Source organism: Eurosta solidaginis, chromosome 2, assembly GCF_040869045.1.
Source record: "Eurosta solidaginis isolate ZX-2024a chromosome 2, ASM4086904v1, whole genome shotgun sequence".
In the NCBI taxonomy this organism is placed as follows: domain Eukaryota; kingdom Metazoa; phylum Arthropoda; class Insecta; order Diptera; family Tephritidae; genus Eurosta; species Eurosta solidaginis.
Genome location: NC_090320.1, coordinates 291,771,044 through 291,883,962, shown reverse-complemented (window position 1 = coordinate 291,883,962; position 112,919 = coordinate 291,771,044). Strand labels below are relative to the sequence as shown.

Here is a 112,919-nt window from a genome sequence, read left to right as displayed (position 1 = left end):
TTGACTTAAAAAAAATTTTTTTAAAAGTGGGCGTGGTCGTTCTCCGATTTTGCAAATTTTTATTAAACATACATATAGTAATAAGAGTAACGTTCCTTCCAAATTTCATCATGATATATTCAACGACTGCCAAATTACAGCTTGCAAAACTTCTAAATTACATTCTTTTAAAAGTGGGCGGTGCCACGCCCATTGTCAAAAATTTTACTAATTTTCTATTCTGCGTCATAAGTTCAACTCACCTACCAAGTTTCATCGCTTTATCCGTCTTTGCTAATGAATTATCGCACTTTTTCGCTTTTTCGAAATTTTCGATATCGAAAAAGTGGGCGTGGTTATAGCCCGATATTGTTCATTTTAAATAGAGATCTGAGATGAGTGCCCAGGAACCTACATACCAAATTTCATCAAGACACCTCAAAATTTACTCAAGTTATCGTGTTAACGGACGGACGGACGGACATGGCTCAATCGAATTTTTTTTCGATACTGATGATTTTGATATATGGAAGTCTATATATATCTCTAATCCTTTATACCTGTACAACCAACCGTTATCCAATCAAAGTTAATATACTCTGTGAGCTCTGCTCAACTGAGTATAAAAAAATTCATAATAAATTGTTTCAAACTGTAAATGCAACCTTGTAAAGTGTGTTTATTGAGTAGATTTAAACGTCAGTTATGCATGGCTCAACTATATGCTAGGCTCATCTCATCAGCTGATTTGATTATTTTCACTTCACTGGAGTAAGGATTGTCAAAAGATGGCAAACTCAAAATGAAACCAAAACATTGAACACATTTTCTTACAACACACAAAAGTTTCAAAATTTTATGTTTTCATTCCATTTCATTCGCCTAATACCAACAGGCACATTTTGACAGTCTGAACAAAGGTATGTTGTTTCTGTAGAGATGAGCCAACCAGCTATCAAATTACTATTGTGTAAGCTAAATACAGTTGTATGAACACCAATCAATTTAAATCGAAATTATCTCAATTTATTTTTCTGTTTGAACATAGTATAAGAATTGCTTCCATGAGCTGTAGGGTTATATTAATTAAACAAAACCAACAATAATTGTATCACTTGGATTTTTTTTTGGAATGAGCTGTAAATAAAAAGTGTGTAATAATGGGAATGCTGATGTCTACATTTATTTAGAAGGCACATAGGGTATTCAGGTAAGGGGCCACCGAAAATTTAGGTGCGTCGGTGGCCATGGTTTTTGAGGGTGGGATAAAGCACCGGGCGTCGCAACACCACCCGCGGCGCCCCCTATGTATATTCGGCCTATTTCCTTTTTCCCTTTCTTGATTTTCAGCTTTTTTTTATTTTTTTTTTTTTTTTTTTATTTTCAGCGATTAGCAACCGGTCATGTCCGGTTCGGTTAATTTTGTTTCCTTTTTTTGTTTAGTTTTTTTTTTGAATTTTGAATTTGAATGTTTTAACGGTCTGTCCGTGACATCCGGTTCGGCCGGATGTTGTTTTAATTTGAATTTCAAGCGTTTTGAGTCGTCTCTGCGCTATTTTGTCAGTTGATTTTGAATAGGCATGATAGGAAATTTTTCTGTTTATGGCGCTGGACAGCAAATGTGCTGGATGCTTTTGACAATTACTGCATTCCAAAAAAGAACGTGGCAATGGAATCATTCAAATTTAATACGCCAACGCAAAAAGGAAAACAGCCTTTCTCTGAGTTTGAAACGGAACTGCGCACTCAAATACGTTATTGCGAATACAACTGTAGCTGTGGTCAGTCGTACGGCGATCGTATGTTACGAGACCGAATCATTTTGGGTGTATATGACAAAACACTACAGCTTAAATTGCTTGATGGGAGAGATGATCCACTAGAAAAGATAATTGAGAAGTGTAAGGTATACGAAGCTGCAAATTCTCACAAAATGCTATTGGAACAGGGTAATTCCAAAAACAATCAACGCAATCGAAGAATCTGTGCATGCAATTACACGTTTTTGCTAAAATTGCGGGCAACAATTTACAACAGGTCATTTAAATACGTGCAAAGCAAAGGAAGTAACCTGCCGAGGTTGTGGAAAAAAGGGTCATTTTGTGAAGATGTGTCGCGGAAAGAAAAACCGGAAATTAACGGATAAGAAAACAACAAACAACGGACAGAGAGCAAGTACCGGATTAAGCAAGCAGCATGGACAGATACACTCAGTAGGAGATCACTATAATTGGAACGATGAAGGTAAAGCTTGTAATAAAACAAATATATCAACCAGGTTAGTAGGTAATGTTCATATTTATAGAATAAATACCAGTAATAATGGAACATGCAAGTGGACCAAGAAATATTATATACAAAACACTCCAATTTCATTCAAAATAGACTCCAGATCCGATGTCAATTGCATTCCTGTCAAATATCTTTCAAAATTTAAAACTAAATTCATTAACAAGTGTAATGATTATCCCTTGTACGATTATAGTGGGAATAAAATAAAACTCTTGGCACAGTAATATTAAAATGCACTGATCCTGACTTGAATACGGAACAAGTAGCAGAGTTTGTTGTTGTAGATAATGCGAACGTACCAATTTTAGGGTTGGAGACTAGTGTGAACTTGAAGATCATACAACGGATGGATATCAATACTATACAGTCTAAAACGACACCGTTTCCAAAAAGTAAGAGTGATTTTATTAAGCAATATAGTACTATTTTCAGTGGATTAGGTAAATTTCCAGGAACTGTTTCAATAACACTAAAGGAGGGGTCTATACCTTGCCTGCATTATAAGAAAAGAATACCATTAAGTTTGTTAGAGCGTTTTAAATGTAAAATTGAGGAGATGGTGGGGAATAAAGTTATCACTCCAGTCAATCACCCTACGAACTGGGTACATAATGTACAGTTAGTGGAAAAGAAAAATGACATTCGTGTGTGCCTGGATCCAAAGCTATTATCTAAATAAGTGTATAAAACGAGAGCATTTTCTGATCCCGACTTTCGATGATGTAACTAGTCAGTAGTGGGTTTTGGCAAATGGAGTTGGATGAACCAAGCTCAAATTTAACCACGTTTATAACACCGTTTGGTCGCTATAAGTTCAATCGCGTACCCTTTGGCTTAAATTGTGCGCCACAAATGTTTCAGAAAGAAATGGTCAAACATTTCGGCGATATTCCCGGTGTCATAATACACTTTGATGATATGTCAACAGTCTTGAAGCGAGCAATTGACAAAGGTATAAAATTCAATCCAGATAAAATTCAATATCGTCAATGAAATTCATGGGTCGTGTAGTGTCAAAATTGACAAATATCGCGAAGCTATAATCAAGCTGAAAAAGCCAGAAAATAAAAGCGATGTTATGCGATTTTTGGGTATGCTTAAGTTTCTTGCGGCATATATTCCGCACTTATCAAAACAATCGGCAAAGTTACGTGAACTAACGCATAACACCGCTAAGTTTCAGTGGACTGATGCTCGTGAAGATGAATTTCAGATGGTTTATGGAGTTATTCATACGCTGTCAAAGAAAGTTTGCATATCGAAATCTAATTATGATTTATATTGCAAGCATATAGAGCAGGATGAGGATTACAAGAAAATATGTCAATACGTGGAACAGGGATGGCCCAGTTATCACCAATTGAATGAGCTAAGCAAAAAGTTTCACAAATACAAGTCTGAAGTCCACTACGAAAATAGAATGTTGCTTAAAAATCATAGACTAATAATTCCAACCTCGTTACAACCAGTTGTATGCAGGTGGTTGCACAGGCCACACCTCGGAATAGAAAAAACGTTAGCAAAAGTCAGATCATTGTATTTTTGGCCAAACATGACTGAAGAACTAATCCTGGGATGTGTTGTGTGTGAAACTTTCACACGTAATAATGCAAAAGAGCCATTGAGACAAGACGACGTCCCTGAATATCCTTTTCAAATAATAGGAATTGATATTTTTGAATATGCGGGCAGATATTATATCTCCCTGATCGACGCAAATTCTAACCTTGTGTTGCCCGAAAATCTTGCACATAAACCCGCTGGCTGTGTAATCGACACGTTGAAAAAAATTTCCACGAAAGTAGGATATCCCACAACAATCCGCTGCGACAACTACCCATTTAATTCGTTAGAAATGGAAAACTTCTTTAATGATCCTAATATTTTGGTAAAATTTTCAAGTCCTAGATACCCACAAAGCAATGGATTAGCGGAGAAAGGGGTAGCAATTGCTAAGGGTTTGTTGAAACGGTGTTTTGAAGCCAATGAAAATGACAACTTTCAATATCATATTCTAGAATATAATAACACCCCAGTGGTAGATTTGCAGTTAGCTACAACACAGTTATTCTTCGGAAGATTGATAAAAACAAAACTTCCAACAGCAGAACTACTTTTGTTCCGAAACTCAATAGATGAATCAGAGATAGGGGAAAGGATTAAAAAAAAGGAAAAAGCAGAAAGATTATTTTGATCGCAATGCAAAGACATTTCCGGAATTACAGCTAGGCGATAGAATTATATTTAAGAAACTGAGAAAAAATGGTACTATAGCAAGATAGTGCAAAACATTAATGGAAGATCGTATGTAATAAAAGATAATAATAATAATTATTTTAGACGTAATCGAAGATTTATAGCAAAAAGTAAGAATAGTGTAAGTGATCCTGAAATGTTATTTGAAGAAGGCATGAGTGAGTGTAATGAAAATTTGCCAATATGTACACCGCTGCTTGAGCGGAATGATGAGAGAGAATCAGTAGCGCCGTCCTGCTCGTTAAATGAAAAGCCCCGACACATAAGCACTTTTTCATATAGATGAGTTTAACCAAAGAGGATAGATATCCTCTTTGATTATGAGTAGATTGCACGCATTTTTATTGAGAACGGTAGAATGAGCGACACTGGCGCCATCTGATATTGAAAAGTAGCCATCTCCCAAATTTTGTTACAAGCAAAGCATAAGAAGAAGAATGTGACATTTGTTTTGGTTAAGGGTGTTGACAAACTTTGCAAGTGAAATTATTTTTCCCACTGGTTGGTAAAATTTCTAACATTTTTCGCAGGTAAAAACTGTAATATAACAAATGAATACGACACAAAATATTTTAGCAAGTATCTTTGTTGTAAGCGGATAATGTTTATACCAGTGCTTCGCGAAATTTTATATGTGAATGGGCAAGGCGTAAAAAACTTCAATTGCCACGTCTGAAGTTCCTTCATATTTACAAACGCAAAATCTTGGTTAATTGTGGCGATGTTATTGGAATGCATAAGCTTGTGTTAAACGCATCTGTATGAAAAATATCATTGTACCGCCTTAATAAGTAACGATGAGTCAGTTACAATACCTGAAAATAATAGTAGTACTGTTGAAAGAGATGAGGCCATGGATGCAGGCACAAGCAGTTCACAGCTATACTATCAAACACGAAGTGGTCGTCTAGTTATTCCTCCCAAGCTGTATGGTTTTCATGATGATTAAAAATTAAAAGTTACATCTTTAAAATGAACGCATCTGTATAATATTACCAATGTATTATTAGTGTGCAGTTCGATAGTTCGATAACTTTAGTACACCAATTGTAAGACATGGACTCCGTTTTGAACAAAACAATCCCCCAAGTGGAAATTAAATTAAATCTTTAAATATCAAATCAATTGTTTTATTGAATGATACAATTACAACAACATTTTCAATAAATGGATCACTGAATAAATACAATACTATTTCCTCCCAATAACATTATTCCATACAATAAGTACTTATCATCACTTCCCAAAATTTGAATTTTAAATTTTGTGAGCTCCGGCCTCCCCCATCGCCCCCTCTCCCCCCGTGAATAATTCTTTTACTACGACTGGTGCTTGTCACGTTATACATATGTATGTATGTATGATTATATCTATGGATGTATGAGTGTTAAGTACTAATCTCATACACTCATTAATAGCCTCTGATAAAATGTTAACACAAATTACCGTCGAGCTTAAAATATATCAACAGTGGTGTGTTGTAAAAATAACAATATTCAAAAGCGCTAAAGAAAACGGTAGCCAAAACGACTAACTCTTATCTATTTGCACTTAACTGAACATGCAAAGATGTATGTATGTATATCCATATTCGAATTAAATTTAAATTGTCATAGTTATGTTGTTGTTGTTGTTGTTGTAGCAATGCTTCGCCCCACTTAACAGCCACGACCGATCACAAATTGTCATCAATATCCTCTAACGGGAGTCCAAGGAAACTAGCCATTTCAACAGGGGTGGACCATAAGGAAAGGGGTGTTAGAGGCGTTGGTTCCACATTACAATTAAAGAGATGGTTGGTGTCATGTGGGCACACATTGCAAGCGGGGCATACATTTTGTATGTCGGGGTTGATTCTGGATAGGTAAGAGTTTAACCTGTTCCAGTATCCAGAACGAAGTTGAGTAAGAGTGACACGCGTTTCCCTGGGGAGTATGCGTTCCTCTTCCGCGAGTTTTGGATCCAAATCAGGAAAGCTCTTGAATGATGTCAGAACAATGGCAAATGCATTATGAGTATCTAAGTACAATCAATCAACAAGTAACAAGTAACTTAACAATCAATAAGTAACTTAAAGGCTATTGTCAAAAGTTGATTCAAAATATGCTCCATAGATGGCACTTAATCGTCTACACGATTATGGGACAGCTCAACAGAACTCACATGTACGGCTCGACCTAGGAGGGAGGCTAAGAACTTGGTAAGCTCTTCAAAAGATACTACCCTGATATACTAGGTGGCACTCCCCCAGCGGGTTAGGGGGGTTCAGAATATACCCGCGGTAGGTATGCCTGTCGTAAGAGGCGACTAAAATACCAGATTCATGGGGCTGTGTAGCGCAACCCTGCGGGTTGCCAGCGCAACATATAGCTTCTCCAAACCCAATTGTCAACCTCACCTATCCGCGGCGAATCCTGTTTCACTAACAGACGAGGCTCTGGCGACCCTAAGCTCCTTATGGAACTTGGGGTTGGGGAGGGAGGGGATGGCCTGAAGGTTTAATGTGGCCACATAAATCGTTCCCGAGATGGTGGGCCAGCACCTTAATGGTGCTGTGGTACCGGAGCGTACCGGATCTGTATCCGGCAAAGGACCATCACATCGATAACACTCCCCAAAGCCTTCGGGGAGCAACCTTATCGCTACAACAACAACAACAACAACAACTAGGTGGCACCGCTAGGTTAAGTTGAACTGGTCCATGAGGACCTCACATAGACTGAATGAGTCCATAGTGTTACCAGAAGTCTGTTTTAACGACCAAACTAAAAAACCCTATCAAAAACCAGGACCTATGTTATAAAATAACTCCGTCCTCTTGGCAAATACTAAAATCTTCCTAGGACCTAAGCTACTTGCCGCTTCTAGATCTGACAGCTGTATCACTGCTAATAGCTGTAGGCTTAGCCTGACAAGCGCAGGGCACGAGCACAGAACGTGCTCGATCGTTTCCTCCTCCAACACGCACTTCCTACATCTACTATCACTAACCAAGCCTAATTTAAAGGCATGCGACGCCAGAAGGCAGTGTTCAGTCAGAATACCCGTCATGAGTCTACAGTCCTCTCTTTTCAATGATAGAAGCAACTTTGTTAGTCTAAGGTTGTAAGACCTACACATAATCTTCGACACTTTACAGGCCCGCCCTTAAACCGACGGCTTTCCCGCTTAGTCGATGATGTGCACCTCTCGCCTTCGCTTAATCTCGCCCAGTCTGATTGGGAGGTGACACTGGTAACTCCAAACAACTTTTGTTAAACAAGCAAAGTTATGCTTTAGCTATTTACAAGAAGACGAACAAAATTCACTTAAAGAAATTGCAAGATCTTAAAGAATCTACAACACTTCATTAAAGGTAACTAATTTTTGAAAAGTATCATGACAGACATTCCATGAGCAAATGCTGACATCACCTTACTAGAAATATTGAAGAGAACAGGGATGGATAGGACAAGGCATTAAGACTATCATTAACCTGCCCCCGTCTTCTTCTCCCCCCTCTTTTCTGGCAGCAATCGTGCAGGTCAGGGAAAAAGACTCTTAGTCCCTACCTCCGTTTGCACCGTCTGCCAGCACAGAATATATAGGTTTGCGACATCCGCTCAATGCAGCTCCTGCCTTGGGTGGTGCCACTTTCCTAGATGTTCTGGTCTCCGCGACGGCAACCCCTCGACGGGTTTCATCGCGCCATGTTGCCAGGTCGCTAACCCAAATCATCCGGGTACCCCAATGCTTGCCCAAGGGCGCCCAGTCCCAAGGCCACAACAGCAATTGCGTCCTGGCCTTCCACAACCTAGGCGTAGTCACCCCTCACTTACCCCTAGAGTGGCGGCGTCACCCCTCATGCACTTCAGAATTCTGCAGTTAAACTGTAATGGACTAACTGGGAAGATTACGGAGATAGTCGATTTCATGAAGCGGCACAACATCCGCATTGCTGCGATTCAAGAGACTAAACTCACGGCAAGATCTGCATTGCAGACCTGCTCTGGGTATAATGTCCACAGGAAGGACCGCGAGAGCGGAAATGGAGGCGGCCTCGCGTTTATTATACACCACTCTGTGCAATATCATATATTTGATCCTGGCGTCGACCGCAGGGACAATGTCTTAGAACGTCAAGGCCTATCTGTCCGGTCAGGCGATGCAAATCTAGAAATCATCAACATCGACATCCCTCCTGTCACCTGTTGCCCCAGTGGATACCGCCCTAAAATCGAGGCCTTACTCACTGGCAACAATCGCATTATCTTAGGCGATTTCAATGCCCATCACGACCTATGGCATTCAAACTTGCGGGCGGACAGTAGTGGTGAGATGTTGGCGGATCAAATAGAAGAAACGACGTTCTGCACAATAAACGGAGACGCCCCCACACGTATGGTAGGAAGCTGTCATAGCTCGCCAGATATCTCAATCGTGAGCGCAGAACTCGTAAACTGCGTCAACTGGCAGCCGATGGTAACATTGGCATCCGACCACCTGCCCATACTTATTTCGTTCGAGCGTACCGCCGACTTCATCGTCACCGAAAAACGCACTTTCATAAACTTCAAAAAAGGAAAGTGGGAAGAATATAAATCTGCAACAGACAGCAGCTTTGCTGCCCTTCCTATCCCGACTGATGCCCGCCAAGGCGAGCGTGCCTTCCGTAAGGTCATTGAATCCTCGGCATTGGGCCTCGGCACATTTCATTCCCGCCGGGAGAATTCCCGAAATCCGGCCCCACTTCCCGGCGGAGGCCGCGAGCTTAGCGAGGGAACGCGACCTTATAAGACAGCTTGATCCAGGAGACCCCCAAATAAGGGATATAAACCAACGCATCAGATTGCTTGTGGACGAACACAAGCGGGCGAAATGGGAAGAGCACCTAAGAGGTTGTAACCTCTCTAACGGTGTAGGTAAACTTTGGTCCACCGTAAAGTCCCTATCGAATCCGACTAAGCACAAAGACAAAGTTTCCATCGCCTTTGGCGATAAGGTGCTGTCGGATGCGGAAAAATGCGCGAGCGCTTTCTGCCGACAATATATAATGCATCCTACGGTCGACAAAGATAGACGGAGAGCCAATAGACACGCACATAAACACAAATTCAGCGCTTCACCAATCACCATCACCGCTAGAGAGGTTGAGGACGCCATTGGTCGCGCTAAACCATCCAAAGCAGTGAGCCCAGACGGCATAGCCATGCCGATGCTTAAAAACCTAGGGAAAGAGGGTTTCAAATATTTAGCGCATGTCTTCAACCTGTCCCTCTCCACCTTTGCCATACCCGAGAAATGGAAAATGGCCAAGGTGGTCCCGCTACTAAAGCCTGGGAAACCAGCTAACGTAGGTGAGTCATATCGTCCGATATCTCTCCTATCGCCAGTGGCAAAGACGCTTGAAGCCATTTTGCTCCCTTATTTCCAAGCACATTTGCAGCTATCCCCTCATCAGCATGGCTTCAGAAAACTCTATAGCACTACCTCCGCGCTAAATGTCATTAGCACCCAGATAAATTGCGGTTTGAATCAATACCCCCACCATAGAACAGTACTCGTAGCGCTAGACCTATCAAAAGCCTTTGATACGGTCAACCATGGCTCATTACTGCAAGACCTGGAAGGGTCTACCCTTCCCCCATGTCTTAAAAGGTGGACCGAAATTATCTGGGTGGTCGGCAGGCATCGGTGCAATTCAGAAACGAAACATCAAAACCAAGGAGAATTAAACAAGGGGTGCCACAGGGTGGTGTCCTATCCCCACTTTTGTTTAATTTCTACATATCTAAGCTACCTTCACCACCGGAAGGAGTCGCAATCGTTTCCTACGCCGATGACTGCACAATAATGGCCACAGGCCCAGGCCCAGAGATCGATGACCTATGCAATAAAATAAACGGCTATCTCCCTGATCTCTCCAGTTTTTTCGCCTCGCGAAACCTGGCATTGTCACCGATTAAATCTTCCGCAACCTTATTTACAACATGGACACCCCAAATGTCGACCATATTGAACATCCACGTCGATGGCACTACGCTACCGACTGTCCTACACCCCAAAACCTTGGGTGTGACGTTTGATCAGGATCTACATTTTGGTGCGCACGCAACCGCAATTGTTCCGAGAATTCAGAGCCGTAATAAAATCCTCAAATCCCTTGCTGGCAGTACCTGGGGAAAAGATAAAGAAACGCTCATGACCACATACAAAGCAATTAGCCAGCCGATTACGTGCTACGCGTCACCCATATGGTCGCCAAGCCTAAAAACTACCCACTGGAAGAAAATACAGGCCTGCCAAAATACTGCTCTCAGAATCGCCACGGGCTGTCCTCTTATGTCCCCAGAACACCATCTGCATAATGAGGCGAGAATACTCCCCATCAGGGAGAGAAATGAGATGCTAACCAAACAGTTTCTGTTGAATACCCAGAAAACTGGGCATCCCAACCGACATCTGACTGACGAACCAGCACCGCCTAGGAGCCTAAGGAGTCATCTCCGTAAGCATTTTGAGGAAATACGGCACCTGAGAACCCAGCCGTATGAAGCGAAAAAACACAAGCAGGTCCTTGGTGAACTCCATAGACAGGCGTCGGAAAATATCCAGAACTCGCGGAAGAGGAACGCATACTCCCCAGGGAAACGCGTGTCACTCTTGCTCAACTTCGTTCTGGATACTGTAACAGGTTAAACTCTTACCTATCCAGAATCAACCCCGACATACAAAATGTATGCCCCGCTTGCAATGTGTCCCCACATGACACCAACCATCTCTTTAATTGTAATGTGGAACCAACGCCTCTAACACCCCTTTCTTTATGGTCCACCCCTGTTGAAACGGCAAGTTTCCTTGGACTCCCGTTAGAGGATATTGATGACAATCTGTGATCGGTCGCGACTATTAGGTGGGGCGAGCATTGCTACAACAACAACAACAACAACTATCACGTCTTGAGGCTTATAAAATAATGGGCGCCAGATGGATTCTCAACTCACATCTCGCACCTGCCGATCAGTCCTAGCATATTTCTCATTGACTCCGTACTTTTTGTTGCAGACTCCACAGGGTTCCACGTGGTCCGAAGGCAAGAGCTGGTATAAAGAGGAATATCACGCAGCTTCAGGTTAGCGGCTTAGGGAGTTTAGAATATACCAGTGGCAGGTTTGCCTGTCTTAAGAGGCGACTATAGTAGCCAATTGATTCGAGGGGTTTTGTAGCGCAACCCTTTCAAAGGAATGTCAGCGCAATTTATAGCTTCTTCGACACAATTGGCATCCTCGCTTTACCATGGCGAACACTGTTTATTTAGCAGCTTAGGCTCTAGTCCCTTTAGGGAACTAGGGGTGTGGGACGGAATGGTCTAGAAGGTTCAATGTTGTCCTGTAAATCGTTAACCAGATGGTGGGTTTATCCCTCATTGGTTTTTGGACCGAAACAACATCGATAGCACTCGATAACACTCACCAAAACCTTCGGGAAGCGTCTTTATCGCGCCGCATCGGCAAAGCACCATAATAATCTGCATTATGGAGAGACAAATAGAGACGGTGCAAGATCGAAAACTGCGACCTTGTAGCCGACATCCAGAGAGCATTTAGATTATAGAGGGAACACTTCTCTCGCACAGGGCTGATGAAGCCAATCCCGCAATCGGTGATGATGGAATTAATGTGGGATTCAAGGGGTTGTGTAGCGCAACCCTCTCAAGGGGTGGCCAGCGCAATTTATAGCTTCTCCAACCCAATTGTCAACCTCAACTACACGCGGCGAATCCTGTTTCATTAACAGACGAGGCTCTGGCGACCCCAAGCTCCTCATGGAACTAGAGGGTGAGGAGGGAAGGATGGCCTTGAAGGTTTAATGTGGTCATATAAATCGTTCCCGAGATGGTCGTGATAGTACCTTAATGGTGCTTTGTTACCGGAATGTACCGGATCTATATCCGGCAAAGGACCATCAACATCGATAACACTCCCCAAAGCATTCGGGGAGTGTCTTTAGCGTTAATACAACAAAAACAGTCCCCTCGGCCGATTATGACAAGGCCGTGGGCGCTAATGGATTGACTGCGGAGTTGTTCAAATACGGTGGCGAAGAGTTGGTAAGAAGCATGCATCAGCTTCTTTGCATGGCCGATTGCATGCCTGACGATTGGAACCAAGTGTTCTTTGGCCAGTTCACAGGAAAGTTGACCCTGCAAATTGCACCACATATCGCGGTATAAGCCTTCTTAATATAGCATAAAAGTCCTGTCAAGTTCGCGAAAAAAGAATTGACACACATCTCTTCGCCGCCTTCTGGATAAAGATGCGGAAAATATGGTTTGATGGTGAATGAGGACAAAAGGAAATACCTGCTGTCTTCTAGCAAAGAGTCAGCGCATTCACGCCTTGACAACCACGCCACTGTTTGCAGCCATAATTTCGAAATAGTAAAAGACTTCTTGACAATAAATGCTACTACTAAATTTGCCTAAACATTAGTGGGACGCGGCCTATATATTTATACAGCCTCCAAACGTTTGCAGAAAATATTAATGGGACTAGCCGAACACTTTTGAAAGCGGGTAAAAAGGAGGTTTTCTATATGTACAATATCAAATAAATCAAAATAAATTGTTGCATATTACATTACGCCATTCAGGCGGAAATGTTGACATTTTTATTATATATTATTTCAATACTTATAATTTAAATATCTTATGCTCAACTAAAAGAGTGTGTTTATGTTAGTTTTTTTTTTTTCTTAACAAATTAAAATTTGTTTTACATTTTATCACCATTGCAGTGATTTCAGAAAAAAATCCTTTTTTTTCAGCTAATTAGTTGAAACATACTGATCATTATACAATATTATGTATTCGTATTTGCGTAAGTATGTAACATAAATATTTCAGTACCAGCTAAATGAGTTTGATTAAGTGAAACAAGAGGTTTTAAAGCGACTGCATCGGAAATACATACATAGGTATGTATGTAATGACTGAAAGATGCACGTTAAAAAAAATGCCATGTCTGAATGAAAAAAGAGCTAGTTACATGTAGTACACTATGCGTACGCACAACACGTTACATTCTTGTGCTAATTAAAATATATGCAAGGTGCCGTAACGTTGATTAGAACTTGCAATGCATACGCAATTGCATTGCTGCAAAAATGTTATTAGAGCAACAAAGAAATTTCATAAACAATCACCACACAATCTACATAGTACATTTACATACAATTACAATTCTGCTTTAGCTTACATACCACAAGTATATTGGAAATTTCTTATGCTGTATGACACTGTACGCTATCTACATGTGGATGACCATCATCATCATCATCATATGCACTATGTGCGCCACCAGCGTGACCACTGCCCTCACCATAAGGTGGCACATCCATCAAAACTACTTCTTCAGCATCTTCGGGCATGACAAATGGTTCACGCGGTGGCAAGAGTGTCTCTAACAAATGCATTTGATCTATAGACGCAAAATTATCATCAGGAAAATCAACATTGAATTCAACAAAAAGGTCACCCCGCTCAAAAGGATTATTACGCAAAGGCATACCCTCACCAGTGATAACTCTCAGTTCACCGTGTTTTATAACATCACCCGGCTTATTCGTAATACATAGCGTACGTTCATCTAAATGTTGGAAGCAATGTACAAATCCACATAACGCTTGTGTCAGATTTATGTGTATATCGCGGAGGTATAAATCATTAAGCCTACGTATGAAAACCGGATGTTCAGCTTGAACTAAAACTACAATAAGGTCGCCACGTTCACCCACTTGTGGCTGATTGCCAGCAGCTTGAAATAATACTTTTAACATATTTGGCGCACCCTTCTCTATTGGTACTTCTTGTGTAACTTCCTCTTCGACTAAACCGCTTCCGGCGCAGGTTGTACAGCGTAAGCCTTCTGGTATAGTATTGCCGCGTCCATAACAAGATGGACAGGTCTAGATGGTGGAAACAAATTAAAACATAAACACTTTTTTACAGTCGCAATGCACTTACCGATTCAAATGCATTCACAAAAGCGCCCATAAACGAGTAATTTGCTGTACGTCCTGTACCATTACATGCTTTGCATTGTTCCAATGTCATTTTTGGTCCACCTTCCCCTTCACAAGCAGCACAATAAGAAGTTCGTTTGTATTCAACTGGTTTTGAAACATTGCCATTGTATAATTCTTCAAGCGTAACTTCTAACTTAACTACTACTTGGGCTGTTTGACGTGCACGACTATTGGCTTCGCCGCCGCCACTGCCACCAGCACCACCACTAAAAGGAAACCAATGCGAAAAGAATTCAGATGCATCACCGAAACCATCACTTCCCTCTTGCAATCCCTTCAAACCGTAACGATCATAAATTTTACGTTTTTCTGGATCAGAGAGTATTTCGTAAGCGAAAGAAATTTCCTTGAATTTATCACCAGCCTCAGGATTTTTGTCAGGATGAAATTCTTTAGCTAGTTTTCTATAATTCTGTAAACAATTATATTTGAAATATTTTAGTTACTTGAAATATTTAAATAAAATCAAAAAATGAACATGAGATAAAAGTTTAACAAAATGTAAACAAAATCAGCCTTCTATGATCAGCTGATTTGTTGCAGCAGAATCGACGAGGAATTCCAAATCAAAGACAGCTCCCAAAATGTTGAGATTTTTTTAGTTTTTGGTTTAACTAACACTTTATTGGATGCGCAACAGCGATTTTATGTGCGAAACATGTGTCCAAATGTTCCTTTAGTAAAACCAGCTTCGTATTAATCCCAGCAGCTGACACCAGTCTGGCACAAACACACGCACGCATACCGCAAATGCATTGTGGCAAAATACCAACAGCCCACCAAGATTTGCAAGTTCGTTGCACTTCGCGTCAAATTACGACAGTTTGCCAATTCCATACCTTTTTAATTTCAGCATCTGTTGAATTTTTGTTCACTCCAAGAATTTCGTATAGCTCCACACTCTCCATGGCAAAAACTTTCCGAATTTTTCACAAAAATATCTTCAATTTTCTTTTAGAACACAAAATAACAATTGGGAAAAATTTGCATTGAGTTTCTCTGTTCTCTGCATTGAGTAATCTCTTTGTCCTCTTTCTTCTTAGGTGATGACAGTGTTGTACAGCGAATGGCTATGCGCAATGTTGTTAACTCTGGAATAAATTGTGTGGAACCTTTTGGGGAAATTCTTGACATTCGCGACAAAAAAAAATTCAATTAAAAAAGTATATCTATATAAAAAGTATATCTATCCTCTTTGGTATTAAGTATTTTAAATTTAAATTTTTTGTTTTGTTATGCGAGCAATCTTAGCTCCCAAAAATGATCATGTTAAGAAAATCAATGATGGCATTCAAATCCAAATTCCTGATGAAGTGGCGAAATATAAATCGATCGAGGCAGTTACAGATGAAGATGAAATTGTGAATTATCCAATTTAATTTCTAAACTCTTTAGAAACACCATGTTTTAAACGAAAATTTCGCCAAATATGCGTACATAATTCAATCCAATTTACAGAAGAGTAAACTAAATTATCAACAAACAAAACAGAAAAAATTATGCAACATTCATTCAATCTCGGGCGTTGCAACGTACGCCGGGTAAAACTAGTCTACAATAAATCCACAATAGTTAATCGAGCCGTTTACCCTAGATTAGGGAACGTACCCAAACTACGTGACCCATTTTCTATAACTTTTAATCCCCCTCTCCCCCTCGGTGACCACCGGTAGTATATTTTAAGACCTCCTCTCTCCCCCTTAAGTTTTCACGTAGTAGCTCATTAGTATGATTTTAAATTATTTTTTGCTAACTTAAAAAAAAAATGTATTTGATTTATATTTGTATTTATTACTTCGGCACCCGCCGCGTTACGCGAAGCACGCGAGGCACGTCGTCCACTACATTACCGTGCACGCTTTTCTGATGATTTTTCATGGAAATTTTTGACGCGAAATAAATTCCACAAAAAAATTGCAAGATTTCCTAGAGATTATTGACTAAGTGACAAAGTCTCAATCTCTCCCCACTTCCATGTGACCAGGCGTAATACCTAAAGAAATCCCCCTACCTCCCCCCCTAAACGGGTCACGTAATTTGGTTACGATCCCTTATGAGCTGTCAAATTTTCACGTTTCCCTTTTATTACGTGCTTCCGATTGAAGATGGCAGCCTTTATTATTCTAAAATTAGGAAATCCATCTAAAACTAGGAAGCCATCTCTAAAATTTGTTCAAAATTACCGACTAGTGAAGGGAAAAAAATGTAAATATGTAAATAAATAAGCATTTGGTACGCTCTTCCCGCAAGACTTAGACAAATAGGAAATGCTCGGCACTTCAAAAATGAGCTCACCACTTTTTATAATGATTTGTAAGCCGAAATTATTTTTGTATTCTTGCTAATGAAATTGTATTATCTCGTCATCGTGTTTCCCTCTTTCTTTTCCCCCTATTGTCTTAATGCTGATTTCTACTTGCTTAATCTAATAATCATATTTGTATAAGTATTATTTTTATTTTTACTAATATTATTGCTGTATTGTTTATTTACTTGTTGTTAATTCTATTGTCATATTAATTCATTTTCAATTTAACTATTTATAATTCCTGACTAGCACCGTAAAATAATTTACCAAACTGTTGCGCTAGGAAAATATTTAAATAAATAAATACTTTACCAGTAAAACAGAATTCCCTTGATTCAAAATTTTAAATTGCAAGAAACAAAAACAGGGACAACATTCATCAATTAAGATTCTTTAAATTTACAATATGGAATAGCGAGAAAATCCCGGGATTTTAATAAATATAATCCGGGATGTCGGTATGGCAAAATTGATCAAAAACCCCGGAATCCGGGATCGGGAGACCCAGGACTCAAATCTGCCGGTCGGCTATCTTGATTTATTTGTTTTACATTCGTCCCTTATTTCGTTATTTCAACTAAAGAATAAATAGAAAACCAGTCTTAAAAAATTATTTTCAGTTGATAATCGTGTAGATAACGCAATAAGTGAAGAATTCCATAGAAAAAAATGGTCAAGGAAAATATCGTTTGTCAAATAGTATCCATCTCTCAAGAAAACTCGTACGCTTTCGCTTTCCAAAAATATTGGGAGAGGGGCAAACGGCACGTATTGAGCTTGACAACTAAATCCGAAGGAGTAAGTGAAAAAGTGTATCTCTGTCCGGAGATATTTGCAGATGAAGTTGACAACTTTGTTGTTGCTCTAATGTTGTACCAGGAAAACACCTTAGGAACAAAGCGATTTTCACGAATTTAATTTTTGTTCTACACCATTGGTGGACCGGCCAGGATAATTTTTATAGACGCGGCCAAAGGCCGCCAACGCATAAAAGTGTTCTGCGAAAAAATAATATAGACCCCACTGACGGTTCCGGTTAATATCTTTTGAACGAGTCAAATTTTTTTTCCGCCTTCAGATTATTGTTGTCGAGGTCAAGTCGTTTGACATTCCTGCCGATATTTTTGGATGCGTATTACCATCCGGCCCCTGTTGTATATTATTAACTCCGGTTACATATCGTGATTATATGTTATTTATTATGGGTTCATATTTTATCAAAAAAAAAGTTTGCGATAATCGTTTCATGTTCGAGTTATTTAATAAATTCGACGCCACCGTGGTGTGATGGCAGCGTGCTCCGCCTACCACACCGTATGCCCTGGGTCCACACCCCGAGGAAAGCAACATCAAAATTTTAGAAATAAGTTGTTTCAATTAGAAGAAAATTTTTCTAAGCGAGGTCGCCCCTCGGCAGTGTTTGGCAAGCACTTCGAGTGTATTTCTGCCGTGGAAAGGTCTCAGTGAAAACTAATCTGCCTTGCAAATGCCGTTCGGAGTCGGCATAAAACATGTAGGTCCCGTCCGGCCAATTTGTAGGGAAACTCAAGAGGAGCACGACGCAAATTGGAAGAGAAGCTCGGCCTTAGATCTCTTCGGAGGTTATAGCGCCTTACATTTTTTTTAATTTTTTTTTTTTTTATTTAATAAATTCCACTGGCTGTGGTGGTACCAAAGAGGAACAGAGACGTTACTCGCAGTCATTTGCACGACGTTTTCTAAGAGGTAGTCGCTTGTTTTTTTTTTTTTTGGCCAGATGTGCATAAAATGTCTTCTATACATTTTCGTGGGGTATTTGTGTTTATTTTTCCGACTGTATTTAATTAATTCATTCTCTTTCCAACACTCACAGTTGCCCAAGGTGCCTAGACCGCATGGATAAAAGCGAGACAATTCAAAAATTTCCCTCTTAGAAAACATTCGCTGGTGGTACCATTAATTCCGCTTATTAATCAGAGAGATTGGCAGAAACTGTCGAACTTGTTTTGGGTTAATTAAACTTCCTTAACCCTAACGCCATAGTCGTAACCATACGCATATCCATAACAGAGCTGTAAAACTGTGCAATCATTTGAAATGTTAAATCATTGATTTAAGAATGCTTTCTCTTCATTCATTCATTCATTCCTTGCTAAGGAATGTGGCTTAAAAGTCAATCCATTCTTCATTCAGTAGTGGAAAAAAAGAACGCACTCCTTAACTCATTCGAAGAAAGAAAGAAGTAATTGAATGAAACACAAACATTTTTCAACACAGAATAAGCATTCAAAGGAATTCAGCCTTTGTTGAGTGTGCACACACTTTTCTAATACCAATCAATTATGAAAAATGTCGTACATGCACAAAACTCGCTCAAAAATCACATGGTTGCATTTAATTAAAGACACTTCAAAATATCAACACACAAATTTAATTATTGTCCGTGATGACCAGTTTTTTTTTCATATTTAAAAGACAATAAATTATGAAGAAGTTAACTGGAAATGTATTCATATTGAAATTTTCCTGAAAATTTAATAATAAAAAAGCAAATTACAAATATTTCAACATCTCTGTTCTGAAAATTGTCATCGTTCTAAATGAGTGTTGCCAATGTGCCATATAAAAGGCTTGCATTAAAAAGTACTAGCCTACATTTGCACGTCCCCAATTGGTGATTAAACAATTGAAGAAAAGGCAATACATTATAAAAGCTCTTAAGTTCCTCCATATATTCTTCATAGTGGTATATGGTCAAATACTGTATCTATACTGATTTGTGAGTTTGCAAATTGCAATAGCAATATCCTATTTTCTAGGAAAAATATTATTCTAAACACAATAGTTTGTAATTACATCCATTTAAAGTAGGCTCTATAGGTAGTTGTAGCTTTTTTGATAGCAAGGAAATTAACTTTGAATACAAATCTGCTCAAGTAAGATAGAATTCAACCAAAACAATTTCAATCTTTTACCAATGCCCAATACCAAATGCCGATACTATTCTCAACCACTCGGGTCCTATATTTATATTCCGTCAAAAACTGTTAAAATATCTGTTGGCAACCCTTAATTGTAGATTAAATTCCGAAAATGTTCACTTGTCAAATGTATTTGTATAAGTATCTACTATTGTATTGTGCCGTTCATTTAAATATGTATGTTTAATAAAGATTGAGCTACGGCTAACACCCGACAAACATAACAATATCAGCTGTAAAAAAACTGTAGTCCGATGGAGCCAGTCAATAACCTCTGAAGAGTTTCTCCCAATGGAACATGTTTTTTTTTTTGTGGCACAGATGAAGGAAAACGGGGATGGTGAAAGGAAAAAGCCTGAATCACCGTAGGACGATGCCATGGAAATAGACATATGTTTATCGAAATTCTCGGATTTAGGAAGCTCCAACCAAATCGCCGATGGACCTATGCACTTTGATGTATTTAAATGACTTAAACTCAAGTATCTGTTTTTGATATATTATAAACAAAATATCCACAATTGTCTTTATTTGGTCAGTGTTCATTTACAAAATATATTTTACAACAATAGCAAAATAAGTAGTAACATTTTGACATATAGCAAGAAAGCAATAGATTGTCTTTGCGAAGTTTCAGCCAATTTCGACTATATCTTCACCTCTTTTGAATACTTTATATAATCAAGAGGCCTATGGTTTTAAGTAAGCGATTTATCCGCAAGATTTACCTAAAAGGAAACCAATCAACTCACAAGAGCCTAACATATTTTGATCTCACACGATTATTTAAAAAAAAATCAACCCAATTACGAAGTATACAAAATCTGCTATGAAGTACTATTTCTTGTATGTCTTATGTTCGGACACGATGAAGATGATTTAATTAGAAGGGGCTATTTTTTCTATTGACCAATTTTACGCCCTTTTTGCTTCCAACACCTAAATTGATTTAACATATCTGATGGCAATGAAAGTATACAAAAAAATAACCTTGGGGAAAAATTATTTAATACTGAATGGAAAAAAGTGTGCATTCATTTCAATTTTACATTCCTTAAAGATTGGAAATGGTTCCTACATTCACACTCTATATTGAATTATATTTTACCATTCAATAACACGCACACGTTTGAGTTAAAGTATTTTAAGCCATTCAGGAATGGAGATTTATCATATGAAACCAAAAAATCACACATTTTTAAAAGAATGCTGAGAGAATGCACAATTAATTGATTCAATCTTTTTACAGCTCTGATCCATAATCATTTCCAATGTGATCGATTAATGCTGCCTTAACCTAAAAATCGTGAAAATTTCATAAAAATTAGGAAAACGCAAAAATTACAAACATATTCCACAAAAAATAAGTCTCTTAGTCAAAACGTATCCAAAACAATGAATAAAATCTACAAAAAGTTATTAAATTCACCAACTCAAATAGTTTTAGGTTATGGATATGGCGAGAAACCAAAAACCAATTGTTTGACTTTGGTAACGCCATAGCGTTATGGTATGGCACATTTATCGATTGAATTGATTTCCATAAGGTAGGTTCGATCAGCTGTTTTATCTGGTTATGGTTTTATGTTTATAAGTCACCATTAATTGGCCCTTTTATCCGATGCTGTTTTAACATATTTCAACTGACATCCCAAAGAGTTGGCAGCTCTTATTGTGAACATACAAAATAAACGAAAATTTTCCACTCAGTGTTGCATGTTTCGGGCCAGTGCACCATTAAAAATGTACCATATCGATATATGGATTTTGTCAATTAAAATTGACATAAAAGATGTGTTTGCATACAAAAAAATATATTTTCGATAAAACTTATTTTCATTTAACTTACCTAGCCATAATAAGACAGCTTACATGATACAAACAATAAATAATTTCACAAGCACATGCATAAAGTACTAAAAACAACACAGCAACTCTACTGAACTGACGGCCATTTTTGTTCACGTCATTGACGAAACACCAAAAAAGTCTGTCGTTTGTACTTGGGCGAGGATCATTGGGTGCTTTTACTGTGAAAAAAAGCACAAAAATTATACAAATTGCCGAAAAATAGTGTAGAAAGTGCTTATTAAAATAATAAAAAAGAAATATTTACAAAATTTCATCTGTTTTGTTATAAGAAAAACGCGGTTTTTCTTAACAGAACGTAGAAAAGCAGCGGAGAAAATTTTTACATCAGCAAAAGAGACTAAAGGAAAATTTTTGTGTGTACCAACGAAAAGGCATCGAAAGCGCAGAATTAAAAGACGTATAAAAGCGTTTAGTGTTAGAGAGCGCATTATTTGAAATTTAAAGCAGGTGGGAAAGAGAGCTATATCATTGTATTGATTGCATTTTCATTTTGATTTTTGGTTAAAAAAAAACACATTGCACTGCTTGCAGGTGGTGGCGGGCACTTTTATTAATAAAATGGAAATGATGGAAAGTTATGAGGAAAAGCGTATTGGTCCGACGCCACATGTAGGGGATGCGTGTGATGTGAAAATACATGAAACAAATTTATCCGCTAATTGTACTACACTAATGGGCAATAAACATAATTTGGATTTTGGCGCCGAAATTGTCGGAATGCAACAAACAATTGTAACAGAACGCGAATGCGGTATAAAAACAAACAATGAAAACATAGGAACAACTGCCACTGTTGCCGTAGCGGCATCAACCTCGCCCATTCATAATCAATTGGAAAATATTGAAACACCATTAAGTGTGGCAGAATTACCATCAAAGAAAAATTACACTAAGGATGAAGGAGGCAGTCAAGTTGGAGATATTGACAATGCTGCAGAAGATGATGATGGTGATAGTTATCAATCAGATGATGATATAGACGATGATACAAATGCAGCAGAGTCACAACAAGAAGGTGATAGCTCAAATATGCGTAATGATAACTCACAAGAAAGCGATGACTCTACATCTGATTCAGATTTTTCCGATTTAAGTGGTTTATCTGATATGTCTGGACGTGAGTGGAAACCGATTAGTGCACGGCCAATCAATTGGGTACAAAAACAAATACATGCTGGTGCTAATCCTCGTGATTTGTTATCACAAATGTTACCCTCCAATGCCCAACCAATAGCGCCAGGTGTAAATGATATGATATTGTGGCGCATATTAGCAAGCATGCTATCCGAACCCCCACGTCGTCAAAAATTACGTTACATTAACACATTTGAGGACGTTATACATTTGATACAACAATCTAAAAATATTATTGTGTTAACTGGTGCTGGTGTTTCGGTATCGTGTGGTATACCAGATTTTCGTTCAAGCGATGGTATTTATAGTCGTTTAGCAAAAGATTTTCCTAATTTACCTGATCCACAAGCTATGTTTGATATCAATTACTTTTCACGCGAGCCAAGACCATTTTTTAAATTTGCGCGAGAAATATATCCTGGACAATTTAAGCCATCGCCATGTCATCGTTTTATAAAGTTGCTTGAAGAAAAACAAAAACTTCTGCGTAATTATACACAAAATATTGACACATTGGAACAGGTAGCTGGCATTAAAAATGTCATAGAATGTCATGGATCCTTTTCAACTGCTTCCTGTACCAAGTGCAAAGTCAAATGTACTGCAGACGCTATACGTGAAGACATTTTCTCACAACGTATACCGGTTTGCCGTCGTTGTCAGCCGAATGTGCATCAGAGTACAAATGCATCGGATGCGGTATCTGATGAAGAGTTGCGTAAAATTGTGGAGAATGGGATAATGAAACCGGATATAGTATTCTTTGGTGAAGGTAAGTTTATTGAAATAATTTACATTGTTTGAATATTTTTTTATATGAATCATAATATTCATATTACAAAATGCAAACCCCTTTTTGATGATCATGATTACAACTCAACTGAAAGATGTCTTCCATTGTCCCCAGCGGATTAAGGGGTCAGAATATACCCGCGGTAGGTATGCCTGTCCTAAGAGGCTACTAAAATACCAGATTCAAGAGGCTGTGTAGCGCCTTCAGGTTGCCAGCGCAATATATAGCTTCTCCAAACGCAATTGTCAACCTCATCTATCCGCGGCGAATACCGTTTCACTAACAGACGAGTCTCTGGCGACCCCAAGCTCCTCATGGAACTGGGGGGGGTTGAGAGGGAGGGATGGCCTGAGGGTTTAATGTGGCCATATAAATCGTTCCCGAGATGGTCGGGCTAGCACCTTAATGGTGCTGTGTTACCGGAGCGTACCGGATCTGTATCCGGCAAAGGACCATCACATCGATAACACTCCCCAAAGCCTTCGGGGAGTAACCTTATCGCTACAACAACAACATGTCTTCCACTGCTGTATGCTTAAGCTAAATAAATATTATTCGCGATAAGATCTGAAGGCGTTTTAGGCCGAGATTCGTTTTCTTTTAATTTTTTCTGCAAATTGGCGGGACGGCACCTGTGTAGATATATAACGCCGAGTAGGAATGGCATCTGCCAGACAAATTTATTTTCACTGAGAAGCTTTTTATGGCAGAATTACACTTGAAGTGTCTGCTAAACCACTGCCGAGGGGCAACCCCGCTTAGAAAAACCCGGGACTTGAAACCAGGATCTTCGGTGTAGCGCGCTACCACCACATCACAACGGACACGAAACTTAGCTTTGCAGTAATTTTCCTGTTTTCCACATATTTTACGATTCGTTGCATTACCTCGACTACCATTGTATTGAAGCATCTGCTGTGGAATCTTCTAGAAATACTGTGGTAGCTCATCAGCCTTCTGGTATTGTTGTGCGTTACAAATTGTCATCAATATCCCCTAACGGGGTCCAAGCCTTCTGTTGTTGTTGTTGTTGTAGCAATGCTCGCCCCACCTAATAGCCGCGACCGATCACAAATTGTCATCAATATCCTCTAACGGGAGTCCAAGGAAACTTGCCGTTTCAACAGGGGTGGACCATAAGGAAAGGGGTGTTAGAGGCGTTGGTTCCACATTACAATTAAAGAGATGGTTGGTGTCATGTGGGGACACATTGCAAGCGGGGCATACATTTTGTATGTCGGGGTTGATTCTGGATAGGTAAGAGTTTAACCTGTTACAGTATCCAGAACGAAGTTGAGCAAGAGTGACACGCGTTTCCCTGGGGAGTATGCGTTCCTCTTCTGCGAGTTCTGGATATTTTTCTTCAAGTACTGGATTCACCGGGCAATTCCCGACATAAAGGTCCGACGCCTGTCTATGGAGTTCACCAAGGACCTGCTTGTGTTTTTTCGCTTCATACGGCTGGGTTCTCAGGTGCCGTATTTCCTCAAAATGCTCACGGAGATGACTCCTTAGGCCCCTAGGCGGTGCTGGTTCGTCAATCAGATGTCTGTTGGGATGCCCAGGTTTCTGGGTATTCAACAGAAACTGTTTGGTCAGCATCTCATTTCTCTCCCTGATGGGGAGTATTCTCGCCTCATTATGCAGATGGTGTTCTGGGGACATAAGAAGACAGCCCGTGGCGATTCTGAGAGCAGTATTTTGGCAGGCCTGTAGTTTCTTCCAGTGGGTGGTTTTTAGGCTTGGCGACCATATGGGTGACGCGTAGCACGTAATCGGCTGGCTAATTGCTTTGTATGGGGTCAAGAGCGTTTCTTTATCTTTTCCCCAGGTACTGCCAGCAAGGGATTTGAGGATTTTATTACGGCTCTGAATTCTTGGAACAATTGCGGTTGCGTGCGCACCAAAATGTAGATCCTGATCAAACGTCACACCCAAGATTTTGGGGTGTAGGACAGTCGGTAGCGTAGTGCCATCGACGTGGATGTTCAATATGGTCGACATTTGGGGCGTCCATGTTGTAAATAAGGTCGCGGAAGATTTAGTCGGTGACAATGCCAGGTTTCGCGAGGCGAAAAAACTGGAGAGATCAGGGAGATAGCCGTTTATTTTATTGCATAGCTCATCGATCTCTGGGCCTGGGCCTGTGGCCATTATTGTGCAGTCATCGGCGTAGGAAACGATTGTGACTCCTTCCGGTGGTGAAGGTAGCTTAGATATGTAGAAATTAAAAGCGGGGATAGGACACCACCCTGTGGCACCCCTTGTTTAATTCTCCTTTGTTTTGATGTTTCTTTTCTGAATTGCACCGATGCCTGCCGACCACCCAGATAATTTGCGGTCCACCTTTTAAGACATGGGGGAAGGGTAGACCCTTCCAGGTCTTGCAGTAACGAGCCATGGTTGACCGTATCAAAAGCTTTTGATAGGTCTAACGCTATGAGTACTGTTCTATGGTGGGGATATTGATTCAAACCGCAATTTATCTGGGTGCTTATGACATTTAGCGCGAAGGTAGTGCTATGGAGTTTTCTGAAGCCATGCTGATGAGGGGCTAGCTGCAAATGTGCTTGGAAATAAGGGAGCAAAATGGCTTCAAGCGTCTTTGCCACTGGCGATAGGAGAGATATCGGACGATATGACTCACCTACGTTAGCTGGTTTCCCAGGCTTTAGTAGCGGGACCACCTTGGCCATTTTCCATTTCTCGGGTATGACAAAGGTGGAAAGAGACAGGTTGAAGACATGCGCTAAATATTTGAAACCCTCTTTCCCTAGGTTTTTAAGCATCGGCATGGCTATGCCGTCTGAGTCCACTGCTTTGGATGGTTTAGCGGTCCAAGCCTTCTCATTTTATCCGGTATAAGCACATTCGGCACTAACCTTTCTGACACAGGAATGGTTTTGAAACCCTTTGAACTTTCCGGTGTCAGGAATATTCCAAGACCCCTTACCAGGTGGGGAACGAAAACGTTTATTATCAATTTCCACCATGTAAAAATAGTAGAGAACGCGCTTCAAACATGTATTGGGAAATCGGCCCACAAATACTGATATATTTCCTCTGAATTTGGATTTTTATCTAGTTTCTTGCGATCTCTCAAGAACTCCGACCTCCACTTTATTTGAAAATTCCGATTTTTACTTAAAGCTAGTTTTCTGAATGTATTCACGTCTTTGAGTCTTAGTTCAAATCATTCCAGCTCGATAATGATTATGTCCTGTGAATACCTGCTCACATCATTGTACTATTATTGTCATACAATTTACATTTAAAATATAAAAATTTCCTGCATATAAAGGCCTACCAGAGGAATTTCACACTGTTATGGCGAGCGACAAGGATCGATGTGATTTGTTGATTGTCATTGGATCATCACTCAAAGTGCGGCCGGTTGCATTGATCCCCAGTTCAATACCCGCCAATGTACCACAAATATTAATTAACCGGGAGCAACTACACCACCTTGAATTTGACGTTGAACTATTGGGCGATTCAGATGTTATTATCAATCAACTTTGTCATCGTTTAGGTGACGATTGGAAAGATATATGTTATGATAACAATATTTTGGAAGAGTCAAAAGAACTTTTACCTTTGGAAGAGACAACAGACACAAACGACGAGAGTGAAGAAGATGGCCAACAGATGCTAGATACTGACACACAATCAGTGAAATCCAGCGCATCTACAGATATAGCGCTACGATCCGCTGGTACATATTCAGATAGCGGTTTTGAATCATGCACATCATCTGGTATGGCACTTGCTAATAAATCAAATGCAGCTACTACTGTAACTAAATCAATTGATGAGGCTAACGTAGCGATTGCAAAAATTAAACATACTATATTGGATATAAATCAACAAACAATTTCAACACAAAAAGCGCCCACAATGCAAATTCCAACAATTAAAGCAAGAGATAATAATAATTTAAATGAATTGCGTATTAATTACATTGAGGAACCTAATGATGCAGTCGACTTTGAGAATCCTGCTTTTCAATCTTTTAACGCACGCTTTAGTGAACCACAACATCACATCACCAGCTACGACATGACTGCACGTCACATGTCAATTGATTCATCTAAAGATAGTGGCATACAAGGTGACTCATCCAATTCGGCATTGGCAACAAACATTGGTACATTACCGCCGCCGGTGGCAAATTTTGGCGATAGTGGTGGTACGCAAGTCATCGATGAATCTGCAGTAGCTTCAGCAACCTGCTTAGGTAACGAAAACCACATAACGACAACAGTAACTCCTGCTCCAGCATCAGCTGCAACAACCACAGATACGCCGCAAACAACAATCGTTAGAAATAGTTCGAATGATGTTGGCCAAAAATCAAGCACAACTGTAAAAATACGTCATAATGTAAAAACATATCGTACACCAGCAGAACGTTTACATGAAGGCACATATTATGCGCATGACACCCACTCAGCTTATGTTTTTCCAGGTGCACAAGTATCATGGTGGTCAGACGCCGAGGATGAAGATGAGGTGCATGATATTATTACAAACGAATATCATGATGAGCTAGTTGAAGATCCTCTTCAGGATGTGAACGGTGCGCCGTTATCGCCGTTGATGCCACCGTCTGTTGAAGCGGAGGTGGTTAGTGAAATAACAACAACTACAAGTGCATTCGGAATTTGCGGCAAAACAAGAACGATAACAGCAACAAGAAACACTAGTAGCACTTTTGCTGTTAATAAAGTTCAAACATCTAGCTTTAAAAATGTGAACAATGCAAGCAATATAATAACACCAAAATCAACAAACGCCTCTAATACTGAGAATACTGGCCACAGCAACACATCTAACGAAAGAGTTAAAATGACAGTGCCAGCACCACAATCATCACCACAAAAAAGAGTATGCGAATGCCCAAAAAATTTTAGAACCATCAATAACAGTCAACCAAACAACACAATTGAAAGCGCGGCATGTTGTAGTCATAATAACAATGACAAATGTGAATGCAGTCCGCCTCCATTAAAACGTAAACGTTCAATAGATAATGATAATTCATTAAGTGATCAGTCAACAAAAGAAGATATAAACGAAGATTTGCTAATAGTGACGAATAATGCTGCTGTAATCGAAAATAACATCGTAAGCGCTATGAAGGAGCTGAGTAGTGGTGGTGTAGCCGATACAAAACCATCAATGGCCTAGAAACAAGTTTGTAGCAGCAGCAGTGTTAAGGTGTCCCGCCTGTTACTACTACTTTGACCCATTTATTAAAATAAGTATATTCATACATACATATATACAGCAGCGGAAAACAACAATACTAATAGCAAATGTATGCATGATTTAATTTAATTTATTTTTTTAATATACATATTATTGCAAGAGTCTTCTTATTTATGTACTGTATATGCATTTGACAATTTTCTTATTAAACGCGCAAACAAAGTTTTACATAAAGAAGACATGAACAAAAGTAGAACAATTTGAATTTTGATTTGCAATGAATTTGTTAATATTATTATAAACAAATGGATGATAACATGCTTAACATAAATATGTATTTCGTATGAATAGGCTATTTTTTACTTTTTCTCTAGTTTATTTTCACGCCCATGAGGAGCTGAAGTTGAACGGTTTTTTTTCTTTTTTTTTTTTGTTTATTTATTATATAAAGTGTAATCTTATATTATTACATACTAAAATTTAAGTTTATGTTTCATTGTTATCACTTCATAATCAATTTGTTAATGCTAAATCTTCAATTTGCTGCAAAATTTTGCAACCAAGCACGCTAAAATGATTTAAAAAATTAAATAAGGCATATACATAATTTATACTGAATTACTTTCTGAGGCCACAAACTATAATGCGTTTTGAAAGTGAATACTGTTAGAATTTAATAATCGTTTAGAACTTATTTCTACACTGCAAATCGAAGCGAGCTACAGACTTAGGCCTCTCTTACATGAGTCGATTTTTTGACGTTCAGTCCAAATTATAAGGCAATTACTTGATGGTTGAACGTCGTATAATCGATCACAAAATTGTTTCGTTTAATAAAGGCCTGAAGGGCTCTGAAGTTTAATCTACATACAACTTTCCGCTTTCTCTGATTTCTTTTTGTCAAAATTTAAGTTTTTATATTATTTATTTATTTATTAGAATAGTAGTTATGGATTTCGGAAATCAAATATACAAATTTCGTTTTTGTTAATTTAATAATATTTTTAGTTTAATTTCTTTTTATTGGCATGTTAATTTAAATAAAATTATATTTCTTAGCTTACAAAAGTGGTTCGTTTTTCCTATATTCTTTGCTTTTTTTCCCCCTGGACCTGGAAATTAATTAAAATTTGCAACTAATTTTGATATCTTAAAAATCGTTAAAATGCATGTCTCATATTTTTTGCTGACTGTTTTTATTTAATATAGAGAAATCAGAAAGTTTTGAAAGTATAAAAAAACCAGATTGAATAAATATTTTGCTAACTCCAAACTAACCGATTTGATTGTTAAAAAAAAATTATTTGCAAAGGAAAATTAGTTTTTGAATTTAGAAAAGCTTTTTTTGTAAATCTAAAAAATGTGTTCTGAATATCTTATTAATTTAAAAGAAAAATTCTGCAGATTACATACAGCTCTGTCATAGAAAAATAAACTGCTGTAATAACGGCGGCTTAGAAAATCTGATTGTTTCAAAGGCTCAGAAAATTTGTTTGCAAACATTTTTTAAAATTATTTTGTGTAGAATATCTAAGAATCACATACCATCTCTATTTAAACTCACAGTGTGCAATTTATAAAAAAACTTACTTTCAAATTTTAAATATGTAAATGATTTGGATTATTAGGACATGAAAAGTTGAATATTGTTTTAAAATTTTGATAAGTTTTCAAAAAGTCTAATAATTTCCTTGCGGTACTTCGTTATGTGGTTTAAAAAAGTTTTAAGCCATATTATTTAATACGTTGTAGTCAGTCGAATAGTAACGAAATGATTTTTTAATTATTTTAAGCAATTATAACTTTTCATTTTCAATTTCACTCTTACAATACTTGCATTAAATTTAAAAGTTCATTCATATTTTAGATTTGGGTTAAAGAGGTCATACGGTCATCTAAAGAAAACTTGTATATCAGAAGTTTTTGCCCCAAATAAAAATTTCAATGCTTCTCAATTTTTAAGTGTGTAGACATAATTTAATTCTAATTTCTAGATCAAACAAAGGTTTGGGTTAAAGAGGTCATACGGTCATCTAAAGAAAACTTGTATATCAGAAGTTTTTGCCCCAAATAAAAATTTCAATGCTTCTCAATGTTTAAGTGTGTAGACATAATTTAATTCTAATTTCTAGATCAAACAAATATCTGCAAATGCATTTCGTAGAGCGAAATCATGCTACACATCGACTGCTGAGTGGTATATCAACCAATTCGGCTGTCAATCCGAAAATGCCGTATTTCAGAATGTTTTTCATAAAAGTCCTATCTAACGTCAGAATGAAACAAAGTCTAAAATAGCTCGTTTTCCAAAAGATTTTTAAGTTAGTGCGTTTGACACGGCAGCCGAGATAAGGTGATATTGCACTCAGCAGTGGATATAATATAAGAAAAATTACTTAATAAAATTACGGCTTGAAAATTTATTTCTAATCATATTTCTATGTTATTATTCTAAACATTTGTATAACTGTTTATTTTCCTATAAATAAAAACTCATAATCGCATTAATTTTATTGTACCTATATAATTTAAAAAACTGGATGACTGCAATTGAAATTTGATTTGAATTGAAAAAAAATTGCTAATAGTTACCAATTGCCTTCGCCTATACCAGATTAATCGCGGAAATAACTTTAAACAGTTTTTTTTTTGTACACTTACAAAGTGTTTGGATTGCCACTTGTTGGTTATAGTGGCAAATCCAAATAACTAATTTCAGACAAAAAAAGCGGTTGAGGTGCTCATATTAGCCTAATTATCTATGTCAACTTTTGCATAATTTGTAAAAAATATTAGGTGATTGTCATACATGTTATACATGAATACCTCAATCGTAATGGATTTCAGGAAGAAGGGATTGTTTTCTAGCATGGTAGCAGTATTTTGCTCTTCTGAGCCTCAAATCGAATGTATTTTTCAAATCGGCCTCATTATGACCCAACTAACTAGCCCACAGTTCTATTTTTATTACGGCAATAAATCTGAAACACTTTAAAAAAAAATATGTATTTTGAGAAACTTATAACTTCCACTTCCTTATGCTTGGTTTTCACTAGGTCAAACTTGGCAACATCATACAACGTCAAATTCGTTGCCGTCCGTTTTGATTACAAAGTGACAAATAAATTGACCAATAAATTAAAACGGCTATTTCCCAACGGTATGGTATATTTCACATTCAAAATCCATTTTTCCGGTGTCACATCAATCGGTAATGTCACAGCGTGTCAAACAACGGGAAATAGTGAAATTGGTTGTGAAATAAATGAACACTAAATTTTAGCATGAGTTCTGACCAAACACCGCATTATGGACGAATCAGTAACGTGACATATTGGAAACGCTTTTGACCCCAACTGACAAGCGATAAGCTTGAGTCAGTTTTTGATATCAGTAATTTTGACTTAATGAAAACCAAGCTTACTCAAAAAAATTATGAAAACCCTAAATACCAAATTCGAACTTTATAAGCAGATTTACAGCATTTTCAAAATTGTCAGTTTTGGTTACACAGTTCATGCTTTTTTTTCTCAAATTATCAAATCAAAGAAAAAAAATTACGTTGAAAGTTGCTAAAAATTACCAATGCTACTTACGTGTTCACAACTGTATATGTATAATTGTTGTACAATAACAAAAAGCACAAATAAATTTTTCACTTTTCACTTTCACGATTTTCAATTCAAAATAATAATACATGTGTAAATACAGATACAAAGAAATATTTTGTTTACAGTTAGTTTATTCATATAAATATTTATTATAAAAAAAAAAAACTATTAAATAATATGCTTCAATTTAAAACCCTGAGATACAATTATACATAAATAAATTTATAAGTACATATTTTAAAATATAACAAGCTTATATTTTGCTTTAATGTATTAATTGCAATTAAATTAAATTAGATTTAAAAAATGTTAATAAATAAACTAAAATTTTGTGCTGTGCAAAAATGTTATATATGTGACACTGCGCGAGAAAAGACCACTAACTCGAAAAAAAAAATCATTTTTTCAACAAATTTAAATTTAAATGAAAGTTCGTTCTCGAAATTGGTGAAAAATGGAAATCGATATTTTTATTACTTTTTGAGTTATGAGCAGTCAAAGCCGACGCCGACAGTAATTGTGACGTTACGGATGATCATGCGAAACGACCTCATATATGTACCTTCTCGTCTTTTAAGGGCCAATTAATGTTGACTTATAACCATAAAACCATCACCAGATAAAACAGCTGATCGAACCTACCTTATGGAAATCAATATAATCGATTAATGGTACCATACCATAACGCTACCGCCATAACCATACCATAGCCAACCAATTGGTTTTTGGTTTCTCGCTATATCCATAACCAAAAATATTTGAGTTGGTGAATTTAACAACTTTTTGTAGATTTTATTCATTGTTTTGGATACGTTATGACTAAGAGACTTATTTTTTGTGGAATATGTTTGTAATTTTTGGCGTTTTCTTCATTTTTATGAAATTTTCACGTTTTTTGGTTAAGGCACCATTAATCGATCACATTGGAGATGGTTATGTATATGGGTATGGTTACGACTATAGCGTTAGAGTTAAGGAAGTTTAATTGGCCCTTTAAAACCAACAACATTCGAGTTAAGGGCCTTTTCGCGTGGAGCGTTGCATCTAATGTATTAGAGCTCTTGATTATCGACTATTCGATAAGTAAAATAATCGATTACCACTAATCAACTAGTTTTCATTCGATTAAGTGTAATTTTGGACTATTCAAGTGTTTTTTTTATTTATAATGAGTGCTGCGATTCGTAAAGATTGTGGAGCTATTGTTAGCCATCTTCAGCTCACATGAAACTCTTTTTGCAGTGAACTTTTTAAAAAAATTTAATTTATGAAATTTCTAAATTAATTTTAATGACAAAAATTTAATTTACCAAACCGTCAGTATTCGAATGATGACAGCTGGTCGATAAAATGCCATGTGTAAATCGAATACCTGCTAGTCGATTTTCAATCAATGCAAAAGTTGCTACTCGCCTAGTTGTTGTTGTTGTTGTTGTTGTAGCGATTAGGCTATTCCCAGAAGGCTGTGGGGAGTGCCATCGATGCGATGGTCTTTGTCGGATACAGATCCCATACGCTCCGGTAACACAGCACCATTAAGGTGCTGGCCCGACCATCTCGGGAACGATTTATATGGCCACATTGAACCCTCAGGCGATACCTCCCTCCCCACCCGCAAGTTCCATGAGGAGCTTGGGGTCGCCAGAGGCTCGTCTGTTAGTGAAACGGGATTCGCCGCTCCAAGGTGAGGTTGACAATTGGGTTGGAGAAGCTATATGTTGCGCTACACAACCCCTTGAATCCCAAACTACTCGCCTAGTCGGTTAGTCGAGTAATCGATTGTAAGCAAGAGCCCTAATAAAATAAAAAGTCTCAAATGTTTGAGAATATGTAATCCGCGTATTGGATCAATAAATCTTAAACGTTAGTTCTCAACAGCATCTCAACGCATTCTCAAGCTAAAGCGCCGAATGTGGAGGTCCACACCAAAATGAAACATTTACATAATAAGTAGTTTCGAGAAAATTGTCCAAGTTTAGGTTGTCGTTGATGTCAAACGAAAGTTGGTTTTTTTTATATGGAGTGAGCTTGCCTTAATGATCATAAAACGAAGGGGTTATATGTATTTTAAATTATGTCCGTTTAGTCATTATAAGCTATTAAAAAATGTAAATGTTACTTTTTGGTCGCAACATACGATCACAGGTCGGCAGCCATACGAAAGAAAAATACGCGATACGTCAAACGTATGTGCATTGTAAATTTTACCAAGTAGCGCAACTAACAGCTGATCGGTGAAAATTCGCACATTCACACGCACAGTTCTCGACTCAGTTTCAGAAAAAAATTTAGATTATTTAATTCAAATTTCAAAGTGGGATAATCCTTACAAATTTATGTATACAGAATATATATGGCGTTTTTGTTGTTATTAAAACAATAGTTTTATTTATATTAAATCTTTTACATTTTTTTTTTTAACTTTGAAAAACTCCGAACACCACTCCTTCATTATATGACATTCGACTACCTAGTCCACTGCCTTCCACCCTATTCGCAACATAACCTCTACTTAAGCTGCCAAACTATATAGTAAACAATGAGTATGTGATTATAACATACTGCTGGCTGGCAACGGCACAAAACATGCTGCTGGTAACCATAGCAACGGGTGGTTGTATGCGTATTGGGTGATTGTCGGTTGCCCGGCCACAACACAAGCAGAAAGGATCAATCGCCATTTGTATTGAAAATTCGTAGCGTGCGGACGTAAACATGTCATCGGATGACGATTTTTTATTTCTTGCAAATTTTGCGAATTTTCATAAAAATTTTTGAACTTTTTCTAAGAATTTTTTCGAGTATGCAGGTTTGTAGCTCGTTTAATTTTGATATAATAAGATGCTAATCTTAAACCACTAAGAAAATTACCTGATTTTTGGCAATTTTTTTTTCATCTGACCTTTGCATTCGTAGGTTTCAATAAACCGCAAAGTAAAATCTTTTTTTCGCGAAATTGCTAATTTCAAGTTCTTTAACAAAACTAACACACTAATGCATGTCAATCACGTTGGCCACGATCAAATAGACCAGCTGTCAAGCAAAAAAATATAAAAATTTTGATTTTCATCAACGCGAAGCCGACAACAAGTACGTGTGAGCACGATTACCGCCGCTCGTGTCGATTGCTATGATTACCAGCAGCATTTTTTTGCCGTTGCCAGCCAGCATACGAAAGCGAACAGAACGTAATTTATTTCCAATTCACAATAAATATTACGATCCACATAAGGTTGGATTGTATTTTTAACTGACAATAGATTTTGAACTGTCAAATTTGTTGCCAAAAATATTAAAAATAAAGTAAATAATTGCAATGGATTCAATTTTATTGTTTTGTTTGTAATAGCGAAGGCGATGAAAAGATAGTCCGAAGGCGGTTAAAGCTGGAGTCATTGGTGACGTTTGTCGTATCGCTGTAGTCGTATCCCTAACGTGATCAGCTGTTTATCGTTACGACGGTAAACCAAAACCCAGTTGGTTGGCTAGGATACGGCTACGACCTTAGCGGCAGCAATAATCGATTGCATTGATTCTCATAAGGTTGGTCGAATCAGCTGTTAAAAGGTTACCGATACGGTTACCGATAAAGCACCAATATCTCCAGCTTAAGAGAGTGCAGTAACCCTTTGGACGTATCGTCCAAAGCGCAAGCATATCATTCATGTATTATTTCTTTGTAACAAAAAAATATTGCAGTTTCTTGAAGAGATTTCGCTTAATTAGAAGCTTTTAGTTTCTTTCTGGAGAAGTTAAATTTGAAGGATCGCGGGTGTCTCGCCATGAATTCCGCTTAATTTAAGAAGCTTTTAGTTTCTTTCTGGAGAAGTTAAATTTGAAGGATCGCGGGTGTCTCGCAATGAATTCCGCCAATATTTTCTTTTGGCTTGGATTAAGCTTGTTTGAATTCAACCTTTTTTTAATAATAAGAGTTTGAAATTTGTTATTATATTTTATTTCTTCATCTATTTTAAAAATTTTTTTACATTTTCAATGAAATTTGTGTGTATACGATAGCCAGTTTGTGTTCGAATGAAAGTGGAACGTAACGTGTACGTTCAGTCACTGGTCACGTATGTTGCGATCCAAAATTACGACCGAAGTAGTACGTTCACGTATAGCTGGAGTCATTGGTGCCGTATGTCGTATCGCTGTATCCGTATCCCTAACGTAATCAGCTGTTTATCGTTACGACGGTAAACCAAAACCCAATTGGTTGGCTACGATACGGTTACGACTTTAGCGGCACCAATAATCGATTGCATTGATTCTCATAAGGTTGGTCGAATCAGCTGTTAAAAGGTTACCGATACGGTTACCGATAAAGCACCAATGTCTCCAGCTTATGTCATGATCCGAAAATCATGTTTTTACGTGATGAGTTATACCATCACGGATGTTACGATTTGGCCTCAGCAGTATTTAAATGGGTCGTTTTGGTATGAATCTAGGAATAGGAAAAAATAAAATTGTTGCAAAAATTTTATAATCTCTAGATTGGCAACTTTTGTAGTTAGGTGATTAGTACCTTAGTAGAAAAATTGTTTAAATCTTGAGAGTGGAAACTATAGGTAAATAGTTATATATGATGGTTTCAAGTCAACGTGATGAAGACTTGATTGCATTTTTTTAAAATCGCCATTCGAAATTTCGATGGAAATCTGTAAGTGGAACGGATCTGCATTAAAAGGTACAACTTTTTCAAAATATGTAAATGTTGCGTTTTGGTGTAGGTACGCACAAATGTTATATGGGATTTTTACTACTTTTCAAATTGAGAAATTATACCTTTTAAAAATCATTCTCCAGTGTATTGGTCGGATGTGGATGGAATTTGTTCTTTGCTAAGGCTGATATGATGCTGCCGATCGGTTGAGGGAATGTTCATTAGATTGCCAAATTTTTTGAAAGATTTAAATTGAGACTGTCTGATGAGCATATTCCAATTTACTTTACAAATACAGCTGAGTGTAATAGTTGAATTAATAGAATAGAAACATACAGTACATTAATTATTAAGAGATGTAAGGACAGTCATATTTTTATATATAGAAAAAGGCGGTCCGAGCTAGCAAACGTGTTTGAGTGAGACTTATAATATTGGCAGTAATATCGAAAATAAATTCATTTTACATTGTTTTCGAAGTAGTACTTTTTAGTTTAAAAGGGAACATTAAAATTCATTTCGCTTAGGAGAAATTGGCATGAAATCGACCCATTTATTTAATATTTTCTAGTGTTAATTGGAATCTAACTTTTAAAATTTAAGATTGCAAGTATTTATCAAATGCTTCTCAAATTGATAATGAACAAAAATGTTTATTAAGTAAGATTGCGGCATCCAGTTTTCATGTTTTCCAAGTTGAACGCTGTTAAGATCTGAGTATGCGATGGGATTGTTTAGAGAAAGGCCTAAAGTCAACTCTTTTCATTCGAATATACAAATCGGATATATTCTGTACATATACAATAAATTTGTAGCTGCGCGAAAAAAATATCCCTCGGCCCACTCAGATTTTATTGCATAAAACGTAGCAACGCTAGACTAACTACTTAATATTAGAAAAATAATTTATTTCGATTCTGCAATAAGAGAGTAAAAAAAACAAAAATATAAATTTATAAACTTATACTATGTACAAACACACACCAAATTGATAATTTATACCATTTGGGCAATTTATTACGCAATTTATCATATAATAAATTTAATGATAAATTGCCAATTAAAAAAAAAAATTGCGTAATAAATTGTTTCAAACTGCAAATGCAACCTTTTAAAGTGTGTTTATTGAGTAGATTATGACGACGAACAACGTAAATGGTGAGTAAATTTAAAACTTTAAAAGTCAACCGTGAATCCAAACTTGATTATGTGGCTTTTAGTAACAACACATGTTTAGAATTATCCATATTTTTAAAATTATTTTTTTTTTACAAATAAATTTTAAATTCAAAACACCACCAGCTGTCAAATTACTATGGTGTAAGCTAAATTGAGTTGTATGAACACCACTCAATTTAAATCAAAATTGCCTTAATTTATTTTTCTGTTTGAGCATAGTATTAGGCAATTCATAAGGTCTCCTATTCGCTGTATGTGCTATGCTTTAATCAAATTTTATATTGAAAACCATGGAAACAACTCAAATTTTAAAAATTTACATGATTTCGACACCCTTGTGAATTGCCCAATTTTTGCATAAAAAAATAATTTTAACATGGTTTACGTAAAAACACTTAAAAAACCAAATGAGAATACATACGTATAATATTTTTTTTATTTTTCAATGTTTATAAGCATTGAATAATATCCAAATTAGATGCGTCGTAACTTTTTTTGGGAATCCCTATATTTTTTCAAACACCGGGTTCGGCTGAAATATTAGAACGTTACGTGAAAATTTAAGGATTTAATTTTGCTCCTTATAAGAGGGATGGATTTGGCATCACCGATTTCGTCATACATTTTTTTACATTACATATTTTTGTAAAGTGCCTAAAAAGGTTTTGGGAGGTTTTTTTTTAATTTTTCTTCCAGCTAATAGAAAAACATAAATTCTGGAAAACTTCGGATTTATTAATAAAAAAGTTAACAACTTGAAAAAAAAAAGCAATTATAATTTTAATAGCTTTTATTACAAAGTGTAGATTAGGTTGAACTGACCGGTCCGTGAGGAGCATAATAAAGTGTAAAAAACAAATCAAAACATGGGTTTACAATTTTTTTGCGATCTTTTTTTTATAATATTTAATATATATTGTTTTCTTGATGAATTTTGAGAAAAATAATATCCAAAAAAATTATAAACGTTTTATTATTGTTAAAATGTTAAAAAATTAAATATTTTTTTGCTTATATATTTTTTTTTCTATTCCATTTTTTTATTAAGATTCCCACAACTTTTTTTTTAATAAATTGTTTTTAATAACTAAAATTTCTAATAATTGCCTTTTCGATGCATTTTGTGAAAACATGATTCCCACAACTAAACTGTTCAATTCTAATTTTTTATATCAAAGTTAAAAAAAACACTTCCCGAAGTTGAAGCCAATCTCTTAATCATCAAAAATAAAAAAATTTACAAATTCCGAACCGATAATTTGCCAACAACCCAATAAACATTTAGGTCCGGGTTTTCGGTAGTAAGCTTAAACTAAGTTTGCTTAAACTCTAGTCAAATTAAACTCCAGAACTGATTCGCCTTGGTATTTTATTTGATACATCAACCTCCGGCGCAGTACGATTTCGACATTAGTCCATCGAATTTACAAAAACAACGTACATGGAACTTTTATTTATGTTTGTAGGTATGCACCATGCTGCCACCTTCTATGGTTCCGCCATCAGTTTAATAACCGCTTTTTGTGTATAATTTTTTGTACGGCAACATTTGGGATGTTTTCGAGCTGCAGCAGTGTTAGTTTTTATGACAGAGCATCACGTTCTTCGGTACAGTTTGAAAATTTTGTAGCACCTTAGCTCGAACACAGCCTGGTTTTTCATTCTACATAGATATTTTGTAGCTGGATTTTGCATACCCAACAAGCATGGAAAAAATATTGCTCCACCCTTCTATAATTATGTATCTAGTTCTTAGTTGATATTCAACATCATTCTCCAATTATTCCCAAACCTGATAGTTCTCAAGCTAATAACTAACAATCTGTAAATTTGAGCATCATAACGTTCTCAATAAAAATTTTAATTTTTTGAATGGCAAAAATAATGTTTCATAATGTGAAAAATATAGATAACTTATTTTGTTTTCGACATTTTTTGGGAAATTTTTAAAAATGTATATCCGCCGGGCTGACATTTTTATTAAATCGCAAAAACCTCTTTTGAAGAGAACAATAAGATATTCAGATTTACGGGTTAATTAATGGTGACTTATAACCATAACCAGATAAAACAGCTGATCGAACCTACCTTATGGAAATCAATGTAATCGATTAATGGTGCCATACCATAACGCTAACGCCATAACCATACCATAGCCAACCAATTGGTTTTTGGTTTCTCGCCATATCCATAACCTAAAAATATTCGAGTTGGTGAATTTAATAACTTTTTGTAGATTTTTTTCACTGTTTTGGATACGTTATGACTAAGAAACTTATTTTTTGTGGAATATGTTTGTAATTCTTTGAGTTTTCTTCATTTTTATGAAATTTCAACGATTTTTAGGTTAAGGCACTATTAATCGATCATATGGGAGATGGTTTTGGATATGGGTATGGTTACGACTTGGCGTTAGGGTTAAGGAAGTTTAATTAGCTCTTTAAGGGCCAATTAATGGTGACTTATCCATAACCGTGGTGTGATGGTAGCGTGCTCTGCCTACCACACCGTATGCCCTGGGTTCACACCCCGGGCAAAGCAACATCAAAAATTTTAGAAATACATACGGTTTTTCAATTAGAAAAAAATTTTTCTAAGCGGGGTCGCCCTTCGGCAGTGTTTCGCAAGCACATCGGGTGTATTTCTGCCATGGAAAGCTCTCAGTCAAAACTCATCTGCCTTGCAGATGCCGTTCGGAGTCGGCATAAAACATGTACGAGAGACGCAAATTGGAAGAGAAGCTCGGCCTTAGATCTCTTCGGAGGTTATCGCGCCTTACATTTTTTTTTTTTTTTTTATTTATCCATTACCAGATAAAACAGCTGATAGAACCAACCTTATGGAAATCAATTAATCGAAAATGGTGCCATACCATAAAGCTAAAACCATAACCATACCATAGCCAACCAATTGGTTTTTCGTTTTTCGCCATATCCATAGCCAAAAAATATTTGAGTTGGAGAATTTATTAACTTTTTGAAGATTTTATTCATTGTTTTGGATACCTTTTGACTAATAGACTTATTTTTTGTTGAATATGTTTGTAATTTTTTGCGTTTTCTTCATTTTTATGAAATGTTCACGGTTTTTAGGTTAAGGCACCAATAACTGATGCCAATTTGATGGGTAAGTAAAAATATGGTTATGACTATGGCTTTAGGGTTAAGGAAGTTTAATTGGCCCTTTATCGAATTAAGTGATGAAAAATCCATCGGTTGGTTATTTAGCATGGAAATCCTTATATATATAATTACTACTACAAAAATGTTGTATATGCCGCATTGTTTTTCTTTTATAAAAAAAAAAAAATACATAATATAGCTGCATACTATTTACTAACACAGAATATGTATTCGACCTTCTCTGTCACTAAGCAATTTTCAAGCTTTGTACTATGAGTGTAAGCAACTTTCTTGCACAGTTATCGTTACTTTTTGTAAACCCCTATATACTATACTTATATGTAATTATTATCTAAATATTATTATGCACTTTGTTAGTGTATTTATTTTTGACGTATTTTGTTTCAATTATTCATTTGCATCTTCTTACTTAGAAGCTCTTAATTTTGTTAGGAACTTCTTCGCTCTTTCTATATTACAATTTTTTTATTAATATTATAATATTAATATTATCAAAAGATAGTTTGTACTAAATTTGCATAATAAATTGGTGTAGAACCCAGTTTTTGTATAAGCATAAGTAAAAAAAAATTCTTGTTTTATTTGGTTGGGAATAATCGTGTCTTTTACCTTCTGCGGCATTGTTTCGGGAATATTTCAGGTGCATGTTGGAACTCTTTCGGTAATATTTCTGGATAAATTCATGTTTGGTTTTGGGACTATTTCAGACTAATTTTGATATTTATTATTTCTGGATAAATTCATGTTTGGTTTTGGGACTATTTCAGACTAATTTTGAAACTATTACTGAATTATTCCAGGTCTATTTCCGGATATTTTCGCGTTATCGGGACATCTCCGGATGTTTTCGGAATCATTCCGATATTCGGTATTGTTTTCGGTACTATTTCGGTGGTATTTGATGATAATTTTGAGAATGTTTTCGAGATCATTTCGGCACTGTTTCGGAATAGGTTTGTGATTGTTTTTTATACTCAGCGTTCTTTGCATACAGAGTATATTAACTTTGATTGGATAACGGTTGGTTGTACAGGTATAAAGGAATCGAGATAGATTAAGACTTCCATATATCAAAATTATCAGTATTGAAATAAAAATTTGATTGAGCCATGTCCGTCCGTCCGTCCGTCCGTTAGCACGATAATTTGAGTAAATATTAAGATATCTTCACCAAATTTGGTACACTAGCTTATCTGGACCCAGAATAGATTGGTATGGAAAATGAGCGAAATCCGATGATAACCACGCCCACTTTTTATATATAAACAATTTGGAAAACACAAAAAATCTGATAATTTAGTAAATAATACACCTAGAATTTTGAAATTTGACATGTGGACTGATATTGAGAGTCTTGAAAAAGTTTGAAATTTTTTTTTTAATGGGCGTGGCACCGCCTACTTGTGATAAACCAATTTTACAAATATTATTGATCATAAATCAAAAATCGTTAAACCTGTCGTAACAAAATTCGGCAGAGAGGTTGCCTTTACTATAAGCAATGCTTTGAAGAAAAATTAACGAAATCCGTTAAGGACCACGCCACCGATCTTTTATATAAAAGATTTTTAAAAGGGTCGTGGACGAATAAAATAAGCTATATCTTAGCGAAAAAGACTTTATATGGTATTTCATTTCCCAAGTGGATTTATAACAATAAATAGGAAAAACTTCACATTTTAATAAATGAGCGTGGCACCGCCCCTTTTATGATTAAGCAAATTTCTATGTTTCGGGAGCCATAACTCGAAGAAAAATTAAAGGATCGTAATAAAATTGGGTACACAAATTTTACCTATAGCAGGAAATATTTCTAGAAAAAATGGACGAGATCGGTTAAAGGCCACGCCCACTTTTATATAAAAGATTGTCAGGGTGGGTGTTCCCCACGTTTGGGCGTCTGCAAGATATACGCTACCTTGGACCGCTCGTGACGCATGGGGTGGGGTGGCCGTCATGGAAAAACACCAGGTTGATGTTGTTGTCACCTCCATGGCGTCTTATCCACCACCCAAGACAACATGGTCCATAATTGAGCTGATTGCAGCCGAGTTTACAGGCCATTCTGTTTTATAAGTCTTCAGACACATCAGTGATTCCACGTCAAATAGCTTTGCTGCTGTATCTTTGGATGCAGTAACAAACAGAATACCATTTTTTATTTACCTGCATATCGTTTTTAATCACTTATGATCACTTATTGAGGTAATCTTACGACCACCCTCCCGTATATCCCAAACAGAAATTTGTCCATTTTCGTGCCCTATGATTGTTGTTTCATCCAAGGGTCTCCACAGCATAGATGTGATTGTACATGCCAGCATAGGTATACGTGGCAATGGGCTTTGCTCGGCAGTACTTTCATCGGCTATGCGTGCATCAATTGCGAGCCTCCGTTCTGGATTCTGTCCCGTGTCCTTGTCCGGGGAGGGGCCGCTGGTTTGCCGGAGTGACTGAGGCCGCATGTCCTCGTCTGCGACTTTGCATATTTTTACATATTTTATTTATTTGTTTTATGTAGGGTTTGTTATTGTTTTGCCGTGAAATGTCAAAACAAATGACAGCAACAACTTTCTCACCTCAAGTAAGTTAAAAGCTCTATGCCAGAAGGTTGCCATATGACGAAACGTAGGTACGGTGGGCTAGGGCTTAGGAAAAGGATGGATATAGGGAGACATGGTCGTTGTTGGCTGGAATGTAAAACAATAGAAACGGCAACTAGAAACGGTGTTGCTGTTTAGCTATTGCCTATATAAAGGGGTTAGTTACCATTAAAAGAATAGAATAGCTGTGTCATTAAAGTTGATTGTGTCGATTGTGCGCAGGATCGCGTAAACGATTTTTAATAATTTGTATAGATATACATATATGTATCCCTGGCGCGAGGTCCAGTAAGGACAAATTCGTAGTGTTTTTTTTTGTGGTGTTCAAAATTTATGTGCGGCGTGGCAAAACGCCGATAAAGAAACCCGCGGTCGTCCGGAAAAAAACTATTTTTAAGGCTAAAGGCCTAGGATTCCGGCCGGCACGAAAATTATGGATTTTATGGTTAATGCGCATGATGGATGTGGAATACGCAGGGACAGCAGTTAAACAGCGGTAAGTCGGTGGATTTAACTTTTTTTTGAGACATATTGTCCCTTCTTCTTTTTTTTTGCGCCTTTTGGGGGGTTCATGTACCTAAAGTGTGTATTGCGGTGACTTGTCACTAAATTTCTAATGTCTTTCTGCAAGCCCCAGGCAAACGTTTCATAAGTGTCTTCCTGTAAAATTCTTTTTGGTAAAATTTTTTTTTTGATAATTTTATTAGTTGCCGGGGTCACGAAATTCCCAACAAACAATTTAGTTTAATATCGACTCGATATGCCCTTGAGATCAAATTCCTTCCTCAAATCTTTAACGTTAATTCTCTGCATCATCGCAAAGGCTATTCTCTATTTGGGATCGAAGGCCATTAATTTTCTTTGCTGGTATTCACTTTTGTACTTGGGGTATACTTATTTATGATATGCAGATTGTTCGAATAACAAGGGTACATATTTTTTTTTGGCAATAAAAATGAACGAAATATAATTTTATATATATGTATTACATATATGTGGAAGTGCGGTTAGAAAGTTGTTCAAAATTCCTCAACTTCACCTCAAATACCGCGTAAGGTGATAACTTATGTTCGAGAATAAACTTGGCTGTGTTTGTTGGGTGTCTTCACATATTATTGAGTCAAGTGCACCCTCGAAGACTACGCGATGTGCATGAACGCCAAACAGGCGCAAAAGCACCAGCCTTTTTTGTATCAGTTTAAAATATAGTTTCTATCTGTTAGTTGAACACCACCTCGTCAATAAACAAAAGCTTTTGGTCTGCGCCAGGGAAATTTTTTTCGGAAATCTACCATGATCACTTTTCACCAGCATACAGGCGTACAACAGTGCCTCTAAAACCACGTGAGGTGAAGACAACAATATTCTTATAAAAAAGCTTTTGGTTAATGTAACCCAACAAGCAAATGAAGGCCGTTTCTTTTAAGATAAAAAATATATATATATATGTGTATACGTATTGTATTAATTGATGTTGTAATTTTTTTGGTAATTGATGTCAAATTTGGTGATAGTCGGGTACACGAAATCACCAAACCAGAGTGCCAAGACTGCAATAAATTCCGGATTGCTGAAATATCCAGCTGCTCAAATATCCGTTTTCCACCGAAGAGAGCTCTTTTAGGTAGGCTGTAGGATTTGGGTGTTGTATTCAAAGTAGTGCTCATCTTGAGCTAGGCGAAGGGTTTGGTTTTTTTTTGTGCTGACACCGAAGAAAACAAACGATTGTAATATTTTATATAAGTTTTCTTTTGCATGACCATGGGTGTAAAGTAATTTTTTGTTGCTGTGACAGAACTCATGGTTAATAAATCATATAAAGAAAATCCGTTGAAGAAATTTCAAAATAATATATATATATGCTGTAGGATTGTAAATCCACTTATACATATGTGTTATGCGTAGGCATTTGTGTTTAAGTATAAATGTCTGTTTAATTTATAATTGTAAGAAGATAAATCTGTTAAGTATGTTTCGGGTCGTGTTAATATACCTGTTTAAAGCATGAAAAGAAATTGAAATATGGTTTGCTGATTTAATCGGTTGGGGATGGGGATGATGGCAAAAGGGTAGGTAGTGTGGAATCGCGAGGAGCAAAGGTAAGAAAGGGGACCTGCTGAACTCCGAAATAAACGAGCGGTCCGAGGTAGGGTGGGCTTCTGGTGGGATGTATGGAGGCGTATGAGGATGATGATTGTAACATCCGCCTCGCATCAATGTGGCAAAAGGGTTGAGGATCCCGCCTTTAAACTGAGCTAGCTGAGGGCAAATCCACATTGATCGCGTAAAGGGGCGGATGCACTTTCAAGGTGTACGTTACAAGATTTTTAAAAGGGTCATAGACGAAAATAATAAGCATAACTTAGCAAAAAATAATTTTGAATCAATGATATTTCACTTATCAAGTTTTATTGTAAGAGGAAATGTGAACCATTTTTTTAAAACGGGCGGTGCCACGTGTTATGTAGAAAACTAATTTATCTGAAATGAAATGTAGAATTGAAGCTCACGCTGAGTATATAATGTTCGGTTACAAACGAACTTAGACACCTTTACTTGTTTTGATTGTTTACAGAATCATTTCGATACTATATGGTGATTATTTCGATATCATTTCCGGATTATCTCCGAATCATTTTGGAATTGTAGATATTACGGTATAATTTCATGATTGTTTTCGGTAATATTTCGGGAAAATACCCTAACCGTTTTCGGATTTTGTTCGGGACCCTTTCAAAAAAGTTTAGTTATAGTTTTTAAAATCATTTTCAAATTATTTCGCTATTGCTTTAGGACCGTTTCGGGATTGCATACGGGATCATTTCGAAAAAGTTTAGAATTTTTTGAGGTTTATTTCGGAATAATTTCGGAAATTTTGTAGGAGTTATCTTGGGAATAAAAAAATAAATAAATGTAAGGCGCGATAATCTCCGAAGAGATCTAAGTCCGAGCTTCTCTTCCAATTTGCGTCGTGCTCCTCTTGATTTTCCCTACAAATTGGCCGGACGTGACCTACATGATTTTATGCCGACTCCGAATGGCATCTGTAAGGCAGATGAGTTTTCACTGAGAGCTTTTCATGGCAGAAATACACCCGGAGCGCTTGCCAAACACTGCCGAGGGGCGACCCCGCTTAGAAAAATTTTCTTCTAATTGAAAAACCATATTTCTAAAATTTTTGATGTTGCTTTGCCCGGGGTTTGAACCTTCTTGGGAATATTTCGTAATAATTTCGTGACTATTTTTGACATTGTACGCAAAATTAATCTGCAAAAGTTCTTAAGCAATGCCGAGTTACAGAATTTGGAATTTGGTCCGAATATGAGACGGGCCATGCTGGAGGTTTGCGGAGTATAATTGATGCATTTCCGTTTAACAGCGCAGGTTTACTAAAAAAAAAAGTAAGGCGTGATAATCTCCGAAGAGATCTAAGGCCGAGTTTCTCTTCTCTTGCGTCGTGCTCCTATTTTTTTATTACAAATTGGCGGGATGGGACCTACTTGTTTTATGCCGACTCCGAGCGGCATTTGCAAGGCAGATGAGTTTTCACTGAGAGCTTTTCATGGCAGAAATACACTCGGAGTGCTTGCCAAACACTGCCGAGGGGCGACCACGCTAAGAAAAATTGTCTTCTAATTGAAAACACTTGTTTCTAAAGCTTTTGATGTTGCTTTTCCCGGTGCGTGAACCCAGGATCTTCGGTGTGGTAGGCGTAGCACGCTACCCATCCCACCACGGCGGCCGCCAGGTTTACTAATCACGCAAAATCTTCACTAAGTGACTTCGGGTCATCCGAATACAACCATGCTGCTGATACTAGATTAGGCTGAATAACCTTACAGGATCTCACATAGACTGAATGAGTCCATAATGTTACTGCTAAATTATATTTCCGCCAAAAAATTACTGCTACTAAATATTGTTATTGTATCCTTTATGTCTGTTGAGACTTAATGTAAAGTTCCCTAATAAGGAGGTAAAACGTTTAATTCCAAAAACCGTTAATTTATTATAACATAAATACATCGATTATTAACAAACATATCTGAGTACATTTATATATACAAAAAAAGAACTAAACTTGCATGTAAAATTTACTAGTAAATAATAATATAATACTATGAAGTAATTAACGAAGACCTCTTCCATACATCAATCCTTTACCCGCTTGAGTTACCGCTCACGCAGAAAAGGAAATACTTTTTGTAGCTCTGCTTTGGATTTACAAGCTTCAACCTGCGATAATGCCTCTGCAACATTCAATAAATAAATCTGCAACTGCTGACGACGTTCCTCAACAAATGCCAAATTCATATTACCAAAATGTTTTTTTGGTGGAAATTCAACGGACGATACGCAAGGATGAGTGCGTAAGAGTGATTTGTGTAATTTATGAAAATCACGATATCGACGCAATATTGACCAATGCTCCAAATTTTGACGCATTGTTATATGTATTTCGTAGGCGTAATAGGAAGAACCATGTTTGGTTTTCTTTAGTTCTACTGTTGGAATGGTAATTAGAAAATTGCTAGCCAATGAAGCGGAAGGATCAATGGCCAGCCCATTAAAATTTTGTGTTAAACGTCGCACAAGTTGACGATTTTCACGCGTTAGCTGTGCAACACGTGTCTCTAATAGCGTGCAACGTTCTTCCATTTGACGTAATTTTTCTTCCATGAATGCATTATTAAGAGCACAATTAGCTGATGATGATTTACTATACTGTGATGAAGTATCACTTTTATCTTCATACTCTTGATCAACACCACCTAATGTTATGGTAGAGGGTATATCGTTAGAGATGGTGTCATTTAAAGTAGTAGATTGTATAACAGAATTCGCTTGCTGTATGCATTGAGCATTCACAGGTGCATATATATCAGGTAATGGTTCTTTTAGAAATTCTAACTCTGGCTCTATTGGATCTGGTGGTGGCATGGCTTCCGTTTCAACTTCTACTGGTTGCTCGACCATAGCTGCAAAAGCATCTATTGGCGCCTGCTGATTGTCTAAGTTGGTCATATTATTGACGGCATTTATTAAATCTTCTGTCGAATTGGAAGTAGCAATTGGACGCTCTACAGGATTTACACGACGTTTATTTTTGCCGCTAACAGCAACTGGTGCAGGTGTGGGTGCATATATTACAGGTTCTTCTCGCATAGGTATCATCGGTGTAATGCGCGCTGGTGCATTTAAATCGGCAGAGTTTACGGTGAGCGCAAATAGTACATCATGTAATGAACCTATTATACGTGGTAACTCTTTGCGAGCATTAGCATCTAAAAGTATTGACCATTGAGTGTAAAAGAGGCGCAAGTCATCTTCCGCATCCAACCATGTGAGTAAGTATCGCTGTAGTGAATTCTCATTTAATGTGGCCCGTATAAATGCTCTACCTCGCCCACATTTTGTCCAAACGTGATTGAGTTGCATGTATCGCTCGCGCTCATGCGCAGTTAAATGTTTTTGGCAAAAATCCCAAAACGTTACGTTCCCGCTAGTGCCTTGCATGTTTGAGATGTTGCCTAAAAAACATAAACATTTTTAAAATCCTATACATACATTTTATAAGTATTTACTAAAACCTGTTACAATTTCGTGCATGTTTTGAAATAAGCTAGCCGCCGTCACTGTAACCAGTGATTGCTGTTGTCGCATGCCATAAGAAAAAGCTTCCTCCAAGGCCTCACATAATTCTGCCACATTATCGTCTTTTTCAGTTGCCAATTCTTTGCGTCCACTGAAGTTAAGCTTACATTTTTCAGCGCATTCTTGTAGACGTTTAAAGATATCTTCTCTTCGTTGCCAGAATGTGCTTCCCCCAAATGATGCACTCGCCACAGTCAGCTTTGGTGGTATCAATGAAACCCGTTCCGTATGACTCATTAATTCATCTGGCATATTCAGCTTTCAGTTAAGGAAGTATATATGCGCATATATTTAAGTGACCACCTAACCAACTAAAGTTTTTACATTATTTTTTATAAAACTCATTAATAAAATTTAAATTGCGATGTTTTAATGATTACCGTGTCTCACCTCGGCGCTGTTTATGTTATGATTTGTTGTGTGCGCCAAAAAACAAAACGTAGATAAGAATTTTGTAAATATTTTTGTTACATTTGCAACATAAATATTTTTGTTTCGACAGCCTATTTTGACTTTTTTCTGTTTATTTTTTGATTTTTGACGTAACTGAACAGCTGTTAGAAAATGAGAAATCAACAGTCACAATTACAGGGTGATCAAGCTGAATTGGAAAGCTGTAATATGTTGCCATATTGTACGTTTTTATTTTAAACATTTTTAAGGAAAGTCTACAACAGCGGTAATACGCTTCCAAATATATACATGCAAAGAGGATAGATATACAAGAGGGCGCACTGTAGAGTTGGGAACAGTTTGAGAAACCCATTTTGATTCTGAAAGATTCCGATTAGGTTTTCGCAGTTCGTTTTGCTATCTGCTTTCGTATCCACCACCTTGAAATAGGTGAATTCGAAGAAATGTAAAAAAAAGGCAGCGAACAAAAAACAAACAAAGCGCGATGTTTAGCAAATATTGTAATCATTGTTTACTATATAGTTTGGCAGCTTAAGTAGAGGTTATGTTGCGAATAGAGTGGAAGACAGTGGACTAGGCAGTCGAATGTCATATAATGAAGGAATGGTGTTCGGAGATTTTTCAAAGTTAAAAAAAAAAATGATAAAAGCTTTAATATAAATAAAACTATTGTTTTAATAACAACAAAAACGCCATATATATTCTGTATACATAAATTTGTAAGGATTATCTCACTTTAAAATTTGAAATAAATAATCTAAAGTTTTTTTTTTGAAACTGAGTCGAGAACTGTGCGTGTGAATGTGCGAATTTTCGCCGATCAGCTGTTAGTTGCGCTACTTGGTAAAATTTACAATGATTGTAATAGAGACTGAATTGTATCGAAATTAATTGTATAATTATTAAAACATACCATTGAAAATAGAAAACACTAAAATTTTCAAAACAGAAACCAAATTGTAAGCAAGATGGATGAAATGAAAAAATTAAATATGGCTGGTGTGTAAAAATATGAAATAGCAAGTGCATATGATTTGTAGATTGTCTTGTATTGTAATTTAAATGTGCACAAATATATGTATAAGCATACGAAAATTAGTTAAATAAATTTTCCATAACAAAATCGTGCGTTTTTATTTTTTTATCTAATGTGCAAATAGCAATATGATAAAGAATATTTATGTAAATAAATATATAAAAACGTCATCCATTCTTTGCTCGGCGGAACCATACAGGTGCCGGCTGGAAATCGGCTGATCAGTGCTTTTTCATTTGATTTGATCCTTCATCTGTCGGCGGAGTACGACTTTGACATTAGTCTGTCGAAATACAGAAACAAAGTATATGGAGTTTTTATTTTTGTATGTTGACCTGCTGCCACCGTGATGATTGTCTGTATTTACGAGCGAATGGATGAGGACATTCGGAATATTGCCTGCCGATCGCAGCCATTGAACTTTTGGTATATTACGTATATTAGAGCGTTTCAAAAAATATCCAATTCGACTGAAAATTTTGCTGGGATTGATTGGATGCAATAAAAGGCTTTACATATGCGCATCCACAAAGTTATTAATATATATACAAACTAAATTGGTATTTTTCTTAATTTGATAGAAATCATAAGATGTAAATCCTTTGTTAAATTGTTGCTATCCAATCGAAAGTTATTACAATTTATACATAGAAAACATGAAACATGGCTCAATTATACGGTTGGCTCATCCCATTAGCTGATTTTATTTTTTCATTTCACTGGCATAGAAAGGTATTTTGTGTCTGTAGAGATGAGCCAACCATATAGTTGATCCATGATTTTTACATATAAAATTGCATGCTCTGAAAAAAAAAAAACTTTATTAAATTTTTTTTCATTGGATCACTCCTTCAAAAGTTATTCGAGTAAAAAATTGTAAAATCCAATGTATAGGTAACTGTTAAATAATGCTTATGGAAAATTTTATGAGCTTTAATACTGGCAGCATCTTTTTTGTTTTTGTTTTGCTCGAAGTAAAAATCCACATATTTAACTATTTTTCCAAACAGTCTAATTTATAGATTTATTCGTAGCGCGAATCGATAGACAAAATCGTTTTTACGATTGATTTCATATTAAGTACACCAATTTCATTCATAAATTCATCATAAAAATGGAAGAAGAAGAAATTGTTGATACAAACTTCAGCAAAAATAGAAGAAAATAAGCAAAATTGGTATGGTTCTTTCGAAATTTGGCAACATGGCATGTCGGCTCGAGCTGAAAAAATATTTTAAAGTTGATGATGTCAAAGCTTTATGACAAGGGGATGCGGTAGCAGAAGACAATGCTATGAAATTTGGCAACGTTGCGAAATATTTTCAGCTCGAATTGACAAAAATGTACCTTAGGAAATTGTGTTGAGATGTTGATATTCGTAGATTCTTGTCAACATGGCAAATTTTTATATTGCCACCATAGCTCTCAACTGAGTATGTAATGTTCGGTTATACCCGAACTTAACCTTCCTTACTTGTTATTTATAAAAACTTCAAACTATATTTTTCAATATGCCTAAATGTATGCGTCTATTTTATTTTTCATTTTCACAATAATCGAAACTTTTGAAAATTTAAAAATCAATATTGAAAATTACAAAGTTCAAACTAACTAAAATACAAAGTTAAATAAAAATAATAAGAACCCTACATCAATAAGCACTATCTGGCACCTGCCAACACAGCCGTTTGATCCAGGCAAGTATTAGAAGGCCCTAGACAAAATCCACACAGAATCGGTAAACGCTTTTGCCAATTTTTAAAAATGTTATGCAACACCATATTCAAAAATATTCACTTTGGAGTACCAAGGGAGGTCTAGTCTTAATCCACCTGACTCTGCCAACTCAGTGGAGATCCCCTCCTTCCTCTGTTCTGCCTTCGTCCATTCGCACAACATGACCTAGCCACCGAAGCCTTTGGGTTTTTATTCAATTTAAATGGAAGACAAACGCCGTCGACATTGTAGCACTTGCATATATATGTAGCTATGTACATTTATACACATACCACGGTACCTACCTATTTTCACTTCTGCACATTTATCCAATCTTTATTACACAAATTTACATTTGCACCATCACTTAACAATTTTCTTTTGCATTTTAAAATTCAATTTGTAACGTTTTATTAGTCACAACAGCACAAAATCACGATTAACCGATCAGTTAGAAAAGCACTTGTTTTCTTTGGATAACCAAACAAACCATGCAAATGAAAACATAAACAAACAAAAGTGTCAAAAATGGCCGCGCGCACGAACAAAACAAGAAAGAAATAAAAATGACAGCCCAATACGTAAATTTAAACAAATGAAAATAGTTGTTTGTGGTTTTATAAACATTATAAAGTGTACTTTTGTATAAAATTCTTGTGAAAGTGTTCGAATGTAGATAAAAAGTGATAGTTATACCATAGTAAATTAACCAACTAATTACTAGTAAACTGTTAATAACAATTACAAATTACTTACTGATTCTCGTTGGGGATTTCCCTGAGAACCTTTGTGCAAAATTTCAAAGTTCAAACCCCTTTGGTTTACGAATAAAACCAATTTGTCCCTTAATGTATAGCCGACCCGGTGAGTGTCCTAAACATTATCTAAGTGAGGATAAGCGATTTTTTACCCGCAAAAACACGGCTTTTATTTTTAACGAATCAAAATTAAACGCATCTTTTAAAAAAATTGATTCATCCTGGCAGCATCGCTAGTATTTTTTGCTTCCACAATTTTTCAAAAACAGAAAGAAAATAGTCAAAAACAAACGTCAGCGAATGACAAATTGAAAACAAATCGAATGATAATAACAAAGATGCCAAAAGCGAAAATAACAGAAGCACAACAACAAAACAAAAACAACACGGATGACAAACGACCAAAATTTAGTATTTTTTCGTAGCGAAATACGCGCAGCAATTCATTCAACAATAGAAATTCAAAGTGACAAGTTCAATAAATAAAACAAAAATTTGCAAGCAAGAAAATAAAAACTTTTACAAGCAATAAAATTTTAAATAGAGGCATGTATTGAATAACTAAATTAAAACATGGCAGTGCTAAAGAAATAACATTCAAGTTTACACACTCAGTTCCTTTGGTAGATACGTGGAAAAGACTAGAAATTACGCGACAATAAATAAGTTCGGAGAAGGAGTGCTACTATGTAGAAATACCTAAATAAACTAAAAACATTACATAGTATTATTGTATAAAAAATTCGTGATTGCTGTGTGCCTACAAAGTACAAATAAACTAAGAACAAACAGTTAAGTGAAGCGTATTTTTGAAACAATCACATCATCGCAATAAGAGCAAAAAAAACAACAACAGGCATTGCCACCGCTTCCACATCAGCTTTAAAAAAGGTTCCAGAGCAGGAGTGTTGATTTGTTTGGCTAAAGAAGGGTGAAAAAAATAATTCAAGTAAAGCGATTTTTGTGAAAATAATGTCAAAAGTTTCGATTGGCGGATTTACAGATACACTGAGACGTTACCCAAAGACTGTGGGTGGAGTCGGCATTCTTACAACGTAAGTACATACCTACTTAATAGATTAAGGATCGTTTTTCTATGTGTAAAAGAAAACATATGCAACAGGAAATGGCTGTTGAGTGTGAAATGTCCAGTAAGAATACCTGTTAGAATTCCTTGGTTATTTTTGGACAGCTGTTGTTGTCGTAGCAGTGCTTCGCCCCATCCAATAGGTGTGACCGATCACAAATTGTGATCAATATCCTCTAACGGGAGTCCAAGGAAACTTGCTGTTTCAACAGAGGTGGAATCTGCAACTGAGCGTGCACTTATGTTTATCATGTGAAATGCTTCTGGCCAACATTGGAATCCAGCAATACATGTTAAAATGCATGAATATCCATGGCAGGAAGGCAGAGGTCCGATAAGATCAATGTTAATATGCGAGAAACGTGAACATGGAGAGTCGGAACTAGGCGAGTCATAACTACCTAGACCATTGTGAATGATGACTAAGTGTGTTATCTTATCTGTCAACTGCCTGACAGGCTGTTCAATATGGCTACTTTTCAGCGTTTTGACAGGCTGTTCAATATGGCGGCGCCTATCTTCAGCGGGTTATAGAAAGAGAGACAGAATGAGACAGCGATAGTCAAATACAAATCAGGTGATCCAATCACTTTGGAATTTTGACGTTTATGCAGAAGATATCACACTTAAGCTGGAGACATTGGTGCTTTATCGGTAACCGTATCGGTAACCTTTTAACAGCTGATTCGACCAACCTTATGAGAATCAATGCAATCGATTATTGGTGCCGCTAAGGTCATAACCGTATCGTAGCCAACCAATTGGGGTTTGGTTTACCGTCGTAACGATAAACAGCTGATTACGTTAGGGATACGGATACAGCGATACGACATACGGCACCAATGACTCCGGCTTTAAGTCATCATTCACAATGACCAAGACTGCCGTCCCTAGCAAAAAGACCGTAAACTGTAAAAAGTAAAATCGGAGAAGTTTCATATTTTATTTGGGAAATTTAAAAATGTTTAGGTAAACTTGGCGGTATAAGCCTATGATTAATTGATTACTGTCCTTTTTCAAGTTTGGACATATGAAAAGATGTACAATTACACTATGCGACAAAATGAACTTTTTTTTTGGGTATTGGACCAAACCCACTTTTTTGAGGAGATTGAGGTTTAAGTATAAAAATTACTATCTCCGTTTTTCGAAGTTAGCCTCCGAAAAACAGATATCGGCTTCGATGTTCGAAATTCTACATTTCGAAAAATTTTTTTTTTTTGTTAACGCGTTCAGCAAATAAAAAAGTAAAAATGTGGTCGTGGTCCGCTCTTTGCCCTTATTTGAAGGGTTGAATTCCTTTTTTTGGAAAATTTTGTATAACAGCTGTTATACGACGTGAAAAGTCCGATAGTCCCATGATAGTGGCTACTACTTTCATGTCTGCACTGGAATTACTCGTACTCTATTTTTCAAAAAAAAAAAGAATTCAGCCATTCAAATAAAAGAAAAAAGGCGGACCACGACCACATTTTTAATTTTTTAATTTTCTGAACGTGTTAACAAAAAATAAATAAAATTTCGAAATGTAGAATTTCGAGCTTCGAAAGCCGATATCTATATTTTGGGGGCTAACTTCGAAAAACGGAGATAGTACTTTGTCTAAATAAGCCTCAATCTCTACAAAAAAGTGGGTTTGGTCCAATACCCAGCCGGCTGTTGCACGGTGTTATCATAGGTGTCCAGTTTACCCCCGGGGATAATTCATATTCTGAAATGAAAAATATCTCTTATAAAAAGGATTTAAAAATTTAAGATAAGGAACTTTGATCGTCAAAGAAAGAGTTTAGTTATGCGCCATCTTCCAGCGACTTTTGAATAATCTTCATATCTGATTAAATCCAAAGAATCAATAGTCGAAATTCCTAAGATAGTATCTATAACGTTTTGATTCCCTTTAATACTATTTTAAATCACGCAATGCAAATTTATATCGATCTACAAACACACAACAAACAAAACAATAAAAACAAATTCGCAAAAAACATACAAATATCATCTCGATTATTCATGAAACAGATCATCCGATGATATGACGCATTCAGGTGGTACAATTGTAAATTTTGCTATGTTTATACTTAAAGACAAATCTATAAACAAACATCTTAAATATGCTCTCTTAAATACCAATACTTGTTTACAAATTTGAAATGAGAGAATCTTGAGGGCTCGTCATTAACGGTTTTATTTACTATATTGGGACACACCCACTTTATGTAAACAAATAATTATAAAATTCATAGAGGCCGCAGTACAAAATGTGTTATTCATCAACAAGTCAAGTGCGTGCAATCCTTATTTTTGGCAATCGGCTGCTATCAAGATTTTCTAAATCTTTAAATGTATAGTTTGACTCAAGGCCGAATACAGCTTTGTATTTCCGCTTTGCAGACAGGCTCTACTCACATTAACGTGTATAATCCAAAAATAAGATAATGATACCAATTTGTTATATCGTTGCATTTGTTATTGTTTACGTCCACTTGTGTTATTCCAATAATACAAATGCACCGGCGTATGTTTTTTGTTTACATTCTACAACATTAACGATATAAACAAAAATAATAAATTATAAATAACACATTTTTTTTATATTAGCCGAAAAATATGATGCGCATTTGGAAATGTGTAATGGAAATAATACAACGCCTTACAAATACATAGATAAACTATTTAACAATAACAACAAATTTTTTAAGTTATAAACAACACTCATTCAAAAGAGAATGAGTGGACGTTGTGAAAACAAACCTGATAATATGGTGTGATATTGTTAATCACCCTCTATCACCCCACGCCGCTCACAAATTGCTTTAATTAACTTGCTGGTATGGTGGCACGAGATGAAAATAAAACAAGTAAGGAAGGCTAAGTTCGGGTGTAACCGAACATTACATACTCAGCTGAGAGCTTTGGAGACAAAATCAGGGAAAATCACGATGTAGGAAAATGAACCTAGGGTAACCCAGGAATGTGTTTGTATGACATGGGTATCAAATGGAAGGTATTATTTAGAAGGGAGTGGGCCGTAGGTCTATATGTGGACGCAATTTCGAGATATCGCCATAACGGTGGACCAGGGTGACCCAGAACATCATCTGTCGGGTACCGCCAATTTATTTATATTTATTTATTTATTTTATTTATTTATTTATTATTACGGTCTTTAAGACCTAGTTTAGGTTAACATAAGAAATTAAACATAACTACTCATGTCACATTTAGTGACGTACAATATAAAAACAATTTTTCTTTGAACTTACTAATATTTTCACAGTCTTTCAAATCAGAAGGTAACTCATTATACATTTTATACCCTAAATATTCAAGAGACCTTTTGGCGAACTCAGTTCTTATTCTAGGCAGTCTTATATTATTGCAATTTCTTGTTCCATAATTGTGGATTTCATGATTATAATGTATTTTACTACTCAGGTAATTCGGTAACATTCCTAACCTAAGTTGGTGTATAAATTTCAATGTGAAATAACTAACTGACTGTTTAATACTAAGCCAGTTTAATCTATTGAGCATTACAATTTTTGGCGTTCTTGGAGGACATTTTAAAATAAATCGCATTGCCTTGTTTTGCTGTATTTGAAGTTTCTTAATATATATATCATTACTTAATAGCAGAATAGTAGGACAATAAATAAAGTGTGGTTCAATAATTGAACGATATACCAATATTTTATGACTTTGACTGATATGTTTACATGTTCTATACATGAAGCCTATTTTCTGTGCAATTTTCCTTTCCAGATAAGTTACATGCTCTCCAAAATTTAGATTATCATCAATCAAAACTCCTAAATACTTAATTTTGTCTACTCTTTGGATTTCCATGTTTTTTACCTTCAGCGTAATATTATTTAAACTATTGTTACTTATGATATTGGTGTTTTTACAAAATATCATGAACTTAGTTTTTTCGACATTTAATTTCAGTTTTCTAAGGCATAACCATTTGTATAGCGAGTCCAGGTCTTCTTGTACTTTCAGCATGGCACATTCTGCATATTTTTCACTTATGATAAGCAATGCATCATCCGCAAATAGACGTATTTTACAATATTTTAAGCATCTTTTGATATCATTGATATACAATGTAAACAATATTGGCGCCAAGACCGAGCCTTGTGGTAAACCAATGTTAACATCCACCACTGATGAAACCTCCTTTCCAATTATCGTTCTCTGTTTTCTGTCACCCAAATAACTCCGGAACCATTCCAAAGCCTTTCCTCTTATACCAATTTTAAACATAACGTCCAATAGCTCAGATCTATCGACAGTTTCAAAAGCCCGTTTTAAATCCAAGAAGACAGACACCGTAAATTTTTTGTCCGCCATGTCTTCTTTCCAATCTGCAATTACCATATTCAACGCTGTTTCACAAGAATGGCTCTTCCTGAATCCCGATTGTTCTGGGATAATCACATTGTGCTTCTCTAAGTATGCCACAAGTTGATCCTTCACCACTGTCTCCATAATTTTTTCATCTGTAGGTAACGTGTTAATTGGACGTAGTTCCTCAGGTTTCATTGTATTTTTTACTTTTTCAACAGGTATTATTGTTGAAATTTTCCAGTAACTAGGTACAATACCGCTGTTTAAGGATTCGTTAATTATGTCTTTGTAGAAATTAGCAGTATATGTCATGGCATCTTTAACGACACCCTCCGATAAAAGCTTGTCGCCGCCATATTTGTTTTTAAGTGATTTTGTGATAATAATAATATCGTCCACTACAATGTCAGTAAATTTAAATGTTTCAAATGGATTACTATGATTTGCGCTTATTTCATCCCCATTTACAATTTCTTCGATGCTATCATTAATTTCAACAATACTTTGTATAAAAAAGTTATTTAGGGCATTAGCTATATCATATTCATTTTCCAGGCATTCACCGTTAATTACAATTTTAGTGATATGTTTTTTAACATCATTAAGCTCGACGAGGTCTTTTAGACACTTCCACATACGTTTCATATCGCCATTGTTATGATTTACTCTATCTTCCATGTATTTCTTTTTTTTATAAATTATGGTTCTTTTATATATTTTCTTAATGACGTTATATTCGTCCCAAAATCCAGTATTTCGAGCAGTTTTATAAGATTCTATTTTTCTTTTATGCAGGTTTGTTAATTCTCGGTCGTACCACTTATTTCTTATCTGTATTTGGGTCCTCTTTATATAAGTCAGTGCTTGCATAGCCACAGTTACAACTTCGTTTAGGGCTTTAGTTTTAGTTTCTACTCCGGAAATTGACATAAAGCTGAAATCGCATGTTCGTAGCAAAGTTAAAAGATTTTCAGCACTATAGTACTCCCAACATGTAACAGTAGCATACCTTCTCATTTTACAAAGCTTTGTTGTTGGCACTTCGAAGTGGATTGTCTCATGGTCAGAAATGCGATGTTCACCTATATTTACTGCTTTAACTTTATCATTGTTACTGAATAGCAAATCAATTCTTGTAGACGAGTACTCTGTTATCCTTGTGTCGAAGTTTATCCTTTGTATCATTGCCATTTGTGCAAATAAACTTGTTAGCTGGTTTGAGTATGTTGACGATACATTTACATTGATATTAAAATCACCAATTATTAAATTATTATCCGCCTCCTTGAGATGTTCAGTGATGATTTCATTTAGATAAGTAATAAAGGTGGAGTCACTGCTACTTGGTGAGTGATATAGTACACCGATTTTCCATTTTAACGCGCATTTGTTTATTTTTACAATAATGCACCACACATTCATGTTGATAGCTTTATTACAAACTATGCTAAATTGTATATTTTCATTCACATACATGACAACACCGCCAGTGTGCCTACTTTGAGAGTCGCAACGAATGCATTTGTATGTCGGAATACTAAGTTCAGAATCCAAGATATGTTCTGTTGTACACGTTTCCGTACATAACACAATACTTGGTCTTCTTATTTCAATAAGACGTTCCAGCTCGATTTTATTCGCTATGATACTACTAATATTAAGATAAATGCATTCCAAGTTGTATATATTGCTATCTCGATTTAAATAATATTTTGACTTTTGCGCTGCTGTAAGGATTTTCTTTGGTTGCTAATAAACAACTTTCCTTTTCCTTGCATCTAGCTTTTGTTGGTATACGGGACAAGTTCTATCCAGAGTATCATGGTTTTCGTCAAGTCCTAGATTCAGCTCCTTGTTTGCTCGTATGCAGTTAATGCACTTGTTTACTGCATCCTTTATGCATTGTGTATGTTTATGCTCACCCAAGCATTTTGTGCATACTTCCTTTTCCTTGCAGTCAGCCGCTTTGTGATTGAAGCCTTTGCATTTAAAACAACACAATACCTGCACTGCATCATATACTCGGCAACGTTCCCAACCTACATTAAGCCTCTCTCCAGCTAGTACATTTGTGAACGCTTCAACATTCATTTCTATCACAGCATTATAATAGTTTTTCGCGTTCTTTTTCACTTCATATTGCTTAACAATTTTGATGTCCGTTTCACTTAAACAAATGTTTTGTCGTTTAATTCTTTGCACCAGTTCCTCGTCGCTATATTTAAAATTTATACCAGTCACCATGACTGCTGGTTTCACTTTTTTGGGAATCTTAACCTCATAGTTATTTCCCAGATTGTTCTCAATGGCTTTTTTTATTTTGTCACGCTCATGGTCATTTTCGCTTTCAACAATAACAACTCCGCTTTGCCTTGCTACTATATTAGTTATTTGCAGCCCTTTAGGATCAACTTTCGAGTTTAGGTCAGTTTTGGTTATTTCTATATTTTGCTTTTTATTCGGCTTGACAATTAGGGGATGATTCTTTCTAATGTCTGGTAACACTTCTTTTTTTTGTCCATCATTTTTTGTTATCGCTGCGTATGACACTTTGGCTTCAACACTATTAACATTTTTCTTTATTTCATTGCACATTTTTTTATTCTCTTTACTTATTTCTTCAATCATTTTCTTATTGTCATCCTTGTTTGTTTTCAACTCATCACAGACCTGCTCGCTGCTTCGCTTGAAGCCTTCAGCAATTTCCCGTATTTTGTTTACTTCTACAACACTCTTTTCGCATGATTCTTGCGCTTTTTGCATTGCCTTAATTCTGTCGCTAAATGCAACTTCCACTGCTTTTAAAACTTGCTTTATTTCTCTTTCATGTTTCTTGAGAGCATTATCAAATTCATTCCTGTACTCAGATAGTTGTTTGCCATTTTTGCTCACTACCATCTGCATGTCTTTTAGAATGTCATCTACGTTATGCACATACTGCACACAATCATTACACATAAATCTAAGCATTTCACATTCGTCTAATTTATTAACACTGTATTGGTCTATGCCAGAGCATTTTGGTGCTAAATGATAATATCTCCCACATACCCCTTCGCAACGAATTTTTGACACTTCTCCACGTATTGTACTTTTGCACTTGTCGCATTTACTCTCCATTTTTTATACAGAATGAATATATGTATATATATGTATCAAACTTTGTAAGTGTATGCGTTTTGCTTTCTTTATTTAGAGTCACTTTCTCGCAAATATATTAAATTTAAAAAATCAAACTTTATTTGGTATAATATTCTTGAAACCAACTTCTGCTTCCGCTTTTTGAGTCTCTGTCTCACACATTATTTATTCTTAAAAAGTATTTGAATATAGTTTTACCATTTTAAAATGTAAAATTCAAGGAGCAGAAATAAACACAACCGTACCGTTTTACCGTTTCATGCGATGTTCTAATGATATAATACCGCGATTCCTGCCATGATTATAAGCGCTGTTGATTTCGCCCTGCAGAACTTTTTCATTTTCTTCTACTTAATATGGTAGGTGTCACGCCCATTTTACAGTTTTTTCCAAAGTTATATTTTGCGTCAATAAACCAATCCAATTACCATGTTTCATCCCTTTCTTCGTATTTGGTATAGAATTATGGCATTTTTTTTTCATTTATCGAAATTTTCGATATCGAAAAAGTGGGCGTGGTCATAGTCGGATTTCGCCCATTTTTAAAGATAAAGTGAGTTCAGATAAGTACGTGAACTACGTTTAGTAAAGATATATCGATTTTTGCTCAAGTTATCGTGTTAACGGCGAAGAGGAAGAACAGATTGTCGACTGTGTATAAAAACTGGGCGTGGTTTCAACCGATTTCGCCCGTTTTCACAGAATACAGTATTCGGCATAGAAGCTATGCCCTTACCAAATTTCACAAGGATTGGTAAATTTTTGTTCGACTTATGGCATTAAAAGTATTCTAGACAAATTAAATGAAAAAGGTCGGAGCCACGCCCATTTTTAAATTTTCTTTTATTTTTGTATTTTGTTCAATCATATCATTACTGGAGTTGAATGTTGACATAATTTACGTATATACTCTAAGGATATTCAATTTTTTGTTAAAATTTTAATTAAAAAATTTTTTTTTTCACGATTTTGCAAATTTTTATATAGCACACATATAGTAACAGGAATAAGGTTCCTGCCAAATTTCATCACGATATCTTCAACGACTGCCAAATTACAGCTTGCAAAACTTTTAAATTACCTTCTTTTAAAAGTGGGCGATGCCACGCCCATTGCCCAAAATTTTACTAATTTTCTATTCTGCGTCATAAGGTCAACCCATCTACCAAGTTTCATCGCTTTATCCGTCTTTGGTAATGAATTATCGCACTTTTTTGGTTTTCCGAAATTTTCAATATCGAAAAAGTGGACGTGGTTATAGTCCGATTTCGTTCATTTTAAATAGCGATCTGAGATGAGTGCCCAGGAACTTACATACCAAATTTCATTAAGATACCTTAAAATTTACTCAAGTTATCGTGTTTACGGACGGACGGGCGGACATGGCTAAATTAATTTCTTTTTTCGCCCAGATCATTTTCATATATAGAAGTCTATATCTATCTCGTTTAGTTTATGCCATTACGATTACCGTTATGCGAACAAAATAATTATGTATACTCTGTGAGCTCTACTCAGCTGAGTATAAAAATACAATGCCAACGAACCAAAGAAACGCGCGATTTTGTTTGAATGAGACAAAGCGAACAATTTCGGTAACATCGTTCGATACCAATGACGCGTCACTGCTACAACAACAACAACAGCCAATGACGCTTACAATTTTATTTGGTCTTTGTTATCTAGCAAGGTTTAATAAGAGAAATGTTTTTTTAGCTACTTAGGTATTTGTAAAAAAAAAGAAAAAAAAAACCAGTGTAGGTATATCTTCTGTACTAAATTAACATATACGAGTACTAGATAAAATAGATCGTATAATACTTTGTTTTACTGTTTCTTAGTTATCTTAAATTAATAAGAGCATATGGGAATAGATGGGAATGAAAAAGCATATGAACTAGCTAAAAGGGCGCATCCATTGAAGCTTGCTCCGTAGACGTCCCAATTAGACTGGGCGAGATTAAGGGAAGGCGAGAAGTGCACATGATCGACCAAGTGGGAAAGGCGTGGGTTCAAGCGCGGGACTGTAAAGTGTCGAAGATTATGTGTAGGTCTTACAACCTTAGACTAACAAAGTTGCTTTTATCATTAAAAAGAGAGGACTGCAGACTCATGACGGGTATTCTGACTGGACACTGCCTTCTGGCATCACATGCCTTTAAATCTTGCTCAGTGATAGCAGATGTGGGAAGTGCGGGTTGGAGGAGGAAACGATCGAGCACGTTCTATGCACGTGCCCTGTGCTTGCCAGGCTAATACTCCAGCTATTAGGAGTGATACAGCTTTCAGATCTATAAGCAGCAAGTGGCTTAAGTCCTAGAAAGCTTCTAGTATTTGCCAAGAGGACAGAGTTATTTTATAACATAGGTCCTGGTTTTTAATAGGGTTTTTCTGTTTGGTCGTTAAAACAAACTTCTGGTATCACTACGGGCTCATTCAGTCTATGTGAGGTCTCATGGACCGGCCAGTTCAACCTAACCTAATAGGCAGACCGCCGTGGTGTAGTAGTAGCATGCGTCGCCTACCATACCGAGTTCAAGTCCCGAACAAAGAAACATGAAAAATTTAGAAAAAAAAGTTGTTTTCAATTAGAAAAATTAGTTAATTTTATTTTTTTTTTAGCAATAGTGAAAATTCAAGACATGTGACGCTTTGTGAGAAAAGGTCCCTAACTCTGATTTTACTCGGCGAGCAGGTATAGTGGGTCGTGTGCTCTAGCCTTCGCATGATGGACCATATAGTTTCGGGACAATTACAGTCGACTTTGACTGATCATACCTCAAAAAGTAAATAAATATAACAATCTCTAATTTCTGGAAAGAACTTGCATTGGGGGGGGTGGGCGCAACAAATTAAATGGGGTTACACTGAAATGGCAGTCCTTGGTCGGGAAAAATCCCGAGTCGCTCCGGTACATAGAACCGACGGCCTTGGGAAGCGAGAACTTGCATTTTGTAATGAGTCGTTAAAAAATATTTTTTTTTTTCAAATTAGGGGTATTTTCTATCGGATCGTTATACATACTTTGAATTACCTATAGTTATGGTTTTCATTAAAAATAAAATTTATTTTTAAAATTAAATTTGTTAAATCACAAATATTTGTTTTTAACTTTTTTCCTTTTATCCGCTGTGATATTTTTTAAAATTTTTTTTATTAAAAATAAAATTTATTTTTAATATTTATTTTGTTAAATCACATATGTATATTCATTTTTGATTTTTTTCTTTTATCTGCTGTCTCTTATTCTAATTCCGACAAAAAAAAACAACTTTCCGAACGAAAACCCCCTTAAATATTTTTTTTGATAAAAAAATATTTTTGATTTTTAACTATATAAATATAAATACAATTTTTTGATTCGTCCGGAAAATTCAATGGAAACATTTTTGGATTTTTAAAAATTTTTATTGCCGCTGGTCAAAAAAAAAAATTTAAATAGCAATTTTGAAATTTTTGTTCAAAATATTTATTTTTCACGTTCCCTGACTACTTGCACAGTAATTTTAAATCCTCTCTAATTATTAAAAATAAAATAAAAAAATAAATTATTTTTAATTTTTATTTAGATATATACATATAAAAACATTTTTTTTATTCATCCGGAAAATTCAATAGAAACTTACTTACTTAATTGCCGCTTAACCGACTAAACGGTTATGGCCGTACGACAAGGCGCGCCAGTCGTTCCTTCGCTCCGCCAACCGGCGGCAATTGGTCACACCAAGGGAGTTTAAATCGTTTTCCACCTGGGGGTATATTCAATAAGTGTGAGTTTTAAAATGTACACTTTTTCTTCATATAATTTGTATGAAAGTAAAATGTACATTTCAAAACGCACACTTACTGAATACAGCCCCTGGTCCTTCAAACGGAGTGGGGGCCGCCCCTACCTCTGCTTCCATAGGCGGATTCCGATAGAAACACTTTCTTGGCCGGAGCATCATCTTTCATTCGCATAACATGGCCTAGCAAGCGCAGCCGCTGCGTTTTAATTCGCTGCACTATGTTGATGTCTGCGTATAGCTCGTACAGCTCATCATTAATCTTCTTCGGTACTCGCCATCGCCAACGCGTAGAGGTCCATAAATCTTTCGAAGAACTTTTCTCTCGAACACTCCCAAAGCCGCTTCATCTGCTGTTGTCATGGTCCATGCAACTGCCCCATATATGTAGCAGGACGGGTACGATAAGTGACTTGTAGAGTATGATTTTCGTTCGCTCAATAGAAACATTTTCGATTTTTTTTTAAATTCTTATTGCCGCTGGTCAAAAAAAAATTTTAAATAGCAACTTTGAAATTTTTGTGTTCAAAATATTAATTTTCCACGTTCCCTGACTGCTTGTACAGTAATTTTAAATCAAAATTCGTCTCTCATTATAAATTTACTATTTTATATATTTCACAGCTGTGGCCTGATTATGCTTGAAAAACAAAGAGTACGTAAATATTTGTCAAAATGGGTGGACACTGCACCGTCAGATACCGACAAAAAACGTCCAGATTATATTTACATAAAATATCATATTTATAAGGAGTCTATGCGCAAATTGAAACAAAAGGAAGAAGATGAAAAGGTATATAGTTAATACTACTTTCTCACAAACTTAACTAAATCATCTTTTATTTTAATTCATTTTCTCTCTCGCACATAATAGAAATGGGTCAACGTTATTATCAATCCAATTGGAAAGTGGTGGAAAACGGTTAAACACTCTGTAGCCTGGCGTTTATTAAATATCGCACAAACTGGTACACAACATGAGCGTCTCAAGGCTGTACGTCAACTGGTATGCATTGACCATTTGAAAGATTGGGATTTTCGTCATTTGGCACAAATTTGTGATGCACGCACAGCCGTTTCGTTGGCACGTTCTGGTGCCGATTCCCGTTGGTTTGTACCCGTACATATGCGTGGTTGCATTAAGAATCCCAAAGTTGTACTATCTGATTTTCATGATATGTTGGCACGTTTACGTCCAAATTCTTGCATTGATAATTTTTTCAATAAATATTTTCCACAACAATATCTACATGAAGGTATTGATGAATTCTTTACACAAGATCAAGCCAGTTCTCTGTCGACGCAAGATACAGATATGTTGAAAGAAATTATATCATTCCTACATCATATTACTAAAGACGAAGAGGTATCGAAGCAAATTATAAAAGAGGGTGGCCTAATGCATCTAATGGAATTGTATAAAATTTTCGCTGATGATAATGACACACTTTCAACGCTTTGCAAAGTATTAGCTAATATGTCTTTAGTTGAGAACAGTGTTGAGCATTTCTTTGTTTCGGGTTGGATTGGTGCTTTGGCTGAATGGATGAAATGTCCTGATTTGCGTTTACAAGTAATTTCAGCAAAAACTATGGCTAATTTAGATCATGATGATCCAAATCATGTTGAATATCCACCAAATGTATATCCGCTACACCCACGTTTACGCACGCGCGCCAAACCCAAAGCAGATATTATATTTATACATGGTTTGCTGGGTGGTGTTTTTATTACATGGCGTCAAAAGGATCGTAATCCCATAGAATTGGGTTTATATGGCAAGAATGCTTTTTATACAAGCGAAATGGATGATGTCTTCTTGATGGGCGAACAAAGGCGTAACAATGGCAAAATGTTTAAACTTGGTAATGGGAGTAATAATGCGGGTGGAAACACAGCGAATGCAGCCGTTGCAGGCAATGTGATTAAAAAGGAACAATTTGCTGGTTAGTGTGTGTATTCATAAAAGTACTAGAAGACCCGGCAGACGTTGTTCTGTCCTAAATTTGGCCTATCTGCATACATTTTAATAAGCTTTTTCCGTCTAACTCTGCCCTCCCCCCTCTTCACTTTTTCCTAATCCTTTTATTCACTCCTCCCTCCGTCTTTTTCGCTTCATCTATCTCCATCTTCGTCTCATTCTATCTCTTTCTCAATCTCTTTCTCCTTCCGAGTCTCAGTCCCAGTCATCGTCCTAATCACTCATCTACAGCTTTCATTTGTTATCCATATTTTATAAACACATTCTAGGGGTACTCGGGTCAGCGTTTCGGCCTATATCTCGAGACCCTGTACCAAACCTATGTAGTAACACCGCGTGAGATTTACGCAACTTGTGTAAAAGTTTGAACAAAATCGACCGACACACCTCTTCAAACACCGGCGACCAACTAACACACATTTTAGCCTTTCTTTTTATATATATAGATTTTTATTTTTCACACTTCACTTCACTAATGCCCCCCCCCCCCCCCCCCCCCCCCCCCTCGGGGTGAAAAACAAATTCAAAATCGGTTCAGTAGTTTAGGAGTCCATCGCGGACAAACATAGTGACACGTGATTTTTATATATAAAGATTTAATATATTTTTAATTTCTATGAATATTTTCAATATAGCAGATCCGATATTAAAAGCTGCAACAAAAACCAAAAACAGAACCCTAGAGATAAGCGATGCAGCTACAATGGAGCTTGTGGAGACTTTACAAAATGCTGCTGAACTCGAGCCCGAATGGGAGGTTGTACATCCAGATGTGCCACTTAAAGCGAATGAAGGCTGTTGCGGAGAATTTAGTGTACCCGGCAATGAATGGCAAAATCAAGATAACTGTGAAGACTATACAAATTGCTGGCCAATGGAATGGCTGCCGGATGATTATCCAAACACAAGGTGAATAATGAAAATTTAGCAAAAGTAGAACAAAAAATATTAATTTTAAATAAAACAGAATAAATAAAAAAAAAAAACAAAAATATTTACTTTTTATTTTTTGTTTAATTTGCAGAATCATCGGCATCGATTACACCTCAGCGGTCACAGAATGGTCAGCGAATTTCACAAAATACTGTCCCTGCGAAAAAGGCCAAGGCCAAATTGATGTACGTGCCACATCGCTTTTGCAACGCCTTTCCAAATCGGATATAGGCAATGAACGCCCAGTTGTTTGGATTGGACATTCCATGGGTGGCATTCTTACAAAATTAATGCTTATGAAAGCCATAGATGATCCCAACCTGAAAGTAAATCAAATAGCAAATAGTACAAGCGCCATATTATTCCTTGGTACACCACATCGTGGCTCATCCATAGCTAAATGGAAACAGCATATGCAAATGATCATTTCCCCTTCCATTGAGGTAAAAGAAATGGAAGAAGGAGCACCAAAATTACTTGCATTGCATGATCGTTTTATGGCTTGCCTGCACACATGCTTTCGTAATGTTAAGGTTGTAACCATCGCTGAAGGTGCACCCACAATGTTAACAACATTCAAATTTCCCTTACGCATTGTTACCGAAGATTCGGCGCGCATTGATTATGGTGATTTTTATGTATTAAAAGATGACCATTTAAGTCTTTCTAAACCAATTTTTCGTCAGTCATTCCTATATCAACGGGTACTCAAAGTAATTGAAGATTCTATGAATACCATAGAGCGTCCAGGCGAAAAAGTTGAGCTATCGGGTACAACTTTCAAAATTGAAGAACTTAAAACCAATCAGCAGTCAACAGATGATTCGAATTCAGGCAGCAGTTTATTGCAAAGAGTGCGCAGTATATTCTCACAAGCTCCGCAAATAACCATAAATTTTCCAAATGCTCATTGCGAAGAAGCAAAGCGTGAATAAGTAGAGAGTTATGAAGTTGTCTTAAATTAATTGGAGGCAGTGAAGGAGTGCAAATTTTGTATGTTGGACCGTTAAATATTTTTATAGAGCCATGGTCTGATTTTCGCATGTGAGACACTTACTCGAACACGGTTTGAAAAGATCTTGTGGCAGTCTCCAATCGAGCAAAATTTTAATTCAAGGTAGAAACCGTACAGCGTGAATTCATGTCGGCACGTCGTCTAAAAACACATCATATATTATTATTATTTTTTTTTTTTTTTGTTTTATAGTTGTACTTAAATTCATTTACTCACTCATTAACTAAGTCCCATATAAATGCATTAAATGAAAATTTGTATTGTAATGTACAGTTCTAGTTTTGTATGTAAATTTTACACTTGAGCCATTTTTGGTTTTAAATCCACTATAGCCTTATATACCCATTGACTGCATTGTAGTATTAGGAACTTATTTATACGCTCAAATGTAGCATTAATCTAAGCTTGCAAACGAAATACTATACTGAGCACAAATTCTAAAGATTGGCTTTGATTTTGTAATCTCTGAATAAAGAATAAATTTTTTGTATACAGAAAACTTCAATTCAATTCAATTATTTATATGCACCCACTTTAAGTTTCAAACGACTTCGCTCGGACCTAAAAAAATGTAGCCGAGATATGGGGAATGTATTGTTATGGGGAAAATGCTTTTCGGAAGTACTGGAGCGTTTTGAAGGGTCTGTGTAGTCATTTGCCGGATCTGGTCAAACTTAAATTGCTAGCTTGTATCTTTGGATTGATAGATTAAATCAGAATCTTTAGTAGGAGCGATGCCGCCATCGAGGCTTTTAAAGCTTCTAGCAATTCTTCAAATACTCTAAAATCTGGGTTGACGTTGGAATAATAGGGAGCTTATATGGGCACCTTAAAAACAGCCGATAAAACAGAGAATGCGCACGAATACTGAGTCCTGCAAGCTAACAAATAGATTTACAAATAAGCCAGTTTTAGAGTCCTTTTGAGTCAGATTACAACACACATTATTGATTTAAGCCATGACTGAGTTACGCTAACTTCACCGCCCTGCAATTTATGGAGCAAAATTTATCACGTACTTCCACTTAATTTCCTATCCATTTGCGTCCCTTTTGAGACACAGAGTCGTTGTCATCATTATTTGGCACTTAACCACCTAAGCGGTGTTTGGTGAGCATAACAAGTAAAGCCAGCTACCGTCCCCCAGCTGTTTAGGGGGTCAGAATATACCCGCGGTAGGTATGCCTGTCGTAAGAGGCGACTAAAATACCAGATGGAGGCTATGTAGCGCAACCCTACAGGTTTCCAGCGCAATATACAGCTTCTCCAAGCCCAATTGTCAACCTCACCTATCTGCGGAGAATCCTGTTTCACCAACAGATCGTGATAAATCGTTCCCGAGATGGTCGGCCCAGCACCTTAATGGTGCTGTGTTACCGGAGCGAACCGTATCTGTATCCGGCAAAGGACCATCACATCGATAACACTCCCCAAAGCCTTCGGGGAGCAACCTTATCGCTACAACAACAACAACGCAATCTATCCCTCTTTCGCGCTAACTGACGCTAATTCAGAGCAACAAAAAAAGTTAAAATAATACAAAATATTAAAACATACATAACTAAAGAAGAATAAAATAAAATAATGCAAAATAAAATAAATTAAAACTAAATTAAACAAAATGGAATAAAACAATATGAAACAAATAAATTTAAAACAAGGCCAAGTTCGGGTGTAACCGAACATTACATACTCAGCTGAGAGCTTTTGAGACAAAATAAGGGAAAATCAGCATGTAGGAAAATGAACCTAGGGTAACCCTGGAATGTGTTTGTATGACATGGGTATCAAATGGAAGGTATTAAAGAGTATTTTAAAAGGGAGTGGGCCTTAGTTCTATAGGTGCACGCCTTTTCGAGATATCGCCATAAAGTTGGACCAGGGGTGACTCTAGAATGTGTTTGTACGATATGGGTATCAAATTAAAGGTATTAGCGAGGGTTTTAAAAGGGAGTGGCCATTAGTTGTATATGTGAAGGCGTTTTTGAGATATCGACCTAAATGTTGACCAGCGTTACCCAGAACATCATCTGTCGGGTGCCGCTATTTTATTTATATATGTAATACCACGAACAGTATTCCCGCCAAAATTCCAAGGGTTTTTGATTTCGCCCTGCAGAACTTTTTCATTTTCTTGTACTTAATATGATAGGTGTCACGCCCATTTTACAAAGTTTTTTCCAAAGTTATATTTTGCGTCAATAAACCAATCCAATTACTAAGTTTCATCCCTTTTTCATATTTGGTATAGAATTATGGCCATTTTTTTAATTTTTCGTAATTTTCGATATCGAAAAAGTGGGAGTGGGATTGGCCATAGTCGGATTTCGGCCATTTTTTATACCAAGATAAAGCGAGTTCAGATAACTACGTGAACTAAGTTTAGTAAAGATATATCGATTTTTGCTCAAGTTATCGTGTTAACGGCCGAGCGGAAGGACAGACGGTAGACTGTGTATAAAAACTGGGCGTGGCTTCAACCGATTTCACCCATTTTCACAGAAAACATTTGTCGTTATAGAATTTATGCCCCTACCTATTTCACAAGGATTGGCAAATTTTTGTTCGACTTATGGCATTAAAAGTATTCTAGACAAATTAAGTGAAAAGGGGCGGAGCCACGCCCATTTTGAAATTTTATTTTATTTTTGAATTTTATTGCACCATACCATTACTGGCGTTGAATGTTGACATAATTGACTTATATAATGTAAAAATATTCAATTTTTTGTTAAAATTTGACTTTTAAAATATTTTTTTTTTTTAAGTTGGCGTGTTCCTGTTCCGATTTTGCTAATTTTTATTTAGAACACATATAGTAATAGGAGTAACGTTCCTGCCAAATTTCATCATGATATCTTCAACGACTGCCAAATTACAGCTTATTTTAAAAGTGGGTGGTGCCACCCCCATTGTCCAAAATTTTACTAATTTTCTATTCTGCGTCATAAGGTCAACCCACCTTACCAATTTTCATCGCTTTATGCTTCTTTGGTAATGAATTATAGCACTTTTTTTCGAAATTTTCGATATCGAAAAAGTGGGCGTGGTTATAGTCCGATTTCGTTCATTTGAGATGAGTGCCGAGGAACTTACATACCAAATTTCATTAAGATGTGGCGCCTATACTTGTTGTCAATACACTGTACTTTTTTATACTCAGTTGAGCAGAGCTCACAGAGTATATTAAGTTTGATTGGATAACGGTTGGTTGTACATATATAAAGGAATCGAGATAGATATAGACTTCCATATATCAAAATAATCAGGATCGAAAAAAAATTTGATTGAGCCATGTCCGTCCGTCCGTCCGTTAACACGATAACTTGAGTAAATTTTGAGGTATCTTGATGAAATTTGGTATGTAGGTTCCTGAGCACTCATCTCAGATCGCTATTTAAAATGAACGATATCGGACTATAACCACGCCCACTTTTTCGATATCGAAAATTTCGAAAAACCGAAAAAGTGCGATAACTCATTACAAAAGACAGATAAAGCGACGAAACTTGGTAGATGCGTTGACGTTATGACGCAGAATAGAAAATTAGTAAGATTTTGGACAATGGGCGTGGCACCGCCCACTTTTACAAGAAGGTAATTTAAAAGTTTTGCAAGCTGTAATTTGGCAGTCGTTGAAGATATCATGATGAAATTTGGCAGGAACGTTACTACTATTACTCTATATGTGCTAAATAAAAATTAGCAAAATTGGATGAAGAACACGCCCACTTTTTAAAAAAAAAAATTTTTAAATTCAAATTTTAACAAAAAATTTAATATCTTTACTGTATATAAGTAAATTAAGTCAAAATTCAACTCCAGTAATGATATGATGCAACAAAATACAAAAATAAAAGAAAATTTCAAAATGGGCGTGGCTCCGCCCATTTTCATTTAGTTTGTCTAGAATACTTTTATTGCCATAAGTCGAACAAAAATTTACCAATCCTTCTCAAATTTGGTAGGAGCATAGATTCTATGACGGTAACTGTTCTCTGTGAAAATGGGCGAAATCGGTGGAAGCCACGCCCAGTTTTTATACACAGTCCACCGTCTGTCCTTCCGCTCGGCCATTAACACAATAACTTGAGCAAAATCCGATATATCTTTACTAAACTTAGCCCACGTACTTACCTGAGCTCACTTTTTCTTGGTATAAAAAATGGGCGAAATCTGACCATAACCACGCACACTTTATCGATATCGAAAATTACGAAAAATGAAAAAAATGCCATAATTCTATACCAAATACGAAAAAAGTGATGAAACATGGTAACTGGATTGGTTTATTGACGCAAAATATATCTTTGGAAAAAACTTTGTAAAATGGGTGTGACACCTACCATATTAAGTAGAAGAAAATGAAAAAGTTCTACAAGGCGAAATCAACAGCCCTTGGAATCTTGGCAGGAATACTGTTAGTGGTATTGCATATATAAATAAATTAGCAGTACCCGACAGATGATTTTCTGGATCACCTGGTCCACATTTTGGTCGATATCGCGAGAACTCCTTCACATATACATCTAAGGGCCACTCGCTTTTAAAACCCTCATTAATACCTTTAATTTGATATCCATATCGTACAAAAACATACCAGAGTCACCCCTGTCCCACCCTAATGGCGATATCTCGAAAAGGCGTCCACCTATAGACCTAATGCCCCCTCCCTCTTAAAATGCTCAGTAACACCTTTCGTTTGATACCCATATCGTACAAACATTCTAGAGTCACCCCTGGCCCACCCTAATGGCGATATCTCGAAAAGGCGTCCACCTATAGACCTAGTGTCCACTCCCTCTTAAAATGCTCAGTAACACCTTTCATTTGATACCCATATCGTACAAACATTCTAGAGTCACCCCTGGCCCACCCTAATGGTGATATCTCGAAAAGGCGTCCACCTAATGCCCACTCCCTCTTAAAATGCTCAGTAACAGCTTTCGTTTGATACCCATATCGTACAAACATTCTAGAGTCACCCCTGGCCCACCCTAATGGCGATATCTCGAAAAGGCGTCCACCTATAGAACTAAGGATTACTCCCTTTTAAAATACTCATTACCACCTTTCATTTGATACCCATATCGTACAAACACATTCTAGAGTCACCCTGGCACTTTGTAAAATGGGTGTGACACCTACCATATTAAGTAGAAGAAAATGAAAAAGTTCTACAAGGCGAAATCAACAGCCCTTGGAATCTTGGCAGGAATACTGTTAGTGGTATTGCATATATAAATAAATTAGCAGTACCCGACAGATGATTTTCTGGATCACCTGGTCCACATTTTGGTCGATATCGCGAGAACTCCTTCACATATACATCTAAGGGCCACTCGCTTTTAAAACCCTCATTAATACCTTTAATTTGATATCCATATCGTACAAAAACATACCAGAGTCACCCCTGTCCCACCCTAATGGCGATATCTCGAAAAGGCGTCCACCTATAGACCTAATGCCCCCTCCCTCTTAAAATGCTCAGTAACACCTTTCGTTTGATACCCATATCGTACAAACATTCTAGAGTCACCCCTGGCCCACCCTAATGGCGATATCTCGAAAAGGCGTCCACCTATAGACCTAGTGTCCACTCCCTCTTAAAATGCTCAGTAACACCTTTCATTTGATACCCATATCGTACAAACATTCTAGAGTCACCCCTGGCCCACCCTAATGGTGATATCTCGAAAAGGCGTCCACCTAATGCCCACTCCCTCTTAAAATGCTCAGTAACAGCTTTCGTTTGATACCCATATCGTACAAACATTCTAGAGTCACCCCTGGCCCACCCTAATGGCGATATCTCGAAAAGGCGTCCACCTATAGAACTAAGGATTACTCCCTTTTAAAATACTCATTACCACCTTTCATTTGATACCAATATCGTACAAACACATTCTAGAGTCACCCTGGCCCACCCTAATGGCGATATCTCGAAAAGGCGTCCACCTATAGACCTAATGTCCACTCCCTCTTAAAATGCTCAGTAACACCTTTCGTTTGATACCCATACCGTACAAACATTCTAGAGTCACCCTTGGTCCAGCTTTATGGCGATATCTCGAAAAGGCGTCCACCTATAGAACTAAGGATTACTCCCTTTTAAAATACTCATTACCTCCTTTCACCGTGGTGTGATGGTAGCGTGCTCCGCCTATCACACCGTATGCCCTGGGTTCAACTCCCGGGCAAAGCAACATCAAAATTTTAGAAATAAGGTTTTTCAATTAGAAGAAAATTTTTCTAAGCGGGGTCGCCCCTCGGCAGTGTTTGGCAAGCGCTCCGGGTGTATTTCTGCCATGAAAAGCTCTCAGTGAAAACTCATCTGCCTTGCAGATGCCGTTCGGAGTCGGCATAAAACATGTAGGTCCCGTCCGGCCAATTTGTAGGGAAAATCAAGAGGAGCACGACGCAAATTGGAAGAGAAGCTCGGCCTTAGATCTCTTCGGAGGTTATCGCGCCTTACATTTTTTTTTTAACACCTTTCGTTTGATACCCATATCGTACAAACATTCTAGAGTCACCCCTGGCCCACCCTAATGGCGATATCTCGAAAAGGCGTCCACCTATAGACCTAATGTCCACTCCCTCTTAAAATGCTCAGTAACACCTTTCGTTTGATACCCATATCGTACAAACATTCTAGAGTCACCCCTGTCCCACCCTAATGGCGATATCTCGAAAAGGCGTCCACCTATAGACCTAATGTCACTCCCTCTTAAAATGCTCAGTAACACCTTTCGTTTGATACCCATATCGTACAAACATTCTAGTCACACCTGGCCCACCCTAATGGCGATATCTCGAAAAGGCGTCCACCTATAGAACTAAGGATTACTCCCTTTTAAAATACTCATTACCACCTTTCATTTGATACCCATATCGTACAAACACATTCTAGAGTCACCCTGGCCCACCCTAATGGCGATATCTCGAAAAGGCGTCCACATATAGACCTAATGCCCACTCCCTCTTAAAATGCTCAGTAACACCTTTCGTTTGATACCCATACCGTACAAACATTCTAGAGTCACCCTTGGTCCAGCTTTATGGCGATATCTCGAAAAGGCGTCCACCTATAGAACTAAGGATTACTCCCTTTTAAAATACTCATTACCTCCTTTCATTTGATACCCATATCGTACAAACACATTCTAGAGTCACCCTGGCCCACCCTAATGGCGATATCTCGAAAAGGCGTCCACCTATAGACCTAATGCCCACTCCCTCTTAAAATGCTCAGTAACACCTTTCGTTTGATACCCATATCGTACAAACATTCTAGAGTCACCCTTGGTCCACCTTTATGGCGATATCTCAAAAAGGCGTCCACCTATAGAACTAAGGATTACTCCCTTTTAAAATACTCCTTACCACCTTTCATTTGATACCCATATCGTACAAACACATTCTAGAGTCACCCCTGGCCCACCCTAATGACGATATCTCGAAAAGGCGTCCACCTATAGACCTAATGCCCACTCCCTCTTAAAATGCTCAGTAACACCTTTCGTTTGATGCACATATCGTACAAACACATTCTAGAGTCACCCCTGGCCCACCCTAATGACGATATCTCGAAAAGGCGTCCACCTATAGACCTCATGCCCTCTCCCTCTTAAAATGCTCAGTAACACCTTTCGTTTGATACCCATATCGTACAAACATTCTAGAGTCACCCCTGGCCCACCCTAATGGCGATATCTCGAAAGGGCGTCCACCTATAGACCTAATGCCCACTCCCTCTTAAAATGCTCAGTAACACCTTTCGTTTGATGCACATATCGTACAAACACATTCTAGAGTCACCCCTGGCCCACCCTAATGACGATATCTCGAAAAGGCGTCCACCTATAGACCTCATGCCCACTCCCTCTTAAAATGCTCAGTAACACCTTTCGTTTGATACCCATACCGTACAAACATTCTAGAGTCACCCCTGGCCTACCCTAATGGCGATATCTCGAAAAGGCGTCCACCTATAGACCTAATGCCCACTCCCTCTTAAAATGCTCAGTAACACCTTTCATTTGATTCCCATATCGTACAAACACATTCTAGAGACACCCCTGGTCCACCTTTATGGCGATATCTCGAAACGGCGTCCACCTATGGAACTAAGGATCACTCCTTTTCAAAATACTCATTAACAGCTTTCATTTGATACCCATATCGTACAAACACATTATAGAATCACCCCTGGTCCACCTTAATGGGGACATCTCGAAAAGGCGTCCACCGATAGACCTAAGGCCCACTCCCTCTTAAAATGCTCAGTAACACCTTTCATTTGATACCCATATCGTACAAACAAATTCTAGAGTCAGCCCTGGTCTACCTTTATGGCGATATCCCTAAATGGCGTTCATCCATAGAACTATGGCCTACTCTCTCTTAAAATACTCTTTAATACCTTTCATTTGATACACATGTTATACAACCACATTCCAGGGTTACCCCAGATTGATTTTCCTTATTTTGTCTCCATAGCTCTCAACTGAGTATGTTATGTTCGGTTACACCCGAACTTAGCCTTCCTTACTTGTTATTATTTCTTTTGAACAAATATGCTAAGAGTTTTTTGTAAAAATATTGAAGAGATTTTTTTGGTGAAAAAAGTTTAGTTGTTCAGAAAATATTGGTTTGTGTAAAAATTAATTTCTTAAATATATTATTTAAGTGAATCCTTTTCTAAGGCACTTAATTGGTGACCCCGACAGAGCTTTGTTAATATTATTCAAGCATGTTCAACTCTCCGCATCTAGCGCCAGTAACCAGAAGTTTCACGAGCCGTGGTTTATACGAATCCGAACAGCCACAACTTGATCAGCATGAAATGGAACAAGAGGAACATTTTGCTGATGCATCCAACATCATGGTCAATCCATCAAGTGCAGCAGCTGCCGTGTTAAATAAATCACAGCCACCAAAACTACAAGGATATGCAGTAACTAATATCCAATCATAGTTTATTCGACTAGAAGCATACTTTCAGATTCATGGATTGCAGCAGGATGAAGATAAGTTTAACGCCACCATCGTCAATTTAGATGAGCGCCTTTTCGATCAAGCTTATGATGTTATCGACAATCCACCAATCAGCAACAAGTTCGGAGTCCTTAAACAAACTCTCATTGATAAATTTTCAGCGTCATCTTTAACTCGTCTAGAGCAATTGTCCTCCGGTATACAATTAGGTGACAACAAACCAAGTCATATGTTGACACAGCTTCAAAGGACTAATGTTACGCGTGATCAACAAATTATAAAAGACTTTTGGCTGCAACGTTTACCAACTGCAGCACGTGCAGTAATTGTTGGTGTAGCTAAAACCCAACCGTCCATGTCAGTTGAAAGCCTTGCTAAAATTGCTGATGAGATAATTGACACTATGCGTAACAGCAATGTTGAAGCTGTAGGCACGCAACAACATGTCGAAGCTGTTCATCACAGTAGTAATCGCCATAACCACGATCGATTTTCACAAATTGATCAGTCCATTGATCGTTTGGAAAGTAAACTTAATCAGTTACTCAGAAGCGATGCTCAAACTTCAAAATTATCATCGCCTGTTAACATAAAAACTGCCGATGTGTGCTGGTATCACACAAAATTTGGTGAAAAAGCAAATCAGTGCAAGAAACCCTGTTCTTATCTAAAAAACTAGTTTCGTCGACGACGTCATTTGATAGCGTCGTCGATGATCAAATTGCAACAAGCTCTGGACTTTCTAACAACTTGTTTTTTTCGAAACGTCTTTTTATCACAGATCGGTCCACCAAACGCAAGTTTTTGATCGATACTGGCGCAGATGTTTCATTGATTTCTTCCTCGGGTATTGGAAATTTGACAAGAACTTCTCGCGTACTTTTCGCAGCAAACAACAGCCCTATTCCAACTTTTGGCACCATTCGAATGCCGATTGATTTTGGACTTAAACGAAAATTCGAATGGACGTTTGTAATAGCATCCACGGATTACAATATAATTGGGGCTGATTTTTTAAATAATTTCGGGTTAGTTGGTGATATTAAAAACTCGTCTATCGTCGGTGCACTCACTAAATTTCAAACGAAAGGTATCAACATGTTAAGCAAAAATTACAGTTCAATCAAGACGTGTGATTCATCCTCACCCTATAGTCAGCTCTTAGCTGAGTTTTCTGACATAACTCAGTTAAACAAAATTTCATCGTCCTCATCTACGGCAACCGAGCATGTAATTGAAACACATGGTCCACCTGTCACGGCAAAACCTCGTCGACTCACTGACGAGAAATTGAAAGTTGCAAAGGAAGAGTTTTTTTTCCTTATGCAGCTTGGCATATGTAGACCATCGAAAAGTCCGTATGCCTCACCACTTCATATGGTTCGTAAACCTAACGGATCTTGGCGGCCTTGCGGGGACTATAGAGCACTCAACGCACAAACGATGCCAGATAAATATCCCTTGCCACACATGCAAGACATTAGTAATATTATGTACGGAAAGTGTATTTTTAGTAAAATCGATTTAAATCGTGCTTATAATCAAATTCCGATTAGAACGCAGGATATTCCGAAGACGGCTATAATAACACCTTTTGCCCTTTTCGAGTTTACTCGTATGACATTTGGCCTTTGTAACGCAGCACAGACATTCCAGCGTTTCATGCATGAAGTTTTAGCAGGTTTAGAATTCACATTTTGCTATCTGGATGACATTTGTGTAGCGTCGTCATCATCAGCTGAACATTTACAACATTTGCGTAAAGTTTTTGAAAGGTTGCGTCTCTTTAGCCTCACCATTAATCCCTCAAAATGTGAATTTGGAAAGTCTGAAATACTTTTCTTAGGACATGTGATTTCCAGTACAGGCATAACACCAAATCCAGCAAAAATTGAAGCCATCGTGAATTATCCGATACCCACGAACGTTTTTGAACTTAAAAGTTTTCTGAACATGATAAATTTTTATAGGAGATTCATTCCGCATGCAATTGTACATCAACAACCCCTTATCAAGTTAATTCCAGGAAACAAGAAAAAAGACAAAAGCCTAATTGCATGGACGCCAGAAACAAAACATCACTTCGAGCAATGTAAGCAGAGTCTTGCCAACTTTACTCTTTTGAATCACCCTCAACCCAAAGCAGAAATTGTGTTATGCTGCGATGCTAGTAATACGGCCGTTGGTGCGGCTTTACATCAAATTGTCAAAAATCAACCACAGCCACTTGGTTTCTTTTCGAAAAAACTGTCCGCTGCTCAACAAAAATATAGCACATATGATCGTGAGTTATTGGCAATATATTTAGCTGTAAAACATTTTAGGTATGCTTTAGAAGGACGCGATTTCGTCATTTGGACAGATCACAAACCGTTAACATTTGCTTTCTTGAAAAAACAAGACTCATCAACACCTCGTCAAATTCGTCACTTAGATTTCATAGGCCAATTCTAAACATGCATTAAACATGTTCCGGGAAAAGATAACATTACAGCTGATACATTATCCCGAGTAAATGCTTTGCAATCGATGAGTACAGTTATAGAGTTTGATGCTATAGCAAAAGAACAGCGCAAATGCGTGGAACTAAAAGCTTTTCTTGACTCTAAAACAACTTCTCTTCAGCTCAAACCTTTAAACTTTCCGCAGTTGTCCAATCCTCTCGTTTGCGACTTTTCGACATCTTATGTAAGGCCTTTCATACCACGTCCTTGCAGAGACAATTTAATTGCAAAAATACACAACTTAGCACACACCGGTATCAACGCTACTTCTAAAACCATTCGTGAACGTTTCGTGTGGCCGCATATGCAAAAAGATATTGCAATTTTCGTTAAGAACTGCATCAATTGCCAACGCGCAAAATACAAACACACACATCGACACCTTTACCTCGGTACGTACTTCCATCTCAGCGCTTTGAGCACATTAATATTGATTTAATTGGTCCTTTACCCCCATCAAATGGATATCGTTATTGTCTTACTGTTATTGATCGATTCTCAAGATGGCCTGAAGCTTTTCCAATTACTGATATCAGCGCGGAAACTGTAGCAAGCAAACTCGTAAGTGATTGGTTTTCAAGGTTTGGAGTACCACTTCGCATTACTTCCGATCAAGGAAGGCAGTTTACATCCACACTTTTTACTGAGTTATCAAAACTTCTTGGAATCAACCATATTAAAACAACAGCTTATCATCCGCAAGCGAATGGTTTAATAGAACGATGGCATCGTACATTAAACGCATCTTTAATGTGTTTCAACACCAACAATTGGTCTCAACATCTACCTCTCATTCTTCTGGGTCTTCGGTCTACGTATAGACCAGATATTGGAGCCAGCCCTGCTGAAATGATTTTTGGTGCTTCACTAAGGCTGCCGGGCGAAATATTTAAAAAAATAAATAAATGTAAGGCGCGATAACCTCCGAAGAGATCTAAGGCCGAGCTTCTCTTCCAATTTGCGTCGTGCTCCTCTTGATTTTCCCTACAAATTGGCCGGACGGGACCTACATGTTTTATGCCGACTCCGAACGGCATCTGCAAAGCAGATGAGTTTTCACTGAGAGCTTTTCATGGCAGAAATACACCCGGAGTGCTTGCCAAACACTGCCGAGGGGCGACCCCGCTTAGAAAAATTTTCTTCTAATTGAAAAATCTTATTTCTAAAATTTTGATGTTGCTTTGCCCGGGAGTTGAACCCAGGGCATACGGTGTGATAGGCGGAGCACGCTACCCATCACACCACGGTGGCCGCAATATTTACCGACAGTAAATTCATTCCACAGAACGAGTTCGTAAAAAACTTAACAGATATAATGCGATCCATGCGTCCATCGGATACGGCACATCATACAGTTAAAAAGCCTTTTGTCAATTCAAATTTAATGAATTCCACGCATGTTTTTGTTCGATCTGGCCTAAGAACCAAGTCTGACTCACTATATACGATGAGTTCAAACTTGGATTTTGACATCTTTGTTATTGTCGAGACCTGGCTAAATGACACTTTTATGGATGGTGAATTTTTCGATGAAAATTTATTCTGCGTTTTTCGAAAAGATCGCGATGCATTAAAAACTGGTCTGTCTAGAGGAGGAGGCGTTTTAATTGCGATTCGGCGAAAATATCGAGCGACTCTGGTGCCATTGCCGAATGCTGATTCTCTTTTAGATATGCTTTGCGTTTCTGTACATGGAGTTTCTAAACTTTTAATTTGTGTTTCTTATGTACCGCCTACTAGTAGCGATTTACTTTATAAAGAGCATGTTGATAATATTTTAGCCTTAGCACCTAGTCATGAAAATGTTTGCGTGTTTGGCGACTTCAACCTCAGTAACCTAGAATGGTCTGCTTTTGATAATAGTCGGGGGCTTCTTCCTATGTCTTCAAATGCGTTTGCTGAAACCTATTTGATTGACGGCTTCTCAAGATGTGACCTTAGTCAGATTAACAGTTTTAATAACAGTCTTAATAGAATATTAGATCTCATATTTTTAAGTGATAATATGAATTTTTACCTCCAGGAATGTCTAGACCCTTTGTCCACTCCTGGTCCCCATCATGTACCGCTTGTTCTTCATTTGGAATTTTATGAGTTTAATTCTTACGTAGAAGATTCCCTTTCCAAGTTTTGTTTTAAAAATTACGATGTTGATGCTGTTAATGCGGCAATTGAGTCTATTGATTGGGATTCGCTATTTGCTGAGGTTGAAGTTACCAGTTGTTTTAATATTTTTAAGAATAATTTAAATTGCATTTGTTGTGAACATATTCCGAGTGTAAGAAAAAAGGTTTACAAAATTCCTTGGTTCACAAAAGAGTTGAAAAAACTGAAGAATTTGCGAAACAAGTTTTTCAAAAAATTTAAAAAATCTAGGTCTCCTACTTCCAAGGAATTGTATTTAAAATATTTGAAAGAATTTAAATCATTGAGCAAAGTTTTGAAGCGGAATTATATAAGTAAATTTGAAGACGATATTAAAGTGAATCCGAAGGCTTTTTGGCGTTATGTGAAGTCAAAGAGATCGTGTTCTAGTATTCCCTCTGCTGTATTTTACAAAGATACACAAGCGGATTCGGCTTTAGATGCTGCAAATCTTTTTGCAGATTTTTTCAGCACGAATTTCGAGGCTGACCCTGTCTTGAGTAGGGGTGGTTTTTTTAGTGCCTTGGATGCTAGTGGTTTTTCACTAAACTTTGGGGCTCTTGAACTCTCGTTAGATGATATTGAACTTGGGATTCGTCAAATCAAGATGTCGTCTCAGACTGATGTCGATGGGTTGTCGTCTCACCTTTTTAAAAACTGCGCAGCTCTCGCCTACCCGATGTGGCTGCTTTTCAATAAATCCCTTGAGCAAGGCGTCTTCATTGATGCATGGAAAATCTCCTTTATCACGCCAGTTTTTAAATCTGGCAATAAAAACGATATTTCCAATTATCGCCCTATTTCTAAAATTTCCACTGTCTCAAAACTTTTTGAATGCATAGTGAAAAATAAAATTCTTTTCTCCATTCATCGTCTCATCTCTGTTGATCAGCATGGATTCATGTCTGGGAGATCAACCACTTCTAATTTAGCAGTTTTCTCCGAATACTGCATTGAAGCCTTTAGTAACCGCGCCCAAGTTGACACAGTGTATACGGATTTTTCGAAAGCGTTTGATAAAGTTAACCATCGTATTTTGTTATCAAAGTTACAAAGTTTTGGTTTTCATTCAAATTTTTTAAATTGGATTAAATCGTATCTTTCTAATAGATCATGTGAAGTTGTAGTTGATGGGGTGGCCTCGTATTCTTCTATTGCCTCCTCTGGGGTTCCTCAGGGAAGTATATTGGGTCCGATTCTTTTTGTGATGTTCATCAATGATATTACTACTTGTTTTAAATATTCTAAATTTCTCTTGTATGCTGATGACATGAAGATTTTTAGCAAAATAACGTGTTCCTCTGACTCGACGAAACTTCAGAGTGATCTTGACAATGTTGTAGCTTGGTGTCAGAAAAATATGCTTCCCTTAAATATTAAAAAATGCTCCCATGTCTCCTATTCCAAGTCCCGTACTCTTATCCCTACTTCATATTTTATTGGTGGCTCACAACTAGACATTGTTTCTAAAATCACTGATCTTGGGGTGGTCTTTGATTCCAAGTTTACTTTTCATAGCCATCTTAACTATACCATAGCTAAGTCGTACTCTATGCTGGCTTTTGTCAGACGTTTCAGTTCAGATTTCTCCGATCCGTATACTTTAAAGACACTCTTTACTTCACTGGTACGCTCGAAACTAGAATATGCTGCTTTTATTTGGCGTCCGTATTATTCTTGTCATATTGTTCGATTGGAGAGAGTTCAGAAAATCTTTATTAAGTATGCTCTGCGACCCCTTCATTTTGAACTTCCGGTTCCCGCTTATGAGTCTAGATGTTTGCTTATCGGTCTTAAGACACTAAATTGTAGGAGAACCTTCTTATCCCTAACTTTCATTTTTAATTTGATATCTGGGGTGGTGGACTGCCCCTTTTTACTTGAACGTATTTTCTTTGTTATTCCTAATATTTGTTTAAGGAATCATGCCACATTTTATGTGGGGCTGGCGAGGACTAATTATGCTGCCAATGCTCCTGTTGTCAGAGCTCTTAAAGAGTTTAATTTGCTTCCGAAATCTTCAGTTTTGGATTTCTCCTTTTGTGAAAATAGGTTTAAAATGCTACTTAATGACCAGTTAAGTTAGTTGGTATTTGCCTACATTTGTAATTAGTCTGTAAGAAATGTAACAATTTCAAGATTAAATAAATAAATAGATAGAAATGATGCGATTTCCCCTGCACTTACTCCACCATATGATGGTCCGCATAAGGTCAAAAAACGTTATTCGAAATTTTACACAATTATTATCAAAGGAAAGCCAGTCAATGTTTCACTAGATCGTCTAAAGCCAGCATTTTTATCAACTACTTTCGATCAATAGTCCCACGAATCTATTCATAAATTCAACTAGCTTTAAATTTACTTGCGCTAGTCTGGCGGGGAAGTAGTGTGGCGCCTATACTTGTTGTCAATACACTGTACTTTTTTATTATTTCTTTTGAACAAATATGCTAAGAGTTTTTTGTAAAAATATTGAAGAGATTTTTTTGGTGAAAAAAGTTTAGTTGTTCAGAAAATATTGGTTTGTGTAAAAATTAATTTTTTAAATATATTATTTAAGTGAATCCTTTTCCAAGGCACTTAAAAGATATCTCAAAATTTACTCATGCTATCGTGTTGACGACGGACGGACGGAAATGGCTAAATGAATTTCTTTTTTCGCCCAGATCATTTTGATATATAGAAGTCTATATCTATCTCGATTAGTTTATGCCGTTACGGATTACCGTTATGCGAACGAAATTAATATACGCTGTGTGTTCTGCTCAGCTGAGTATAATAAAGCCCTTCCAGAAAAGAAAATAATCGCCCCGGGCGATAATCCTTTTTTGAAAAGAAAATACGCTGCGGGCGTTATTTCGTCGATCGTTATTGCACTGCACCCTTGACACCTTTATACTGGGACACACGTCTTGATACAGCAACAGCAGGCATATGGTCCACTATGGAAACCACTTTGAGATGCTGTGGAAGTGCTGAAATTGTTTCTGTGGGAACTTTCCCATCAACTCTACAAAGTATGGCCTAGATTGTTCAACGTAGTCATATTAAATCGTTCCCGAGATGGTCGGCGTTATACTACCCTTGCAGAAGAAGAAAGCCGACTACCAAGGAAGACACGAGTCACGCGGCACCCCAGCGTGTTAGGGGATCAGAATATACCCGCGGTAGGTATGCCTGTCGTAAGAGGCGACTAAAATACCAGATTCAAAGGGCTGTGGAGCGCAACCTTTTAGGTTGACAGCGCAATATATAGCTTCTCCAAACCCAATTGTCAACCTCACCTATCCGCGGCGAATCCTGTTTCACTAACAGACGAGGCTCTGGCGACCCCAAGCTCCTCATGGAACTTGGGGTTAGGGAGGGAGGGAATGGCCTGAAGGTTTAATGTGGCCACATAAATCGTTCCCGAGATGGTCGGGCTAGCACCTTAATGGTGCTATGGTACCGGAGCGTACCGGATTTGTATCCGGCAAAGGACCATCACATCGATAACACTCCCCAAAGCCTTCGGGGAGCAACCTTATCGCTACAACAACAACAACAACAACAACACGAGTCACGCTGACGCAACTTCGTTCTGGAAACTGTAACAGGTTAAACTTACTTATTCAGAACAAACCCCGACATATGTTATGTATGTCCTGCATGCTATGTATACCCACATGACCAAACAGTTCCTGTTGAATACCCAGAAACCTGAGCATCCCAACAGACATCTGATTGATGAACCAGCACCGCCTAGGGGCTTAAGGAGTCATCTCCAAAAGCATTTTGAGGAAATACGGCACCTGAGAACCCAGCCGTATGAAGCGAAAAAACACAAGCAGGTCCTTGGTGAACTCCATAAACAGGCGTCGGACCTTTATGCCGGGAATTGCCCGGTGAATCCAGTACTCAAAGAAAAGTATCCAAAACTCGTGGAAGAGGAACGCATACTCCCCAGGGAAACGCGTGTCACTCTTGCTCAACTTCGTTCTGGATACTGTAACAGGTTAAACTCTTACCTATCCAGAATCAACCCCGACATACAAAATGTATGCCCCGCTTGCAATGTGTCCCCACATGACACCAACCATCTCTTTAAATGTAATGTGGAACCAACGCCTCTAACACTCCTTTCCTTATGGTCCACCCCTGTTGAAACACCAAGTTTCCTTGGACTCCCGTTAGAGGATATTGATGACAATTTGTAATGTTGTTGTTGTTGCTGTTGTTGTAGCGATAAGGTTGCTCCCCGAAGGCTTTGGGGAGTGTTATCGATGTGATGGTCCTTTGCCGGATACAAATCCGGTACCATAGCACCATTAAGGTGCTCGCCCGACCATCTCGGGAACGATTTATGTGGCCACATTAAACCTTCAGGCCATTCCCTCCCTCCCTACCTCCAAGTTCCATGAGGAGCTTGGGGTCGCCAGAGCCTCGTCTGTTAGTGAAACAGGATTCGCCGCGGATAGGTGAGGTTGACAATTGGGTTTGGAGAAGCTATATATTGCGCTGGCAACCTGAAAGGTTGCGCTACACAGCCCCTTGAATCTGGTATTTTAGTCGCCTCTTACGACAGGCATACCTACCGCGGGTATATTCTGATCCCCTAACCCGCTGGGGTAATTTGTAATCGGTCGCGGCTGTTAGGTGGGGGGAAGCATTGCTACAACAACAACAACAGCAACCATCTTTCTAACTGTAATGTGAAAATACTCCTCTAAGAGCCACCACAGTAGTTTGATGACAATTTGCGAGTTAACAGTAACAGTTAACACAACATCTGGCAAAGGGCCTACAATTTCGATAAAGCTTCTTAAATACTTCGGAGAGTATCTTCATCGCTACAAAAAGATAAATTCCATCATTTTGATATCTTCAAAACATAAACTCTTTAGCTAAATACTTCCAAAACGAATTTAGTATTTTACTACTTTATACATATTTATATAAATCTATATATATATATATATATCTATTTCTAATCTATGATCACATTGGAAACGAAAACTTACTCTAGAATTGTATAATCATGCTAGTCATACACAATCGATACATCATTTCCGTTTGGTGCCTTGTTTTCTTGTTGTTGTAATCGTTCTTTCTTTGCCTTAAGTCGTTCCAATGCAATGCGACGATTTTCAGCTATTCGGGCCATTTGTTCTGCTGTCAATTTAGATGTCATCGGAGCTGGAGAGGCTGGTTCCGAAGGTGGCAACGGCCGTGCCAAATCGCTATCATTTAATTTATTCGCATTCATATGCGCTCCATTGGCGTAGGGTGTAGAAACGACTGCATAACGATTAAATGATGGTGTAGCTAATGTGCTACTACTTGCGCCAGTAAATGCCGGATCATCACCACCACCAATGCCATAATGTGCAGGAGTATTTGCACCACTGCCGTAATGTGAAGGCGTACGTGGCGCTAATTTGGATATGGCAATTTGTTCTCCTAACAAAGCGTCAAACTCATCAAATGGTTCATCCACTTGTTCAACACTAACAGCACCGCCTTCTTCTTCATCGTCATCTTGCACTTGGTCACCAGCCGCTTTTAAATGGTCCAACATGCCAAGGCGATACCGTGACATATGCACTTGTAATGATTTTTTCTTGCCGATGCGTTCAACATTTGTCAGTACATCTTCGAATGTGTAATTGGGATACATGCGATGGGCCCAATGTGTCATACGACGCATCACTTCATCCAAATCACGCTTTTCATGACCTTTGCCTTTGAAATTAATATCTTTGAAATAGTCTTCGATCGTATGTATACCACGTGGTCCAGTTAATGTATCAAGCGATAATTTGGGGCGTGGATTTCGTACCATGCGTTTTTTCGGTTCAACTTTGATACCCTGTTGATCACCACCACCTTCACCAACGGCATCAGGACCAACTTCGTTACCAAACGAATCTTCTCTATCTAAACCATTATCCTCGTCGCTTGGTAATTCATGCACATTTCCGTTAAGCAGGTCCTCAACACCATCATCGCCGGATATAGCGGACATAGCATATATTGTTTAATAAGTATTAATTTATAAATAAATGTGACTCGCAGATACAGTAAACAATGCTCGCAGAAGCAAATCGCGCCATAAACAAAAACTTTTTCTGTGATTGTTCTTTTGTTCATCCGAAATAGTGACAATATCGAGGTTTTTTGTGTTAATTTGTGGGTATGGGCAAAGTTGGCTAATTCAGACAGCCAAAGGAACAGCCTTAGGTGGAAAAGTGTGTGCAAGCAGATCGAGTCCCGGGACTCCCGGGCCATTTTAATATCCGGGAGACTCGGGATTGAATTAATCAAAATCTCGGTATTCCGAGATGTCATAAATTGCAAATTTAAACAACTTTAATTGGTGAATGGTGTCCTTGTTTTTATATTTGTAAGTTTCAATAACAAACCACAGGAAATCCTCTTTTTCTGTACAGTACAGCCTTAATTCGACGCTACAAATATAAATTTCCGATTTCAAAGGCGAACATTTAGGCCCGGTTTTGCTAAGCTTAAACTAAGTTTGCTTAAACTCTAGTCAAATTTAAACTCCAGTTAAACTACTAAACAGTTTTTCAGTCATAATAAAATAACAACAGCTGTCAAAGAGTGAAGACGTGTTTTTTTACTGCTCGTATTCTTTTATTGTTTTTGCGTTTAATTTATCGTTTTGCTTGCTATAAATAATGGATGATTCCTGTGGAAAGTGCAATAAAGGTTTCGGTAGATCTGATTCTATGATTGTCCCATGTAGTGGCTATTGCAAACAGCTATTCCATCGCGCCTGCTGTGCAGGGCCTATCGCCGAATATGACGTGAACCTGATGAAATCTAACCATAATATTCGGTACCTGTCCCCAGACTGTGCTAACGGGCCTGAAAAACTCTGTAAACTATTTGAGTCTGTGATTTCTACACAAAAAAGTGGGTTAGAAGCACTGATGACTGCCTTTGAAATTAAATTCAAAGATTTGGCCGCGCAAATTGATACTCTGAAAGCTAATATGAACATAGTGCCGTTGCATTACAACAACGAAACCAATAAAAGTAATGTGACTGACAATAATGGTGCAAAAAATAGCAAAAAATACCAAAAAAGAACAAAACAACACGAAAATAATAATAATACGGCTTTATTAGCCGCAGAAATAAATGCCCCAAAGACAGATGTAGTTAGCTCTCGTACTTTTAGTGCTAAAAGCAATCACAATATTAATTGTGATAGTTGTCGCTCTGCATATGTCGATTTCTTGGCATTCTCGCCTTTGCCCAGTACCTCACACACTCTCCCTACTCCACATCTGGTTACCACTCCTGCTAATAAACCTGTTAACACCGATCCTAAAATTAATGCCGCTACAAATACAGACAACACAAATACTGCCGCGATCAGTAGTGCGCTGTCAATTAACCATGCTACTAATACGGTTGAATCTATTTCTGCTGCTCCGTCTGCAGGGCCTGCTGCTGTTTCTACTGACGGTTGCCCTGTCTCTCCGGCTGCGTCCCGACGAATAGACTCTGCAAACATCATTGGCATAACTGCTGCTGGCATTTTGGGCCAAGATCTTAATCATTTGGCCTCCATTTCAACACAGCCTGCTGTTTTTCAGAATGTTCGAAGAGAAGTGACAGCCGTTCCGCCTCGTAAAGTGATCATTGTATCAAGGTTGCATGCATCACTATCGGAAGAAGACATTTCTAATTATATCTGCACTAAGCTTGGAGTTGAAAATAGTGGCATTAATGTCTTCAAGTTTACTTTTAAATATGCGAGAGATATATCTTCCTTCAAAATATCGGTTCCTGATAAACATTTTGATAAGGTACTGGATACTTCCTTTTGGCCGACTCATTCTGTGGTTCATGTATACTCTAAAAAGCATGTCAATACGTCAAAAAACTAAGAGTCCTGTGCTGTGAGAGCAGCACGTACCTTGATAGCTGTCTACTGTCCTGTTCAAATGGTCAAGGAGTTGATAATATTTCCATAAATGGCACCCAAACGCAATTGAGTGTCTACTTTCAAAATGTCTCCGGAATGCGAACTAAGTCTAACGTAAAGTATAATATGAGTTCGCTTGTGGACTATGACGTGTTCGTTCTTATTGAAACCTGGCTAAATCCTGAGTTCTTTGATGCTGAGTTTTTTGACTCTAATCTGTACACTGTCTATCGCAAGGATCACGATTTTTCCAAAACTGTACTCTCTAGAGGCGGCGGAGTTTTAATTGCCATACGCCGGCACATCAACTCTTCGCTTGTGGAGCTGAAGGATCAAGAGTCGCTTTTGGACCAACTGTGTGTCTCAGTTCGCGGCATCTCTGAAATTTTTATCTGTGTGTCATACATTCCACCGTCTAGTCCAGACTCACTTTATAAGTCTCATATAGATAATATTACTGATTTAGTTCGTTCTTGTGATAGTGGCAACTTTTGCATATTGGGTGACTTTAATTTACCTAATATTGAATGGTCTTACGTCGATAATAATTACTCATTAGTTCCGAACAATGTAAACACCACGTCTGAGATTTACCTTATTGACAGCTTCTCAAGTGTTAGTCTTTCTCAGATCAACGGCTTCACCAATCAACTGTCGAGAATTCTTGATCTTGTCTTTCTTAATGATAGTTTTAGCTGTACGGTCACCGAATGCCTGGAACCGTTGTCGTGCTCTGGTTTGCTTCACATTCCGCTTATCCTCGAAGTAGAATTCTATAACTTCGAACGTATTGGAACTCTGGATCCTACTTTTTCATTTAGACGTGGAAATTATGACTGTATATATCAGGAAGTTTCTTCCGTTGATTGGGAAGCCCTGTTTTGGGGATGTGATCTTGCTCGATGCTTCAGCTTATTTAAAAACGTTGTAAATCAAATCTGCATAAACAATATACCTCAGAAAATGAAGTGGTGTTACAGAATACCATGGTATACTAGAAAACTAAAGAGGCTTAAGAATCAGAAGAATAGGTTTTACAAAAAGTTCAAGGCCACTAAGCTAATGGCGTATAAAGAAAAATACCTGCATTATTCCAAATCGTTCAAAGCGTTAGGCAAGAGGCTCCATGGTAACTATGTTGGTAATTTTGAATCCGACATTAAGGAAAACCCTAGGGCATTCTGGACTTATGTAAAGTCCAAAAAACGATGCTCAAGTATCCCTGCCTCAGTCATCTATAATTCTGAGCATGCTTCATCAACAGCTGAAGCGGCCAACCTTTTTGCAGCCTTCTTCTGTTCCAATTTCGTGACACCACCGGAAGACCCGCAGGAGTTGCCCACTGTGGTTGACAGTCCCATTAACTTTGGTGCGCTGACTCTATCAATTGAAGATATGGTCGATGGAATCCAGAATATTAAATCATCTACCCATACTGATATTGACGGCTTATCGTCTTATCTTTTGAAAAATTGTTGGCTCTGGCATTTCCCCTCCTTTTAATTTTCAACAAATCTTTAGAGTGCGGCGAATTTAGTGATGCGTGGAAGATAACCTTCATCAGCCCTATTTTCAAGTGTGGTAGCAAGAACAATGGCGCGAATTATAGGCCCATTGCAAAATTATCATCTGTTTCAAAATTATTCGAGTACATTGTGAAACAAAAAATGTACTTTGCTGTTAAACCTCTAATCACTGAAAATCAGCATGGTTTTATGGCCGGTAGATCCACTGTAACAGACCTATCTATCTTCTCTGATTTTTGCATATCTTCTTTTAATGACCGTTGTCAAGTTGATACTGTGTACACCGACTTCTCAAAAGCATTTGATAAAGTTAGTCATTCTATCCTGATTTCTAAATTGACTCGCGTGGGACTCGATGTTTTTATCATGGATTAAATCATACCTCCACCAGCGTAGCTGGGTTGTGGTTATTGACAATAACTCTTCAAACACATTCACAGCCACCTCCGGGGTGCCTCAAGGTAGCATACTTGGCACATTACTTTTTGTAATTTTTATAACCGATATTTCCACCTGCTTCCAGCACTCTAATTTTCTATTATACGCTGATGACCTAAAGATTTTTAATACCATCGCAAACTCAGACGACGTGAGTAAAATGCAATCTGATTTAGATAACGTTGCTGTTTGGTGTCGTGCCAATAACTTGCCACTAAATGTTAGCAAATGCTTTCTTGTAAGCTTTTCTAAATCACGTGGCCTCATTCCCACTTCCTACTCTCTCGATGGTACCCACCTCTCAACTCTTAACGAGATAAAGGACTTGGGGGTTGTCTTCGATTCGAAATTTTCTTTCACGACTCATATAAGTTCTACTATTGCTAAGGCGTATTCACTTCTGGCTTTTATTAGGCGTTCCTGCACAGACTTCACGGATCCCTACACCCTCAAGTTATTGTTCACTGCACTAGTTCGTTCGAAGCTGGAATATGCCTGTTTTATTTGGAGGCCGTATCATGAATGCCATATTGTTAGGCTTGAACGTGTGCAGAAAGCGTTTGTTCGGTTCGCGCTGCGCTCGATGAACTTTTCTGAACCGATTCCATCTTATGAATCCAGGTGCTCACTTATCAAATTAGAGTCCCTGGAATGCAGAAGAACTGTCCTATCGCTCACGTTTGTTTATGACATCATTAATGGTGTAGTTAATGCACCTTGTCTCCTCAGGAGTCTCCAATTCCATATCCCTATAAGGCCTCTTCGCAATATACCGATTTTCTATACGGATTGTGTCCGAACCCTCTATGCCTCAAACGCACCTTTGCTTAGAGCTATGACCGACTTTAACCGCATCCCTGATTCTTCAGCTATTGAGTTTGCTCTTTCTAAGTTTACTTTTAAAACTATACTTACTGATATCTTTTCAAACAGATAAATGTACTGGTCAATCTCGTTATAGCATGTAAGTTTTTTTGTGTCTATACTCAACTTATGTACTATACTATTAAATAATTATCTAATTTTAATTCAACATTGTTATCTAGTCTGTAAGGGCTTTAAATGCCATAGACTAAAATAAAGAAATATGAAAATATGAAATTTAAGGCCGCCTTTGGGATTGGCTTTTTGTGCGGCAACATTGGTTTTTTTATTATCTAGATATTTTATAGATACCGCAACAGCTGGACTTTGTTTACCCAAGAAACATGGAAAAAAAATTCTCCAGCGAAATATATATCTAGTTTCTGAGGTGATATCGAACATCATTATTTAATTATTTTTAAACCATATAGTTATCGAGGTGATATCCAACTTCATTCTCCAATCACTAATAACCTTTGAGAAATTTTGTAAATTTATGAGTTTTCGAGTTTATCTCCAACGTCATTAATATTATTTTATTAATTATTATCCAACTTACGAGAGATTTTGTGAAATGTACAGTTCTCAAATGAATGTTCAACACATTTCTCCAGTTGATATCCTACACTGGATATCGAGTTGAGGTGGACTTGAAAAAAAATCTCCAAGATGGTACCACTAAAACCATCAGCTGTTTATTGTGAGAAATAAACACTCGGTTGTTAGCAGTCATGAACCGTAATTAATTAAAAATTAATTACACATATTTTATTTTATTTTCGTGAAAATACGGTAGTATGGAATCTTACATTTGAGTCCAGTTAGAGAACCACAAATTGGGGAATTAAATTTTTTCAACTTAAGTAATATCATTTTTTGCTTTATAAAAAATTCCCTCTTTTGTGAGTACGCTATGATTCTCGAGTTCAGTCACTGTTTCGAAAGAACTTTTGAGATTTTAGAAGTATGCCTAGTTTAGAAGTATGCCTAGTTATCAACATCTAATGGTACTCAAGCCTAAATGCTTGTTGGATATATTCGACGCTATTTCGAACGAATGCAAATAACTGATAGGTTAACTAGAGTTTAACCCTGGAAGATCGGCCGTTTAAGCTAAGCTTAAACTTCAGTTAAAGAAGACTGAAAACTGCAGAATTAGTTTAAGCGTAGTTTAACTGACAAACTGAGTTGAACTTGTACTGAAAAACCGGAAATATAATTACAATTTTCCCTAATAAACCTTTTCTAGTTTTAGCTCAGAAATTTGCAATTGAAGTTCGAAAAGTCACAATTGAAGTTCAGAATTTCTATTTTAGTTCAGAAAATTACAATTGAAGTTCAGAAAGTTATAATTTAAGCCCGGAAAATTATAATTAAAATTCATTTGGAAAATCCAAACTTAAATTGTAACTTTCTGAACTTCAATTGAAAGATATTCCTCAACTTTCATTTATATATGTAACAAGTTAAGAGTTGGTCTTTCAATTGTGACTTTAGATCTTTAGATGATCGAACAGTTTAAGATCTGGTTTACATATTTATTTAACGAGACTATTCTCATTTTCGTACTTAGCTCCTAGTCGTTAATTAAATAACTAGATTTATCAATTCAATTTTTCCCTTCGATAATCGGTATGTATGAATACATTTTAGAGATGCCTATTTATTTTCATAGGCAAACCACCTCTAAAGTGTAATATCTAATTGAAAGCACGAAATCAAATAGAAACGTGAAAATTTGACAAATAACAATTTAGTTCCTTGAGATGGAACAAACGTAAACGCGTAGATTATCTACTGAGGATTCATTGAAGATTTGTGCATGTGCAAACGTGGTGTAAGATATTTTTTTAAGGGCTCCGGCGACTAACGACGAGACTGACTGAATTTTGTGTGTGTTAGTGCAGTCGGGTGGCTTCGTGGCACACGTATTTGTTGTCGGCTACACGTTGATGAAAATCAAAAATGTTTGATTTTTTGTTCTTATATACTTTGTGTACATGCATATACTTCACAGTTAGAAAATCGCGTCACATTCCCTGAGAAAAGGCGCGAGAACACGAATTGTTTTAAAGCCAACTAAATCATTTTCATTGTAAAATATTATCGTTGTAAAATACTTTACGATTACTTGAATTACTGTGCAATACATTTGAAGCTATTAAAATTTCGTGTATATTCATTCTACTTGCGCCAACAACTATATCTTCGCAAAAAAGAGTTTTATATCAATGGTGTTTCATTTCCCAAGTGGATTTATAACAATAAATAGGAAAAACTTCGAATTTAAAAAAACCGCCCTTTTTATGACCAAGCAATTTTCTATGTTTCGGGAGCTATAAGTCGAAGAAATTTAACATATCGTAATGAAATTGTGTACACATAGTTTCCTTATAGCAGAAAATATTTCTAGTAGAAATGGGCGGGATCGGTTAGAAACCACGGCAACTTAGATGCAAAACAAGTTTAAAAAGAGTCGTAGACTAGAATAATAAGCTATAATTTAAAAAAAAAAAATTGTTTTGAATCAATGATATTTCACTTATCAAGTTTTATTGTAAGAGAAAATGGGGAGACATTTTTTTTTAAATGGGCGGTGCCACGTGTTATGTAGAGAAGTAATTTATTTGAAATGAAATGTACAATTGAAGCTCACGCTGAGTATATAATGTTCGGTTACACCCGAACATAGACACCTTTACTTGTTTTTGAATGTTTTCGAATTATTACTATTTTTAATATGGTTTGGAAGTTCGTTAAAACTTTTTAAGCCTTTATGAAATATATTTTGCTTGTCCAGTTCTGTTTTGAAGAGAGGACGTCTAAAATTATTGTTTTCTCTGCCTACGTAAGAGTGGGTTTCATTAACATAAATTAGTTTATCACTCAAGTACTCAGGCAACATACCAGTCTTAATGTTAAACACAAATTTCATACTGTGATAAAATATAAGCTGTCCTACACTGAGCCATTTAAGTGTTTCGATTATTGTTTTTATTGGAGTGTCGTATGGCAGTTTAAGGATAAATCTCATAGCTTTATTTTGCATAACCTGTAATTTATCTACTTGTGCATCACTATCAATAAAAAAATATTGTTGGATAGTATATAAAGTGCGGCTGAATTATGCATCTGTAGACTTTCAATTCATATTTTTTACTTATATATTTACATGATCTCTTACAGAATCCAATTTTCTTGGCAATTTTAGCAACTATATGTTCAATGTGATCATTAAACTTTAACTTGCTGTCAATCTGTACCCCTAAATACTTAAATATTTGTACTTCCTCAATTTTTGTATTCATAATTTCAAGATCATTTTTCGGCGAATCTTTATTAATCGTTCTGGATATGATCATAAAGTTTGTTTTGTTAACATTTAATTTTAGCTTATTACTGCAAAGCCACCTGTATAGTGCATTTAGCTCTTCTTGCATTTTACTCTTAGCTACCGTTAAGTCTGATTCACTTATTTCTAGTCGGGCATCATCCGCAAACAACCTAATTTTGCGGTGTAGGCACCTTGTGAAACTGTAATTTTTGGAAAGAGAATTAATTAATTAAATACAGTCGGAAAAATAAACACAAATACCCCACGAAAATGTATAGAAGACATTTTCTGCACATCTCGCCCAAAAAAAAACCCAACGATTACCTCTTAGAAAACATCATGGAAAACTACGAGCAAATGGCTGCGAGTAACGAGTGACGTCTGTTATCATAATTTATCCTCTTTGGTAAAACAGCAGTAGCTAAATTTAAAACCTATTTTAATTTGACTAGGACTATGCGCCATATTGTCATATGGGTGTTATTGAGTTGAATTTTGACAAAAGCAGTGCTACCAACATTAGTTTGAAGAGCAGCCGGTGGTGGAGATGCAGGATGCCAAAAATAAATATAAACGTCGCCCCTTGCTGTGTAAAGTTTTCGTGGCTGTTTTAAAATATAAATTCTGGTGGATAAAACCTTTCAAATTTTCTTAAATAATTGTATTTTATAAACCTTTAACAATTTACTTTCGGAAGGTATTAAAATTTGAGACGAGTTTATTATATTTTACCGGCAATTTGATTCGACAATCTGCGTGTAAAAGCAATAAAAATTTGGAAAATTTTGCAGTGTGTTGAAAAAATAAGCGAAATATTACGCATTTCTCCTTTGTTGGTGGTGGGTTCGAGAAGGCAACCGAAGCCTATCAAAGAGAACTGTCAAAAGTGAAAAACGAAGAACGCGTGGTATTATGAAGAATAAGCAAATGAAAACAAACGTAAAGTTAATTGTGAAATTGGCAAAGTTGTGCACAAATTAAAGTTACATTGGTATGAAAATTGCTTATAATTTTCTATAAAATTATAATCACGCCATGGAGAATAAGTGTAATAAAACACCAAATACCAACAACAAATACTTGGATCATGTTTATTGCCATCCCAATGAAAGCAAAAGTTACATACGCGCCAACAACACGGGATGTGGCGGTGGTGGCGCTGGATCAGCAACAAATGCAGACTATTTGGCGCTACTTAAAGAAAACAAACAATTACGCGCGATGTTAATATTACATTTGGATCTAATACAAGCGCAAAGTGATCAACTGCAAGTTAAAGATAAACAACTTGCAACGCAAAATGAAGAGTTAGATGGTTTGCGTACGAAAAATCAGCAACTGGAGGCACAACTTTTGGAGCTGCAGAAACAATTGCAAAGACATTTAAAACGAACCGCAAATTCGCCGCCGCCATTGGCCAAAATACAACGCCAAACTGAGCCAATATTAACCACTTCTGTAGTTGGTGATGCACCACCAACAGCAACTACTTCTTCTGGCACTAAAAACATTATTGGCGAATGCAATGGTAAACTTATAAGTAAAATAATTTTGCATCGAGTTAGTTTACCTGAACATAGTCCAACAAATTCCACATCTACTGGTACATCAGATACCACTTCCGATGGTGATGATAGCACAGCAAGCAAAACACAGCTCGAACATGACGAAAATGAAGACAATGAGCATTGCGAGGAAGACGATGATGAAGAAGAGGATGCTGATATGGAAGAGGCTGGCGAAACCACGGGTAATACTACAGAGGATAGCAATGATGTTATTGCGGTACATACCGAACCACTTGTGAACCAAAGAATGTCACCTGTGCTTGTAACCCGAGGCGCAAAACCTTTGCGTCAAATGGCTATGTCTGTGACAACTACCCATACGGCGGCAACACAACCAGTAACGACAACAGTAGCAGCAACGGCTACTTTGACTCCTACCGCAACGACCAACGTGCCACCGGTACAATTATGCGTCACACCTACCACACCAAGTCGTGGGAAGCAAATGCCATTGATGCTTTGGCATGCACCAGATTTGCAGTCTGATGAATCTGCTAGCTGTGAGTCACTTGGCGAACTCTCTGATCAGGTAAAACCATATATTTATTTAACACACTTAACTTGAAACCGAATGATATACATATACATTTTTTCTTTGTTTGATAGCGCTCCATGATAGATTCGCCGGTTTCACCGAAGGTTGAGAATAAAAACAAAAAACCAAAGAATAACACAACGCCATCAGTTTCACTACGCAGTGGTACAAATTTACAAGCACAACGTCAAAATAAGACGCGTCGCTGTGGTTACATATCAACGGGCCAAATGTATTGTACGCGCGCATGGGAAGATGAGGAGGTTATTGCTGATGGCTATGAATTTATGAAAGAGGAAGCAGAAGCATTAAAAGCGGACGCGCCCATGTTAGAAATACCCAAATGGACTGAACACGAACTAGCTGTATCTTATTGTATAGAAGGTACTGAAAACCTTGCGGATGAAACATACCATAAGCGCCATGAGAAATTGGAATTAGCTGAAAAGCGACGTAAAAAATGGGATGTACAACAAATACGTGAACAAAGACGTATTGAAAGGTTGAAACGACGTCATTGCAAAGATGAAATTCAAGTGCCCCCGGATCAACAACCCTTATTGAGTTTCTATCCACAACCGGATACTGTACAAACAATTTATTTTACCAGTGATCTACCAGTGCGGGCCTTTGGTGAGCTTGTTCCAAAATTAGGCGCACATAATGAATTTGATTTGCCTTGGTTGGAAGCATTAACTGCAACGCGCACATCAGGCTCAGGAGCGTTTGGCTCGGTACTCACATTGGCACAGAGTCAACTTGGAAACAATAATACATCATTCGCTCAAGGACAACAACAACTTATGAATTCTACTTTTGTGTTTGTGAAAAAAAGAAAACGTCAGCAAAGTGGTGTAGCGGGCGGTGGTACAACTGCGCGTCAACGTAGCGCACTACGTAAGGCGGCATCAGCAGCATCTGTAACTACTACAACAGCTCCTGTTGTGCATGCACAAACCGTTGCAACAGAACCAGCTGCTATAACAACGACAACAACACAGCAAATAAAAACTGTGGATACAACAACGTTAACAACTCTTTCAGCAGTAAGCGCTGCGCCACCGCATGTAACGTGCGATGGTGCTACTGATGAGACTACACCTAAGTAGTTAAGTTTCAACATTGCTCTGAGCAATATGTATATATATATATATATATATATGATGAAAAAGTTCCGAATTTACAGAAGAAACTATTTTTGGTCTCAAAAAAATTTAAAATAAATTTTATAAGCTGGTCATATGCACCCATTAATAAATATGTATATATAAACCTGCCTATTACGGCATCCGACGCACACTTTGCGGAGGAGTGCGATCCGCGCCAAAATAATTGCGGATTTAAATTTTAAAATTAGAAAAAGGAAATTTTATAATTTCATTCTGAATTAATTTGCATTAAGAATTCAAATGTGCATAAAAAAAATGTAACGATTTGCTTTTTTATAATTTTTGAACTCATACCCTCGTCTGTTTTGTTGTTGTATTAGCGATAACGACACTCCTCGAGTCGAGTTATAGATGTTGATGGTCCTTTGTCGGATATAGATCGGTACGTTTCGGTAACAAAACACCATTAAGGTCCACATTAAACCTTCAAGGTCATCCCTTCCTCCCCACCTAGTTCCATGAGGAGCTTGGGGTCGCCAGAGCCTCGTCTGTTAATGAAACAGGATTCGCCGCGGGTAGGTGAGGTTGACAATTGGTTTGGAGAAGCTATATATTGCGCTGGCAACCCCTTGAATCCCTAGTCTGTTTTGTCGCGAATCGATTCGCACTCCCTCCGTAAAGCATCCGTCGGATACCGAAACAGACACAAAAGTATAGTTAACGGATGTGTCATAAAAACATATGTTCTGAAAAAATTAGGGGAATATTAGTAAAAAAGTTATCTTGTATATCGTTGACGATTGTTACAGCTACATAAGCCGTAGAGCAGTATAATCTTTGAACACAACTTAATATATGTACATAAGTAGTACCAATTTATAAACTAGTAGTTGTTAAATTGGAAAGCTATACAATTTTGCAACGAATATTTTTTCAAGATTCTTAAATCTCAGCATAAAAATTTACACATCAAATATTTAACGGGAAATACATATGTATATGTATACATTTGTTGTAAATATTGAATAAAAAAGTAGTAGTAATCGAATTTGAAAATATGATTAATTGTTGAACGCTAAGGTATTGATACTTCAACGTTTCTACATGTGTATGCGTATACCTTATATACATAAGTATGAAGTTGTGTACTAGAAGCAGGCTGTTATTCATAAAAATTAAGAATCCGATTTAAAATGCTTTATATCTTTATATATAGCTTCGTGTATACACAAATGTAAATATATAAAAATTTAGTTATGTAAAGCATTTAAAATGGGTTACATATATATATTTTTTTATGAATATAGTCTTAAGGCATACACGAAAATTTTAATATTTAACATTACATGTGTGAGGATGTGTGTTTTATTTAATAAGCGGTTATTTGAAAAGTAGCAAAAAGAGAATACAAGATTTCTTATAAGATAATATTGCGAGAAAATGTAGCTTATGAACCAATTTACTATAGTCCAATAGTAGCCTTCAATTTTAGTGCATCAATACATATGTATATGTTTATGAAAGCGATTTTTGGCATACAAACATATGTACATATACACAAAATTATTCATACATGTAGACAAAATTTAATATGTGCAATTGTGTCATGTAAATTACTAGCGCCCTAATAATGCTACCTTGTCGTCATAAATGGGCAAAACTGCGTTTGATTTTTTTTGTTGTGTTTTTAAGCTTAATGTGAATTATTCAAAAACTTTTCAGCCCCCCATGTACTAGAAAATGCTATTGTTCATACTAGATTGGCTAAATTTGAAAAATATCAGGCATCGCCCTCATAATAAATATATGCATCATATAATTTTAGGCGCATATCAAATTCGGGGTTTTTGTTTATTTTTTTTTTTTTCTAACACTTGCATAGGTCACGTTTTCATTGTCTTCACACAGGTTTTTACATACAAATATGAAATAGAAGAGCAAAATGTAAGCAAAAAATTTAATGTCTCACATTTTTTAAACTAATCTGGGATGCAGCAAAATATTTTAAACTAAATTTGTTTTTAATATGTTTCTTGAGTTCATTTTATTGACAAAATATTGTATAATTTTTTTTTTTAAATTAAATTTAGAAAAAAACTTTTAAAAATTATCTTCTTTTTTAAAAATATTTTTTTGAGAGTTGACATTTCGTCCAAAAATACCATTGAATTTACAAGGTAAAAAATTGTTGTGTTATAATTTCCATGAGTAAGACAAGATGTAGAACAATGTTCTTTTGTTCCACATTTATATTAATGACACAAAATTTTACATAATATTTACCATTATACTATATAACCATTTTTTTGCGACTATAAAACCAATGGGGATTAAATTAAAAATTAAATTAGACACTAAATAAAATTAAAAAAAAAAATTACTATGTTATACTTTTATTAGCAAAATTTATTATTTTATCTGTCGAAATTTTCTATGCACAAAAGTTGAAGGGTGAAAGAAAATAAACGGCGTGTAGTAATTGTACAATGCTCATAAAGAAAAGAATGATTGTTTATAAAAAAGAAAGAACAGTCTAATGTATGTATGTTAAATAATTAATAGGGTGGGGCGCTATTTGAAAGAAAAAAAAAATAAATAATGGAAAGAAATGATTGAAAATGTGCAAAGATTATTATTAGTATAGTGTACTTTGTTATGACAGGAAAAGTGTGAAATCGCTGTGCTTTATTTTAAAATAAGAAATCAGCACAATTTGAATATTGCTTCGGAATTTTGTTCACGCGAAAAATTCCTCCATTTATTGATGACTGACTTTCCGACTTAAAAAAAAAAAAGTAGAATATTAATGTATTTTAGCACAAATTTTGTGCAAATTCGTGTTTCTTGATTAAAGAAAATATTTATTTTCACTAACTTGCAGCTTCAATTTAACGAATGGAAAAATTTCTTATAATGGCAGTGAAACTCCCTTTCAATCACATTCACAACACCTTCATTCCTCTCAACCCGTTTTTCGTTTTTCGAATATTGATCAGAATAACTGGAAAGGGGAAAGTGAAAAAAATACCAAGGACTTTTTATTTAGAATACGTGGAATGGGAGAAGGGAAAACTCAAGGAATTTTTGTTTCGAAGATTTTAATAAATAGCCATATTCCAGTCAGTTTTCTAGCTTCGTATCAAGCTCAATCCTCACGGGAATGCTCTGGATCATTGGGAGACTTGAGAACCAGAGGTCGTGATATTTTTGTACATATGAGTTGTGATAGGCAGATGTCGCCGTTGTATTTCATTTAATACATACGGCTAAGGCCAAGCAGTCCCATCTATTTTTGAAAAAAGTAGGTTTATTAAAGGCAGCGTTGCCAAACTAAAGATCAGAAATTAACAAATTATCTGGCTCACAAATTGAACCAGACTTCTATCTGGATTTATCTGGCTCCAATCATTGTTGTTGCATTTACATGCAAAATTATTTAACTGGCTCAGGTTCTTTGCGACGGGATGTGGGCTAATATCTTGATTTTTTTTCATCAAATACAACATCGAACATCTTTTGAAAAAGATTCTTTGGAGAACCTAGTCTTACATTTTTTTAACTTAGAAAATATTTATTTTGTCTACTACTTGTCGAGGTTTGGAAAAAATTGTATTTCAAATTGACAATATTTGGTTTGATTTCTTGTTTTTTTTTTTTTTTTTTTTTGTTTTCATTAAATGCATTTATCTTTCGAGCTTTTCAAACAGATTCTTAAGATAAAAAAACTTGGTACAATTTTTTTCTAAAACTTCTTTATCTTAGAAACATTGTATACGACAGCATGACGCTCATAATACCCGTCCAATATTATAGGGACGGGTGTTAAAAGACGTGTTTTGGACCCAGAATCGCGAAATTAAGTCAATTTTTGTTTTTTTAAATTTTTCCGAAAATTTTTAATACTTTTCCATGTGTTTTTAATTTTTTTCCATTCTTATGACGTCCGATTTTCAATTACGTGCTAAAAAAAAATTATATTAAAGTTTGTTTGACATATTTTCTCCCCTAGCTTTTCCTAAACTTTAAGAAAACCCTTTCTTTAATAGTTATTTTTCTTAGTACTGTCGGATTTCCTTTTTTTCTTTATTAAATTTTTTAAATTCATCTTTGTAAGTTTCAAGTTTAAATAGTATCTAGTATTACGCTCCACCCTAATGAAAACTGCATAGAATTTTAAATTATTACAGTAAATAAGTTAACGCATAGTTGCTTTTTTTGTTTCTGCATAACATTTTGTGTATAAATTTTAATTATTTACGTATATTTATGGATTCTTAGCAAAAACCAAAAATAATAAATATATTGTAATTTTTGTACCTAAAAAGGGAAATAAATATGTATACTTAGCATATTTATGCTGAAATGCATGAGCTAATTTTAAAATATTACCTCAATTATTTAAAAGTATTTTTATGACAAAAACGAATACACCACAACAAACAGTTCTAATTTATACAAAATTTATGAATTCAATACGCGCAAAATTATGAATAATTTTCTTTTTCTATTTTACATTTTTTAAGTTATGGTAAATCACTCATTAGACCTTTGAAAAAACTGAAAAAACAACGGTTCTTACATTGTTGAGAATATGGGAATAGTGCAACTTATTTAGCCTGAGATGCCCGCTAAAAAAGTGAACTTTGTTCAAAGCTTTAAGTCTCTAGCTCACTGATCATCTATTTAAAGTTCGATTTCAAGTTTTGCTTACACATCTTCTGGAGATCTGAATCTGTGAGCATCTAAGCGGCCTTTCTTTTTACTTATATTACATAGACATTGGGTTCTGCATCATCACAATTTCGTGGCTGGCGTGCATTTGCTTTAAAATCTATCACAAGATTTCCAAATTCAGCACACATTTTTTGAATGCGTTATTTATCGAATTTTCTTCCTTAAGAACTTAACATCCTTATTGGTTTTAAAAACGGTCTAATGTTCTAAATACGCACTAAATTATTAGTGTATTTTAAGCACTATGTAATATATAAAAATTAACAACAAACGCTTTTCTTATCCTCAAATTTATTTTATTTTTTGTTATTGGCGGCACGCATTTTAAAAATATACAATTAATTAAATATTTATTTTATTAGTTGAATGAGTGTATTTATAAAATTAAAAAAAAATAATAATAATAAAGGAAAACCTTTAAGTAACATTTGCGAATAAATGTATTGGAAACCTTATACGTGTATGTTTTTTTTAGAGATCTCTTGAACTTTATTGTGAGACGCGATGGGAAATAAAAAAGGTGTGATTACCAAGTACTAGGAAACTAGTGCTTTATGTTAACTATAGCTTGCCCAAGGGGTTGAAGTTAAACTACAACAGAGGTAACTTTACCAGTCAAAAATAGTTTCGGGGATTTTGGAAAGGGCTTCGTCGGCTTCTTATCAGTAAAAATGTATATCGACAAGTTTTTGTTTTATTTTCGGTTTATTAGCCGTGTTTTTTTTTACATCTATAGACGTTTACGCTTAAACTTTATATGAACTGCCAATTTGAAATCAAGGCGAATCTATAAAAGGTGGTGGCAAAGCGAATTCAACCAATTCGCCGTGCAGAAGAATGTCAAGTCAAACGAAAATTTTCATAGATTTCGATTAACTGACATTTTGTTGTACAAGGCTTTGTATGGAAAATTATCAAGAAGAAGCAATCAGCTGTTGGGATAACACCACCTCTACTGAATTCGCCTTGTTTGACATTCATCTGCACGGCGAATTGATTGAATTCGCTTTGCCACCACCTGGTATAGATTCGCGTTGTGAACTGCTAAGCGTCAAACTTTAAATACACCCCTGAAATTGCTGCACATAAAATTAGTACTACTAAATTTCAATACGCATTATACTCAGATGTAACTGAAATATGTGTCTATGTTTCACCTCTACGCTAATTCTGTGTATCACCTCTTAAAATGGTGCGTGTCCACAGTTCATCGCAACTGATTCAGCTATATGTTATACACTATGACCATCAGAGGATTGTGTCTCCACTTTTCGGTACACCCTGTGCTGTAGCTAGATGTTTAACCACTGCCGCTAGATGGGTCTCCTAAGCATTATCTAAGCGATTTTTTAAGCGCAAACGTAAACGTATAAGCGTGTAAAAAAAAAAACAAAAAAAACACGGCTATTATTGATAACGAATTACTATCGTCGAGTTTTTGATTTGTTATAATTGCTATCGATTTGTTATTAGCTTATCATCGTACCCTGCAAAAATTGTTGGATTACGTGTTCCATTTTCTTCATGTTGGAGTACTCTAACAATACTCCTTTGCAATGCGTTTGCGGACCACCATCAGCCGATCATTGCTCGTTTTTTAACGACCGTGATCACGACACGATGACGATCGAACAGAGTTGCCAAAAGTAAAATATTGCATACAAATAACAGATAATAAAATTTTACTATGGCAACTCAGATAAGATGCAACCGCGCACTGGTTTTATGCATACATACTATAGTATAGAGAAATATTAGTTTACGCAAATGCTAAATTACATAAGAATATTCGTAGTAAAAAATATAAAAGTTGTATTGCCCCTCTTCATTTACCTTCATTTTAAATTAAATTCACTCCGATAATTCTTTCCGACACAATTCCTCTTTAGTACTTTGGCATATGATCCTCTGTGGGTGCTCCATGGAGTACTACAGTGACAGTACTTTGGAAAGTACTCTCACGTATGTACTCTATAGAATACTCACAAACAAAGCGAGAGTGGGATCACCTACTCCTCTCCTAGGACATCGCAATGTTAATTGGAACACATTTTTTGTATGAATACAGATTAGTTTTGGAATACTGCTATACTCCCAAAGGAGTATTCCTTACATTATTTATGGAGTACTCGCGTTTTTTGAAGGGCATCTGCTTTATTACAAACCGATGAGTCGTCGTTAACAAATCGATAACTTGCGGATAACAAATTGTTAACACTACGATAAAAAATTTATAAGCTTCCTAAAATAAAATGATTTCTTTTTAAATGGTTTTATTTAGCTTGCCTTGACAGGCTGGCTGGTTGGTTGGCTGGCTGGCACGAATTTTGTAATTGAAATTTAAGTAACTTCCCGATAAGCTCCAAGCTTGAAACTTGGAATATAGTTCAGAACCCGATGACAATGCAATAATAAGACGCGTCCAACGCTTTTATTTAATTGTCTGATCAACGCCCTAGATTGATAAGGAGTGTGATGACTAGTACCTAGGACCTACCTAATTATTTTCTAGCTTTTCGTATTATTATTATTTCATGTAAGTATTGTTTTCAATAAAACCGTTTAATTTAAACATTTTTTTTAATTATTATATTTTCAAGTTTTTAGTCTTTATTTAATTGCCTACTATTTCTCATTCTATTTAGTTCATTTATTGACTCATTATTACAAGGACTCTTTCCTGACAATTTGTTACAACCTAAGTCCTCAATACATAATCCTTCCAAAGACTTTACTCGACTCTGCGACACGTATGCTTGTCCCTCCTCCAACTCGAAAATATTTTGATGTCACTTCTACTGGACTGTATCCAATATTTGTTCCAAATATGAGCCAAATCGGGCATCATAGGTCGCTTTCTATTCATGTATGTATTATGTGTTCCAAATATGGACCAAATCAAATCGGACCACAAATAGGATTTTTGTGAATATCTCAATCCTTGCGCCACCTAGCGGCGATTTTTTTTGATAGGTCGCTTTCTATTCTTGTATGTATTATGTGTTCCAAGTATGAGCCAAGTCGGACCACAAATACGATTTTTGTGAATATCTGGATCCTTGCGCCACCTAGCGGCGATTTTTTTTCATAAGTCGCTTTTTATTCTTGCATGTATTATGTGTTCCAAATATGAGCCAAATCGGACCACAAATGCGAATTTTGCGAATATCTCGATCCTTGCGCCACCTAGCAGCGATTTTTTTTCTTATTATTGCATTGTCATCGGGTTCTGAACTATGTTCCAAGTTTCAAGCTTGTAGCTTATCGGGAAGTTACTTAAATTTCAATTACAAGATTCGTTCACAACGGCCGTGCATGCGGCCTGCCTGTCAACTCAAGCTAAATAAAACCGTTTAAAAATACCTACATGAAGTAATAATAATACTAAAAGCTAGAAAATAATTAGGTAAGGTAGGTCCTAGGTACTAGTTTTTTTTTTGTTTTTTTTTCTCGGACTTTGTGACAGCGCACTGCTCTAAAGTGGCCCGATGAAACCAGGCTAATCCTGTTATTTTTTTTTTTAATTCATACATATTAATACATAATTCTTATTATTATTATGTATTATCTATATATATAAAAAGAAGTGTACATTTTGATTGTCACTCCATAACTCGAGAACGGATAGAAAGATTGCCATGAAATTTTTAGGAAAGATACAAGAAGGAGAGATGATGGTTAGTTGATTTTGAAATCCCAAATCGGTTTCGCCATTCTTGCGTTATGATTTTTTTTTAGAAAAATTCAAAATTTGAAAAAAATAAATAAAAAGGAGTGTGCATTTTGATTGTCACTCCATAACTCGAGAACGGATAGAAAGATTGCCATGAAATTTTTGGTTTGGTATATAAATTTGCCTATATTAGTATTTACGATCGTTTTTTTCGGGAAGTAGACCAGAGACGGACTGGGAGTGAGACTCGGAGTGGGACTGGGACTGATACTCGGAAGGGGATTGGAACAAAATATATACCACCCTCTGGGGCTGGAAATAAGGGATGAAGAAGAATAAGAAGAACTTGAGAAAAGAGAGAAGAGAAAGGAGAGAAGGAGTGTGAGAAAGAGATAGAATGAGACGAAGATGGAGATAGATGAAGCGAAAAAGACGGAGGGAGGAGTAAATAAAAGGATTAGGAAAAAGTGTAGAGGTGGGAGGGCAGAGTTAGACGGAAAAATCTTATTAAAATGTATGCATATAGACCAAATTTAGGGCAGAACAACGTCTGCCGGTTCTGCTAGTTTTTTATAATTTATAATTTTTATTGTTACCGATTCTTTGAGAGGCAGTGGCTTCCTAAGCGCCGAGATCTAAAACCGCTCAGCTACAGAGAAACTCATCAGCTGAGAAAATATAGATTCGCAAAATACAATAGATTAAAAGTATAAATATATTTTTTTATTTATTATTAAAAGAAGATAGAACCGTCTTTTTTATGGCAAAAAGCGAGTCCGAAACATCAATTATTCTCGAGTTAGAGTTATAATCTTCACAAAGACAGAAAAGGTTCGTGTAGTTGGAAATTGCTTCTGCATTGTTTAAGAATTATAGGTTTATAATGCCTTGAAACTCGGAATGGAACATTCAAGTTTACTTCGTTCAAAAGAAATGGGCTTAAAATCGATCCATTTAAAAGTCTAGCCATAAAGAGTACACCTAGCATTTCTCTACGACTTGCAAGGGTAGGGAGATTTATTAGTTTTAACCGATTATTGTAAGGAGGAAGATTATACGGAGGGTCCCATTGAAGATTTCTCAAGGCGAAAAGTAAAAACTGTTTTTGAATTGATTCTAGTCTATCCACATGAACTTGATAACGTGGATTCCAAATTATCGATCCATATTCTAATATCGGCCTCACCAATGATGTAAAAAGTGTTTTTGTAACGTAAGAATCACTGAACTCTTTTGCCCATCTTTTCACAAATGCTAAAACTCCTCTCGCTTTATTGACTGTGGCATTAATATGATGGTTGAAACTAAGTTTGCAATTCATTGTAACTCCCAAGTCGACAAACACATCAACGCTTTCCAGAGTTTGGCCATTAATTGTGTAGGAAGCTGGCTGTATGTTCCCACGTGAAAAACAAATTTTTCTATGTTGAGCGGCATAAAATTCGCATTACACCAGGTAACTAAACAATTTATATCCGCCTGGAGTACAGAACGTTCTTCGTTCGGTATGATGATTGTTTCTAAACCCATTAAAGACGTGAGTTGTAAATTCAAGCAAATTGGTTGTGGTTGATTCGGCTCTACAAAAGCCATGCTGAGAACTATCTATCAATGTAGAATCGAAAATGTAAGGTGATTAGTAACGATTGCTTCGAAAAGCTTAGGGATAGCGGAGAGCTTTGCTATTCCACGATAGTTTTCAATAGACGACTTGCTTCCTTTTTTATGGAGTGGGATAAGAAAAGATTCCTTCCAAGCCGTTGAAAAATGCCATTTTTTAAAGAGAGGTTAAACAGATCAGTAAGGGGCTGGTAAATGTATTCCGCATATTTTTTAAAAAAATATGTTGGGATCAAATCGGGACCGTATTTGAAGGATTCTTTTAGGGTGTTTAGATGTAGTAGAACATCCTCAGGCAACAAAAGTGGGGCATATATTGAGTTACTAGAATGGATCTCATATGGATAATTTTTAGGTGATGAATCAACCACAGCAGAGTAATTAGAGTGAAAGAATTGAGCGAAGAAGTTTGCAATCTCTTGATTGTCGCTGGAAATGCTATTTTTAAACTTCATGGCAGAAGGAAACCCGTTAGTTCTGCGTTTAGAATTTACGAAATCATAAAAAGACTTCGGGATGCAAATAATGTTTGTTTTAATTTTACATATGTAAGCTTTATAACACTTTATTAAGTTCAAAATACTTATGACGGAAATTAGCGTACTGTGCATAATCAGAATATAAACCGGTTCTCTTATATAATTTGAATAAACGTGATTTCTTATTTTTTAAAGCTTTTAGCTCTTTAGTAAACTAGGCTTGCACTGACTGGTTCAATGTACGAGCATGTGCGTTTGGGCACATGTTTTTCAAATAAAGTATAAATGGTTTTATTATAATGTAAACGTTTTGCTCTACATCCTCTTTATATCGTTATCTCAGAAAGCTCTTTATTTAAATTGTTAAAATTAGTTTTGAAAAAATCAAAGCACCTGGTAGAGACACGTGTTTTGTTAGTGCAGCCGACTTCGTTACTTATGATTTCGTAAGTTATCTCAAGAGAAGGATGGTAAACGTCTTCTGGCAAAACAAGAGGTTCACACCGATTTATAGAGAATTTAGATATGTCGTCAACAAATGCTAAGTCTAAGAATTTTCCATACCTATTCGGAAAGAAGTTGATCTGATTAAGGCAAAGATCAGTAATTCCATCCAAAAAGCCATTGTTATGCATCTTGGATGATACGGGGACAATATTGTGATCAACGATATTCCAAGATATATGTGGCAGGTTAAAGTCGCCTAAAACGATCATTGAGTCCGTGGGCTTTATCATAGAATTGACTGTAACAGTGAAATATGGTGCATATACACTGATAGATCAGAAGACGGTGGAATATAGCAAACGGCTAAGTAAATATGACCCCGGCCTAGTAAGATTCGGATGCATTTAAACTCGATGGAATCAACTTCGGGTAAATTAACATCTTCAGATGGAATTGAAGAATGTACAGCTAGCAAGACACCACCTCCGGTCCTATTTAAGCGGTCATTTCTATAGGTCTGATACCGCAAAAAATTTCGGAATTTAAAACATTGGGTTTCAGCCATGTTTCGGTAAAAGCAATAATATTATAGTTACAGTGAATGGTTTTCAACTATAAGTCAGTTAATTTATTATTTAAGCCTCTAACGTTTTGATAGTAAATGCTTAGCAAGATGTTAAATACAGTTTTTTGGATCTGAACTTTGAGGAGGAATTTTTGCTACATTTTGAGTAATCTCAATAGTCTTATGCACAAATTCGCGAACAAAAGCCCCTGGCGGCCAAAATGCGCTGTCCAAAAATTTATCAAAATCTTTTGAGTAGACATCAATTCTAAATGAAGAAATGTTTCTTTCGTAATTAGAGAGATACAAAGATTGATTTTTTGAACGGGACTACAACCAGCTTCTTAGCCTGTGCTTCTGAATAAGAAGTCACAGATTGAGAAGTTACAGACATTAAATAAAAGCGTTAGACGCGTGAAATTTCTAAAAATGTGAGGCGTAGCATAACCTCATTAAGGTTCAGTTGGTCTTACTTATGACTATCAATAGAAATTTGCCG

The 112,919-nt window shown here is 36.7% G+C and overlaps 6 protein-coding genes and 1 long non-coding RNA gene across 10 annotated transcripts; 4 read left to right on the top strand and 3 right to left on the bottom strand.

Annotated features, from left to right (window-relative positions):
* Window positions 1–13,155: 13,155 nt before the first annotated feature.
* Window positions 13,156–15,668, bottom strand: DnaJ-H (DnaJ homolog). The gene is made up of 3 exons (XM_067768549.1): window positions 15,432–15,668; window positions 14,531–15,004; window positions 13,156–14,472 (listed from the first exon to the last, which is right to left on the bottom strand). Exons 1-3 carry the CDS (start codon window positions 15,498–15,500, stop codon window positions 13,789–13,791), a joined length of 1,227 nt encoding a protein of 408 aa, XP_067624650.1. The 5' UTR covers window positions 15,501–15,668; the 3' UTR covers window positions 13,156–13,788.
* Window positions 15,669–21,615: 5,947 nt separating this feature from the next.
* Sirt1 (Sirtuin 1) lies at window positions 21,616–31,378 on the top strand. Its single transcript, XM_067768544.1, has 3 exons — window positions 21,616–22,179; window positions 22,264–23,638; window positions 26,961–31,378. The coding sequence occupies exons 2-3, from the start codon at window positions 22,291–22,293 to the stop codon at window positions 28,847–28,849; spliced, it is 3,237 nt and encodes a 1,078-aa protein (XP_067624645.1). The 5' UTR covers window positions 21,616–22,179; window positions 22,264–22,290; the 3' UTR covers window positions 28,850–31,378.
* Window positions 31,379–44,129: 12,751 nt separating this feature from the next.
* LOC137241202 (protein SERAC1) lies at window positions 44,130–70,448 on the top strand. 3 transcript variants are annotated; one of them, XM_067768540.1, is made up of 5 exons: window positions 44,130–44,568; window positions 66,639–66,807; window positions 66,889–67,960; window positions 68,631–68,904; window positions 69,020–70,448. In XM_067768540.1, exons 1-5 carry the CDS (start codon window positions 44,522–44,524, stop codon window positions 69,861–69,863), a joined length of 2,406 nt encoding a protein of 801 aa, XP_067624641.1. In that variant the 5' UTR covers window positions 44,130–44,521; the 3' UTR covers window positions 69,864–70,448. The 3 variants fall into 3 exon arrangements, with proteins under 3 accessions (XP_067624641.1, XP_067624640.1, XP_067624638.1); XM_067768539.1 differs by lacking the exon at window positions 44,130–44,568 and adding an exon at window positions 53,993–54,706 and having other exon boundaries at window positions 68,634–68,904; XM_067768537.1 differs by lacking the exon at window positions 44,130–44,568 and adding an exon at window positions 53,995–54,706.
* LOC137241203 (uncharacterized) lies at window positions 48,057–50,282 on the bottom strand. Of its 2 annotated transcripts, none has more exons than XM_067768542.1 (3): window positions 50,118–50,282; window positions 49,664–50,038; window positions 48,057–49,603 (listed from the first exon to the last, which is right to left on the bottom strand). In XM_067768542.1, the coding sequence occupies exons 2-3, from the start codon at window positions 49,977–49,979 to the stop codon at window positions 48,246–48,248; spliced, it is 1,674 nt and encodes a 557-aa protein (XP_067624643.1). In that variant the 5' UTR covers window positions 49,980–50,038; window positions 50,118–50,282; the 3' UTR covers window positions 48,057–48,245. The 2 variants fall into 2 exon arrangements, with proteins under 2 accessions (XP_067624643.1, XP_067624642.1); XM_067768541.1 differs by having other exon boundaries at window positions 50,108–50,281.
* LOC137241204 (protein TIPIN homolog) lies at window positions 56,972–89,710 on the bottom strand. Its single transcript, XM_067768543.1, has 2 exons — window positions 88,593–89,710; window positions 56,972–57,273 (listed from the first exon to the last, which is right to left on the bottom strand). Exon 1 carries the CDS (start codon window positions 89,594–89,596, stop codon window positions 88,613–88,615), a length of 984 nt encoding a protein of 327 aa, XP_067624644.1. The 5' UTR covers window positions 89,597–89,710; the 3' UTR covers window positions 56,972–57,273; window positions 88,593–88,612.
* LOC137241205 (uncharacterized) lies at window positions 80,596–82,355 on the top strand. Its single transcript, XR_010949930.1, has 2 exons — window positions 80,596–80,842; window positions 80,911–82,355. It is a non-coding gene; the product is annotated as an uncharacterized lncRNA (long non-coding RNA).
* An 8,533-nt stretch (window positions 89,711–98,243) lies between the features above and the next one.
* On the top strand, window positions 98,244–106,078 carry msl-1 (male-specific lethal 1). The gene is made up of 2 exons (XM_067768536.1): window positions 98,244–99,787; window positions 99,865–106,078. The coding sequence occupies exons 1-2, from the start codon at window positions 98,726–98,728 to the stop codon at window positions 100,900–100,902; spliced, it is 2,100 nt and encodes a 699-aa protein (XP_067624637.1). The 5' UTR covers window positions 98,244–98,725; the 3' UTR covers window positions 100,903–106,078.
* Window positions 106,079–112,919: the final 6,841 nt, after the last annotated feature.

Coding starts and splice junctions, on each gene's coding strand:
- LOC137241203 (XM_067768542.1), bottom strand. CDS start 49,979: ATGCCAGATGAATTAATGAGTCATACGGAACGGGTTTCATTGATACCA. Junction 49,604..49,663: donor CATGCACGAAATTGTAACAG/GTTTTAGTAAAT, acceptor TATGTTTTTTAG/GCAACATCTCAAACATGCAA.
- LOC137241202 (XM_067768537.1), top strand. CDS start 54,624: ATGTCAAAAGTTTCGATTGGCGGATTTACAGATACACTGAGACGTTAC. Junction 66,808..66,888: donor AAAAGGAAGAAGATGAAAAG/GTATATAGTTAA, acceptor CGCACATAATAG/AAATGGGTCAACGTTATTAT. Junction 67,961..68,630: donor TAAAAAGGAACAATTTGCTG/GTTAGTGTGTGT, acceptor TTTTCAATATAG/CAGATCCGATATTAAAAGCT.
- DnaJ-H (XM_067768549.1), bottom strand. CDS start 15,500: ATGGAGAGTGTGGAGCTATACGAAATTCTTGGAGTGAACAAAAATTCA. Junction 15,005..15,431: donor CAGATGCTGAAATTAAAAAG/GTATGGAATTGG, acceptor AATTGTTTACAG/AATTATAGAAAACTAGCTAA. Junction 14,473..14,530: donor TTGTGAATGCATTTGAATCG/GTAAGTGCATTG, acceptor TCCACCATCTAG/ACCTGTCCATCTTGTTATGG.
- Sirt1 (XM_067768544.1), top strand. CDS start 22,291: ATGGAAATGATGGAAAGTTATGAGGAAAAGCGTATTGGTCCGACGCCA. Junction 23,639..26,960: donor TATAGTATTCTTTGGTGAAG/GTAAGTTTATTG, acceptor CTGCATATAAAG/GCCTACCAGAGGAATTTCAC.
- LOC137241204 (XM_067768543.1), bottom strand. CDS start 89,596: ATGTCCGCTATATCCGGCGATGATGGTGTTGAGGACCTGCTTAACGGA.
- msl-1 (XM_067768536.1), top strand. CDS start 98,726: ATGGAGAATAAGTGTAATAAAACACCAAATACCAACAACAAATACTTG. Junction 99,788..99,864: donor TTGGCGAACTCTCTGATCAG/GTAAAACCATAT, acceptor TTTGTTTGATAG/CGCTCCATGATAGATTCGCC.